At 41.3% G+C, this 113,144-nt stretch overlaps 5 protein-coding genes across 10 annotated transcripts; 1 reads left to right on the top strand and 4 right to left on the bottom strand.

Annotated features, from left to right (window-relative positions):
* Window positions 1-3,136: 3,136 nt before the first annotated feature.
* LOC119737079 (alpha-aminoadipic semialdehyde synthase, mitochondrial-like) lies at window positions 3,137-64,608 on the bottom strand. Of its 6 annotated transcripts, none has more exons than XM_038211167.1 (24): window positions 64,485-64,608; window positions 40,875-41,138; window positions 39,817-39,993; window positions 38,598-38,750; window positions 37,634-37,780; window positions 35,724-35,802; window positions 33,680-33,807; window positions 32,222-32,505; window positions 30,477-30,482; window positions 28,138-28,249; window positions 27,386-27,445; window positions 24,842-24,915; window positions 22,571-22,591; window positions 16,285-16,403; window positions 15,563-15,692; window positions 13,827-13,937; window positions 11,891-11,999; window positions 11,007-11,083; window positions 9,762-9,996; window positions 9,340-9,435; window positions 7,925-8,040; window positions 6,243-6,331; window positions 4,243-4,419; window positions 3,137-3,471 (listed from the first exon to the last, which is right to left on the bottom strand). In XM_038211167.1, the coding sequence occupies exons 2-24, from the start codon at window positions 41,112-41,114 to the stop codon at window positions 3,356-3,358; spliced, it is 2,856 nt and encodes a 951-aa protein (XP_038067095.1). In that variant the 5' UTR covers window positions 41,115-41,138; window positions 64,485-64,608; the 3' UTR covers window positions 3,137-3,355. The 6 variants fall into 6 exon arrangements, with proteins under 6 accessions (XP_038067095.1, XP_038067093.1, XP_038067094.1 ...); XM_038211165.1 differs by lacking the exon at window positions 64,485-64,608 and adding an exon at window positions 44,957-45,049; XM_038211166.1 differs by lacking the exon at window positions 64,485-64,608 and adding an exon at window positions 44,957-45,036 and having other exon boundaries at window positions 40,875-41,145.
* On the bottom strand, window positions 49,593-63,301 carry LOC119738311 (indole-3-acetic acid-amido synthetase GH3.3-like). The gene is made up of 9 exons (XM_038213157.1): window positions 63,297-63,301; window positions 62,875-62,998; window positions 61,759-61,781; window positions 51,510-52,537; window positions 51,145-51,283; window positions 50,601-50,765; window positions 50,251-50,399; window positions 50,081-50,160; window positions 49,593-49,833 (listed from the first exon to the last, which is right to left on the bottom strand). Exons 1-9 carry the CDS (start codon window positions 63,299-63,301, stop codon window positions 49,606-49,608), a joined length of 1,941 nt encoding a protein of 646 aa, XP_038069085.1. The 3' UTR covers window positions 49,593-49,605.
* A 1,708-nt stretch (window positions 64,609-66,316) lies between the features above and the next one.
* Window positions 66,317-72,538, bottom strand: LOC119738316. The gene has a single exon (XM_038213162.1). It carries the CDS (start codon window positions 72,536-72,538, stop codon window positions 66,317-66,319), a length of 6,222 nt encoding a protein of 2,073 aa, XP_038069090.1.
* Window positions 72,539-78,835: 6,297 nt separating this feature from the next.
* LOC119738318 (UDP-D-xylose:L-fucose alpha-1,3-D-xylosyltransferase 1-like) lies at window positions 78,836-88,350 on the bottom strand. Its single transcript, XM_038213165.1, has 3 exons — window positions 88,161-88,350; window positions 83,741-83,824; window positions 78,836-79,881 (listed from the first exon to the last, which is right to left on the bottom strand). The coding sequence occupies exons 1-3, from the start codon at window positions 88,348-88,350 to the stop codon at window positions 78,836-78,838; spliced, it is 1,320 nt and encodes a 439-aa protein (XP_038069093.1).
* A 2,530-nt stretch (window positions 88,351-90,880) lies between these two features.
* LOC119737080 (F-box only protein 7-like) lies at window positions 90,881-103,794 on the top strand. The gene is made up of 9 exons (XM_038211171.1): window positions 90,881-91,110; window positions 93,558-94,131; window positions 95,731-95,962; window positions 96,334-96,399; window positions 97,764-97,853; window positions 99,135-99,187; window positions 99,845-100,003; window positions 100,557-100,702; window positions 103,075-103,794. The coding sequence occupies exons 1-9, from the start codon at window positions 91,010-91,012 to the stop codon at window positions 103,310-103,312; spliced, it is 1,659 nt and encodes a 552-aa protein (XP_038067099.1). The 5' UTR covers window positions 90,881-91,009; the 3' UTR covers window positions 103,313-103,794.
* The last annotated feature ends 9,350 nt before the right edge of the window (window positions 103,795-113,144 follow it).

Consider the following 113,144-nt stretch of genomic DNA (forward strand, 5'->3'; position numbering starts at 1 on the left):
CGCGGCTTCTTTTTTTTTTCTTCAAGCTTGGATTGTACAGACAAGGTGGGGTACTATTTTGCTTTTTTGGTGTCCTCATGTACATTGGTGTCCTCCATAATTTGGTGCTTTCAATCATTTGCCTTGGTGCAATTTCCCATTCCTTGGTGCTCTTTGGTAAAAAAAAATTGAGGAGGTGCGAAAATAGAGGGCGCTGTTGGAGCTACCGCGGAACATTTTGGAGAAAAAAAAGATCGAAGCGCATGATTAAAATCGACGCGCGCGCTGACCAGAGACCGACTTATTTTTTTTTTTGGCCTAATAAGGTTCAAACTGATATACATATTTCATATGTGAAATCTGGACCATTTTGACATAAACCACCAGCATTGTGGTTTATAACGCTACTAGCCAGAAAATAAGCATGGTGATAATTTGGACAGATTGCAAGTGATTTTGTATCAAAGGCAAGCTATTCCAAGGAATAAATCGGAGGCACATGATGATTAATGCAAATCCACCTAATGGTGCTGTGTAGGTAATCTTTAGACCAAACATATGTAACCCTGTCAGCCATCTACACACTCTCAAATAAAATAAAAAGTACAAATGCTTCAAGCTGTGGGCTTAAAGGGAATATACATCATTTGCTTTTGCTGTAATTTACAGAAATGGATGGAATTGGGGGGTTGGAAATATAAAGCAAATATAGTTACACTGGTTTTTATTGAGGTTTTGGGTTCGAAAATGCTATAAAAACCAAGAGAAACAATCATTTTCCTGTAGTCTGGTTCCCTGACTCCATATAAGAAGAAACAGAGCAGTTTACATACATTTGGAAATTGTAAGGTCAGGGAACCAGTCTAGCTGGCTTGTACCCGTTCATAGGTGTGTAATCGATTGCAAACAAGTGCGATGGTCAGTTGGGGCCAGTATTTGAAAAAAAAAAAAAAAAAAAAGCCAGTTTTTTCCAACGCTGGTCGGCCGACCAGCGTTGGAAATTGAAACAAAAATACCACTTTTCTTGAAAATGACAGTATACCAGGTGCCATGATTTTACAGGATGCTTTACACTGTCATTCACTAACAGTCCAGCAAGGTATTTCAAAATGATTTGGTAGTTTAATTTTTTGATGTTTGCAAATGTTGAATTTTCCCTTTAAGCTAGAACTACATGTATAAAAAGGCTCAGGTCAGGAAACATTCATAGTGTACCAGACTTATTACACACGGTTGTTTTTTTTATCACAGGGTCAAGTAAATTTGTATAAATGTCAGAAGTTTCGGGCATACCTGACAAATTATCTTAGTGAAAATAGCTCCCTCTGTTGAATGACATCATTGATAATGTAACTTAAATGTGGCTCTTTCTTGCATATCAGGTGTTTAGGGACAATTAAGGCCGTTTCAAAGAAGAAAAAAACAATCTGAATAAACAGGATGATTGCTTTTTTTTTTCTTTTTTTATATCTAATTTTTTTATCTGATATTTATTTCTTTTTGTATTTATATTTAATACAAAAATAACACTTGTCCCTTGTTCAGAATGCAAGTATTGAGAAAAGAATGCAAAAATCGATCAACAGAAAAGCAAACCTTTGAATGAAAATATACTCTTCCTTCCGAGTCTACTCATATTTGATTTCTGTTTAGTTTTGTCTACATCGCAAGAACAAATTACAATTTTGCATTCTCATTGATTAAAGCCACATCCTCTTGGATAACTATGGTATATCCGTTATTGCATAGTAGCTCTTATTTGGAGAACAATAATGCCCGAGCATCTTCCATCATGTTATTTAAGATCTTGGCCATTGACTTTATGTACAAGTACCGCCTCATCAATGGTTACAAAGAGCAAGTAATCTGTGGAACTCTGGCTTTTCACCTGTATGCCAGACCGAGACGTCCATGCAATGACACTACTGGTTTTCACACATTTAGTATTCAGCAGTAGTCATGAAACCCCATGTATTGTTCATCCACAGGCTGCATACAGTCCATAGATATTGGGGACTATTGAAGCTATAGTCCATCATTTGTAATCAGTGCATTTTGTTCGTTTGAAGCAACAAAAGTGTTCAAAATCTAATGAAGGATACTGAACAACTTACTTGATGAAGTTTCAGCTAAGCTTCAGCTGTACATTCCGAGAAAAACAGCATTCTAAGATCTCAATTTCAAATCAAAAGTTACTGAATCACATTTTGAATTGTTTTGAATTGCAGCTATACGCGACGTAGCGCACTGATCCGACGAATTATAACAACCGCGCGCGCGTGTGCGTCGTTCCAATACTTGTGCGCGCTGCGCCGAATAACAAAAAAAACAACCAATTTAAATTTTCCTACGGTGCTTCTTAAGAAGCACCGTTGGAAATGCCTTCTTTCGTTGATTTCTTCAAAATGAGAGCTTGCCAGAAAGAATAATTTCACAGGGAGTTTAGTCCCCTTACTATCTTTCAACCAGTATGTTTTTCAACAATAATTACGCCAGTTACTTTTTTGGATAGCTGCAAATGATGGACTCGGGCTTTAAATGATGTGCAGAATACCTGTGTGACTTGGAAACAATTTGATGCGAGATGCACAATGAGGATAGTGTACATGTATGGCTTTACGATAGAGGAGAAAACACAAAAGATCCTTTCAGTCCTGAAGCATGGGTCTGATGTTGAAAACGGTCCTCGATCGTACGGTAATGTGCTTAGTCTATGAGGGAGTGTTATATTACAGGGACAAAGGGAAACACAAAGCATTGTCCTCGGGCAGATAGAAATTCACAACTGTGTGTACCTAGTACAAAATAACAACACAAAACGGTGATTTAACAGGCAGCTGCATATGTGACCGGCTCCACAAAAAAGGGTATTATGTTGCAAAAAACTGAAATGGAGTTATATACATGGTTGGAAAGCCCACAGCATTAGCTTTTATTTGGTATATACTAGAGCTCCATAGCCCCTCCTGTTCTGGAGATATGATGTATAATTTGCATATTAATTACTTCCTTGGAGTTCAAATTGCACAACTGAGAAAACAGGCTTTGAAATAGCTGGCTTTGTTGTAGAACATTAGAATGATGCACACAAAATGGTTGTTTTTCCACTTTGTTCATCAATATCAACATTTCTGTGAAAGTAACCTGAAACTGTAGGTATTAAAGATGTCAGTCATGACATAAAATGAAAATCACATTTTGACAAAATTTTCACCCTCTCAATGTTGAGCAGGCCATTACACAATAATGCTAAGGGCGACTTAATACCTTTTTTTGTAGAGCCGGTCACATATGTCCCCCATGCCCGCATCATTATTTAACAATCCCTATTGTGATTTTAACCAACACCTTCTTGCTAGTTCCTGCCATGGGGATGTCAATGATGGATGGTGCGCGAGGCAGCCCTGATGTCCTCCGCCTTGAGCCGGTTCAGAATCAAGTGATAGATGTCCTTGGAGAACGGGAGGATTACGCCTTTCTGCAAAATCTCACCTGTAAATGCAAAAAGGATACACCTCGTCAAAAAAATAACCAGGAATGTACTTAGGCCAAAAAAAAAAAGCCTCCGGTTTCTGGTATGCGCGCGTCGCCGTAGCCATGCGCGTCGGCAAAATGAAAAAGTTTTTTTTCCAATGAAAGATGATGTCTCAAAATCGCCAAACTCACTGGTGTAACTGGAATCCTGCTGCTGCACAATTTTAACGTGTTTTTAGATGGGGTTATGGTCGAGAATAAGCTTTATGTGGCCTCTCTGGACTCCCATATATTTGCACTAAGTTTAGTCGGGCACCATCATTCTTCCCTCAATGATCTGTCTTCAATTTTGAATTTTATTAAAAAGTTTATAAATCAGTTTTTTTAATATTGTGCTGTTTTGTGCTGTATACATGATCCTATACTTTGTTGTAATTTTATGCTTCTACTCCTTTTAACTGCTATTTAACAACTTTTAATTCCTGTAAAGTGTAAACGTGGTTATATCAGCGACTCTTTTGTGGCTGCCTACCTCGTGTTTTTATAGGAATAAACCAAAATAATAATAATATGCAGTCATCAGCCGACATTTGAAGCAAAAAAATCAGGTATAAAAACAAAAAAAGCCGTGTCGCCGCACCTCTTTTTGGGCAAGCTCCATACCAGAAACCGGATACTTTTTTGGGGGCCTTATCCTGGAAAAGGGATTTGTTCTTTACCCTAATTTTTCTCAGGACAAGACAACCTAATTTTATAAAAATGTATGGTTTGGTTCCACAGATGACTCACCGTCCATGATCATTTTGGCAGCAATAGCTGTTGGGTACCCGACCATCTTGGCCATGGCGGAGTGCCCATAGGCATCGCCATAGACTGTCATGCTGACCTCCTCTGTGCTGGTCATCTTGTCGGGCCACTCCACTCCAATGCGGTGCTTCATGATCACCAGGTCACGCTCACCGTTTTCTGTGTGACAAGAAAAACAGGTAAGTTTTAAAGAGGTTGTGGAATGCTCGAAGACATTTCCATCATTTTTCGAGTATATGTAGCCTAAGGTGTGATGAAATAAAAAACGACTATTGTTTCTGTCATAAAATGAGTACAAAAGGTACTTTTGAGAGCTGTTTTTCAAGTCCTGTCATGCCTGTTTCAACCCGAATGTGCAATTTGTGTAAACGTCGTCGTTGCGGGCAGCAAACAAAACACAGTAAATCGTGACGTTATAAACAGGACTTCCGATGCAGAGTAGCATGAACGAGTCCTGTTTATTACGTCACGATTTACTGTGTTTTGTTTGCTGCCCGCAATGACGACTTTTACACAAATTGCACATTCGGGTCGAAACAGGACCTGAAAAATAGCTCTCAAAAGTACCCTTTGTGCTCATTTCATGACAGAAACAATAGTCGTTTTTATTTCATCACACCTTAGGCTACATATACCCAAAAAATGACGGAAATGTCTTCGAGCATTCCACAACCTCTTTAACTCTGTGATTATGAAACTATGTCTTAACATCTAAATATGGACTCTGTGTACTAGTACCTTATTAATGGCAACAAAGAGAGAGTTAAGCAGATCCTTCAGTTAATACGGGTGATTCCCAATAGAGTGCGCCACCAACAGATTACCACGGAGAATCAATTTTTGGCAGTGCATTGTGGGAGACAGTCGGCAAATTTGCCATGGTGTGGGGACGCTCAAAATTGTTTAGCTTGTCCGGTCAGAAGGTTCGTAAGCGTATGACTGGAGTATTTTTTTCCTTTTTTAAAAATTTTTATCAAAATATGTTTTTTTTGTGAGGCAGAAAAATGCTTTGCCTCTATCAAAAATTTCCTCAAGTTGTCTACTGATGTTCAAAATCTCGTCAAGTAAGCCATGTTTTTGGCGACCATAAACTTGAAAAAGGAATGCTCCTTGGCAACCTCTTGGTGGCGCACTGCACTGGGAATCGCCCGTTTGCCACATATGCCAAGATCAAATGCTGAGGCACTATCGGTTTGTCCACATTCACAACAAAAACATGTCCTGCCAATTTGTGCCATATGCCCGTAAACCTTTGCACATAATTATGAAGTGTGATCGGCACATGCAGCTCATATGCCATCTAATATTCCTGCAAGGAGTCCGTAGCGAATATCCCCCTCAGTTAAAGGGAATGTACATCATTGGCTTTTGTTGTAATTTTCAGAAATGAACTATTTGAGGGTTTAGTATAATAGATTAAATATTGTTACACTAACATGTTTGAAGTTTTGTGTTCGAAAATGCCGGAAAAACCAAGAAAAACAAAAATTTTCAAGCAGTCTGGTTCCCTGACTGCCCTAAAGATGAAACAAATCAATATTTATAGATGCCGGAAAATTGTAAGGTATAGGGAACCTGTCTAGCCTGCCTGTACCCGTTCATGAACGTGTAACCAATAGCAAACTAAATTTGGACTGAAAAAAAATGGTCAATTTGGATCAGTAGTTGAAAAATAGTTAGGTTTTTCCAACGGTGGTCGGCCGACCATCGTTGGAAATGTATACAAAAATACCATTTTCTTGAAAATGACTTCACACCAGGTGCCATAATTTTACAGGATGCTTCATACTCTCATTCACCAACATCCTAGTAAAGTATTTCGTAAAAACTTGGTAGTTTTATTTTTCGATGTTTGCAAATGTTGTATATTCCCTTTAACCACTGTTTGGCGATCATCAACCACTATACCAAATTATTAGTTTACATCAGAAATATCACAGTTCTGCTGTAATGCGACAATAAACAGGTAATTAAACACTCACGGTAGCCTTGTACGTGACTGAGGTATGCAGACAAGGTTTCCAACAGGGTATTCTGCCTGTTGACTACTGCCTCTGATAACAATCCCAATCTGAAACAAAAATAGAGAATTCTCATACACTTGCTCTGTGTCTGTCTGCTGAGGGTGCTCTGTAGCTTACAATGTAGCAACAAGTTTTAGTGAGATTTTAGTTGACCATAGTTTGACTAAATGTATCTTTCCTCAAACCTGTGCTCGTTGACCATAGTTGGGCAGTCTAGATAATTATTCAGGACCAGCGTACCCAAATCAGTCACACTGCTGGTTACAATAGCTACCGGTACTTCCACCATAATGCACAGCAGTGAGCCAGGACTAAGACGCTGATGACGTTTTGATCATTACTTGACTATAGATCAAATTAGGTTTTGCCCTTCACCGACGTTTAAACACTGTATACTCGGTGTGTAACCTCCCGAGTGAAAGTTGGAAAAAATCACTCGGGTGGGATTCGAACCCACAACCTCCTGCTTTCTAGTGCAGATGTCTTACCACTCGACCACCGAGCTAACGGGATCGGTTGGCCGGTTCGAATCTGATGCACACAGCAGTGGGTACCGCATAAACTATTATAAGATGGAATTGTTTTTTCTATAGATGTTCACTATTGCTATAAGATCACAGGCATCAGTTACTTTCAAGAATGCACCACTAGTTGACCAAACTCAACTACAAAAGCCCTCAAAAACAACTTGCTGAAATTACTGACAGTAACGAACTTGGTTCTTACTTTTAAGTCTGTTCATCAAAGCCGGGTACCCGAGTACCCGACTGTTAATGTCAGGAACTGGTTCCAGATTATATGATCGGGTACCCGTAACAAACTTTATGAATTACTAAGTAACTTCTCGGACAATGAAGTGGGTAGATTTTCAAAATGAAAGCCAGGCTACATGGGAAAACAAACCATTTTTGCACATTTATGACACTCACAAAAGTTGCACTTTACACCATAAATAAAGCTACAAAGCGCACTGTACACACTTGTATCTCGCTGTAGTGACGCATCGATGTGTTAGAATTTGTATGCCAACCTTTAAAGAGGTTGTGGAATGCTCGAAGACATTTCCGTAATTTTTCGGGTATATGTAGCCTAAGGTGTGATGAAATAAAAACGACTATTGTTTCTTTCATAAAATGAGTACAAAAGGTACTTTTGAGTCCTGTCATGCCTGTATCGACCCGAACGTGCAATTTGTGTAAAAGTCGTTGTTGCGGGCAGCAAACAAAACACAGTAAATCGTGACATAATGAACAGGACTCCCGATGCAGAGTAGCATAAATGAGTCCTGTTTATTACGTCACGATTTACTGTGTTTTGTTTGCTGCCCGCAACGACGACTTTTACACAAATTGCACGTTCGGGTCGAAACAGGTCCTGAAAAATAGCTCTCAAAAGTACCCTTTGTACTCATTTCATGACAGAAACAATAGTCGTTTTTATTTCATCACACCTTAGGCTACATATACCCAAAAAATGACGGAAATGTCTTCGAGCATTCCACAACCTCTTTAAGAATAGTCTGAACAGCAACTTCCAAGATTTGAATTTTGGAGTCGGGTTTCTTTAAAGGGTACCCGTGTTTTTTTTCCCAATCCGGTAGCCGGTTCCCGTACTACCCGTAAATGCACACCCCTACTTACTGTAGGACTGCATTGAGTTTCTCCTCGTCCTGCCCCAGTTTTTCATACACAATGCTCTCCAGACGACTGGAGCTAGTCTGTGTGTCACACCCAAGCACTTTGCACATGAGCTCATGCTGAAATGAAAACAAAAAACAAAGAGTAAGATCTTCCTGTAAATACAGATCATGAATACTCAAGCACAGACAAAAGGGAAAATGCACTTCAGTGCGTAAATTTGAGTGATCCACAACACAGAAAAGCTGTCTTTGGCAATGCAAATCGTGATCAACCTGTGTTGCACCATGGAAAAGGTTAACATCCCTTATTAGAACGCTATGGTCCAGTGGTTACGGTGTTTGACTCATGTAGGAAGGTGCATGGGTTTGAAGCCTGCCAGGAACATGGTGTTTGTGCTCTTGGGCAAGACACTTAACTACAATTGCCTCTCTCCACCCAGGAGTATAAATGGGTAACGATTAGGCGCTGATATCGGTGCTGATCAAGGTCCCATGGCCTGATGAACAGGGTAATAATTGTAAAGCGCTTTATAAGCACAATTACTATTATTATTGGGTATGTCAATACTTTGAATATTAAAGCCAGAAGTACCAGGAACACAATCTTTAACCCTTTCATTACCACATGGTTTATTGACTTGGCTCTCCCCAGGACCAAATTGTTTGCTCAGTCATGCGGAAATCACTAGAGCGTGAACAAAATGACCACAAGTCCAAAACTCACTTTTTTCAACCAAGATTTTCACTGCCAAGGAGTGATTTAAATCATAGGTGTTGTGTGTAAAGTTTGTTCCTCGAACCTTACTCTTGTATGTGATGTAAAAATGAAGTCCATATGTGTAAATATAAGAAAGTTATGCCTGTTTGTTCATCTGGTTCCATTTATCAAACTGCAAACCATTTCACCACATGACCGAATGGCACTCCATACCTCAATTTGTGAGTGGATACTTCTGAAGCACTTTTCTCATATTTATGTAATGGCAACACTATGAATAAACTACACCATTAGAACGATCCGAAAACATTCTTTCAGCTGGTATATGGTTGATGTATGGGCGGCCAAACATATCAACATGCCGCCTTTCTGAAAAGTTGTGAATATATCTGTGTTGAGGGTGTTCTGTGTGTGGTTTCCTTGTCGACTAAAGTCACCCATGGGAACCAGCAGGGGGTTCTTCTTGTCGACAAAAGTCGCCCATGGTAAGGAAAGGGTTAAGAAAATCCAACTTCAGCCTATTTCAATATTCGGTTTTGACCTTCCTTGGCCTAATGACCACTGATGCTGCCTGAGAGCTTGTGACAAAAGAAACCCTTGCTTCTTCGAACTCCTCAATAGTCCACTTCAATGTGCTTATTGGAAAAGTCGGTACAGCTATCTTTTTTCAGAGATTTAGGAAGGGTTTTGAGACTTACCCAAGTGATGTCTGGTGCACTGTCATCTAATGCCGGATGTGGCTTATCATCTACAAGTCCTAGCTTGGAAAGGCTGGTAACAGCCTTGCAGAAGCCCTAAGAAAAATGAAAAATGTCATCAATATTAAACCTTGAGTGGCTCTTGGAATTGACGTATTGCAGTAGAATCGCGTTAGAATCGCGTCAACGTCCAATTACATGATATACAAATGGAAGCGGAACGCGCAACATCTGAGACAAACAAAAGTTAGCATACATAAATTCCATAGGGTTGTCTAAGGGGCGTGGCCAACTCGCAAACGTCGACAGGTCAATTGCCATTTGGCGATAACAGTAAAGAAAAAAATTAAAAAGACAATAATGGGCGTGAAGTTGTAAGTAAACTTTTTGGTAATCACTTCCGCTGACAGCACACTCCTTACCTTGTATCTGAGAGTTCCCCTCGTGACTGTGTGCGCTGTGGGGATTCCGTAGGCAAAGATATAACTGGTGGAGTCACGGTTGAAGTAACCCTCCAGGTTGAAACCCGGCAGGAAGTTGATCTCTTGGACGTTGCTCTCCTCCATCAGCATACCAGGCGGGATGTAGACCTCCTCTCCGTTCTTGAGGTACTTGGCGTCTCGCATGATGGCCCCGACGGAGGCAGATGCACTCCAACTGAATTGGGAAGGGTGAGATTGTTAAATGTTAGGCTTGCTGTCCTTCATGCTAGGGTCTGATCTCCATAAAGAGAAATATTAATTCTCTCCTTCCGTTCAAGTGAATCCCTCCTTTGCTGTTAATTAGCTGTTTCGGCGAATCCGCCGAAACAGCTTCCCCCCCCCCCCCTTTTTCTTTTCGTACTTTTTCATACTACTTAAAGGGTTAGTACACATTTTTCTTCCACCAATACACCAGTGTTGTAGTCGAGACCCTGCAAGACCATCACAAGACCTCCAGTCTCAGTTCAAGTCAAAAGCTATTCAAATGAGCTTTGACAAAGGCATTCCTTTGTCTTTTGTTCGTGCCATGTTACTTGTGGCTGGTCTTGTGAATGGTCTTGTGTCTGGTCTTGTGATGGTCTGGACTACAACACTGCAATACACTTTGGCACTTTCGTAATCTCATCAACTTCAGACTTGGCACCACGTAGCTAGACCACCAGCTGCAGATGGTCCCCAAAGATTTTTTATCGCGATGACGTCGTCATGTGTCACGTTTTTTAAGGCCATATATCTATAGAACTATTCGATTTTGGTTATAACTTTGTATGTACCTACACCGGGATGTGTGATAGGTGAATATTGATGTGACGGCATGATGATGTCATCACCAGTCATGTGACGTCATAGTAAAGGTGCATTTTTGTAAGGACTATATCTGTAGAATAGGTTTGATTTGGTTGTTATTTGGTATGTACCAAGACCGAGTTATACTGTAGGTGAAAATTGAAGTGACGTTATGATGACCAACGTCAAGCATATTTCTAAGTTTATTGTTTCTGTCCCGCACTTTCATTCTTAGCCTTTATATATGACTATCAGCCTGGTAATGGACAACTTCCAATAACAAAAAAAACAGGATGCCGGATGCCTACAATTTAGCAAGGAACAAACTATATACCTGTAACCCCCCCCCCCCCCACAAAACAACAAGCACTACTGAGAGATTTCTACAAGTAAACTTACTTGAATTTATACCGAAGTGGATTTTCAGAGTGTTCAGGAGCCGGTAGGCCACCACACCATGAATCAAAGAACCGGATCTAGAAATCAAATAATTTGAAGATGAAATGCAATAAGTTTTTTTTTATCATAAATGAGCTAAACACCTTGTACATTGAGTTGAAATGGGTTATGCCTGCAAACTTCTATTTGTTGTACATACATGTATTATACATATATGCTGTATCACAAAGCCTTAAACTCATACTAAGCAGTGGTACTTTACAAGTCGAAAGTAAGGAATGTCTTTACACACAATATCAATTCTTAAAGATATAGTCCATCATTTGTAATTTGTGCATTTTGTTCATTTGAAGCAACAAAAGTGTTCAAAATCTAATGAGGGATACTGAACAACTAACCTGATGAAGTTTCAGCTAAGCTTCAGCTGTATATTCCAAGAAAAACAGCATTCTAGGATCTCAATTTCAAATCAAAAGTTACTGAATCATGTTTTGAATTGTTTTGAATTGCAGCTATACGCGACGTCGCGCACTGATCCGACGAATTATAGCAACCGCGCGCGCGCACGTGGTGCCAATGCTTGCGCGCCCTTCGCCGAATAACAAAACGAACTACTAATTTAAATTTTCCTACGGTGCGTCTTAAGACGCACCGTTGGAAAGGCCTTCTTTCGTTGATTACTTCAAAATGACAGCTTCCCAGAAAGAATAATTTCACAGGGAGTTTAGTTCCCTTACTATCTGTCAACCAAGTTTGCTTTTCAACAATAATTACGCCAGTTACTTTTCGGATGGCTGCAAATGATGGACTATAGCTTTAAGATATCTGACTTTACGCTAAAAGGTTGCATATTCCCACAGAGAGCAACCTCCAACAAGTCTTACCTTGCCTCCTTCTGCCTTGATGTTGTGGAAGCATTCCATGGCTAGCATGTGGTCAATGCCTGGGTCCAAGCCAATCTCATTGAATAATGTGACTCCAGCATCCAATGCACTGTACATGAAAAGAAGTCCACCAACATTTGATGCTTAGACTTTTGCACATTCCCATGAAAACTAGTTGCGTTTACTCTATCTATATACACAAACCTGGGCAACCACAGTATGTCTCCAACAAACTGGAGCTCCTGCGAGAAGGCCACATACCCGTACCTTCATATAACGTCCCTCTTTGACTTTCAGAGAGCTTAGCAAAGTGCTTGTAGCCATAAGGGGAAAAAAAAAATCAATTTTGCTTTTTTGGTGTCCTCATGTACATTGGTGTCCTCCATAATATGCCTTGGTGCTTTCGATCATTTGCCTTGGTGCAATTTCCCATTCCTTGGTGCTCTTTGGTAAAAAAAAATTGAGGAGGTGCGGAAATAGAGGGCGCTGTTGGAGCTACCGCGGAACATTTTGGGAAAAAAAAGACCGACGCGCATGATTAAAATCGATGCGCGCGCTGACCAGAGACCGACATATTTTTTTTTTTGGCCTTACATAGAGGTTTTCTAAATACAAGCCCTGCCCTCATAATTATAACGAGATTTGATGTTCCTGAAACAAAAGCTTGACCCATTTTGACATGTTTAATTTTGTGGCGGGATTCAAATCCGGATTTTATAATATTCAGTTTTAATTCCAAAAATCAGTTTGGATTTTTAAAACTGGATATTAAAAACCAACCTTAAAAAACAAAAAGGCTTCTTTTTTTGTGACGCAAGCTCAAGAGAACAACTGGAACATCCCCAAATTGCTCCACTGTCCTTGGTTGTAACAGCATTCACTACTTAGTGGTAGTTTTGTCTTAAGGGCCTGTCACATTATATGCACTCTCATAGGAGACCTTACGGCGACCAAAAATATTTCATAAATTTAACAATCACAGCGAGGACGCAAAAAAATTACAATTTTCTGTCTCAAAGAAGCTCAAGCTACGCTCATACTGTGCTCTTCCTGCGCTTACGATGCGCTCAACTCGCCCTGTCAAGCTCAATTACTCGATCTAATCGCTGCCGCTGCGCTGTAACTGCGCTCACATTACGCTCTGCTCGCTGTTGATACATCCTAGTAGCTCGCGTCGCGCTCTCTATTCGACCAAAATACGCTCATGTGACGTCACTTGCGCTGTATAAATACCACGACAAAATGGTCAATACACACTCCAGTTTTAAAATCATTCTACAAGTTCATCGCAGTCAAGTAACTTGCTCATGAAGACTACATCAACTGCGTTGCGCCTATAGGCTGCCTCAATGCCACTTTAATGTCGCACGATTCACACTCGCACAGCGCCCGAGTTGCGTCATTACGGCGCCCTGGCCAGAGCGCAGAGGTGTTGCGATTGTTTTGAGCATGTTCAAAGACCTTGGCGCTCATCGAAGACCATTAGGACCCTCTGGCGCCCATCTGGCGACCTACATAGTTCTCGCTGCGATCTAGTAGTTGTTGTTGCGCCCCAGCCATTTTTTTAAGGACGCAGTGAGAGCGCATATAAGATCGCAGACAGTGTGACAGGGCCTTAATAAATAAACTGCCAATTTGACTAATCAGAGAGTCCCCCCACCCCCATTTTGGGAACTGTATCCAATCATCGTGGAGGGCATTGCATGCGGCACCTCACTCATCACTTTGTTGGCATGACTGTGAGCTGGATGGGAACTTCTGGCAAAATCAGATAACTGTAATTCGGTTCGAGAAAAAAAAAAGTAGAACATGATTTTGAAATCTCCGATATCTCCCACCAACGCCTGATTTTGCTAACTATCCTCCAGACAAGCAAGACATGAAGAAACGTTTTCCAATAAGAACCCAAAGATACTGAGTTGGCACCCAGACTCACCCCTGCTGAAGTGCCCTCATCTCTGGTCCCGCGTAGCTGGCAGTCACCATATTCTTCTTGTGTGCCACACACTTCTCAGCTACTGCCGGATGGAATTTGAATGGCAGCATACTGTGCATTGTAAGGACATATGAAGCAATGAAACTTGGCCACTATTTGTTCTATCACTGACATATACTGCAATAACTATAACCACAATAACTGTACACCTGTAGTGGGTCGGTGTGTATATTCTGTAAAGGTAAATTCTTTTTACAATGTCGTTTGTGTCATTTGGACTTTAGTGTTTACTGATGTATTTTCTTTTATTCAAAATTGTTGCTGGAGGTAAACGGCCAGCATTCTGTTCTCTGACCGACTGAGTCCCTGGGTATATGATGTCCTAAACTGAGACATTGGGATCAGAGTTGTAGTCGAGTATTGTCCGAGTACCAGGTTTGCTACCAGATATTAAGATGGTTTGGTATGGATGAAACTGCATAATGCAAACACTGGCCACGTGTGGTCTAGCGGTAGGGTGCAGGATTTATGATCATGAGATTGTGGGTTTCAGCCCCGCTGTGGCCATGCGTGTTGTGCCCTTGAGTAAGGCGCTTTACCTCAATTACTCCTCTCAACCCAGGTGTTAAATGGGTACCAGCATTATTCAATGCTGGGAAGGTAACAGACTCACTGTGGAGGTTTGGTAATCCCCCAACAGCAGCATTTCATGGACTCAAGTCCGGCCCAATCGCTTCGAAAGAGGGATGGGCACTCCATTCCTGTGAGCACATATTCGTCCCCTTTAATGTATCCAAAGACCCAACTATATTTTTCTGTCAATGTTTCTATCCCTCTGTTCATGAACAGCTCAATATTTGGTAGTAAACAAAGAACTCGGAAAGTACTTGACTACAACTCTGATTGGGATCCACCTAGACACACATGCATATGATCATGTTTGTTGATCATTCATTGAGGTTGGCAGTGTGATGCACAGGAGGATTTCAATTAAAAGCTGATGTCAAATAGAACTTTCAGAAAATAATGGCAGCCAGAATGCCATTTCCTTTCATTGCTCAAATCAACTTTTTGAAAGATCAAAGTTGGTTAACTTTTTTTTTATAGGGACACTGGGTCCTGGAACAGCCCAATTGGGCTACAAAACGCGCTCTGAACGAGATGATGTTAATCGGAAATAACATTTAAAAGTAGGATATAAACATCCACACAACCATCCTTTCAAAACTTGGCGTTTTTGTGTTATTCCTGTATTATGCGTGCGAGAACAAATTTCGGGGTCCGCTTTTGCGACCCCATAAATTCAAGCTGTTTGGATGCTAGTTGTGATTTCATTCGTAAAGTGTTCGCCTTTTGCGGACGTTGAAGAAACCACTTTTTTTGCATTGGTGATTGGTCACTGCTGTTCCCGAGACACACAACGTGTATATCGTACATTGAGAACGACACAAAAAACGTATTCGTACTCCGTCGTGTCCGATGTAAACAAGCGGGTTTTTTTCGTCTTTTCTCGGGAACGGTTAGACATTAGGTTGGTTTCCTTTCAACCAGATGCTTGAAATAGGATAAGTAAACAATCCAAAACATGAAATTGTCGGGGATTTCAGGACCTACATGTAGTGCCCCTTTACTGCATCATACAGCCTGGACTTTTAATAACAGCATTTTTGCGTGTGCTTAGACGTTGTTCCATGACATTTGCCTCTGTAGTGATTTAATTGATTGGGCTTATTCACCTGATGACTATATCATGCTCTTGGATGGCCTTGTCCATCTGGTCTGTGTGCCTCGCTATGTTCATGTACAGAGAGTTGGTGCTGTCGTACTTTGCGGCCAGGGCATCGGCTTCTGTTTTGTCGGCAGATGCTGTGGTCAATGGAAAAGCCTTTTGCATTAAACTTTGTAATAATGGTTCTTGCCAATCAACAATGCAGATAAAGAGTGAATACTATGCTTAACCCTAACCCCCAAAGGTTCTTTGGGGGTCGAGGACCAAATACCACAGAATACTACATGTGTTGTGCACACTTGTATGGAAAGAAATGCATACTACAGGTTACTACTCAGTAGTATTTTGTAGCTTTAGGGGCAGTTAGGGAGCCAACGTTGAAAGAAAATCCAGGTGTTTTTTTTAATGCGTCAAAAATGCGTCACTTTACACATCTTTGGAAATTGCCTCCTTTTGTTTTCTTGGAAATGACAGCGCATGCCAGAAAGAATAATTTCACAGGGAGTTTATTGCCATTACTTTCTTTTAACCAAATAAGCTTTTCCAGCAATAATTACATCCGTTACTTTTTGGATAGCTGCTAAAGATATTTCTACCTTTACTGTGACCGGATTCAAACTGCCTATTTGAGTGATCTAGAATCAAAGAGCAGATTTAGACATGTATCCCTACAAATAAGCGGGTTAATGGAGGGATGCATGTTGTTGCTATTGCACCATGTGACCATACCTATTGTTACAGCAACACTGCCATTCTTGGTCAGGTACTCTACAATGGGTGTGGCCATGTGACCTGAGCCTAACAACAAAACTCTCTGTTTCTCCGATCCGAAAGAGGAAGGAATAACTCTGTGGAGGGAGAAAAATTAACATAATCAATTGATATCAACAGGAATGCAGTATGTAACTACACTTACATGTACATGTATACCCTAATACCAAAGCTTTTCTTCCCTTTTTTGTAGATATATATATCACAGGTAAAAATATTTAAGCAGCACTGTTACAACTGATAATGTAGTAACCAACGGATAATGTATCACCAACCGATAATGTCACACAAATTGACCGATACTGTATCACTAACCGATAATGTAACAGAAATTGACCGATAGTGTGGTAAAAATGTACTACACTATCAGTCGATTGTTGGTACATTATCGGTCTTAACCGATAATGTAACAAATATTGACCGATAGTGTAGTAACATTTACTACACTATCGGTCAATTTCTGTTACATTATCGGTTAGTGATACAGTATCGGTCAATTTGTGTGACATTATCGGTTGTTGATACATTATCAGTTGGTTACTACATTATCAGTTGGTTACTACATTATCAGTTGTAACAAGCACCCAGTGTCTTTTTTCAAATTTATGTATTCTTTTTTTTTCCTTCTTTGTTTTGTTTTGGTTTTGTTACATGTGGACATAAAAACAAGTTAATAGTGTACATGATTCCATTTACTTCTATTTTGCAAATATCATCAAAAATTACTTTAATTCTTTAATTGTCTTCTTTTTTCAGAATTTGTTTAGGAAAATGAAATGGATTGTATACAACTGTGCATTGTTTGACTTGTGCACAAATTACGTTTCGTTTCGAAATGTTTTAATGCAGTAAAATAGTTTCAAATTGTATTTAAATTTTCAAAGATAAACATTTAAAACTTACTATAAATACTGGAATCAAAGTGATCATGTGGTGAACATTTGCGTGATTATGATTGGATTGGAGATATGGATTGAAATGCATCAATTTATGTAAACTCTTATGAGTATATAAGATACACAATAATTTGAAAATCAGAAAAAAAGTGACACTAAAATTGTGATTTACATGTAATTGTACATTGATTTCATGAAAAATGCTATTAATCTCAGCATTTTCATTAATTTAAAGATGACTGCTACAATATGGGGGGGGGGGGTTGAGAAATTTCCTTCACCATGACAATCAAAGTGACTTGAAATGAGGATTGAATTGTTACTTGAACAGGAGGAGCTGAAAGAACGTACATGTAGTAGTAAGAATGGGCTCTTCAATGTTTTAAATCCTGACAGCAGGCTTATCATAGGGGTGTGTTTTTGCGACTCTAAACAGAAACATGTTTTGGTTTTGGTCACAGGTTGAGCATTTTCATGACTTGTGTTGTGCCTGAATGACATCACTGTTCTGGCCTAATGAGAGCCGAAGTTTGGGGCCGCGGTTCGTCACATTCAAGACGGCTGAGTTCATATAAGCATGACAGTATTTTGAAGTCTGAAAAACTAAGGAATCATGTTTTTCTTAGATTTTGTATACAGCAATGAAAGAAACTTTGGTAGCTGTATATTATCTTTTCAAGAATATGGAAAGAGGGATGAGTATTGGTGAGACCTGTGGCGGAGTTTTCTTGTGTTTGGCGAAAATGCCATTTGATAGGATGGAACACAGTGTCATCTGCTCGCCTTAATATTTCCCTATATACTCTTACTTTTGTAACAATTTTATCACAACAGGAAAGAGTTTACTATCATACCCCACCATGGATGGTCAGAAAAGAAGTATCTTCCTTCACCTGTTATGTTCTTCGGTTTGGCATTATCTAGCACCCGCATGGACATGTTCTTGGTCATCCAGATCTTTGACATCATAAATTTGTTACTGGTCCATGGTTGCAAAAATTAGCCTAAGGCCAAAAAAAAAAATAGTCGGTCTCTGGTCAGACCAAAGTTCCTGAATTGATGCGGCGACGAGTTTTTTTTTTTTTTTTTTTTTTTTTTGGTGGCTTTTTTTTTTTCAAGCTTGTATTGTACAGACAAGATGGGTACTATTTTCCTTATTATACATTGGTGTCCTCCATAATTTGCCTTGGTGCCCTTTATCATTTGCCTTGGTGCAATTTCCCCATTCCTTGGTGCTCCTTGGTACAAAAATTTGAGGAGGAACGGCAATAGAGGGCACTGTTGTAGCTTCCGTGTTAATTTGAAGGGAAAAAAAAGGTCGATGCGCATGATTATTTAAAATCGACGCGCGCGCTGACCAGAGACCGAGTATTTTTTTTTTGGCCTTAGGGGTCACACTCATTGCCACTAGAGTCAGGGTAAATGTGCAATGCCTGGCAGCCCTTGATGAACTCGGGTCTAAAATATGCCGGGTGGTATGCATGCGTACTACGTACAAAGGTATCAAGTATTAAGTTCATGCTTATGCAATTAGATTTCAGCAAAAGAGCTGTCTTTTTTGCTTTTTGCTTGAATGGATCTAAACAAAACTAACTAAATAAATAAACATGTACATGTAAAACACACATGGAACAGATAAAAACTAAAGATATGTACCGGTACCTTAGACAACACAGACGACCTGCAGGTAAAACATTACAATCATTTTAACAGCACTAATAGGGAAAACAAAACCTACACAACTTAAAAAAAGGACAATTAGTGGAAGCATTAAAGCAAACAATAAACCAGCAGACAAGCTAAACATTAGTACAGGGCTGGGGCCAATTTCATAGAGCTGCTTAAGCACAGAATTTGCTTAAGCACAAAAACGTCTTGCTTAATAAAATCAGGTTACCGGCCAAAACTCCATGCGATTGTTATGCTAAGTAAACAACAGCTAAATACCAGTCACAAGCAATGTACATCACATGGAGTTTTGGCCGGTAACCTAATTTTACTAAGCAATGTTTTTTCGAGCTTAAGCAAATTTTTCTGCTTAAGCAGCTCTATGAAATTGGGCCCATGTAGGTACCAGGCTAGCCCTGATTCAGTAGTGGAGCACCTCTAAACGCTACAAATTATTCGGGGGGAACGGCTAGCAGCATGCGCCAGCAAATCAATCAAAGACAGCAAAAGCTGTGCAGTGTACCCCAATGGTCAAGGTGGCAGGGGTTACGGCTTGGAGATCAAGAATTCAGACTGCAACATGGGAATTATGTAGGCTACATGTGCATAAAGGAAGCTACGCAATTTGCTGTGCAGTGGGTATTCTCACTTATTAAGGTAAACCTTATATGGTTACTCAAGTGCATCTATAGGCAATAACAAAAAGTAAATGTTGGAGGTTAATGATGACCGATGGGACCACTACATGTACAAACCTGAACTACGTTAGATAAATCTAGAGGGAAGTAGGGTGATCAGCTGGCAGAAAACGTCTAAGCAATCCCAAGTATCAAATCACAAGTCATATGTCATATCACAAGTAAGGTCACAGCATGGAGATAATGCATGTACATGTATGTACATGTAGCTCCGTGGTCACAACTAACAGGGGATGTACTTGGGGATGTCCTAGAATGTATTTGTCACAGTTTAGCTTGTTGACGTGAGACTGGATGACTAGTGACTGACTGTGATTAAAGTGTGGGAACAGCTGTCAAACTGTACATGTACAATGTGGGAGATGAAAATCTGAAATTTGATGATACAAATTTACTTCACACAAAGTTGGTCACTGTAATTCTCAGGAAATGGAGATTTGACATCATCTGTATACCTATCTGTAAACATATTGTGGTATAAAATGTATCCCGACATGTAGGTCTTTAAAAATCCACTCAGAATTTTGGGGATTTCTTTGGAATGAGGAAGGTATGCGCCCAACCACTTTATACTTTACCATTTGAAGTACTGAGGATAGTTTCTAGCAAAATGCTTGAGGTGTTAAGAGTTAAATGCAGGGTTAAAGTTGAGTCACGATAGTCTGAGTTCCAATCTGGAGTCAAATAAGGTTGAGTCTGGCTACGAGTCGAGTCTAAACACAAGTCACTTCGTTCAAAACCGAATACAAGTGACAAATTTAAGTCACATGCTTTTGGGGTGTGCATTTACGGGTAGTACAGGAACTGGGTACCCTACTGGAAAAAAATATGGGTACCCGGGTACCCGTTAAAGAAACCCAAGCCAAAAATTGTAATCTGGGAAGTTGCTGTTCAGATTGTTCATAAAGGTCTGCATGATAATCGGTGACATCGGTGCGACAATACGCTTAGATCCGCTCCGTTCACAAGCACCCCCTCACCGGCAAAGGAAGTACAGTTGGGGGTGACCGACCGACGCCATCTTGCCTGACTGCAATTCATTTGCCGCGAAGCGCGGCCACTGCGTGTAAATAGTACAAATTCCCTGGTGTACGTGCGTCACAAACAAGGAACGGTGCGCGTCAACCAGCGAAATGTCCCGCCCATGGGACGTCGTTGTTAGGTAAAAGGGCGCCCTCTTTTGGTAGCGCACGGAGCTCATAGGGTATATACAGTGAGCTCTTTATCTATGTGGCGAAAGCTGCAACTTCCGTAAGCATCATAAAACGTGAAATTGGTCTTGGTTTTCCATGTATCGTGTTTTTCATTTTGAAATTTTTCCACTGGCATTCAAACATTTCTTTCTCATTGACTGAGAAGTAACTTACTAAGTTGGTTACAGGTTCCTTGATTCCATAATCTGGAACCGGTTTCTAACATTAACGGTCAGGTACTCGGGTACCCATTTCCAATGCGCAGCCCTACATGCTTCAATTGAACGGATTAACGCATGCATGTAGTTTCCCAGAGATCAGCCACCAGGACAGTAATCAGGAACTTTTTTCTTTACACCACCATTGATATGAAGAGCAGTACATGTATGTACAGTCGAGTCTCGTTATAACAAACTCGTTCGGACCCAGCCAAATTGTTTGTTATATAGAGGAACATCAGTCCCATTCATTGTGCATATAAATGCACAGTCGGGACCAAGGCTTTATTTTGTTATAACCAGAATTTTGTATTAACAGAGTTTGTACTAACGAGAGTCGACTGTACTAGCTCACGAGTCATGCGTCCTCAGTGTCATGAAGTCCGAATCAAGTCAGAATTTTCAAGTCTTTTGTCAAGGTGACCTAGAGTTGATTCCGAATCACCGAAATTGTGACTCGAAACAGACTCGAGTCCTACAATTCTGGTTAAAAGAGGAATTTAAAATAGGCATGTTGAATTTTGTCTGTATACGTCCGGCTCCCTGCTGCATAGCCATGATGCTGTAATGTTGTATTTACATTGTAAAACATTGAAGTGTTAACTGGGTTCTATAAATAAAATGGGTTATTTTACAGAAAACAAACCCTTCAATTAACCATTTCTTTTTAAAGATCATAGTAAGTAAAACAAAAAATTATCAAGTTGCTTTTGAAAAATCCAGGGAAGAAACATGCACATCTACAGGGTTGATATATAACGATAATTTAGCATGTTGTGATGTAGCCCCATAAATGTGGCCTATTTACTGGACTGCCTCCGTAAACATAGGCCACACATCCACATGTACAAAAACGTGTCGCACTTTGCAAAATTTTGATTTTCACATTCAGGCTTACTTTGTAGGGTTTTTTGGCTTTAGAAGCATTCTCACCCTCTTTAGAGGCTAATCAGAAAGTGCTGCCTTTTTCAGATGTCTAATTTTTGTGAAATTTCATGTTGAAATTTTGATACGCAAACGTGTGCAAATGTATCTGGAAATTTCACGAAAAATGGACATCTGAAAAAGGCAGCACTTTCTGATTAGCCTATAAAGAGGGTGAGTATGCTTCTAAAGCAAAAAAAAACCTACAAACTAAGCCTAAATGTGAAAATCAAAATTTGGCAAAGTGCGACACATTTTTGTACATGTGGATGTGTGGCCTATGTTTATGGAGGCACTCCAGTAAATAGGCCACATTTATGGGGCTAGTTGTGATGCTGACCAAAACGTTTGTGAAAAAGTGTTCACACTTAAATGTAATGTACATGTACTACTAGTACTGTGGCTCCATATTCTATTGATCTTTGTTGTGAATAAAAATACGAATAGTGTTCTCATTAGATAAAAGACAATGTTTTGAGTTTGGAATGATGACTAAAAAACATGTTTGACATTTCATGTTGGAACTTTTCTGCAACGTTACTGTACGTGTGATGGTATAATGATATACATGTATGTCAGTGTCTGAAACAATTTATGAGACTTTTGTTCAGATGCACAATGGTTTTTGGTAGACTATCTGCACTTACTGATGTGACGCTTGCTCGTGCCTATATATTGAGAGATGCAAGAAAATAAACACATAAAGAATCTCCATTACTGAAAAGTATACGTACATACCGGTACAGTACCTGCCCTGAACATGCAGAAAAATTACCCACCAGGGGCAGAGCCTGAAAAATCCCTCTGCCACTGGACTAAGTCCAGTGGTTTAAACACTGGCCTTGTGCTTTCTATGACCACTTAAACCATTGCTATGACGTCACACTATTGTTAAAAGTGTGGATTCGGATCTACGAATCTCTTACACTGGTCACAAAGTGTGGATTCGGAACGAAGAATCTTTCATAAAGTGTAATGTACATGTACTACTAGTACTGTCTTATCATACAATCCACACTTTGAACATGTCGGACAATTGTTTCCCATAATGAGCCTGAATAGGACCGTCTGCGTGAAAATTTGTTTTCCGAAAATTACCAATGCATCTTCACTGTCACATTCGCCGCCGTCACTGCAAAAATTACTTTAAATCAGAAAGAAATCGTCGTCTGATGTCTGAACTATCCATTTTGTCGTAAGGAGCCTATACACACAAAATGGCTTGGTTGTACGGGTGTGGCGATACACATGCTAATCATGCCAGGGACAAATGTTGCAACCTGACGCCACTTCCGCGCTTGTGTACGAAGTCTATGGAGAGTCATTTCAAGTATTTCCTAACAAAATTTGAAACATTTCTCAGTTCGAGATTCATGTCTTATCAGCATTTTTGCAACGAATGACCTTAATTGAGATGATATATGAAGGAAAAAGTGGCGTCAGGTTGCAACATTCTTTCCGATACTGCTGTTGACGCAATGGTTTAAGTCGAAGAATACACTCGCAAGTGTGGATTCTTAATTTACGAATTCACTCGGCGCTTCGCGCCTCGTGAATTCTTAAATTACGAATCCACACTTTCTCGTGTATTCTCCTTAACATACATTAGACTAGTCATCTAAGGCTTTAACACATTGACTGCCGACAAAACTTTTGTAGGGTGCCTACTATGCGATGTTCACATGCACGCATTTTCAGATGCCAGTACATTCAGTTTACAATACAAAAGCCTTTACTTTACTTCGAGTATACATGTACTCATAGTGGCTAACTCCGGTACGCCTGTCACTACAAGTACAATGTATATTTGTAGTCAGCAGTCAACGTGTAAAGTATGGTACATGTAATTACATGTATATGTCATTACATGTACATGTTTATCTATCAAAGTCAAAAGTTCCAAAAGTTCCAACAAGGCACCTTACTTGCCTTGTTAACCAGAAATTTGACTCCCTCCCTCCCCCACTTTCTTTCACCGCTTGATTTGGAAGATAAGGTGCTGTTGAGGGCAAAATATATTGTAGTTTGGACTGGACTGTTCTGATGATATACAGACCATTCTTGTGGTTTGCCTTGCTGTTTCTCAACATTCGGATTTTTTTTTTCAAGGCAATAACACATCATAAAGCTGCTATGATTATTGTATATTTATCATGTATGCGCAGCTTTTGTTAATTTCTCTAGATGCTTCCATTGAAATGCCAAAAACAAGTGTGTACAGTATGTCTTTAACACAGTCTGTGAAAGAGAGCTTCCTCTCAAGGGTTACATTTTTGATGATGAAGACCATTCTTTCTGCTCCCACCATTATTGTATGATACATTAAACAACAGACTGTGGACAGAGATGCTGTACATGTAGGGTTGATGACAACCAAATGGTTTTTACTAGCTTTCGGGATTGCAAGGAGCATTATTTGAACTGCAATTTACATGCATGCACAAAATATTGCAGATCTGGAGACAATTTCCTCAGTTAACAATTGAACAACCAAGAAGCGATCTTTGGCGTGTCCAAAATGGATTTCTCATATCTTATTTAATATCTTTTCAGGAGAGGAGTAATTTTTAGATAAGTTACTGTATCTTACCCTTTACACAAACAGAGCTCAAATTGTTTAAAAAAGATATTACTGTGACAACAAGGTATTATCCACAGGGATGTCTCAGCATCTTTTGAACATGCATACAAATGTATAAGTTCATGTATTTTGAGTAACCCTTCTGGTTTGTGCGTTTAGTCTAAAGAAAAATTGTTAAAACTTCAGCAAGTTGGATGCCTGTTTTTTTTTCAATTCACAGCCAATTTGTACACCCACTTTGTCAGAAGTCCTGCTGTGAATACATGGCAATTTCGGTTTTATCTTTCACATTTAATTTCAAGTGAAATAAAAAGGACAGTTTTGTTATTTTACTTACGGCATTGTAACTTCTCGTAGGTGCTGGATGTATTCAAATTTAGGAGTAAGTCTGCCATTGGACGTTATGACAGCCTGCAGAAACGGAAGAAATTCAAGTGTTCTTGTGTCAGTTACTCACAATCTGTGCTTGTGTGTGAGTATTACAGTACATGTACTTGAGTAACAGTGTACATGTTTCGTCACCGACACCACGAAGTAACACCCATCTGCATTTGTACATACCGGTAAAAACTAGCAATCGGAGACAACATCTAAAGTTGAACGCCTTCTAAAACAACACTTTGCGTCAAAACGACAGAGTATTTTCAGTTGGGTTTCTCGTTGTGGACACTTGATGAATTGAATTTATTAAATTTGCTGTTTTTCACCCGTTTGTGCATTAAATAAGCAAGAAATAAGAGAAAAAAGATGAGTGTTAGTTCGTGAAACCGAAAAAGCTGCGAAACTGTAAATTTTCATTTTCACGAAGTAACACTCTTCAATGGTTACAACACTAGGAAAGTGCAACTTTAGGTTGGCGCGTGCGCGCTCATACAACTTATTACAAGAAGAGTGTTACTTCGTGAAAACGTTTTTGCTCACTTATGAGCAGAGTGCGCGCCATGCATTGCAATGGTAAATGGAACTTGAGTGTTACTTCGTGAAAACGAAAATTGTCACTTTTGCGCAAAAGTTGCCATGGATACTTAGCATAATTATTTAAGTAAAGCTATTGAAGCTTTGAAACTTTGTGCAGTGGTAGGCCTCGATGAATAATGTTTGAAAATCAAAAAAACTGAAAATCGAAAAAAAATATGGTTTAACACGGTAGAGTGTTACTTCGTGGTGTCGGTGACGGTATATGCCATACTAAGAAATTGACCTGAAATAGGAATCGAACCTGCAATCACCAGAACAATGCAGCAGTGGCTCAACCAACCGAGCTACCCAGCATTATGTTGCTGATCACCAAATTTGCTTTTGTCTTTGTTCACTGGGAGAAAGTCTGAAACCCAGAGCCATTTGTGCCATATGGCCAGGAACCACAATACGAGCAATCGCATGAACAATCCCCCAAACCTTTGTTATAGTAATCAGGGATTACCAAGAAAGGATACAGCCGACAAAGTGCACTTGCAATCAGAATTATATTAAAGGTAGAGTATATCATTTGCAGCTATGGTAACTGACAAATTTATTGTTGAAAAGCATACTTGGTTTAAAGGGAATATACATCATTTGCTTTTGATGTAATTTTCAGAAATGGATGGAATTGGGGGGTTGGAAATATATAGCAAATATAGTTACACTGACTTTTTTGAGGTTTTGGGTTCGAAAATGCTATAAAAACCAAGAAAAACAATCATTTTTCCTGTAGTCTGGTTCCCTGACTCCATTTAAGAAGAAACAGAGCAGTTCACATACATTGGGGAATTGTAAGGTCAGGGAACAAGTCTAGCTGGCTTGTACTCGTCCATAGGTGTGTAATCGATTGCAAACAAGTGCGATGGTCAACTGGGGCCAGTATTTGAAAAAAAAGCCAGTTTTTTCCAACGCTGATCGGCCGATCAGCGTTGGAAATTGATACAAAAATACCACTTTTCTTGAAAATGACAGTATACCAGGTGCCATGATTTTACAGTATGCTTAACACTGTCATTCACTAAAAGTCCAGCAAGGTATTTCAAAATGATTTGGTAGTTTTATTTTTTGATGTTTGCAAATGTTGCACTTTCCCTTTAAAGGTAGAGTAGATCATTAGCAGCTATCCAAAAAGTTAGTGACAAAATAATAGTTGAAAAGCTTATTTGGATAGTAATGTCAGTAAACTCCCTGTGAAATTATTCTTTCTGGCATGCTGTCATTTTGAAGAAAACAATAAAAGAAGGTCATTTCCAAAAATGTGTCTAAAGACGCATCTTTTGAAATTTCTGTTAGTAGTTCGTTTTTTATTTGGTGAAGCCATGAATGTGTGCACGCAAGCGTTGACACGACCCACATGTGCGCGGTTGCTGTAACTCATCGGTTCAGTGCGTAGCATTTCGTAGCTGCAATCGGCTGAATGAGAACGTGTCCCAGCCGCTGATTTTGCAATTCAAAACATGACTTGGCATGGCAACTTTTGAATTGAAATTGAGATCTTAGAATACATACATTGTTTTCTCGGGATATGCAGCATTCACTGAGTTAGAATTTCATCTGGTTAGTTGTTACGCACCCTTCTCTAGATTTTGAGCACTTTTGTTGCTTCAAACGAAAAAAAATACACAAATGATACACTCTACCTTTAAACAAAGAAATGGACTGAAAATCTGGACATTTGAACTTCCACTCAAGTCCCAGTCAATTTCTCTGTTAAAAATGGCATGAGACAGCATCAAATGTGCTTCGTCTTAACCACCATAACCCCTTTTTTTGAGAGGGGTGGTTGTTTCACATTCAAGTTCATGACATTTTTAGAATTCTGTTCATGCTTACAATGAATCCAATGCACACACTGAATGACACCTGCTTGTAACATGAAAATGTATTTAAATGTTTGAATCTTCATTTGAATACTCACATCTTTAACAATCCGAGAAAGATTCTCCTCTTCAAATGGCCTCTTAGCATCCGACTTCAGCTGATCAGGAAAAAAAAGTGAAACAATTGCATGAAATGGCAGAATACCTGTTGTGATAAATTACCTACCTTTTGTAGGTCATTTCAGTCATTAACCCTAACCCCGTCAGTGATTTACTAGGAACCTTCCTCACTCTTGCAAAATCCAACACCATATGGTAAACTCAACACCCAAACTGTTGGACTCTGATTATGGTGGCATGCCTGATGACCCCATGTAAAGCATAATCAGTTTACTAGTGCAGTTTTCACTCCAACAGAATCAAACAAAATATGCAGTTGGATTTTGAAGAGTTGGGGTGGTTAGAGTTACATGTAAAAAGACTATTCTCAAATGCACCCTAAGTTAACAAGTAAATTATATTTTAAATATTTTTTTTTCACGGGGTTGCAGCTGCATGTTATTCGAATATTCATGTCTGGTGTTATGTCCTTATGTTTAGTTTGTGTGTGTAACTTGTAATATTTTTGTATGATTGTAACTGGGGATCTCTACTCGACAAGCATTGCTTTTTAGGGATCCCCATCCACATATTTTGTATACATTTAACTCTGATCGTCTTTTTTTATGTGGAAAATAAAGTTAATTGAATTGAATTGATTGAAAACTCTGAAACTAACAGTGCTGAAATTCATAATCTAGCCAGTGTATTAGCCGGTACAACCAAGTTCAAGCCGGTTCTTAGTTCTTACCATATCGGGCACTAACGGCTGAAGGAGGTTGCCAAAAAAGTCTGTTGCTTCTCTTGGTAACTGAGCTGGCATGTTATCAATGGAGCACACTAGAACACCATCACCAGAAAACCTATCCAAGAAAATCAAAACACAATTCCACTTAAAAAGGAACCGTTTGGGGACAAATATTGTTGATGTACCCTAATATGGCGCAGCCCCCAACGTGGCGCACTTTGATTTTTCGCCTGTAGCGCCTAGCTAGAGCAAAAGTTTTAACTGAAATTTCACAGAAAGCGAAATTTCATCAAGTTCTAAACACTCCCGTTCATAAATCGCGAGTTTATTTACCCATTACAAAGTTAGAAGAAAAATTCATTTTGGTGTGATTTTCCGATTTTATTTTCAAGTGCAAAGTGAACCCTTTGAAAATGCCCCGAAAAATAAGAAAATAATTTTCTGACAAACATCTGGATGGGTTTGTAATTAGAGATAGTAAATATTTATCAAAATTTATCAAGTTTACAGAAATTCTTAAATGTTTATTTGGAATTTTCCGAGATTTATTTAAGTGCGCCACGTTAGGGAACACTCCGCCACTTTGTGCCCAATTTCCGGACGCCACCGTTTTTGAATTTCGGATTAAATTTTATGAAACCGAAATTGTTCACAGAGGTTTAATAGCAAGTATTAAGAAGATAAAAGCACCAGTATTTTACTGCATGAATTTGAGGTTTGTCAACGAAGAGGTTTGGCAACACTACACGAGGAAAGTCGGGTAAGCTTCGAAGTGCGCCACGTTAGGGAACACGACTATATACCCCTGCATGGGCGGCCATTACTGAGGCAGCTTTTGTCATAATGTATACACCGTACTCATACCACAGAGGTAACAAGCCTCCATACTCAGAATGTATTGTGAATGTCAAATACTGTTAAACCCTAACTCAGTAGCATGATTTACTAGGAAGCATATGCATCCTGGCAAATTCCAACACCATATGGGAAACTGCACACACATATTTCTGACTTTGATTCTGGAGGTGTGCCAACCCTGTGTAAAAGACGGTCAGTTTAGGGCAGGGGTGTGAGTGACCACTGATAAAAAATAGCCGAAAACAGCTGAAAAAGGTGTAAAAAAGCTGAACATTGGAAATCTCCTATACTTTTGTACACAGCAACTAAGGCAAAAAAGCTGACATCCAAAAAAAAAAGAAGCTGAAATCAGCTTTAAAGCTGAGATTTCACACCCCTGTTAGGGGTACTGTACCCATCCTGACAGATTCCAACAAAACATGCCGATGGGGTTTGATGGGTTGAGCTCTGTTAGGGTTAATTGATAAATTCCTTTGTCAAAAATCCAAGCTAAATGTATACGTAAAAGCTAAATAACACTGCATTTTGTGAAGCAAAGTTGCATTTGGCCAAATCACACAGCAACTCTTCTGTGACAGATGAACGAGGTTGTACAACATTTGAATGAATCTTTAGGGCTGCTTGTTTAGAAGAGAGTTTGGAAACTGGGTACCATATCTTCACAATCCACATATTCTTCAGGTACCCGGTACGCACAATTGTGATATCTCTTGCCATTAAACAACAAAACATGGAATTCCTACATTGTGCGTGTACAACGGAAGAGAAAATATTATAAGATGGAATTTTGCGTCTGGGTGATATAAATCAAATTAGGTTTTGCCCTTCACCGACGCTTAAACACTGTATACTCAGTGTGTTACCTCCCGAGTGAAAGTTGGAAAAAATCACTCGGGTGGGACTCGAACCCACGACCTCCTGCTTTCTAGTGCAGATGTCTTACCACTCGACCACCGAGCTAACGGGATCGGTTGGCAGGTTCGAATCTGAGAAAATATTGGCAAATAAAACACCAGTGCCGTTAAAACCCTGCAAGTTTTAGAGACCGAGACTGAGAAAGGTACACAGCCCAGTCACTGATTCTTTACATGAAGCTGCTTTCCATCAAAAAAAATTCACTGCAAATTCACAGTGAATTTTGAAGGATTCATCAGGTTTCCCAGAAAAATGCTAGGAGTTAGGATTAAAATTTTGATTAAAAGACAATCACATGAACAAAAGAAATAGTCCACCGAAAGCAAAGTTTCGACAGAAAACAATGATTTGCAAAACGCAAAGGTGCATTGGACAACGATGTAATTTGTTTGGTCAGCGGGGTGTAAAGATGTTTTATATGAGTGAAAAGTTAAAAACAAAAATGTTCATTTTCTGCATGCTGTGCTAGACTCTCAAATTCTTGAACTAAACATCTGAAACAGACCAAAGCTCAAAGAAAAAACAACACAGTTGATATCAACTATTCCGTGTAACAGGCATGTACGAACCTTGGTCTTGCAGATTGCCAGATTTACATAGGAAGATGGATGCGAATGATGATTTGAGGGTGAAACAGACCAAAAACAAATGGGAGGAAAAAAATATCAGTAGCTGCAATTCCTTTCAGTCTCAGTGGACGCCAACAAAACGGATGATGTTGATGAACTTAATACACGAATGTCATTTTCCTATGTGCTCTGATGTTATCTTTTGTCAAAGGTTCTAGTGGTAACGTGGTTTTGAATCAGCAGTGTGATTGGCTGATCTTTATAACTGGTACAGGTCAATAATTCCAATGCGCGGGATGCAGAATCCATTCAATTTTGTAATGTTCATTCCTTTGAGAGACCATGCTTGTAAGAGCCTACAGAGCTCTTCGGACAGGCTCATAACTCATGTGAATGCAAAGAGTAATGCATATTGAAGCATACTTAAAAGAAACATTCGAAGCAAAACTTTATTACAAAACTTGCTTGATTGAAGATGTGATGAACTTTTGCTAATTTGTGGTGTAAACACTTGCCATGATGTCCACTTTTGTGTAAATACGAACTAGCCTTGGTCAAGGCGCTAGTCATGCTAGTTGTTATTCATCCGGCCGTAGCGCGGTAAACGATATCTTCGCTAGTGCTATGCATGCAGTCATATGTCTATGCATGCAGTGCATTAAAAATACAGCGCGAACAGCGACCTCACGCGGCCACTATTTTTATGCAAATCAGTTGGACCCAATCGAGCGCCTTGGTTCAATCGTCCATGTGAGGTTTTGGGGGTGGTGCTCATTATGTTAATAGCCTTAGCTGACCTTTAATGTCGTTTTCTTATTGGTCGATCGTTGCGTGGAAACTTGCATAGTGAAACATGGCACCGTACATAATCCATACATGTACACGTTGTGTGTCTCTGCACACGGCACCAATGCACAAAAACTGTGGTTCCTGTCACGTCCGCAAAAGGCGAATAGCTGCAAATACTTTGATGACGTCCGGATTTACCAAGGTGTGATTGGACACTCCACATATTAGCCCCGCCTACACTTATCTGTATTCGCATACGAGGTCGTGCGCTAGAAATCCAGCGCAAAATAAAGAAAAACATAAGCTTTTGCCGACAATTGAACCAAGGCGCTAGATTGGGTCCAACTGATTTGCATAGAAATGGTGGCCGCGTGAGGTTGCTGTTCGCACTGTATTTTTAATGCACCGCATGCATAGCGCTAGCGAGGATATCGTTTACCGTGCTACGGCCGGGATGAATAACAAGTACGAACCAGCCTTTACGCAGAGCTTCCAACATTCACATTTCAGATATACTGGTAGTACTTTTCATCAAGCTCGTAGTCATTGTGCAGCGTGTCGCTATGCACACAGATATCCATTGCAACATGCGCAAAAATTTTTGAGTAACCTGGGCACGTGTTTAGAACATTTTGCACATTGCGCACACACGCACCTGATGACATTGAACACGCAGTTATAAGTTTCTAGGATTGCATCCTTTGAGAGAGATTTATTCATGAGCAAAATAAGTGCACTAAAGCAACGCAATGTTGTGGGTATAAAAAGAAGTGAACCAAAGTGTACACATTTCTACAGCTCAAAAATAACATTGATACAATCTTTAATTTTGAGGTTTAGGTAAAGTTACTAAACTGATTCAATTAACAAGATTTTCCTGGTGTTTGTACTTAAAAATTGCATCAATACAGCTACCTTATTTGCTCAACAATATGGAGTATTGGAATTGATCTCACCTCTGACTCATGAAGTGCTGATGTTTATGGTTAGCATCATACAGGTCAAAGGGGCTCTCAATGCTGCTGCACTCTTCGATGAACTCAATGGAACCACCGGGGTCCGCGGTGATGTCACAGATGGCCAGCAGGCGGTGGGGCAGGCGCGGGCAACCCGGCGCCTCAGGGGCCACAGGGCTCATCTCGGGGCTCAGCAGCGTCTTGGTATCCATGTTGGTCAGGAAGCGGGGGTGGCCGATGTTCCAGAAGATGCCGTTAATGATGCAGGAGGCCCAGGGGGCAATCTAGAGGTAAAAACCAGGGATGACTTAGTAACAAAAAGTGCAGCTTGAATCTGTAACCACAGCCAAAAAACTCTGAATTTTGCACAACACGTAGGCTGTGCCTGAAGAACAACCAGCTGGCACAGTGCAACGCTGAAGTAAACTTCCAAAGATCCTAAAACATCTGTTTCTAAAGGGCTCCGTAGCAGTTTTTTGGTTTTTTTTCTAAAACCACAAGACTAGTGTACAGCAGGCTGGGTAGTAGTATTGGTTCCAAGTCATCCTTGGCCCAGCGATGCTACAGCGGGCACGGGTTATTGGACTGTGCAGCGATTCACCGTAAGCGGGCAGGAGACACATCTACGGTACAAGCCGTAAAGGACATCTTGGGAATTTGGCATTTCTGATTGGGGAATTCCGAGCAGATTTATGGTGGCATTAGCATGTCTGATTTCTGTGTACTGCTGCAGTTTCCAAGGGCTACGCAATGCACGTGTACATGTACGTTACCTCACCTGACTGACAGTTTTCAGATAAGCTTTTTTGTTTCCACGAGTGCGTATGCGCTATTATTTTGCATATTAAGTCACACCCTACTGCAATGCAAGATTCCAAAGACATTCTTTGCGAGTGGTCAGATGAAGATTACTTTGCATTCAACCATTGGCAGGTGTTGTGAATACTTTTTACTCTAGCTACAATGTGAAACATTAAAACCCTAACCGCCCTGAATCCTCCAAAATCCTTTTTGCAAATTGGAGGAATTTGCAGGATTGAGGTTACATGGCAGAAGTGCGTTGCTGATTTCGGAATACGCACTGTGTCAATGTCTTGGGCCCGACCTTGTGTTGTTTATGCTCAGCCGTGCATAAATTTAGTTCTTGGTTATACTTGACATCGTCCGCACTGCTCCAGGATGTCACTGCCTCTGCCTCAGCCTATTGACAGTCATAACCGGAGGATTTTGCAGGATTCAGGCAGTGGTCACCCCTCCATGGACCACATTCAAGAAACAGCGGAGGAATTTGCAGGATTGAGGTTATATGCTATTTTTCCATGAGGCCAATTGGAGGATCTTGCAGGATTGAGGCTACTTCCTAGCAAAAAGGCCTAGGGAGTTCCTGGCTTGTATTGCCACATGACATCAATGACAGGGAGTGCTTGACCAGTGTGGGTACATAAATATTTCACTTGCCTTCTCGCTGAATGTGGAGCGATATAGTTCTGGGTTCCTGTCGTATTCCTCCCTGTCAAATTCCCCTCCTCCTCTCCGAACTATGTGGTCTTTCCTGTGAACTACGGTGGCATAGACCTTCGTGTGGTCTGTTGGAAAAATAAGTTAAAAACAAAACTGAGACTGATTTGTTTGCGACACATGAAATAACGTGCAAATATATTGGATATATGATTTGCCTAGAGGCCTTGCAAAAATTCGTTGGTGTATATGTACACATAGCATTTAGCATGAGATAGAAGTTTAGCACGACCTTGCCGACTCCTGCTGCTGATATTCGGATAAATTCTCGGCAGCTCATAATAGGGGCCTATATATCAATCATTGCGTGAGGTGAAAATTCCAAAATTTGATGGGTTTTTTTTTTTGTGGTGTTTCTGTTTTCAAAGCATCAGAGCTCTTTTACTGCTTGCAAGAATGTACTCACTGGCACACAAGAACCAAAGGTTGCTGACAATTTAAATTACTCTCAAGATGGCAAAAGGGTGAGCACAAAGGTAATGTAGGAACTTTTTATAGAGTTCGATGCTTTGCATGATTGTGTAAATATTCCGTTTGGCGATCAGTTTGTCAAGAAGTCACAAAGATATCTATGGTCATGAAAAGGTACCCCTCTATCAAGACTAACTCATTTAAAAAGTGTACTATAATGACCACTACCTTCAAAGATCTCAATTATTAATAACACTCTTTGGGCAAGGATGCATACAAGGTAATGCATCTTGCTTCACTGTTTTAGTCCCAAACTGGATTTGGATTCCGTTCATCTGATGCAGCCAGTGAAGCTACTATGGCGGTAAAGGGCACTATGAACAATATCAATGAAATCCAGTCTGAAGAATGTTGGCACTCACACCGAAGAAACTCCGAACACACTTCACTCACAGGCTATAGTCTGAATCTAGTGTGTGCAACATACACTCAGAATTTCTCTGGTCAGAGTGCCAAAATTCCAGAGACCCATTTAAAGATATAGTCCATCATTTGTAATTTGTGCATTTTGTTCGTTTGAAGCAACAAAAGTGTTCAAAATCTAATGAAGGATACTGAACAACTAACCTGATGAAGTTTCAGCTCAGCTTCAGCTGTATATTCCGAGAAAAACAACATTCTAGGATCTCAATTTCAAATTAAAATTCACTGAATCATGTTCTTAATTGTTTTGAATTGCAGCTATACGCGACGTCGCGCACTGATCCGACGAATTATAGCAACCGCGCGCGTGTGCGTCGTGCCAATGCTTGCGCGCGCTTCGCCGAATAACAAAACGAACTACTAATTTAAATTTTCCTACGGTGCGTCTTAAGACACACCATTGGAAAGGCCTTCTTTCGTTGATTACTTCAAAATGACAGCTTCCCAGAAAGAATAATTTCACAGGGAGTTTAGTTCCCTTACTATCTTTCAACCAAGTTTGTTTTTCAACAATAATTACGCCAGTTACTTTTCGGATGGCTGCAAATGATGGACTATAGCTTTAAGCATCTTGTTGACAGTGCCCCTACCAGCTAGTCAGAGAATCAGCCTTTCACATGTGCAAAGCCACACAAATGAACGTCTGATATATCCTACCGGTAGCATGCAAACTTTATGGGGCCCCATGCACCAGCCAATCAGAGTCAACTTTGGAAACTGTGACAATATTTCGATCAGAAATGTGGACTTAGCCGTTGATTGGTCAATTTGGCTGCCATGTTACGAAGACCCGATAGAAGGCGCCCGCTGAATCATTCATAATCTGGATGTCAACACATAGTCTTGGTTTTGCATAATTAATCGCCGAATCTACTCGCATATCATAAACCCTTGCCGTGCACGGGGATATTCCGTAGACTATCTACCGCCATGGTGTAGCTTGTCCGGCTTTTTGCCCGAAAAAAAATTCAAATTAAGTCTTAGACCACTTGCATAATGGTCCACAGGCGGTATTTGAGGGCATTTTCCCCAGAGTAAAAGAAAGATGATAGATAACATGACATTAAGTACACCTTAGCTAACATTGTACCTCCTTTCTCCACAGCATTCCTCAGGTCTTGTGCTTTAACATACTCGACAGGAAGGTCTGCAATTACTTCTTGTGCACCCTTTCAAACAGATAAAATAAATAGAACAAAATAATCAATCATTTGATTTTCAGTAAACACTGTTTCAGTAAAGATTGCTTAACAAGTACCAAGTGGTACAACCCAGGGTGTTTCCACGAACTGCACAACCGCGAATTTTGCAATGCAATTGGGCGTGATCTGCAAATTAGACGAATGTATATGTACTTCAGTGTCACAAAACTAGGTATTCCATAGAAACTCACTGACAAAGCTGCGATACACATGTGGCACAGAAAAAGTATAACGGGCCGAGCAAAGTGTCCAACCCACCAACAAAACACAAAAGGCAAAATTACAAGACAAATGTGCTATAGAACTGCACACAACCACGAAAAGTAAATTTTCATTAGCTGCTACACATACACATTTGTAAATGATTAAAGGGGCACTAGGTCCTGAAATCCCCGAAAATGTTATGTTTTGGATTGTTTACTTAGCCTATTTCAAACATCTGGTTGAAAGGAAACCAACCTAATGTCTTACCGTTCCCGAGAAAAGATGAAAAAAAAACCCCGCTTGTTTACCTACATTGGACATGACGGAGTACGAATACGTTTTTCGTGTCTTTCTCATGTACGCTATACACGTTGTGTGTCTTGGGAACAGCGCGCAGTGACCAATCACCAATGCAAAAAATTGTGGTTTCTTCAACGTCCGCAAAAGGCGAACACGTTACGCGTACGAATGAAATCACAACTAGCATCCAAACAGCTCGAATTTATGGGGTCACAAAAGTGGACCCCGAAATTCGTTCTCGCACGCATAATACAGGAATAACACAAAAACGCCCAGTTTTGAAAGGATAGTTGTGTGGATGTTTATATCCTACTTTTAAAAGTTATTTCCCATTATCATCATCTCGTTCAAAGCGCGTTTTGTAGCCCAATTGGGCTGTTCCAGGACCTAGTGTCCCTTTAAAAACACGCTTAAAAAAGTGATGATTGCATAAAGCAATTAAAGAAAGAAACAAATTTGAGCAGGAAAAGTATAACACCCTAATCATCTTTTTAAATTTGCACCCAGAGTGTAGGTGCTTTCCTCCCACAAGATCTCACTTAAGGTTCGTGGACTTTTGGTTGGAAATTGGCAGTCGGCACTCTTGCATACCACTGCTTGTATGTAATGTGTCCTTCAGTAGCTCTCAAGAGTAACAGCATTACACCTTAAAGGTTCCATGATTTTTTTTTAAGGAACATATTTTGTGCAACTTTTTACTCCTCTTCAATGTAGCAGTACAACGACTATTTGACATCCCTTTTTGGTTAATTTTATTGAAAAGTGCACTTCTAACGATTAAAACAATTAAAATGTCCAATTCGTTTCTGGACAACTGAGGACGATGTCGCTGTGATGCCATTTCACGAAGAAACTGTTCAGTTTTGGGATTTTCTGTTCAAATTGTGAACCTAAGCATTTGCTCATTGAAAACATCTGTGAGAAAAGTGTGATCATTGCCTCACTGCCATGTACTTAAAAAAACAATGAATCACCACAGTGAAGAAACTTAACAAAAGCACATTATCCAAAATTCTAGCAACTTTTGGTGTTGCAATAATGGTTAACATTGAGGTTTCTGCCTGAAACGATTTTTGCTCACGAAAATGGAAATTTGCATTAGCATAAAAACCAAAAACACACCAAAATACATGTACCCTGAAAAAATGGCAAAACAAAAATTGAAAATAAGGTTAAATGGGACAAAAATGTGGGTTTTTCTCAAGGATTGCATTCATACAAAATACACTGGATGGGCCCTTAAATAACCTCAAAGAAGGATTTTCGTAAAAGACCCATTATTATACAAACTCACCTGTGAAACGTTTCCAGATCCCATGAAGACAAAGGACATTGGTCCTATGGATTGGGGGAGCTCCCCTAGGGCTATCCGATAACCAGCGTCCCGCACTGCTTGCATAGCCATCCCTGTGTTGCGGTAGTTGTGTGCTGCGGCTATGTGCTGAACAAGAATTTAAAAATATGGATAGACTCGCACTTAACAAGGTCACAATAGAGAAGACGTGCAGTATGTGTCATTTGAAAACTGAGTCAGCTACAAGTATGTAACGCTTAAAAGGATATTAGGTCAAGTCAGATCTGCACCCGATTTCACGAAGCGCTGCGACGCATCGCAACTCGAGTTACGACGTGTAACACGTCGCAACTCGCGACGCGTCGCATCTTCCATTTCACGAAAGTTGCGATGTGTTGAATGCGTTGTAAGTTCCTTGACAACGGCTTAAAAAACGTCGCAAGTTACGACGTGTCTAGTGGTCATCGCAAAATAAGAAGAGTAATTTCTAAGCCAGTTTTATGCCATGAACATTACATTAACGAGATTATAATCCAAAGCAATGTGTGTAAAGTTGTAAATAGGAAATTCATTGAATAATTATGAATTAGACCGGAATATTAGAGTTGAAATTTCAAAGTAGCTATACAGTCCAATGAGAGCTTGTTTTTCTTCAAAATTGCATCGCACGGCCGCCATTTTGTTTTACGTTTTAACAAATTTCGACCTGAGATCCGACGACTGTTTGTTGAATATCAGACGACTATTTACTGTACGCTGACTAAATACATAAAACAGTCATCGAGTTGTGCTATAAATACACCTACGACGCGTCGCACTTACGACGTGTTTCGTGAAATTGATCGCAGGACGCGTCGCAGCTGCGACGCATCGTAGAGATACGACGCGTCGCATCGCTGCGATGCATCGTAAGTTACGAAGAGTTTGATGAAATCGGGTGCAGGTCAGAATCGATTGAACTTACAATAAATGGCGTATGGTGTCCCAACGCCAGCAGTCGGAGTCCGATGCCATGCAGAATGTTCAGCATTCCAGCGATGCCGGCAAACTTTCCAAAGGCCACCACCCGTTTACCATTCTCGTCAACAAGTTTCTCGTAATCGATCAGACGAATATTCTGCATAAAGGAAGGCAAAAACCTGACAATTCAGAGTGTCTAATCAGCTTTTATTTTAATTGCAGTGATGTGGGACGCGACATTTTTTTAAACCTGGGAGATGCATGGTATGTGCTTATGTGAGGCTGCGAATGAAGCCGAGGATGTCATGAGTCTTTACAGTATGATTTTACAGTATGCCAATACGGATGGAATACCCCTGTTGCAAGTCCAGGTAAACACAGGAATCTGTTCTTCGCGTTGATCCTACTGATTGAAACATTTACATGATACTATTTGACTGACATGAATTATATAGATGTCCAAAACAGGATTTCAGAGCTATGACTGCGTTTATTGTCAACTTGTTCCCATAGTGTTGTAATGGGCGAAGACCGCAACAATAGCTCTGGACAAGAGATTCCGACACGGCCTGTGTAACATTAAGTCTGTTTTTACAAACTTAACGCATGACCATACTAGCTAGGCCACGAAATTAGGATGTCCGAGGCTCAACCTAACAATATTTTTACTGAATTATCCTAGTGGTGGGATTTAACTCCGCATTTTTTAACATTTGGTTTGAATTCCACTATTTGGTTTTGATTTTGGAAACCGGATATCTTCGGAACCAACATGACCAACCTTTAAAAAAAAAATAAGCCTTCCATTTTTGTGACACAGGCTCAAGAAAACAAATGGTACATCATCTGAATTTGGTCCACGGTCCCTGATTGTGCAATCATTTGCTAGTGGTCTTCTTGGTATTTGAATAGCCTGCCCATTTTTTTTCTTCAAAATTACAACTCTGGAGTGTTTTTTGTAAAGTCTCAGTGGTCATTAAATCCTGCAACCTACACCCAGTCATTGGGAGGGCATTTCATGTGGCACCTCACTGGTCATTTTGTGTGAGCTGAATGAGAACACCAGATGAAATCAGATTTACCATTATTCGGTTTGAAAAAATTAGGATAACCGTATTTTGAGATCTCCGATTTCTCCAACCGCTAAATTATTGCCACACAGCCAGCAATCTCCATCCACTAACATCAGATTTCTAAACCGCCTTATTAAATGTCACGTGTACCTTTTCCAGGATGGCATCTAAGAGTGGCATGTTCTCACTCTGTGCCTTGATTGTATGGGAGAAGAAACAGTAAGTCTTGTCAGCCAGGAGACGATTGATAGGGACCTGCTTGACTCCCAGGATGAGAGAAGCCTCGCTCAGATCCTCTTGAATGACGGCACCGGCCTTGGAGTAGTCCTGCAGAGAAAAGTAATAAAATATTGATGTTAATGTATGTATTTAGTGCATATATCCACCAAACTGGTGTTAGAGGCATTATAATTATAACCCTGGTCATCTGCCCAATGAAAAAATTTCAAAGCACCTTGATATCAGAATTTTCAATAATCGATGTATCGGATATCCAATATCGATTATCCCATGTAAAAGTTAAAGAATATGATGGCTCTTTGATTAAAAAAGTGTAAGTCCCAATTTTCCACAGCTTTCTCTGGAGCAATACGCTCAAACTTAGGTAGGTAGGTAGATAGGGAAGTTTAATTTTTTTGGCAATTTTGTGTGTGTAAGATCATATGGAGGTGCCTGCGTGTAGTCAAGATAAAAAGGTAGTAATTGATGGTTTTGGATTTTTTGTTTAATTTTTTCCATAAACAAAAGTTAGGGTAGGGGCTGTCAGAATAGGGTAGGTAGGGAAACCGGAAGCAGAACTTTTTGTTTTTGGCCTTATGGACTCTTGGCAGTGACGGCAGTGTTGTAGTGGAGACCATCACAAGACCAGACACAAGACCAGTCACAAGACCAGCACAAGACCAGCCACAAGACCAGCCACAAGACCAGCCACAAGTAACAGGGCATGAACGATTGCCGTTGAATGCCGAAGGAATGCCTTTGTTGCAGTTCATTTGAATAGCTTGTGACTTGACTTGAGACTGGAGGTCTTGTGATGGTCTTGTGATGGTCTTGTGATGGTTTTGTGATGGTCTTGTGATGGTCTTGTGATGGTCTTGTGATGGTCTTGCAGGGTCTCGACTACAACACTGAGTGATGGGCACATGTCTGGCACGGGTTTGGAAACAGAATGAAAGAATTTTGGTCCATTTTACCAGCTCCAATCTTACCTCCATTGTGTAGGCTCTCCTGTTGGACGGCGCTACCATAACCTTCACCCCAGCATCCACGAACGACTTGACTTGCAAGGGGTTGAGGGGCGCCCTGCGTTCCCACTGTGACCCGTAGTCCTCCCTGCGTATAGCCATGACGGGCTTGTCCGTTTTACTGCTCAGGTGCCGCCATTGCTTCGATGAAGCCGAGGTTCGCAGCAATCGACTGCCCAGCTTAAGTCGGTTGGCACGCAACATGATGGGTGATGATGCGGCACACAACTGTAAACATATTAGCACAGATGGATTGTGAATTTTTGGCCTACGGTTAAAGATACATTATATGGTAAAACTTTAATACATCTATTACAACAGGAACCAAATTCTGTTTACTGTCCAAACGCGTGACTGTCCTCAACGTTATATCCTCGATTGCCAGTAAATTTGGACAACTCAGTTTTACTGCCAATAACAAGTGAGATAAATTTATAAATGTAGAGGTCTCCTCCTATTAACCTTTGCCCCCCCCCCCCCCCCCCCCCCCCCGCCCCCGCCCCTAATCCCCTGAGTGATTTACTACGAACTTTCCTCAAACTTAAAGTAAACTGTACATAAAATGTTGGACTCTGATTAGTGGTGGTACATACATTGTACATTATGTAACCCCTTTGTACTCACTCTAACCATGGAGGAATAAGAACATTCCTCCCTGCTCTTACAGATTTCAACAAAGCCTGCTGTTGGAGTTTGACCGGATGGGGATTGTTAGGGTTAATATAGCCCCATAAATGTGGCCTATTTACTGGACTGCCTCCGTAAACATAGGCCACACATCCACATGTACAAAAATCGTGTCGACTTTGCCAAATTTAGATTTTCACATTTAGGCTTAGTTTGTAGGATTTTTTTGCTTTAGAAGCATACTCACCCTCTTTATAGGCTAGTCAGAAAGTGCTGCCTTTTTCAGATGTCTAATTTTTGTGAAATTTCATGTTGAAATTTTGATACGCAAACATGTAAAAATGAATCTGGAAATTTCACGAAAAATATACATCTGAAAAAGGCAGCACTTTCTGATTAGCCTATAAAGAGGGTGAGTATGCTTCTAAAGCAAAAAAACCCCTACAAACTAAGCCTAAATGTGGAAATCAAAATTTGGCAAAGTTGACACAATTTTTGTACATGTGGATGTGTGGCCTATGTTTACGGAGGCAGTCCAGTAAATAGGCCACATTTATGGGGCTAGGATTAATAATGTATTGCAACAATTCAGTTCATTAGATTAACTTCACAAACATACATATAGTATACGTAGGCCGATACTACTTCTAGAATTAGAAGGAACACGGGTGTTTTCTGGCTAGTATGTGTAGAAGTAGGCTGATACACAGTGCAGGCCCCGTCTTGTCCGGTCAGCGAGTTGGCCTAATTGAAATGCGATGCATCATTTCCCTACCTATTCCTTTTCATTTCAATTTCATCAGCTACGTGTACATGAGTCACTGAGAGATATTATACTATTGTCGAGTCGACGTCTACGTACATGTACGGTACCGGTACCTTGTCTGAATCTGAGCTGAGTCCATTACAACATGAATAAGACCAAAAAAAATAATACTTCTGCTTCCGGTTTCCCTACCTACCCTATTCTGACCGTCCATACCCTAAAAATTTTATTGGAAAAATGCGGAAAAAACACCAAAACCATCACTGTATAGGGCCTACCTTTTACCCTTGACTACACGCAGACGCCTCCATATGATCGTACACAAACAAAAATTGGCCCCCCCCCCAAAAAAAACTCCTTAGGCCAAAAAAAAAAGTCTCCGGTTTCTGGTATGGAGCTTGCCCAAAAAGTGGTGCGGCGACGCGGCTTTTTTTTTTTTTACCTGATTTTTTTGCTTCAAATGTCGGCTGATGACTGCAAATGGTGCCCGACTAAACTTAGTGCAAATATATGGGAGTTCAGAGAGGCCACATAAAGCTTATTCTCGACCATAACCCAATCTAAAAACACGTTAAAATTGTGCAGCAGCAGGATTCCAGTCAAACCAGTGAGTTTGGCGGTTTTGAGACATCATCTTTCATTGAAAAAAAAACTTTTTCATTTTGCCGACGCGCATGGCTACGGCAATGCGCGCGCATACCAGAAACCGGAGACTTTTTTTTTGGCCTTACCTACCTACCCTATTTTTGAATGCCATGTAATCGGAAGCAGAACTATTATTTTTTTGTTTGGCCTAATTCATATTTCCAAGTATTGTAGCTCAAGTGGACATGGGTCAAATATGTCGATTCCATGTCACTGATAAATTAACTTCTAGAATTAGAAGTTCTAGAATTAACTTCTAGAATTAGAAGGCACCGGAACCTTTTTTTTGGCCTTATGGAATTTTTGGTGGATTTGTGTTTCAGAAACTGGAATTCCAGACAAATGAATTTTGTCTATCACGGTGCATGTCCAAAATCCATAGAGTGCTGACCCCTTCTAAATCTTCTAAATCACCATCTTTTTAATTCACCATCACCCCCCTGACATGACCATGTTTACAAAGACCGAAGTGAAAAGTGGTGTGAGGATACGCTGTTTGTAAGGCCTTTACCTACTTGATAAACTTTGCTAAAGAAACTGTTAGTAGGATGGGACGCCGTACGGTATTATCGCAGTACTTATCACGTTTCTCGTTCGGAATAGAGATTGCCCACTAACCTTCCCAAATTTTCCTGTCTCTTGTGTTGTATAACTCTTCCTTTTCAAATTGATATAAACAAATCCGACGGTGGTGTGGTTTATTCTGTGTACGACGCCTGTGAAAATAGACATGCTCGGAGTGTGCGAACGGAGGTGGACTCCCTATTATCGTGGAATGAAGGAAGTGTTTTTTATAATGATCTCAACTCTTTTTTTTCATAGTTAATGATTGACCAAAACATCCCCTGAAATTACTGAATAAAGTCCGATATTTTACCTGTAACGTTCAAATTGATTAAAGACTATTTATGCCTGCAGGATGATTTCTTAAGACCCTGCCCCTCCCCCGAAGAGAGAACAAAAATCACTGAGACAAGTCTACTGATTGGCGATTGGGGGCGCCGTTCACTTTACATGGTGTGCCGTTTTGTTTTGTTTCTTGAGCTGTCCTAGTTTGATCCCGTAAAAGTTTTTACGTCCTTTGACTTCATTTTGTGTTTGCAGAGAATGGGACCCAGTCAATGGAACTTTCTTGGACAGAGCACCATTACCCCTAAATGTTAAAATATAGACGGTACCTTTTTGGCAGACACGGTGAGGGAAGATTTGCAAGTTTTGGAAAACGTCAATATTTATTAAAAATCGTTTAAAGTCCCGAAAGACACAACATTTTATAATCGTCCTTTAAATTTTATACAACTCGGCAAGAAGTCCTTAATGACTGGTGAACTGGATAAAAATCGCCACTTGAACTTGAACTTTGAAGGAGTTTTGGCAACGCAATTCAAAAAGACAAATTTCCCAAGCCGCGATAATATGCCGGGTTAATAAATAGGGAGTCTGACAACTAGTAGTACATATATGTAGTAGTAGTAGTAGTAAAACTAGGCCCCTAATCATGCTAATACTAGTAATAGTAGGCCTAGTTTAGCTTGAGTAACTCCAGCTGACATGCTCATATTCATTCACATGTAAATAAATATGAGCATGTCAGCTCAAGCTAGGCCTAGTTAATACTTTTTTTAGTAACCTACATGCATGACATGTACGTCGTCCAACCTGACAATGTGAAGATTATCATCAGACCCCGATCATTGGCCTCAAGCCCTCAACCCACCACACACCTTTACTACACCCACCCAGCTGACCAATCACTGAACAGAAGTCACGATGAATTATCAATCGGCCTATTTACAAAGTCCAAAGTAAAAATAGACTAGGCTAACCGTTACGATATCGATAGTACTAGGCTACTAAAGTACTACGTATATGATGAGTGACTAGGGTCGTTGGCGTTGTGTGTCATGTTGTTCAACTTTGAGGTTGTGAATGTGAGCATGATGTGAGCGAAATCACCATGATTACAATTACATCACAAGTTTCTAATTCATACTGATTGTACACATACCTTGATTTTAGTGGAAGACTTAAAATCGACGCGTCCAGCTCACTAGATTCTCGATATTTTGTGCCGTGTGACGCATAACTAGGACCGTCGACACATGGTCATGGTGGACGTCGTTGATCGAATGTAGGTTCATGTACGTATGTACGTACGTACGTATATACCGGACACGTACACGTACGTACATCTACAGGACGTACGCGCGCTGCCTTAGCTTCGAGCTCAAGCGGCACATGTGCGTACGGTGGCCCCGACGGGACATAACTGCTCGTGAATATTTTTTTGCGACGTGACGTCGTGAATTTATACTAGTCCCCAGACCTGACAATTATTCCCAACGCTCACGTCTAAAATAATCGTAGGTAAGGCAGTAACCGCGGCTACAAATAAGCGTGACGACATTGACGGCCCTTTATCAAAGCTCGAATTCGTTTATCACATATAGCTTTTAATTTACGGATCAAATTTGAAAAAAAACTTTCTTCACATACCATACAGCTATGATAAACAGAAAGACTTTTTTGACACGACGTATAATGTGATCTGACGTTGCGCCGGCATATTCTATCGAATTTCTATTAGCACTGTACACGAGTCGCCAAGGCGCAGATCCAGAGGGTTTGCGGGTCAATTTCTTGAGTTGTTGGCCCCAAATCGAGTTTGGTGCATGATGGAGATCGAGACCTCTATAATAGAGTGCGCGCCACATAAATAGTGGTCTCGGCAACGCATCAACACGGATGCTGCACAATTGAAGAAAAAGAACAACCTTGTTTCCGATGAACTACTCAAGAAATACAAAATGGATTAAATTGAAATGTCGTGCAATTAGTTTTCACGATGTGTAGCATGAGTAGTTTGAATGGCGTGAGAAACCGTGGAGCTATAAATATAATATGATCGTAACAATCTAGTGTTTTAAACGTTACAAATCCATGTTGACTTCCATTAGGTTTGTATTTGTTGCAAATAAAATCCTGTATTGTTACGGTCATAATAGCTTGATTAATTGACGTTTTTTTATTAAATGAAATCTTTTGATTCCAAACATCATGACAAATGAGTGTACGAAAATTCATTTTAAAATAACGTGTATTTCTTGAGTTGTTGGCCCGAAATCGGGTTAGGTGGTGGAGATCGAGACCACTATAATAGAGTGCGCGCCACATAAATAGTGGTCTCGGCAACGCATCAACACGGATGCTGCACAATTGAAGAAAAAGAACAACCTCGTTTCCGATGAACTACTCAAGAAATACAAAATGGGTTAAAATTGAAATTTCGTGCAATTAGTTTTCACGATGTGTAGTATGAGTAGTTTGAATGGCGTGAGAAACCGTGGAGCTATAAATATAATATGATCGTAACAATCTAGTGTTTTAAACGTTAAAAATCCATGTTGACTTCCATTAGGATTGTATTTGTTGCAAATAAAATCCTGTATTGTTACGGTCATGATAGCTTGATTAATTGACGTTTTTTTATGAAATGAAACCACTATAAGGCCAAAAAAAATATTCGGTCTCTGGTCTGACCGAAATTCCGGAATTGACACGGGGACGCGGATTTTTTTCTTAATTTTTTTGCTTTTTTTTTTCAAGCTTGGATTGTACAGACAAGGTGGGGTACTATTTTGCTTTTTTGGTGTCCTCATGTACATTGGTGTCCTCCATAATTTGCCTAGGTGCTCTCGATCATTTGCCTTGGTGCAATTTCCCATTCCTTGGTGCTCTTTGATAAAAAAAATATTGAGGAGGTGCGGCAATAGAGGGCGCTGTTGGAGCTACAACGGAACATTTTTGGGAAAAAAAGATTGACGCGCATGATTAAAATCGACGCGCGCGCTGATCAGAGACCGACTTTTTTTTGGCATAATAGAGGGCGCGCCACATAAATAGTGGTCTCAACAACGCATCAATACGGATGCTGCACAAGTGAACAAAAAGAACAACCTCGTTTCCGATGAACTACTCAAGAAATACAAAATGGATTAAATTGAAATTTGGAAACTCCTAAGGGACCCTCGAACACATTCCAACTCGATTCAGGGACAGATATATCATTAAAAAGAAATTCATATTTTAGCCAATTTTATAAAAACTGTAAGGCTAACCTCTTGCAAAATTTGTCAATTTTCGTCAAAAAAATTAAATTGCTCCAAACTTCCAGGAAAGACTCCTAAGGGCTCCTGCAACACATTCCATTTCGATTTAGGGACAGATATATCATTAAAAAGAAATTCATATTTTAGCCAATTTTTATTTTTAAAAAATGTAAAATGAAAATGCTCCAAACTTCCTGGAAAGACTCCTAAGGGACCCTGGAACACATTCCAACTCGATTTAGGGACAGATATATCATATCATGCCCGTACTCGGCACTGTGTGTACTCGGAAAACTTTGTACTCGAGTTTTGGTACTCGACTACAACATCGCCTCAAACTTTTGTACCAAGGAGCACCAAGGAATGGGAAATTGCAACAAGGTAAATGATGAAGGGTACCAAAGCAAACGATGGAGGACACCAATGTATATGAGGACACAACAAAGCAAAATAGTACCCACCTTGTCAGTACAATCCAAGCTTGAAAAAAAGCCAAAAAAGCCGCATCGCCGCATCAATTCCGGAACTTTGGTCTGACCACAAGAATTACCAGTTTTTGTTGGCCTTATCACGAAATAGATAAGATTTTAATTAAAGATTGGAATTTTCCGAGGCGTGTTGTTTCGTTGCGAATTGAAGTATTTTATGTAAGGCATATTAAGTCGAAATTTCAGCCCAGAAAATTAATTCTGGTAAAAATGGAAGCATTTTGAAAGTACACTTTCAAACTCGAAAACTTTCGTACACGAGAATAAAGAAATTACTCCACAAGGATACACATTTCAGTATGGGTGATTTCGAAAAGTTACACTTTGGATCCTGGATATATGCGTGCTGTGTTGATCTAACTTGTACAAAAGTATGACGGTGGTCTTAATATACAATATCAAAGCACACAATGAACACGATAAGGCTACTTCATGATGCCCTTTATAAGGTTATCATTCTCTGATCCTATTCTATAAAGCAGTTATGTAGACATGTTCAACACGAGTAATAACATTAAATGAACCTTGCACTTTGTTGAAGGGTGGTTTAATTTTCATTAATGGGAGGGAGTAATAATAGGGCTGGAAACACGAAAACACGAATTGTTCACCACTAATGTTGGTTTTTCTTCTAAATCAGAATCAATATTACAAAGTAACATTGTGTTCTATGTGAAATGAACATTTCTCATAATAACTTCTATTTATGCATTCAAAATGTTGGCTGTCGACTCAATATTCTGGATCTTGCATCAAGGGCTGACGACCTTTTTTCCCAAAAAACAAGCGACATTATGACACTGAGGTCATTTCTCTTAAAAGAGATGCGCCATGCTGAATCTTAAATACCCTGCAGCTTTAATAATCCGTGAAATATTCTCGCACACATTTCTAGCCATGCACTGTTTCTATCTACAATTCTCTTGTAAATATTTTGTATTCATTCAAAAGGAAGGATATATATTTCCTTGCTCTACTTAAGGTTAGGTTTTAAGCGAAAATGAACTACAATTGTCCCTTCATCACCTATAGGTTTTCCAAAAAATATTACAGCAAAAAAAAAGCTTTCGGCTTTTTAAAAATTATTTCTCTACTTAACGCTTCATGAACCATTCTCTAACTTTGGAACAGGTCAAACCAGTCAAAATCATCATAAAACTGTTCTCAAAACATTTTATGAACTTACAATACTAACAGTGCTCAACAATACTTTAAAAAATAATATATTTTTCTTTACATCATTCGGTTTGATCTTTAATTTATATCACAATCAAACCGTAGATATGATTTGAAGACAAAAGTTTGTCTTGCTTTATTTAAATACATAATTGTGGTGTCAGCTTAACAGTAACAATGGTCTCCTCTTAACTTTTGAATCAGATGTAATCACATCACATTAGGTATCTGCTATCGGTGAAAAAAATTGGGGAAAAAACACTTAAAATGAGTAAATTGGTTATAAGTGTTAGCTATGAACATTTTATGGTAAAGTTGGTCTTTAAATATCTCTGCGAGACCCTGACTTCAAAAACAAAACCAATCCCATTTTTATGTGAAGTTAAATGTTAACACTAAAATGACGTTTCGGTAATGTGAATAAAAAATGGTTCGCCCTATAGGGTAATTGATAGACTTAAGTGTCCTTAAAACTGTAAACAATTGACAAAAATATTCAGGTCTGAACAGGTCTCAAAAAAGGTCTGGGCTGCTGTACCAAGTGCTTGTTTCCAAGTACCATGCATGTGTGTCTCACTCTGCTGTTAACCTCTGTGGCAGTTGCTTCCCACAAGCGTTCAGAGAGCACCAATTATAAAGTGTGTTTCGAAATTAGATTAGTTCTGTCACTCGAGTATCGGTTTGGGTCGACGGTTCTTGCCTTTAAAAGTGTTTTTTTTTTTGTTCTGATTTATTGTAGTCCGCGTAGGAGGCATTTGGGCAGATTTTGTGTGACCAGACAATACATACACATCTGGCTAATTAATCAGAATATCTTTTTCCCGAGTGCTCGAGATTTACATGCATGCCTAACTAGCCTTTTAAGCTTTCACGATTATACCTCTTTATTTAATCTCAATCACTCGCTCCATCATCCAATTCACGTGCTCCTGCGTCCTCAGCTTACGGGGCGTCTTGTACTGCATGACAGAAGTCGTTGTCATGGCAACCCTAAAGTCCCTTAGCTCCAGAAAGGTACTTGTCCTCACGAATTTCAGCTGGGCCGGGGATATGGTGTTGGATCCCCGCAGGCCGCTGTAGTAGACGTGTTCTTGCTGAAGATGTTCATCAAACTGAAATGAAAGTGGACACTTGTCTCGTTACCAAATGGGTAGCTCTACAAAAATATATATAAAGTTGTACGTGTATTTGCGACACCTTGCGCGCGGTGCCTTCAAAGAACCTATGCATATGTTTATATTTATTTTATATTGCAACACAAACTCCTTATAAATCCAGTGTTTTCAAATCTCGTAGCTAGTAAATCTTAAAGTAAGGTTAGTTATCTTTGAAAATTATCTTCAGAGTTGACTAAATTACCTTTGACCTTTGCTCTTCTGTGACTTCATTCAGCTCCCTCTTGTCAGGATCGACCTCAAGAAATACGATGTAGTATAGTTCTGTGACAGAAAAAAAACGCTCAGTGGTTGTTGCAGCATTTTAAGTACATGTATTTTAGGAGTGGGAGTAGATTTTTAAATATAGCTTACCTGAACTTTCAGGATCGTAAACTGGGCTCTCTGCGCACGTCCAATCCACTAGTTGAATTCCTGGCCAGCCTTGAATGGTGTTCTTTATGGCAGCGTCCACAACTTGGGTGTTCACTTTCTCGTAGACCAAATTAAGATATTCTCCTGACCTGAAAAAGAGCGTCATTAAACAATGCGATGAACTGTTAGCTGGTGCCAGAGGGCCAGCTATAGTGATATCGTATAGGACTACAGCATGCATGTCCATTGTGTATACCAGATGCATGAACAGACTTCCAGTGAAAAGCCATCCTGAATCAATTTTTTTGTCATCAGCTTTATTATGATTACGTAGTCTTGGTTTTGTTTACCTGTAGAGCATGCGCATGACAGGGCAGTTCTCGTGGAATCCCACAATCTGGATGACATCTCCATTCCGATAACGGTATAGCCCGGAGCGCATGGTCAACACCAGTTCATATCTGCCACCGACCTCAACCTCGTCAATGAGAAGAGTCTTTGGGTCTTCATCCGAACTGTTCAAAAGAAACTATAAAGTTGAACAAAAAAATCGACTAGACAGAGGTAATGGAGCATGTAGCCTCCGGATTACCGCATCGGTGCCCTTCCAACCGAGATGTCAATTTTTCTTGGTTTTCCAATCAAATTTTGTCAATTTGTTGGGTTGAGGGGCACTATTCAAAAGCCATAAACCCAAAATGCCATGTGGCCAGGGATCACGCCCAAAGTGCAATGACACAACTACAGGAAATACGGGAATCACTCAGAGATAAGACTCGGATTTTCTTACAACTTTCCATGATAAAGTAATCTTTTGGTATTCCAAACAAACTAGGGATAAGAAAGGGGAGAAAAGTAAAGTGGACCACTTTGTCTTCTATAATAATCACACACCTGTTTTGCTCCGGGATGAACTCCAAGACAGCCATGTGGGGGCAGGGAGCGTATCGAAGCTCTTTTTCATGAAGCCACATGTTGATCGCGAGGTGGCCTACCTCTGTGTTGCCGTATCCCCGACTGAAGCAAGGAACACCTAGCCAAGACATGATCAATGGTTATTTAATACAAATTCATTTTTTAAGACAAGTGTATTGATGAAGATGGCAAATAACTTGGCACTTAGTATTCCCCTCTTTTGGTTGGACCAATATATGAATCGATTCTGTTGGGCTCCGGTTCTTATGTGTAGTTTTATAGTGCTTGCGTAGATTGAATTTAAGGCACAAACTCTTGAGATTTCTATTCAATTTAACTCTTACCATAACTAAATTTTTCTTCTAGTTTCTTCTTGAAACCCATGATATCGATTCCCTCAATGGCGACCAGATGAGGCCAGATTCTCTTCAAAATGCCATGGAAGCCTTTCTCGAATTCCCTTCTCAACTGGGATACTCGGGCCTTGTCCAGTCTGAGATAGCGTTGGATTGACCGGCGTAAATCAGGGTCTAGAGGGATCTTAGCATTGATCTGCCCGGTAGATAGATCATCTAACATGGCTTGCCAGTTGGTCTCCAGACACTTCAGAGCTCGGTACATTTGGGGAGTGAACATGGTAGACAAGAGAGCGAGATTGGCGTCAGCAATTGCGAACAGCATGTGAACGTAGGCGGCAGAAGGCTCATTTGTGATAGTGAAGGCCGGTGGGGGAGAGCTGAGCTCCGATAAACGCATAGTTTCCTCCTGTTTGATGAACATGTACGGAGAAATGACGCGACCAGTTTTGGTGAGAGAGATTTTGGGATGGATGTAGAAGAAGCAGCGTTTCTGTACAGGGCTTGGCCGGTGAGCACCCTGGTACACAGCCAAGCGCCTGATCTGCTTGCAGAGTGCATCTCCATCCAGCCAAAAAGAAACCAGTGGTATTTTCTTCCCGGCTCCGGTGGTTCCTGATGTGACGCCGAATCGCAGGGGCTCCTCGTCAAGAAAGACGCCCTCTTCTCCGTCTGCCAGCCGCTGGATGTAATCCCTGTAGTGATCGTACGTGGTGAGTGGATGCTTCTTGCGGAGGTCTTCCACTGACTGGATCTCCCCAAGACGGTTCTTGCGCCCGTACTCCGTCTTGGCATGTCGACTGGTCAGCTCCCGGATCAGATCTTCCTGGGCTTCTCGCGGATGTTTCCACATGTGATTGATCTTTGCCAAGATGGAGGGCGTGGCTAGTCGTTCGCCCTGGTGCCACCTGTAGGACAGGAGTAGGGTTGTGAGGGTGTGACTCTCAGAGCATCGTAGAGTCGAGATGTGGAAGGCAATCAGGGATGAGATGCCCAGCAGCACTGCCACAGCACCTAATCGATAAAGGTCATTAATGTGAATACAATTTGTTTGCACAATAGTGACGTTAGTATTTTAAATTCTCTCCGTAATATCAGAGTGGCAGCATTTGGTATTTTGGTATAAGCGATTCAACGTGCAGCAGCGACGCGCGTGCATGATTTCGCCCCGATCACCACATTTTCTTTATGGTATATGTTTTCCGTTGAGTAGATGTCCATGAATAAATACCTCATTTTTACAAGCGTAGGTTTCGCCAGCTAGGTTTGCGGGACCAAAATGGCGCTGCTTAATATGTATCTCCCAATCCGTCACTAACAGTCGAGCCTGATGTAAAAGCCGGAAGTATTTTCATACATTTGGTGTAAATACAAAATGGGCCGGATTTTTACCAGAGAAGATCCAGGCTAACACACAAGTGACAGATTGCGGGGAGCAGTGGCGTATCCAGAAGGGGGCACTTCGCACTGTTTTGACAAATATTTTTTTGTCAGCAATAAATGGTTAGAGAGTTCTGACATCAATCTCAAATCCTAAAAAAAAAAACGCTCAAAAACATTACAATGGTACCAGCCCCCCCCCCCCCCCTGCTTGTAATACGGAGGTCAAGTGTCCGAAAAAAAAACATGTCTACATTTCAGCGTGGATGTGCGGTTGCCCCCTGACATCAAAAGCTGGATACGCTACTGGGAGTGAGTCAGTCAGTAAATGAGATCGGTGCAGTTGACACTAGGATGACCCTCTGGGTCAAAGAATACTTTTCGAATCAGACCATTGCAGTGGCGTAGCCAGGAATTTTTCAGTGGGGGGGGGGGGGGGGGGGGGGGGGCGCTGGGGGGCTGGAACATTTCATGGGGGGCGTCATGTAGATCAATGATAATTTTTTTAGAAACTCAAAATCTAAGTGGGGGTGGGGACAAGGTTTCATGGGGGGGGGGGGCTGTCGCCCCCACGCCCCTCCGTGGCTACGCCACTGCAGGTCATACAGTTAAAGTTTATGTAAACTTGTATGAAAAAACTCCCATGATCTATTTGACACCAAGTTTGTGTTAACTTGCCGGTAACGCCCTAAAAAATTATCCACACAAATATGTTTATTTTGTAACATTTTATGTTCGTCTGTCGGTCTTCTATGCTGTTATGTTTACTTTTAGGTACCTTCAACGGTACTATGTTTAATTAACCTGTTCATTTGTTTAATTAAACTAATAACGCACATATAGTTGCCAAATATGGCACTAACAAGTTTGAGGTCGGCAATTTCGTCTTTAAAAATCTGGTTTCGTCGGGTTACCGTACACACAATTGTCCTGGAGACAACAGTACCAAAGTGCAGAAAGTCGTACGCAAGAGCTCTCTAGTAAGTATCGCTGACGCCATTATGATTCCAAAATTTCTCACTGTATCACACAGTGAAATGACTCAACAGCGTCGTATTGTGAACACATAAAAGCATTCAAGTCGCGTTCTTGCATAACAAGTGCACATGAATGAACGATTCGACTTTTATTCAAAGAAATTTCTATGTACAGTCACCAGACTCGATTCAGTAAAGTCCCTGTCAAAACGAAAATAAACAATCCACGTGCATAACGCACGGCTACACCATCGTATAGTGTGGCAGGGACACCAACAAGTAACAAAACAACTTAAAAAAAAATTAAAAATTGATAAATATTCTGATTGAATTTTGTTAAAAGATACTTGTTGGTGAGGTATCACATATTCTAGCAAATTGATAAAAATGTACAATATTACAATATGCAATTTTGAGGGAAATGGGCAAACTCTGCATAAATCATTTCACTTGATCATATTCATAATACACAAACCGACAATTTTCATTTTCAGACCCACAACGAGAAATATTGTTAACACTGCGCTTATTGTGAGGAGTTGTGCTGGGAATCCATGAAGATGTTATTTTCAACATAATTTCTAAACAATTTAATGGGACATTCCTGTGACATGAGCCTTCCAGATGAAAAGTTTATGTGTGGGAAAGTATGGTACACAAACATGACTGTGTGATTCAAAAGCAGTTGTTGATGCGATCCCTGAATTTACAGCACTCCGTTTAAGGGTGCACACCAATACATAAATTCCCATAGGCACCAAAGATAAATACCCCAATTTAAACAAATTGGGGAACATACTCTGAACCCTCACAGGTGATCAAAACATACATCAAATGAAAGCTGAATTAATCCTCTTTGCCTTTTTGGAAATCTTTTTTTTTGGGGGGGGGGAAGGTTAACCTATGACTTTTGGGTGATTTTTCCCTCCAACGATGATCACCCCATCGCCATTTTGAAAAAAAAAACAGATTCCTTCCACTCCATATTAATATAGATTCCATTCAAATGTTTTGTTCAGAAATCCGAATTCAGGGACATGGACCCTTCACTTCTACAAATACAGACCCTCAAGTGCAGGGGCCAAAATTCTTTATTATTACAGATAAACTAGTATACAAATCGTAATTTGGCCGGACCGTCGCGCCTATTTGGGCTGCCTCTCATATGTACTGCGATCGAAAAATCTCCAGCGTAATAAAGACTTGAAGAAACTTTATTTGATTTATTTGATTCAATTATTTTATTTTAAATCTTAAAACATAAAATAAAAGCTAAAAGTTGGACAGGCTGCCACGGATATGTAAAGAAAATAAAACAATTGTCATCAGACGATTATCCAAACCCCTGCCAGTAAAACAGATTTAAAATTCCATTCATAAAAATTAAAGTACTATTGAAAAGTAAATTGTACAAATCATACGAAACCACACGAGACGAGACATGACGAGACGAGACAAGACGGGGAGATGAGACAAGACTCAGCCAAAAAAATCATAGAGTGAAACATTAGACAAAACAGACAGATACAAAAATATAAAAACGAACTAATAAATAAATACTCTTACAACCCAACAAACAAACAAACAAACACCCAGACTCAATAACGGGAATGAATTACAAACTGGCCAAACAGATTATTACAAACAAAATAAAACAAAACCAAGAAACAAAAGCAATCCCATTCCCCAGAGAGAAAAATGCAAACCATAAAAACAAAAAACCTAGTTGACATACATAGGTCTACACTCACATTATATACACACACTAAAGAAACAACAAAACAATACCCGGGAACAAAATGAAATTAGACAAAATTTTACATTGACGATAAAATAAATATGACTGCAATAATTCCTCCCTTCGTTTTGAAAGAAAAGATTCACAACCTTCCATAGTTAAAACTTTTTCTAATTTTAACACGGTGACTTCGGAGAACATCAATGAGGCAATCAAACAGTTCTCGTATCTTGTAATCCATGTGTCTATCAGTTCTAAGTTTCAAGTGGTGACACGTTAAAGGCTGTGCGACGGAGCTGCCCTGCAATTCATTCCTGAAATTATTGTTGCATTCCCTCTTAGTTCATTAACTTTATATTAGAATCAACATTATTATCTATGATAACGAATTTGGCGGGAAACAGAGCTTTCACACGGTGAGGGGATTCCTCCAACGTCAGGCTTTTCCTTAGTTTCAACACCGGTGTCGGAGTCTCACAAAACTAACTGGGGGAACCAAGTAAGCCAAATTGACTGATAGTGAAGTAAATGTTACTACACAATCGGTCAATATTTGATACATTATCGGTTAAAACCGATAATGTACCAACAATCGACTGATAGTGTAGTACATTTTTACTACAATATCGGTCACTTTCTGTTACATTATCGGTTAGTGATACAGTATCGGTCACTTTGTGTGACATTATCAGTTGGTGATACATTATCCGTTGGTTACTACATTATCAGTTGTAACAGCCAGGCGTACATGGACAAGTATAGATTTCATTGATACTTTGGAAAATGAAACCTAATCCCCTCCCCCTCAAAAAAAAAGAGGAAAAGTCATTAAAAACGACAACTCACCTACTGTGACTCGGAGGGCCATATGGGTTTGAGGATTCATGCAATAGCTGAGAAAGACCGCAGCTAGGAGCGAGGAAATGAAACCCCAGCATGCACAGCGAAGATTCCAAGTAACCGCCATTTTGAACACAGGACTTTAGAGTAGGCGTGTTGAGGACTTCACAATTTTCCACTTTGGACGTTATATGCCGGCTGCCTCCAACGTACAAAATGTAGCCTAGGTGGCGTCGGTGTGTACAATTTTTCAAAACGAATAACCCGTACACACGATAGGGCTACTTCACAGAGTTGTAATGACTCGAGTCAATGACTCGACTCGAGTCCGACTCGAGTCACATTTTTTGGCGACTCGACTCGACTCGAGTCCCGACGAGTAAATGACTCGACTCGACTCGAGTCACTGCGAGCAAATGACTCGACTCGACTCGAGTCCCTCATCAGAATGACTCGACTCGACTCGAGGAAGGCTAATAAGACTCGAGTCCCAAAATAAAAGCAAAACTTACTTGCGAAAAATATTTGCAATGACTTACGCTGCGCCGTTCGCGTTGCGTTGCCAGTTTTTGTTCACGTCACGTTAATGTTCGCGAATAATGTACGTTTATATACAGCGGCAGTCTGTTTCCTTCCTCCATAATGAAACAACAAACCTACACCGTGTCGCGGACTCCCACCTTGTGGTTCTATAGCATGTAATGCTAAACCCGGAACCAGACTTAAAACGCATTTCTCAATCCGTGGTTTCATCATTGGTTCGGGCGATTTTGAAGTTCTTGGTGGAACGCTGGCTAAATTCATGTCCCGATTTCACACACAAAAATGGATACGGACGGGCCCACCTTTAATAATCAGAAACAGTTTTGTATAATGCAATTAGGTTTTAACGTTGTCAGCGATCAGCGAACAACAAAATCTAGACCCGAAGCCAAACCAGTTATAAGACCGAAGTTTCACATCTTCTTATCTGTGACGTGAGCTAGCAATGGAAACTGTTGGTTGGGTACCATACAGCATACTTTATGTCTTTGGATTTCCGTAATAGACTGGTGCCTTGTATTCTTTCTCTCTTGTGTTTGTTGCTTTTTATTGTAATTAAGTGTTAAAATATTTGTGACTCGAATTGACTCGAGCTAAATGCATGACTCGACTCGACTCGACTCGATCACACTCTGTGACTCGACTCGACTCGACTCGACCTTGTTGACCTAATGACTCGACTCGACTCGAGTCACTTCTTTAAAATGACTCGACTCGACTCGAGTCACAAAAATCAGTGACTCGTTACAACTCTGCTAGTACTTCACCGTGCCCTTTGATATCATTCCCTTGTCCTAAACAACTTCAACAATTAGAAAAGTAGAGGAGAATGCAGAAGACACGATAATACGAGTTGAATGCAACAATAAAGTTGTTTTTCTAAAAAATAAAAGAAAGGAACTGCGATGTGCGAACCCTTGGGTTTGTGATTATGGTAGCTTGTCACCATGTGTGAAGAATTTCTTCTTCTTCGGACTGACCAGTAAATGACACTCTCTCCACTTAGATGTTCTTCTACTTCAGTATTTGATTTAATGAATGGGAGTCTCCATACTCTCTAAGATATGAAGGAAATAACAAACCACAACCACCAGGTATTAAGGACATTCCACAGCCTCTAGTTTAAATGCAAAGGAATACTACAGTGCAGTGGTCACTGTTTTTGAATCCTAGCAACATCCTGCTTCCAGCTCGTCAAGGTTTTCATTGTGCGGCCCATGCAAGGAATAACAGTGGTCGTTAGGAAGGGCGTCCTCTGTGACGCAGCGGTTTTAAATAATCGATTCCCCACATAAATATATACACATACAATCAATATTGAAATAGAATTTACTTCGATGTAAGATGGTAATTTTTCAAATAATTTATCCATATATAATTTTGCGGACATGAAAGAAACCACATTTGTGCATTGGTGCTGTGTGTAATATTTCTGTGACGAACACAAGGTGTTTCGTACATTATGAATTCCTCAAAGTCAATTTCGACACTTGGCGAGTTATTTTCTCTCTTCCCCTATTCTTGGGAGCGCCTGCCCTGTGTTTTTTTGAGCTGCTCAAGTCACCTGGTGAGTTTGATTGTGAAATTGTTGTTCTTTTATATTGTATAATCATATTTTGAATTCTAGTGCAGTTTTTTGGAAGGTTTTTACGTAGTTATGGTCTAAAGTGTTTTTTTTTATCTTTGGAAAGTTTTTGTGAAAGTTTAATTGTGAAGCATTGAGATTTTACTGTTCCATGATGGGTTATGATTTGGATTCTGCACAACACATGATTTCTTTCTGACCTTTTTAATATATATGGAGTAAGGAGGAGTATTGTTTTTTATAGGAATCAAGTTTCTTTGACTAGTTTTACAGGATGGAAGAATGTTTTTCATAAGTTTACATTTATTGAGTTTTGTTTTATAACTTTTGGTTCCTCTTTGAAAGATGACATGATTTGCTTGGAGAATTGATTTTTGTTGAGAAAGATTCATATTTTACCCCTAGAACATGTAGATTGAATGACTTTTTTTTAGTGTATCTCTACCATTGTTTAGGCTAGGAGGTATGACTTTCCTACAGATCAAGAGACCCAAGTGTATAAATTCCTTTCTTAGAAGATCACCAGATGTTTATTCATGAAATTAGACTTGTCTTAGTCCCACTTCCTTCACTGCATTTTCCTGTATGTTTAAATCCACTTTTACCACCTGTTTACCTTGAGGCTTAGTTTGATTGTCTTAGACTGGGTGAAGTCTAATTAGAAGTTAAGTGGAACAGATGAGACCCATAGATTAGTACTCATTAGATATTCAGCCAGAAACTTGTGTTGCCAGTGTGTATGTTGGGCATAAGTGACCTTGTTTATAAACATGCTGTATATAATAGAGTTAGACTGCGCTATTTAACCAATTTAACTTTCTTTTGATATATTTCTTAATTGTATTCTTTCTTTTCTTGTCTTTTCTTAATTTTTAGGTTTCAGTCAGAGTGCATTTAAGGTTCACTATTTTGACGCTCTGTGTTGGTTTTTAATTTTTTTTAAGTTGGTTTTACTGTTGGTAACTTGTAGTTTTTATCATTGGTTTTTTTTTTTGGTTTTAAAGGTTTTTTTATTCAGCTTTGGTCTCAAGTTTGTTTCATTTTAAAATCCTTTTCTTAATAAAATAGTTCGCGACTTGTTCTTAGATCCTGGTCTTGTATTAAATTATTTGTGTCGAGTTGAATCCCCAAGTCAAGTGTGTCATTTTTCCAGGTTACAAAAGCATCGAGGGTTCGAAAGTTATGCTCTCAAAAAGGAAAAAAATCGTGCGTTTTTTGAGGTTTTCTGGAGGATTTCTGCTTTGCACAAAATGCAGCGGAAGCCTGTCGTTTAGGTTGCGCTAAGAAATTCATATAGGAAAAACGTATGCGTACGCCGTCGTGTCCGATGTAAACAAACGGGGTTTTTTTCCCGTCTTTTTTTTCAGAAAACGGTTAGACATTATAGATTGGTTTCCTTTCAACCAGATGTTTGAAATAGGATAAGTAAACAATCCAAAGCATGAAATTTTCGGGGATTTCAGGACGCAGTGCCCTTTTAAGCTCTACTCCATATCAAATTGGGTAATGGCCCGCGAAACCCTACACATCGACTGCGCTGGCCTATTCTAAGGACAGACCTGGTAACGGTTGATGCACATTCAAAACGGCCTCAATTCTTCCAGACAACCACTTCACTATCAAGCTGGACGACTGATCTCCTAAGGGGCATTCGCGCCCAACACATTGTCCCTAAGCAACTTGTTAGTATCAATGGTCCGCAGTTCAAATCAGAGGAATTAAGGATCCTGAAACACCATGGAGTGTGGCACATAGCTTCAGCTCCTTATCACCCAACGACAAATGACTTGCAGGGCGCTTCGTCCAAACCTTCAAGAATGAACCGAAGTCGATGGAGGGGGAGACAAGATCAGTAATAAGGTGCCTAAGGTTTGGGTGCCCACTTAACCCTTTTTACCTACTGTGGCAAAATGAGGAATGTCCCCCAAAACCATGTCCTGAGTTATCAACGCCTGAAGTTGGATGCACTAGAAAAATCATGTCAAAATCAATGTTTTTTTTTCTTCTAATTTTTGAGTAGCCAAGGTTTCCAAGATTCACACTGTGTATTTTTTGTTGGTAAAAAAAAAATTCCCAAAAGTTGGAAACTTAATTTCACGTTTTCCACTGCCGTTGGCGACGCAATGCGTATTTTTTTTTTTTCAAAGCCGTTTTTTTTACAAAATGAGGTTGGCGAAGTTCGGCGGGACACTGTTGAAGTTCCTGCGGCATATCTTTGGAATAAATTTAGCTATATAAACAGATTTTGTATCATTGAAAAAGCCAATGATTTGTGCTTTAACATGATTTACGTAGCTTGAAGAGTCGCAGGTGGGGGATATTCCTCATTATGATATGGCAGGTCACCTTTGTGCTATTTAGTGTTTAGGGTTCAAGTTGTTAAATCCGTAGTGTTTGAGTACATATTTCAAACAAGGGACGAACACTCTGAACAGCTCTAAGAGTCGATTGAGCATGTGACTTCATAAATAAAAGATACCACACAAGATAAATCTGTCACATTTTTCAGTTCATAATGAAAAAACAACAACATAATATCATTATTTGGCAATGCCAAAACCTCATCGCAAGTAATTCTCTCAAATTTTTAAACTTTTATCTGGAAAATTTGAACTGGTATAGTGCATTCTAATGATTCTAGGCTTTGTTGCAGTTGCATTTTTAACTCGGTAGGAAATTTAAGAAATGCCCCGCACTAAATCCAACAAACATTCCCTTTTAAAGTAGTTAAAGTGCGCCCTCAAGGGTCGAGCTTATTTATACCCGGCTTCCAACTTACCAGAATAAACCATGGGCTCAATACCTCACACAAAACATATTTTTCTTTACAATTATCTGTTTGAGTTGCAATTTAACAAATTACACGCAAACCATTGACATTCTGATTTAAACTCAATTGCTTCATGGAAAACATCATTATTGTATCAGCTTCGTTGTCTCTTCAAAACTTTTGAATCAGATTTTACCACAGGTTAACAATTTCAAGTATCGGTATTGATGTAAAAAAAAAAAACGTATCGAAAGAGGAGACTTAAAATGAAAAAGTAGTAAGAAGTGTAAGATTGTCATTATTTAGACTGATTTTCTTTCACGGAATGTAGGCGTGCCGTGTACAAAGACGCATTTTTATTGTGTACATAGACTATGCGTGCTGTGACGTCATTCAACACTAAATCAGCCAAACTAGGCATGTAATACTTCATTCTTGTGCATGTAGTTGTTCCAGTCAAAGGTCATCCAGGATAAAGACGACCGACGACGTGGTTCTTAAAGGTAAGTCCATTATTTGCAGCTATCCGAAAAATAACTGGCGTAATTATTGTTGAAAGGCATACTTGGTTGAAAGATAGTAAGGGGACTAAACTCCCTGTGAAATTATTCCTTCTGGCTGTCATTTTGAAGTAATCAACGAAAGAAGGCCTCTCCAACGGTGCTTCTTAAGACGCATCGTGGGAAATTTAAATTAGTAGTTCGTTTTGTTGCTTCAACGAACAAAATGCACAAATTTTCAAACGAACAAAATGCACAAATTACAAATGATGGACTATATCTTTAACCAAATGAACTGCAGAAAGCACCATAAGAAACCGGACGCGGACGTTTCCACATGTAAGTGGCCCTTGCCGAGATGGAGGGCGTAGCTAGACGTTCACCCTGGTGTCACTTGTAGGACATGGGTTATGAATGTGTGGCTCTCAGAGCATCGTAGAGTCGAGATGTGGAAGGCAATCAGAGATGAGATGCCAATCAGCACTGCTGCAGCGCCTGATGCAATGAAATGGATTCATAGGAGTCAGTCTGGCAAGCCTGGTAAAACTGGTAACGGGACGGATTTAGTTGATTCAGATTGGCCATTCACTGCGATGGAAGTCTTTCATGCAGTGGCGTACATACACAATTGGTCGGATTGAGCAATGACCGGCTCTCTTTACCGGCAAACAACCAGGCTAAGCCATACGTGAGAGTGTGTAAGTCAGTGGGTCAGTCAGTGATGAGATTGGTACAAAGAGGACATAAGTATGGCCCTCAGCTCAGGCAACTATATTGATAAGACCATTGGCTGTATAGTCGTTATTCCAGCTATCCGTAAATTTCTGTTCTCTTCATAATTATTTTATGATATAGCAAATGAGCCCATAGAGTGGGTCTCGTTTGAAATAAGATGGAGACACAGTCTTCTCCCACGTAATACGTCTTGGTATAGGTTCCATATACAATTTAGAAAGTTGCAACTTAGTACCCTAAAAAGGTTTTTTTTGTCAATAAAAGCAACAACTCACCTGCTATGACTCGGAAGGCGAGATGAAACTGAGGAGAAAAGCAATAGGTGAGAAGGACCGAAGCTAGGAGCGACGAGATGAACCCCCAGCATGCACAGCGAAAATTCCACTTAACCGCCATTTTGATTATAAGACTTCAGAGTGGGCGTGTCGGGTCTTTTGAATCTTCCACTTCGGAATCCGTTATGCCTGCTGTGATCCAACATAGGCCTACTTAGTAAGTGGCGTCGATGTATACTTATCAAAACACATGGCACAGTTAAAACGTATGAGATTGTTCCCAATTTGCTGTTCTATTCATAAGAACGTCTCTATTCATTATAGTCAGGTGGCATTACTGTAAAATAGTTACGGGGAACTTTAATTTGTTTGTTTGTCTTATTCTAATTCAGCTCCTTTAGCTTGGGAAGAGTCATCTGTTCTGGTACTCACGTCATCACGTCAACTCTAGGAAATCATATGGCATTATGGTCGGAATCGTGACCAGGCTGGTCCAAAGCACCAAACTTGGCAGAAAGATTCTTATAGCCCTAAGATTTTTATTTTTTTATCCGGTTTGATGACGTCCAAGCATTTGAACTCCCAATGTCAACATTGTACCAAATATCCTTATCTGTGAAACGAACACCGTCATTGGACACGGATCAAATGAGGGATTCGAATAAAAAGAAAATTGAAAAGAAAAAAACTGACAATTTTCAAATTCTCCCCAGGCCTAGTTTACCCAATAGGTACAGTAGGCAATGTGCTTTGGGCCTACGAAAAATTCGGGGCCTATGAAAAATTCGGCCGGGCCTATACGAAAAGCCGGCCGGCCGGCCGGCCGAACGCGCGTTTACCTACCTACCGCTAGAGGCGCCCTTCCCCAATTTTATAATCGTACATCATCTGATCATGTCGTATGCTGTATGGTAGAAAAGAACAACGAAAAGAAGACGTGGTTTTCGAACAAATAAATGCCCAGAAATGAAGTTACGAGTAAGATCAGGAGGTCGAACAGAAAAAGTAGATTTTGAAGGCGACCCTACGGTAGCAGAAGTAAAAGAATCCGTGGCTCAAGCTTTCGGGTAAATTGCGCTTGAAAAAAAACTAAAAAGTTGAATGTTTTCGAAAACGCAGTGGCTATTGTTACGGCAGCCGTAACGCATTTCCCATTTTCTGTCGTCGGTAGGCTGCAACTTTTATAAAAACATGAGAAGAAAATACAAAATTAGAAGGAAAAAAATGAATTTGAACGTCATGAACGTTATGAAATTTGGACTTTTATTTCCCTTTAAAAAAAAATCCTCCAACCTGACAATGTGAAGATTATCATTAGACCCCGATCATTGGCCTCAAGCCCTCAACCCACCACACACCTTTACTACACCCACCCGGCTGACCAATCACTGAACAGAAGTCACGATGAATTATCAATCGGCCTATTTACAAAGTCCAAAGTAAATATAGCCTAGGCTAACCGTTGGCGTTACTATATCGATAGTATGAGTGACTAGGGTCGTTGGCGTTGTGTGTCATGTTGTTCAACTTTGAGGTTGTGAATGTGAGCATGATGTGAGCGAAATCATCATGATCACAATTACTTCACGAGTTTCTAATTCATACTGATTGTACACATACCTTGACTTTAGTGGAAGACTTAAAATCGACGCGTCCAGCTCACTAGATTCTCGATATTTTGTGCTGTGTGACGCAAAACTAGTTAGACCGTGGACGTCGTCGATCGAATGGGTACAAATGAAGGTTCCGTACGTGCACGTACGTACAGATACCGGACACGTACACGTACATTTACACGACGTACGTATGCGCGCTGCCTTCGAGCTCGCGCGGCACATGTGCGTACGGTGGCCCTGACGGGACATAAGCGATCGTGAAATTTATAGTCTAGTCCCCAGACCTGACAAATATTCCCAACGCTCACGTCTAAAAAAATTGTAGGTAAGGCAGTTACCGCGGCTACAAATAAACGTGACGACATTGACGGCCCTTTATCAAAGCTCGAATTCGTTTATCACGTAGGCCTATAGCTTTTAATTTACGGATGAAATTTGAAAAAAAATCACTTTCTTCATACCATAGGCTACAGCTATGATAAACAGAAAGACTTGACATCAAACAACACCAAGCCCTTTTGGAGATACATTAAGAGTCTCATGCAAAGCTCAACTGGTGTCTCAACACTCAACACTGCTAATGGTATTGCTACAAGTTGCTCGAACATATTATCCACTCTAACATCATGTGTCACCTTGATCAGTACAACGTTCTCAACAATGAACAGCATGGGTTCCGCAAAGGTCGATCGTGTGAAACCCAACTCACCCTGACCGTAAACGACCTTGCTAAAATCCTAGATAACCAAGGGCAAGCCGATGTAATCATCATGGATTTCAGCAAAGCGTTTGACCTAGTTCCACATCAGAGATTATTGTCAAAGCTGAAACATGCTGGGATCTCTGGCTCTCTACTCCACTGGATCAACACTTTCCTTACAAAAAGATCTCAACAAGTAGTCTTAGAGGGCAGTTCATCTAGTTCAATAGCTGTGACATCAGGAGTGCCCCAGGGCACTGTGCTTGGACCGCTACTCTTCATCTTGTATCTCACCGACCTTCCGGAAGGAATTTCATCTCAAGTGAGACTTCTGGCAGATGACTGCATATTATACCGTGAAGTCCAAACTCCAGAAGACAACAAGAAACTACAAAACGACATCGATACCCTTTGTAACTGGGAGTCCAAGTGGCAGATGCGATTTAACGTCACCAAATGTTACGCCATGCACATGACCCACAAAAGGAAACCTCTTCTGTCATCTTACAAGATAAACGGAAATTCTCTCCAAACAGTCACAAATCACACCTACCTGGGAGTAGAATTAAACAACAAACTGAACTGGGCCGAACACATAAGTAACTCTACTACTAAAGCAAACAAAGTTCTTGGACTGTTGCGCAGGAATCTGTTCAGCTGCTCCACCAAAGTTAAAGAAACTGCATGAATCTGCCAAAGATTACTGACGAAAATATGCTGTGCGCAGATCCAGAAGATTTTATTGTCTTGTACAACTTCTGACAGTTTTGGTAGTCGTACACTTGTCAGGCTCAGGTATAGGCACAGATTGACGTTTAATAAACCTTGGCCAGTTAATGCTTTGGGCGAAGAATTCCACAGGTTGCAAATTCTGTCGTCATTGACATGATTGAGCTGAAGCCATGTTGCTTTTTGCTTAGCTCCCGTATTCCCGCAACAGCGCCCTCACTTGGCAAAACAAAAATAAGAAATCTATCTGAGTTTGGCCGCTACATACCGGCCCTCTAATTGGTTATTAATCAATAAGCAATTACATAATACCAATAAACAAGGTCAAACTTTACTATTATCTTTAAACTAACACTTGAAATCTTGGTGGATACAACGCATAACAATATGTCTGTAAATACTGACAACTACTCAACACTGCCTTCAACTAGAAGACAAAGCTTTGTTACAGGGCGAACTAAAGTAGAAGTTTTTGTCTTCAACTTGACACTTCTAACAAATCCGTTCTTGTCCTTGACAACTTCAAGTACTCTGCCAAGCGCCCATGAGTTTCTTGGCGAAGAGTCAACCACCAACACAATGTCTCCCACAGTCACATTCCGCTTGGGGTGGGTCCATTTTTGCCTTTCTTGAAGCATAGGCAGGTACTCCTTCGACCATCTGTTCCAAAAGAGGTCTGCGAAATACTGAACTTGTCGCCACTGCTTAACAGGATATTTATCATGCTTGTCAAACAACCCAGGAGGCAGACTCTCGCCCGACCGTTGAAGAAGCAGATGATTCGGAGTCAGGACATCTAGGTCGTTGGGACTGTTAGGGCATTCGGTAAGTGGTCGTCCATTCATGATAGCTTCTACCTCACACAACAAAGTTTGGAGAGCTTCATCACTCAGATGAACATGCTGTTCTTGCATCAGAGAGTAGAGGATCTTCCTGACGCTTCTAATCAAACGCTCCCATATTCCTCCAAAATGTGATCCTGCTGGAGGATTAAATTGCCAGGATATGCCCTTCTGTAGCAAGTTGTCATGGATTTTCTGTTGGTTCCAGGTTCTCATCTGCTCACGCATCTCACGTTCTGCGCCAACCAAATTGGTTCCATTGTCAGAGAGAATGCTCTTTAATGATCCACGACGGGCACTGAATCTGCGGATTGCATTGATGCATGAATCCGTGTCAAGTGAATGCGCTAACTCCAAGTGGACAGCTCGCGAAGTCAAACAAGTAAATATGACCCCGTACCTCTTCACCATACTTCTACCACGTTTCACCTCAAAGGGACCAAAATAATCCATTCCAACCTTGCTGAATGGAGGTTCATTCAACGCAAGTCGCTCTCGTGGCAGACTGGCCATTTTCTGCTGCTCAGCCGGGGCTTGGTATCTCCTGCAAGTGACACACCTCGAGACGATACCCTTGATGATAGAAGGTGCTCCAATTATCCAGTAATGTCGTCGAAGCTCTGCTAGGATGGAATTTTTGCCCAAGTGTCCAACTGACTTGTGTATATGCTGAAGAATAAGCCTGGAGACAGGTGAGTCTCTTGGCATCAGTACCTGGTGCTTGGACTCAAAGTCGAGATCTGCTCTACCAATCCGACCACCAACACGTAGAAGTCCATCTACCAGCTTAGGATCAAGCTTTCTCAATGAAGAAGACTTCTTGACTACCGAGGATGGTTTTCCCTCCGTCTCGTTGAGCAATTTGATTTCGTCCTTCCAATGTTTCTGCTGGACATGGTACACTAAAACCCTCTCAGCAGCCTCAAGGTTCTCTGTGGTAAGTCGAGTATGGTTAAGACTTTCTCTGTCACCTGATGAAAGAGTTTGCTTAACTCTGCTCTGCTCTGATTCGAGCTTCTGTGAACGGTGCAACGCATTGGGTTCTTGCTGTTCTAACTCTTGCTGTGCTGGCTCCTGTTTCAACCTCTCGCTTGCAGCTACTCTATCTTGGAGGCGCTTCATCACAACCAATATCCAAGCAACTGCCCGTTTCAGCCTGGTCCAATCTGAATAGTGCTCCAGAAGTCTGTCAACCGGACTGATAGGTGTCTCTGCTGTCATCAGCACAGTCTTCTTCACCTCAGCATCATTATCTGGTAGCTTGGTAAGATCGGCATCTTGCTGAGGCCATTCTGTTTCTGGCTGAGACAGGAAGCCTGGACCCTCAAACCACATGGAGCACTGAAGAAACCTTTTCACTGACTGACCACGTGTTGCGCAATCAGCAGGGTTGAATTTGGTATTCACGTACTTCCACTGCTGCAAGCAAGAGGCATCTCTGATTATTGCAATGCGATTTGCAACAAAGGTCTGGAAGCGACAACTCTCGTTTGCGAGGTACCGCAATACCGTCATACTGTCTGTCCAGTAGTAGGTGCCGTGTATGTCGCAGTCCAGCTCTTGAGTAAGCACTTTGCCAAGTCTAACTGCGATGGTTGCTGCTGTCAACTCCATACGCGGGATAGTCATCTTCTTTAAAGGTGCAACCCTTGCTTTGCCTGTAACAAGCGAACAGCTGATGCGCCCAGATTCATCACAAAGCCGGAGATAGGCAGCCACACCATACCCTACGTCACTAGCATCTGCAAAGATGTGAAGCTGACAGCTTACAACCTGCCCAAACCCTGAAGGCTTGTAGCATCTCCTGATCCTAAGCTGATCCAGGTCTTTCACCTCACTGAGCCACTGATTCCAGATTCTAAGATCTTCTCCCTGGATCTCTTCATCCCATCCTATGTCTCGTCGACAAAGACTCTGAAGGAGAATTTTGGCCTTCAACACGAAAGGAGCTGCGATGCCCAGAGGATCATAAACTGAACTCGTGATAGAAAGTATTCCTCGTCGTGTTGCAGGTTGCTTTGGCAAACTGACTTTGAACCCCAAGCTGTCTGATTCCACAAACCAATAAACCCCCAGAGCTCGCTCATTGGGAAGGTTCTGATTCTCCATCGACAACTCTCTGATGTCTTTTGCCCGTTCCTCTATTGGCACCGTCTGCAGAACCTGATGGCTATTTGACACCCATTTTGTCAGATGGAAGCCGCCTTGTTTGCACAGGGCTGTGGTACTCTGGATCAAATGAGCAGCTTCTTGTTCTGTACCAACCGAGACAAGACAGTCGTCTACATAGAAACTTCTCTTCACTATGTCACATGAAGCCTCTCCGTAGTCACCAACATTATCCTCAACAGTTTGCTTAAGAGCAAAGCTTGAGCAACTCGGTGACGACACTGCTCCGAATGGGTGGACTTTCAGACGATAGGCAACCGGCTGCTCTTTGAGATTGGCATTTGGCCACCAGAAGAATCGGAGGCAGTCACGGTCTTCACTGGGAACTCTTACTTGGAAAAACATTGTGGCTATGTCTCCCATTATAGCTATCTCCTCTTGACGGAATCTCAGGAGTACACCCATCAGACTGTTTGTGAGATCTGGTCCTTGGAGTAAGACGTTGTTCAAAGATGAACCCAGGTATGTAGCCGCACAATCGAAGACTACTCTAATCTTATCGGGCTTGCGGGGATGATAAACTGCATGATGCGGAATATACCACACCCTGCCGTCTGCCCGATGTAGGTCTTCTTGTGGGACCTTTTCGGCGTAGCCTTCACTCATAATCTTGAACATGAACTCTTTGTAGTCACTGCCGAATTCACTGTTTCTCTGTAGTTTGTGTTTCAGACTATCAAGGCGCTTTAATGCCATTGACTTGTTGTCAGGTAGCTTTACATCTTCTGCTTTGAAAGGTAGACCAATACAGTAGTGACCATCTCTGTGAGTGATAGACTTGTTCACCGACGCCAAGAATCTGATGTCTTCTTGAGAATGCTCTTTCTTGTCGTCAATGAGCCTCTCGGGGAAATCCATGTTGATGGTCTCTCTAACTAATCTATCCAGATGCTTGAGCTGATCTACCTCTGCTACTGCTGTGACCTCAGCCTTGTTTACAGAGAAACTACAACTTATGTCACTCTGTACTTCTACAGCGTCTCTCATCACATTCCAAACCACCCAACCGAGCATAGTTCTTGCAGCATGAGGGCTACCCGCTGGACCAGTTTTCAGATCAAACGGGGTGTAGGCATCTGCCACATTGTTACCAATCAGGAGTCCAATGTCTGCATCTATTTCAGACAAGCTGATGTCTTTAAGATGGTCCCACCTGGAGATGTCATCAGTCTTTGGAATATGGTGCTGGGAAACTGGTATTGTGTCTTTGGTATACATGACTGGAAGATCAATCTCGTTCGTCATGTCTAAGTCGCTGACCTTCAGCCCGTCGATGAGATACGTCTTCATGGAGTAGGGCTTACCCATGGTGTCCAATGTAATGGACTTACATGGACCACTTGCTCCCAACTGCCGGGCTAGACTCTCACTACAGAAGGAAACCGTGCTTCCAGGATCCATGAATGCGTACGTTGGTACAGCCTTGATACCATCTCTCAGCCGGACTTTAACCGGTACAATTGCCATGGTGCATTGACCCTGCTGACCGGCCCTCGTATTACCACCTGCATACTTTGCAAAGTTTGCACACTGCCCACTGCTGCCATCTGGATTAGGCTTTGACTCGGGCTTGGGAACTCTGTTCTCATCGTGGAGGCAGGTTGGATGTCGACGTTTGCAAATGTCACAAGTGGATCTATGGCGACACTCCTTACTCTGGTGACCACGCTTGAGACATCCGTAACATAGACCTTTGGATTTTGCAAACTCTGTTCTTTCAGACAGAGGCAAACTGGACAGACGCTTGCACTTGTCAGTATGATGGCCTGTGTCAGTGCAATATATGCACACGTTCTTCACTTCATTGCCAGACTTTACTGCTGTTGACCTGTTGGCTCCTTCTCTGTTACGCCATGTCTGCTCGGATTGGCCACTTGAAACCTCGGTTGCAAAGCTGCCCCTTGAACGATTGGTGTTTTTGGTGACGATCTTTGCCCCTGTGCCTTTTATATCTTGGCTCAGTGCCTCTCTGCCGTACATGGGATCCATCACCTTCTTTGCCTCCATCTTTACAAATCGAACCAGTTGGCTAAATTGGACAGTCTCGCCTTTGTCTGAAGTCTGCCGAACAACATTTCTCCACCTGTCATGAAGATAGAATGGTAGTTTACCCACCAACTTCCTCATGTTGTCGGGGTACTCGAGGACCTTCACTGCTTGAATGCATTTTACAGCATTTTCACACTCAACCAGCAGAATTGAGAAGTCATCAAGTGCCTTCGGGTTGTCCGGACGAACACATGGCCAATCGAGTGCTTTCTTGATGAAGGAGTGGGCCATGAGATGCACGTCTCCATATCTAGATGCCAATTCTTTTAGAGCTGCAGGGTATCCTTGCTCAGCAGGAAGATGGCTGAAACCTGAGACAACTTTATATGCCTCTCCAGTAGTGAACTGCTCCAAGTAGCTCATTCGCTCATCGTCATTATCAGTATGTACTGCCACTTTAGTGTTGAACTGCCGGATGAATTTCCGGTAGTCGACTGGTTCCCCACTAAACCGCTTGATCTCAGGAGTAGGCCTTTTTAGTTGTCTGACAACTGCAAGAAGAGCGTTGTCACCTGACATGCCAGTTTCACTTCGGTTGCTGTCACAGTGCTTGTCACCTTGAGCTGAAACAGAATGGTCATTATTGACATGCAATGGCACTGGTACACTATGGCATGATGAACTATTACAACTTTGTTTACCATGTACTTGTACACTACTACTTTGGTTATGACTTTCTGGTGTAAAACTATGAGCATTCACATTTAGTGCAGATTGACCACTATTTGTCTGGTCTACCAAGTGTGACTGGTTATTGGGTTGTGCTACAATGGACACAGTTTCATTATTCAACTGCTTAACTGAATTTGAATCTCTAATTGAAACAGCATTTGATTGTAATTCAAAACTGTCCAAAACTCTTTCCTTGGCATGAACAATGTCCAGTTCTGTGGTCAAATTCAGCTCCTCTTCTTCCAACCTCAATTTCAACTTGGCCATCTCTATCTCTCGTCTCCTCTTGAGTGCCTTCATTCTTGCCTCCAAAGCCGCTTTCTCCTGCTCCGCCTTGAGTCGTGCCGATGATACAGTGCTGGCAATGGAAGCTCTTGAGCCCCTTCCACTGATGCGTGATATGCTTGTCAGGTTTTCGCTGTCAGTGGTGCCATGGCGTTGGCGTGGAACTCCGACATCTTGCTCCTTCTGTGACCGGACCGTTTCCCAGTTGGAGTAATACACCTTGAAGTTCTTCAGGTAGGTATCTCTACTGTCCCAACTATTGTCCAGATACTCCTGTAATTCTTCCTTGGACAGCAAAGTACAGTACTCGCTGTTCTCTTTGAGCAAGTCCTCGTAAGTTGACATCCATTCCTTATATTCAGCGCGTACTTCACCTTGGTCATGCTTTTCATTCATGAGTAGTTCAAGCCTTTCAGTTTTCGACTTTATTTGCCTGAACAGCTGTGATACGCGCTTTGCTTTCATGTCCTTTTGGTAGGCAAGTCCCTTTTCTGTGTGCATTCTTGCCCTCATTGTTTCATGAAAAGCAGTATCTTCACTGTCCATGTCAACTTTCTCATGGTCATGACATGTAGCTCCTTGCGTGGTAAGGTCTTCTGCCCCTTTATCCATACTGGTAGTAAACGTCAATGATGAATCTGCCAAAGATTACTGACGAAAATATGCTGTGCGCAGATCCAGAAGATTTTATTGTCTTGTACAACTTCTGACAGTTTTGGTAGTCGTACACTTGTCAGGCTCAGGTATAGGCACAGATTGACGTTTAATAAACCTTGGCCAGTTAATGCTTTGGGCGAAGAATTCCACAGGTTGCAAATTCTGTCGTCATTGACATGATTGAGCTGAAGCCATGTTGCTTTTTGCTTAGCTCCCGTATTCCCGCAACAGCGCCCTCACTTGGCAAAACAAAAATAAGAAATCTATCTGAGTTTGGCCGCTACACTGCATATAAGACCCTGGTCAGACCCAAGTTAGAATATTGCGCCAGCATATGGGATCCATACCATCAGGACCACAAAAATAAACTTGAAGCTGTCCAACGCAGAGCGGCCAGGTTCGTCTGTAAGGACTTCAGGCGCACAAGTAGTGTCTCATCCATGATCACCCACCTCGGATGGAAATCATTGGAGGAACGCAGAATCATATCCAGACTAACCTTGCTCTACAAATCCATTCACCACAAAATCGCAATTGATGTTGATCAGTACCAAGTTGATTCCAAACGGGACAAAATGTCAACTAGAAAATCATCTTCATTATCCTTTGTTCACCCTACATCTAAGAAGGACTGCTACAGATACTCTTTCGTACCAAGAACAACAGCTCAGTGGAACCTACTTCCTCCAGAAGTCAGGGAAGCTACTTCAGTGGAGTCCTTTAAGTCAAGACTCCATGAGATGCAGTTGTCTTCAACACTAAGGGGGCCTATTAACAAAATTGTTTAGGGATGCTGCTAGCCACCACGCGCCTGCAACCGTATATCCCATAGTGGAGTTTGCTTGCAGTACGCTACAGATACAGATACAGACTTTTTTGACACGACGTACATGATCTGAGGTTGCGCCGGCATATTTTATCGAATTCCCATTCCCATTAGCACTGTACACGAGTCGCCAAGGCGCAGATCCAGAGGGTTTGCGGGTCAACCCCCCCCCCCCCCCCCCCCCCCGTTTTCATTTGTTTTCATTTGTTTGGAAAATGGTATACGGACAAGCGGACCGTGTTATTGTATAACAATTATAAATATTAGTGCAGGGCCCGTAAGGGTGAAAACCGTGGAGTCCCCAGTCCGCAAGCCACCGTCGGACCACCGGTGGCTGGGGAGCGGCTTGTCGGCCTCGGCACGCCGACCCAAACTATCAGCGGTCCGCCAGCGGTAGGCTAGTGGCATGCCTCCAGTGGCCTGCCGCTCCAAAACTGCCAGCGGACCACCATCCAGCGCTGGCAATCGGCGTTGGCTGTTCCCAACAGTCCTTCATCAGCCTGTAATCAATCATTACTTTCCTGAAAAACTAGGCGAATAGTACGTTCTCGTCCTTAATTAAAAAAACAAAAAAAACATTAAAACGTAGACGAAAACAACATTAACCAGGCCACCACATTACACTAGGGGCGCTGTTCATAATGTCCATCTTTATTTTATGTATAGCGCTTCGCTCGTACCCGGTATCCCCCTCCCCTACCCCATCCTTGCAAACAGGGCCATGGGCGCTGGGCCGGGAATGGCTGATGAACTTCACGGAATCTTGTCAAGGAAGTGGGGATGGCATACTGGGTAACTTATCATGACCTTATTACAAAGACATCAACCTCGTCCCCAGTGCTTACTTTATTTCCACCGTTGTTTCCAATAGTAAACCCTGGATAGGAAACTTCCTTCCTGCATCCTGATTCGATACCGCAATTGGCTAGAAATGGATTTATATCGTGTACTTGGTGTTGTTATTCACAACGTGCAGTACGTGTTTTCGCGATCATTCGTCCACGCCTTCTCGAAAATATTCATTTCCTTTCCAGTTTGTTAATATTAATATGAAATTTGATACTGCATGTTGTCTCGTTAAGATCGTAACAGTTTAATTAAAATGAAATCATGTTTTCGTAACTCACGCCATGCTCGCGCTGCGACGAATTGATTCTGTTTTTACCCCAGACACCGCATACAAAAACAAACGCAAATGTAACGCACAGGCAGGCACCAGACTACTCCTAATTTGCATACGTGTTCAAAAATCTTGCACATGCAAATGATCCAATACCAGGGTGAGAGAGCAGGTAGTGGTGGGCGCGTACTGCTCGACACCCTGGGGACGAGGTTGCAAAGACATATATAGCTGCAGTTGTTTAAAGGGTGCAGGCCGGTAAATCGATCCGAAATTGCCTACGCCTGCCAAATCACGATGTGCATGCCTTCAAATTCTTCAGCATATTGCGGGCCATGCCCTTGAGAGTTCGTAAACAATAAGGGTGGAAGCCGTGCACAGGAACGTGAGCTTGTATTTCGGTGCAATTTGGATGAAATCGGGGCCCTAACAGCGCTCCGGCAGCGTATCCAGCGAGGGGGGGGGGGGGACTGGTACCCATCTTCCAAATGGGGGCGCTCTTCAAAACTTACCATTATTATAAATACTATATTATTATATGGACAATTTCACTGCGCATTGTAATGGTTGTTGAGCAGGTTTTCTTTGGTGAGATTTATGTCAGAAGAACTTTATAAATCTTCAAATCATTGCTGACAAAAAATATTGTCAAAAAAATCCGCCGGGGGGGGGGGGGGAAGTGCCCCCTCCCCCCCTGCCCAACGGTGAAAGTGTCCCCCTAGTAAATGTGTCCCTATGCAGTATATACTGAGAGCAGCAGCGTGTCGCGCGCGCCAGTACATACTATTATGACCGTAACAATCAGGATTTTAATTGCAACAAATACAATCCTAATGGAAGTCAACATGGATTTTTAACGTTTAAAACACTAGATTGTTACGATCATATTATATTTATAGCTCCACGGTTTCTCACGCCATTCAAACTACTTATCGTGAAAACTAATTGCACGAAATTTCAATTTAATCCATTTTGTATTTCTTGAGTATAGTTCATCGGAAACGAGGTTGTTCTTTTTCTTCACTTCTGCAGCATCCGTATGGATGCGTTGTTAAGACCATTATTTATGTGGCGCGCCCTCTATTATAGTGGTCTCGATCTCCACCACCAAACCCGATTTCGGGAAAACAACTCAAGAAATACATTTTCACGATGTTTGACATCAAAAGATTTCATTTCTTAAAACAACGTCAATTAATTAAGCTATCATGACCGTAACAATACAGGATTTTATTTGCAACAAATACAATCCTAATGGAAGTCAGCATGGATTTTTAACGTTTAAAACACTAGAATGTTATGATCATATTATATTTATAGCTCCACGGTTTCTCACGCCATTCAAACTAGTTATGCTACACATCGTGAAAACTAATTGCACGAAATTTCAATTTAATCCATTTTGTATTTCTTGAGTAGTTCATCGGAAACGAGGTTGTTCTTTTTCTTCACTAGTGCAGCATCCGTATTGATGCGTTGCCGAGACCACTATTTATGTGGCGCGCCCTCAATTATAGTGGTCTCGATCTCCTCCACCAAACTCGATTTGGGGCCAACAACTCAAGAAATACACGCAGTGGCGTAGCCACGGGGGCGTGGGGGGCGATAGCCCCTCCCCCCCCCTGAAATCTTGTAGCCCCCCGGTAGCCCCCCCCCCCCCAACTGAGATTTTGAGTTGCTAAAAAAATTATCATTGATCTACGTGACGCCCCCCCCCCCTGAAATGTTCCAGCCCCCCAGCACCCCGCCCCCCCCCCCCCCCCCCCGCCACTGAAAACTCGTGGCTACGCACTGAATACACGTTACATTAAAATGAATTTTCGTACACTCATTTGTCATGATGTTTGGCATCAAAATAAAAAACGTCAATTAATCAAGCTATTATGACCGTAACAATACAGGATTTTATTTGCAACAAATACAATCCTAATGGAAGTCAACATGGATTTTTAACGTTTAAAACACTAGATTGTTACGATCATATTATATTTATAGCTCCACAGTTTCTCACGCCATTCAAACTACTTATGCTACACATCGTGAAAACTAATTGCACGAAATTTCAATTTAATCCATTTTGTATTTCTTGAGTAGTTCATCGGAAACGAGGATGTTCTTTTTCTTCACTTGTGCAGCATCCGTGTTGATGCGTTGTTAAGACCACTATTTATGTGGCTCGCCCTCTATTATAGTGGTCTCGATCTCCACCACCAAACCCGATTTCGGGCCAACAACTCAAGAAATACACGTTACATTAAAATGAATTTTCGTACACTCATTTGTCATGATGTTTGCCATCAAAATATTTCATTTCTTAAAACAACGTCAATTAATTAAGCTATCATGACCGTAACAATACAGGATTTTATTTGCAACAAATACAATCCTAATGGAAGTCAACATGGATTTTGAACGTTTAAAAACACTAGATTGTTACGGTCATATTATATTTATAGCTCCACGGTTTCTTACGCCATTCAAACTGCTCATGCTACACATCGTGAAAACTAATTGCACGAAATTTCAATTTAATCCATTTTGTATTTCTTGAGTAGTTCATCGGAAACGAGTTTGTTCTTTTTGTTCAGTTGTGCAGCATCCGTGTTGATGCGTTGTTGAGACCACTATTTATGTGGCGCGCCCTCTATTGAACAAAACTTAAAATATTCTACGGCGTGCGGATGTATGTCTTGGCGGTGTGGCAGGTAATTCTGTCGTCCCCCCCCCCCCCCCCCTGGTAAATGTGTCCCCCGGACAAATTTACCGGTTTGTGACCCGGTAAATCTGTCCGGGGGGACACATTTACCTAGGTAGATCTGTCCCCCTCCCTGGTAAATATGCAGTGGCGTAGCCAGGAATTTTTCAGTGGGAAGCGCGAAGCCCGAAGCGCGAAGCCCGAAGCGCGAAGCCCGAAGCGGCGTGGGGGTTCGGGGCCCGCTTAAGGGCCCCGAAAAAATTGGATTCTAGATGTTCTGTAGTGTGATCTGAAGCAATTTCTTACCACTTTCCTCCATGCTTTAACTAATATTTTCTTAGCAAAAGATAATTATTTGAACATCGTTTTCAAGGTTGGAGTCATTGAATCAGCTATCGGTATTCTGAGCTAAAGGCGTGGGGTTCGGGGCCCGCTGAAGGGCCCCGACAACAATTGGATTCTCGATGCTCTGTGGTGTGATCTGAGGCAATTAATCACCACTTTAACCAATAATTATCTTAGCACAAAAGATAATAATTTAAACATAATTTTCGAGGTTTTCTCAGCTAAAGGCATAAGAAAAATTTTTGAACATTGTTTTCGAGGTTGGAGTCATTGAAACAGCTACCAGAATTCTGAGCTATAGGCGTGGGGTTCGGGGCCCGCTTAAGGGCCCCGAAAAATGTTGGATTCTAAATGCTCTGTGGTGCTATCTGAGGCAATTTCTGACCACTTTAACCAATATTTTCTAAGCAAAAGATACATTGTAGTACATAATAGGGCCCTGTAAATGAGACACGAGTTCAAAAATCTGGGGGGGGGGGACATTTGATATTGTGTCCCCCACCCTTCAAAAAGTGGGTGGGGGGGGGGGGGAACCAGTCCCCCTGTCCCCCAGGATTGACGCCCATGGCGTCATGTAGATCAATGATAATTTTTTTAGAAACTCAAAATCTCAGTGGGGGGGGGGGGGGGCGACAAGGTTTCATGGGGGGTGAGTTACAAAAACACGATTTTATTTTAATTAAACTGTTACGATCTCAACGATACAACATGCAGTATGACATTTTATATTAATACATGTAGTAACAAACTGGCAAGGAAATAAATATTTTCGAGAAGGCGTGGACGAATGATCGCAAAAACACGTACTGCACGTTGTGAATAACAACACCAAGTACACGATATAAATCAATTTCTAGCCAATTGCAGTATCGAATCAAGATACAGGAAGAAAGTTTCCAATCCAGGGCTTACTATTGGAAACGAGGTTGGAAATAAAGTAAGCACTGGTGACAAGGTTAATTTAGACGTGAGCGTCGGGAATAATTGTCAGGTCTGGGAACCAGACTAACAACAGCCAGCCGGGCGCTTGTCGTGTAACATAATACATAGCGCGTGACCACAGACCTTTGTTGCTGTGTCTAGCGGGTTTTTTTTATCCATGTCTAGACGCGACATAGGGTGAAAGACCAAAGACCCGACAAAGAAAGCGCCCGCTAAAATCTAGAGGTCAAGATGCGGCTGTCTTGCATAATTCATCAGCGAATCTGCTCAAATATAATAGACCATAGCTTTCGCCATGGCCTATAACATAGACTAGTCGGATTCTTAGTCGTCAGGAAAACAGCACCAAAGACAACAAAGGCAACAACAACATCCAACAGGTAACACTAAGCTCAAAATTAAAAGTAAAGAAAAGCCATGCAATCTTGAGACCGTGTTCTTATGAGACACTTCAAATGTGTCTACTAACCACATGTTGGAACTTTTAAATTTCTTGATCTTAGCGGCGTGTCCGCGGATACTGGCGGCGTGCATTACCACAGTCGAGTAATTGGCCTTCTTTGCCAAGAGTTCGTAAAACTTTGGCCCCCAGGGGAAAATGTTGGTGTCGAGCGGTTGAACGTTGACATGAACAGGTTGATCCACTCGAAGAAGAAAGTTCATCTGATCCTGATCCGCCAATAGTCTTCCTATTTTAGCATTGTGTTTCATGGCATTAATCCAAGTGTTCACGAACAGGACTGTCACGTTTGTTGGCTTGAAATAAACAAACCCAGCACAGTACCACGTTTTTTCAGTTCGGTTTGGATAAGGGGATCTTGGATCGATCATAGACATGTCAAAGTCTCCCCGGAAGTAAGGAAAAGGATCTCGGAACCAAAAGGTGTCGGCGTCGGTGAATAAAACTTCCAAGCCTCGCTCCAGTAAAGACAGAACATACTCCTGACGCTTATTGAAGAGTGCATAGTACGAGCGGCGATCGCTCCGCTTGATTTCCTGGCTCTGTGATTCTCCTGAGTTAGTCAACACCACATGCACTGCTGGGTCACCCTCGGCTCTTTCGCTCAGATACCGGTAACATTTCTGGTCTTCTGCAATGACGGTAGTATTCACACAGACTTTCGTTCGTTTCATACTTTCCAGCATGTTGAGAGTCATATCCATGAAGCCAAGGTTGGTTGTAGTCAACATGACGACACCAGACCTATTCTTGACGTCAGCTAAGCTGCAGTTGGACAGAGGTCCACGTGTTTCGTTCACGCGCCCAGGCATCCATCCCGTTGCTTCTTCGCCGTGCAATTTACTCAGGTCGTTTTGTTGGCACTTGCAACCGCTAGGTTTGGGAATATCATCGGAATTCTGGGAGGCATCTACAAGATTGAAATGGAATAGAAGTATTACAATGTGGCTGTAGGTATACTAGGAGTGGGGCCCTAATCAGGCTCGACCGGTGGATTGGGTAACGATCTTCTCCACGGATATCTATGCAATTTTGTTCGGAGCCCGTTTTTCAAACTTGTAAACAAACATTTACACGAAGTTGATGTTATCTGCAAAGAAATCAACGTCTTCTGTTTATGAAGGACAGTTACAATGGAATGAACAATTGCTGTTTTCGTTAAAATATTATTTTAATAACGTACTTCGCGGTCCTGCACGCAATGCAGGAAGCAGGAAGAAATCTATTTTTTGTATAGAAAGCAAGACCATACTGTATACGGGGACGTCTCTATAGTCCGAAGTCCCATTGGTCCGAAGTCCCATTGGCCCGAAGTCCCATTGGCCCGAAGTCCCATTGGCCCGAAGTCCCATTGGCCCGAAGTCCCATTGGCCCGAAGTCCCATTGCTCTATACGTTCCATTGCTATAAACGTCCCGTTGGTCCGACGTCCCATTGGCCCGAAGTCCCTATAGGTACGTTTCTTAATTGCCCCTAAGGACGTAACATGTACGTCCATGCACGTTTGTTATCTTCTCAGTGATTGCCCAATTCCCTGTCACGTGGCATAGCTATAAGTTTCTTTTACGTTCAGGTTATGAATAGGAGGCGGGCACATTATAAAGAGCCTAATACCTTGAATGAATAACTTACGCCACGGCCTTTTCAATTCATTGGCCGGGGCACAGTGTCACAACACAGACAATAGAAGGAAGGCCCACCGCTCCACCCTAATTCTATAGAAATATCTCACAGCGTTGAAGCAACGATAGTTTCGTTCGCACCTGTTGGTTTACCGCATTTGAAAAGCGCAGCATTTCGTTCAGGTATTGAACCCTCTACGCAGATAATGTGCTATAATTATGTAAAACGTCAATCAACCAAAACAAACATGAAAATAGAATACACCATTCAAAAATAACAACATTTTGGAATATACCTTTCAAAGGGAAAAATATTAAAAGCGCATGTTTACCGATGACAGTTTTGATATCTTACATTGGTATTTGGCTTGATAGATGCATGATCATTATGTAATACGTAGAGCACACAGGATCACCCCACCCGAAAACCGTAGGAGGGGGCAATTAAAAAAACACAAATTCCAAAAGTAGTGGTTTTAAGGTAAATTTGTATTTTAAGACGCAGCTGTTTGGAATACTTAGCTTCATTATGTTGATACACAGGCCATATACAACGTTTTTGAAATAATCCAGGGATGAGTTATACCACAAAATGCATAATTAATGTCAATCACAACGAAACGCCCACCACCGACTACTGTCGGACAAAAATACGAGTATGGGTGGACTTGAAAATTTTACAAACCATACCACCATGTTTGTGTGCAACACCTTACATCAACAAGGGCCATAAAACAATACCCATGCAGGGGTGGATCCAGCGTTTTTCGCAGGGGGGGGGGTATATCGGCACCCCCCCCCCCCCTTGATCTGCACCTGCCATACTCGCATTTGGGAGGGTTGTAAATGGGGGAATTTAGGACAGTTTGTTTACGTCATGACATAGCTCAACCTAGCATGACGAAGACAGGATATGCAAAAAGCAGCTTATCAGCTTATTCCAATCCTAGTCATTAGGATCTAGGAGCCCCTGTTATATATTACCATTGTGAATCTGTAATGCTAATAATTCAGAGTGTGCCGAGAAAGCAAAATAAATAGTTACAATACGAATACAAGGTAAAACTACGAGATGGAACGACTGCAAACTGTACCAGTACTTCCACTGCCGCCGCCTCCACCACCACCACTATTTGATATGTTATCATATGTGCTTGTCTGAGATCACGCTGTAAAAATCGGCAATTTTGCAATTTATTCTGGGCTTATTTTTTTAATATGGCGGACATTTTTGAAATTAATGCAAATTTGGGAAAGTTCCACTGCGATGATGTTGGTAGACTTTTGATATGTTCGTATATATTCTTGTCTGATATTACGTTGTTAATATAATTACTGGTGCAATTTGTTCTGGGTTTAATTTTTTTTCATAATATGACTGGATTATTATACATGTAGCAACCGACCACTAAAATCTGCATTGTCTCAAATTTCCCAAGGCTCAGTAGCGTATCCAGCGGGGGGCAGGGGGCACTCTCACCTGGAGGATTTTTTGGACAATTGTTTTGGTCATCACTGATTTAAATAAATGTTTATAGAGTTTGTGTGACATCAATCCAACCAACGGAAACCCGCTCAACAACCATTACAATGCGCCGTGATAATGTCCATATAATGTGTAGTACATAGGCGTAGCCAGCAGGGGGGGGGGGGGGGGGGGGGGGGAGGGGGGGGGGGGGGGGGGGGGTTAAGGGGGTATTTACCCCCCCCCCCAATATTTTGTAAAGAGTGCCTTTTTCCATTCAAATGCCCTTTTTTTCAACGGGCTTACCCTTCCCCCCACCCGATAATATGTAAAGAGTGCCCTTTTTTGCGAAGTGCCCTTTTTTTTAACAAGTGCCCTTTTTTTTTTTTTTAAAGAAGTGCCTTTTAAAAAAAAGTGGTTCCTTTTTTTGTGGCATCTGCCGTTTTGGATGCCTTTTTTTCAGAATTTCGCATTGTATCGCCCTGAAAAACACCATATATTGGCCCTTTGTGTGCATAATTGTCGGTTTTGAACAGTGCCCCCATCGACAGATGGGACCAGCCCCCCCCCCCCCCCCCCCCCCCACGCTTTTTGATTTGACGGAGGCCAAGTGTCCGGAGAAAAAAAACTGTCTACATTTCACAACGGATGTGCAAGTGCCCTTTTAAAAAAAATTACCCCCAATAAAAATGACCAATGGTCAGTGTCAGGGCAAGTGTTGGGAGAAAAAAAAACATGTCTACATTTGTATGCCATGTAGACGCGACGTGTCTGGTCAACCATACCATCAGGTAGCAGACCAGTAAATAAACTTCCATAGACCCCAATGGTAAATGCTCCCACTTCAAAAATTCGGGAAAAATACTCACAACTCTCCAAGGTGTTCGAGACACACATCAAATTAAAGCTTATTTCATCATCTTTCATTTTCTTTTCAATTTTCGGGGGGTCAACTGATGACTTTTAGGAGAAATTTCCATATGAAGATGATCACCCCTGAAAATAGTCGTGAAGCCCATCGCCATTTTCAAAAACGATGCCTACACTCCATTGCAAAGTAGAGCGCTTTTAGGGTCCAAATTACATCAAAATTACACAGAACTGCAAGCTCCCAGTCCTGTGCACGGTTTCCACCCATATTTTTTACAAACCCTCAAGTTCATGGCCCACAGCATGCTCAAATACCGAAGATTTTGGTCTGCACCCATCACGTCTCAGCCAAAAGGCACGCACGTCAATCACGAGTCGCTCAGTGAACTGGGATCATGAATGGTCTTATACGGTGCATAGTCACAGCCAATCACAGGGAGGCCGCAAGCGTTAGGTTCGCTGCTCTCGTCCTACGTCCCAGATCAGTGCTGCCCATGGTGGCATACTCCGGCATAACCAATCAGATCCACGGTTACAGCGCTGAACGTAGCCTTAGGGTCATTTTAGGTTTTCGTTCGGGAATTAAGAAACGTACCTATTAGTCCGAATGCCCATTGGTCCGACGCCCCATAGGATTATGGTAAGGGTTATAGGTTAGGGTTAGGGTGAGGGTCAGTCAACCTGAACCAGTGAAACTACACAGTATTATGTTTCATCGGACCAATGGGACATCGGACCAATGGGACTTCGGACCAATGGGACTTCGGACCAATGGGACTTCGGACTATCGAGACTTAACCACTGTATACTTACTTATAATGAATGCGATGAAGGCAGCTGACTGCATGAAGAACAAAATCTTATAGATGTGGTCTACCGCGGCCATTTTCAATTCGCCTGCAGTGAGATTCACAACAACAAAAGTGACTGAAGTTCCCAAAATATCTGGAGTCTAGCTGTCAATAAATATTTGGTTTATATTTGTTATAGTAACTAATCAGTGATTGCTGAAGAGAAATCTCATTTTGCTTAGAAATTCAAAACGAGATTTTACTGTGCAGAGACATTTTAAGAAGCCAGAGTAGCTTCGAGCAAGAAGTTCTGGCGTTTACTACAGTTCTTGTCTCAAACACCTAGTTATCATTTAGACGGCAACATTGGCCGTCATTTTCTTCCTGCCAGCAGCGCAATGGTTGTGCGTTAAAAGAAGATGTGAATATCCGCGTAAATCAGAGTTAATAGATAAGCCGAAGGTGGTTAATATACAACGATGTCACTATCGGCAGCATTCAACGGACAAACAAACACGACCGTTTATCAAGTCTATTAAGGAGATGAAATGACCAAATCTTCACCAGTCATGACCTCGCAGGGTTAATAATGGTATATGCATCTGATCATATCAGATCACTGATATCATAATGACCGGATGGTCAAACTTTGTAATATTAAAAACAGCACACTGCATGGTCGCGCTCAGGAAAACCCATAGTGAGGGTTTATAAATCTGTCGGTGGAATTTCGATACAAGTTGTAAAATAAAAATTTAGAAAGTCCATAGGAAAAACGTGTGGACTCGGACCTAAGCGACATTTTACTTCTCAAAAGCCTTGTCTGACATGATCATATTTTACGATGCAAGGGTTTTCCGCTGTGTTTTTCCCCCCAAGCATTCACATTGGTCAGCGATCAGCCTGTTCCGTTCAAGCAATCCTAATCCGAAAGATCCCAATAATTATAATTTCAGTCATTGGTTCATTCACACGTTATTTCTTATATCTTATAGGCCTACTTTGTTTAGAATGTAGGCCTACGATTATTAAGTATTCAGGCTAACGTGGTCCCTCGCATGACGTCTTGCCTGGTACAAAATACAATAAAGCATAAAATTTATGACATAAATTACAGTAATGTGTCGCGAATCGTCATCAAGAAACCACGTGTGTTTTATTTCTCCATGATATATCCTAGTCGATACCTGACATTTTAAAATATCAACCGTTTACATCATTATGCTTACCAACGTGATTACGTCCGGTGTCTATTACCATGCATGCAATGCTGAATCCTCTGTGTGTACCACACGGCTTGCACGCACAGGGTCTACGTGGTGTCTGTTTCAACGTGACAACAGGTGACGTTACACGATAGGAGATGAACCAAACAACATGTCCATTTTCTCGATGATAGCTAGCTTGCGAAAATATAATTGCACATGAACTTTAATTTATGCGCACGTGAACTAAATGAACAGTACAAAGTGCAAGATCAAGTACCATGCGTCAGTGTATACTAATGCAAATAAATGCTAAGTGTTTGCATTTATCGAGAATACATTTTCAAACAAGTATACTGGGCTTCGGGGTGCAGACCTCCAAATCGACTCCCATAGACCTCAGTGATAATTATTACGCCTTCTTCCGAAAATTATTAAAATTACCCACAACTCAACGTTCAATTATCCGAAAAGGGAACATTTCATCCAAAGACGATCACCCTGAAAAGACGGACTAAACCCGGCCAATTACAGACTTGATTTCAAGACTACGAGGGCCGCAGCAGCAAGTCCGAACTTAATACTGATTAACGAGTAGGCAATTAGTGAATTTCAAAAAAGTTTGAATTTGATGAACAAACGGATGTCCTGCCAATATTTAAGACCTACCACATTGGAACAAATATAAGGTTGCATGTGAATGGAAAGAAGAAGTGTATTCAGGAGGTAAAGGACAGTCGTTTGTTGGGCGTGTTATAGTTTATACTGAAATAGCAGCTGTACCGGCTGGGCATGAGGCCATTGTGAGGGGCATAAAACCGCATAATTGCCAACGGGTGCGATATTGAGGGCCTGGGGGACCCTGTGTTTGTTTGACCCATTCAGGGTGGAGGACAATTAGGCCAGGGGGGGGGGGGGGGCGCTGGGGGGCTGGAACATTTCAGGGGGGGGGGGGCGTCATGCAGGGGCGTCAATCGCTTCTCAAAAGTGGGGGGGGGGGCGGACATACCTTGATCAGAACTGATGCGAACGCGAAGCCCTTACGGCGTGCAAGGGCGGATCCAGAACACAATTTTGGGAGGGGCCAAAAAAAAAATTTGGTCCCCCAAAAAAGTGGGTCAAAAAATACGGCGTGGGGTTCGGGGCCCGCTTAAGGGCCCCGAAAAAATTTTGGATTCTAGATGCTCTGTGGTGCGATCTGAGGCAATTTCTGACCACTTTAACCAATGTTTTTTTGAGGAAAAGATGATTGTGTACTCATTGCCTGCCTTTATTGCGATGTCACATAAAAAAAAAAAATTGGTTTCGTTTTGGGGGGGGGGCCATGGCCCCCTTTGCCCCCCCCCCCTGGATCCGCCCTTGACGGCGTGCGGTTCGGGGCCCGCTTAAGGGCCCCGAAAAAAAATGGATTCTCGATGCTCTGTGGTGTGATCTGAGGCAATTTCTGACCACTTTAACCAATATTTTCTAAGCAAAAGATACATTGTAGTACATAATAGGGCCCTGTAAATGAGACACGAGTTCAAAAATCTGGTGGGGGGGGGGGGAACATTTGATATTGTGTCCCCCACCCTTCAAAAAGTGGGGTGGGGGGGGACATGTCCCCTGTCCCCCCCCCCCGGATTGACGCCCATGGCGTCATGTAGATCAATGATAATTTTTTTTAGAAACTCAAAATCTCAGTGGGGGGGGGGGGGGGGGGCGACTGGGGGGGGGGGGCGACAAGGTTTCATGGGAGCGCGCATCGCCGCAAGTACATGCTGCAAGATTTGTGGCGGAGTTTATCGCATTATGACTGTGTACATAATGTGTATCCCGCTACACAAAGGAAATTCATCCAATAGGAAATTTCGTTACGCGCTACGATGGGAACGCAGACCAATCCAAGTAGGCGTTATATCAATGAGGCGTCCACCGTAGAATAGGGCTACACCGCAACCTCGTACCCAGGGTGTCGAGCAGTACGCGCCCATCACTACCTGCTCTCTCGCCCTGGTATTGGATCATTTGCATGTGCAAGATTTTTGAACACGTATGCAAATGAGGAATAGTCTGGTGCCTGCATGTGCGTTTACATTAGCGTTTGTTTTTGTATGCGGTGTCTGGGGTAAAAACAAAGTCAATTCGTAGCAGCGCGAGCATGGCGTGAGTTACAAAAACACGATTTTTATTCAATTAAACTGTTACGATCTTAACGAAACAATATGCAGTATCACATTTCATATTAATATTAACAAATTGGAAAGGAAATTAATATTTTCGAGAAGGCGTGGACGAATGATTGCGAAAACACGTACTGCACGTTGTGAATAACAACACCAAGTACACGATAAAAATCCATTACTAGCCAATAGCGGTATCGAATCAGGATACAGGAAGAAAGTTTCCTATCAAGGGTTTACTATTGGAAACCGTGTTGGAAATAAAGTAAGCACTGGGGACGAGGTTGGGCTACACCGTACTCCGAATCGATCGAAACAGTGTGTTCACATTTCACATCTAAGAAAGAGACCAAAAAGTTAATTTTTTTCATCTTCATGAAGGGCAGACTAAAGAGTAAAAAATGTATACCTTGTAGAGTGAATTCATGAAAACAATATAGAGAACTGGCCTTCTGCATTGCAAAACTAGGGGGACAAAAAACCTGGAGGGGACAGAATTACCTGAAGGGGGACAGAATAAACGGGCCGGGGAAGACACTTTTACCTAGGTAATTCTGTCCCCCGGACACTTTTAACGGGGGACAGAATTACCGTCCACACCGGCATATTCTATCGAATTCCCATTAGCACTGTACAAGAGTCGCCAAGGCGCAGATCCAGGGGGTTTGCGGGTCAACCCCCCCCCCCCCCCAGCTCTGTTAAAAAATTGTGCATGGAAAATACTTGATAATAATGTGAACCCCCCCCCCCCCCCCCATGCATTTCGGGCAATAATGAGCCAACTGTTTTCATTTGTTTGGAAAATGGCATACGGCTGCCTCGTTAATCGTAGGCTAATAGTTACGTGTGCTAAATCTTTACGCAACAATGAACACCACAGGCTTTTTTGAAGAACGGGCATCGGGTGAATTCAGAGGCGGATTCGGGAATTTTGCGGGGGGGGGGGGGGTCCAGGCCCGTCAGATGTTTATATCATTGTTGTGGACAAGCGGACCGTGTTATTGTATAACAATTATAAATAGTAGTGCAGGGCCCGTAAGGGTGAAAACCGTGGAGTCCCCAGTCCGCAAGCCACCGTCGGACCACCGGTGGCTGGGGAGCGGCTTGTCGGCCTCGGCACGCCGACCCAAACTATCAGCGGTCCGCCAGCGGTAGGCTAGTGGCATGCCTCCAGTGGCCTGCCGCTCCAAAACTGCCAGCGGACCACCAGCGGCAATCGGCGTTGGCTGTTCCCAACAGTCCTTCATCAGCCTGTAATCAATCATTACTTTTCTGAAAAACTAGGCGAACAGTACGTTCTCGTCCTTAATTTTTAAAAAAATAATAATAAACATTAAAACGTAGACGAAAACAACATTATTAAACCAGGCCACCACATTACGCTAGGGGGCGCTGTTCATGATGTCCATCTTGTTTTATGTATAGCGCTTCGCTCGTACCCAGTATCCCCCTCCCCACCCCATCCTTAATTGCAAACAGGGCCATGGGCGCTGGGCCGGGAATGGCTGATGAACTTCACGGAATCTTGTCAAGGAAGTGGGAATGGCATACTGGGGAACTTATCATGACCTTATTACCAAGACATATATAGCTGCAGCTGTTTAAAGGGTGCAGGTGTGGCAGGTAATTTTGTCCCCCCCTGGTAAATGTGTCCCCCGGACACATTTACCTAGGTAAACCTGTCCCCCTCTAGGTAAATCTGTTCCCCTGCACGACGTTAAATGTGTCCCCCCTGGTAAAGGTGTCCCCGTGCAAACTCACAAGTCTAGCACCCAGACTGTATATTAGTAAAGTTATTAACTGTTTTTGCGCGGCGCCTTGCTAAATTTTGATGACGACTTCGGGAGCGAGCGATTTGCATGGTGGGCGTGCGCGCGAGTGTACCGCACCTACGGAGGGCGTGCGCGCGCTAGCGATAGGTTGAGTATTACTACGCGTGCCTTTTCTGCTTTCTTGCAGAAACATAGATCGGTTGATTAACATCTAAACGTTAATTTCATTTTGATAATCATTGATGAAGGGTGGAAAAATCTAAAAAAGGAAACCCTATGCGCTGAATTCATTATAATAACATCAATATAGCAACTTATGCGTGCAAAACCAGGGGGATAGAATTAACTGGAGGGGACAGAATTACCTGGAGGGGGACAGAATTAACAGGACAGGGGGGGGGGGGACACTTTTACCTAGGTAATTAGGCTGTCCCCCCGGACACAGGCCAGTTAATCGATCCGAAATTGCCTACGCCTGCCAAATCACGATTTGCATGCCCTCAAATTCTTCAGTACTTGAGCATATTGCGGGCCATGCCCTTGAGAGTTCGTAAACAATAATATGGTGGAAGCCGTGCACAGGAACGTGAGCTTGTATTTCGGTGCAATTTGGATGAAATCGGGGCCCTAACAGCGCTCTATTTTGCAATGGAGTGTAAGCATCGTTTTTCGAAATGGCGATGGGCTTCAGGACTTTTTTAAGGGGTGATCATATTCGGATGGAATTTTTTTCCAAAACTCATCAAAAATAATAAGCCCCAAAAACTGAAAGGAAAGGGAAAGATGATCGAAATAAGCTTTTATTTTTGATGGTGTCTCCAACACCTTGGAGAGTAAATTGTGAGTGTTTTTCCTGACTTTCTGAAGTGGGGGAATTGATCATCGGTGTCTATGGCAGTTTATTGCACCCATAGGGTCACTGTTAAAAGCGGACACTCGTGGACACTCTCGGACAGTAGGTGGCGCTCTTCATCACTGCCGACTGACGTGCACGCCTTTTAATTTTCCGACAGGCCGATGTCGCCGGTGTGGAAGGTAATTCTGTCCCCCGGTAAAAGTGTACGGGGGGGTACAGAATTACCTAGGTAAAAGTGTCCTCCCTGGCCCGTTAATTCTGTCCCCCTCCAGGTAATTCTGTCCCCTCCAGGTAATTCTGTCCCACAGGTTTTTTTTGTCCCCCTCTTTTGAAACCCGGAAGGTTATTGTTTTGATGAATTCACTCTACAAGGTATACATTTTGGACTTTTAGTCTGCCCTTCATGAATATAAAAAATATTTAATTTAGTCTATTAGATGATACGTGAACACAATGTTTCGATTCGGAGTACGGTGAAGTCTATCGCGATTCTACCGCGATAGGTCAACACAGCGGTGATGCATGGCGATGGCCCTGGTCTCATTGATAGTATGATGCAACGTCTCCTTGGATTAGTCTGTGTTCCCATCATAGCGCGTAACGAAATTTCCTATTGGACGAATTTCCATTGTAGAGGGAGACGCATAATTATGTACACATGTTATAATCACTGCCTCAAATCTTGCAGCATGTACTGGCGCGTGCGACACGCTGCTGCTCTCAGTACATACTGCATGGGGACACATTTACCAGGGGGACACTTTCACCGTTGAGCAGGGGGACATTTTTACCTGGAGGGGGACAAATTTACCTAGGTAAAAGTGTCCCCCCGGACACATTTACCGGGTCACGAGCCGGTAAATGTGTCCGGGGGACACATTTACCAGGGGGGGACAGAATTACCTGTCACACCGGCCCGATTTTGCTTCCCACTTCCCCGCCTGGCTCGGTCTTCAAACCTGTAGCCGGTTGTAAGTTTTTTCGGACGAAATTCAAAGAACTATAACATCCTGTAACAAATAAATTTGCTGGTTTGCTTTTGCAGGCCTTTACACAGTTTGAAAAGTTGGTTTTAAATGGGTTTTAAAGCACCCCCTCATCGGCCGAACGCGCGTTTACCTACCGCTAGAGGCGCCCTTCCCCAATTTTATGACGTTATGTACAGTATGTCAATGAGTCGAGTGTGTGGCGCGGCGAGTACTCGTACTCGTAGTCGTACTAAATACTGTCGGCTGGGGATGGTGGAAAAGAACAACAAAAAGTAGACGTGATTTTCGAACGGATAAATGCCCAGAAATGAAGTTACGAGTAAGATCAGAAGGTCGAACAGAAAAGGTGGATTTTGAAGGCGACCCTACGGTAGCAGAAGTAAAAGAATCCGTGGCTCAAGCTTTCGGGTAAATTGCTCTTGAAAAAAAAGTTGAATCGTGTTTTCGAAAAGGCCTAGGGGGCCTAGGCCTAGGCTAATACTAATAGTATTAAACCATGCTAATCCTTACCTTTAGGACCCCGTTCCTATATGGTTAAAAAATAAAAGACTCACCAAAACAGCTGACTAAATGACACTCAAAAGCGACATTCTGATATTTCTTGACACATTTGAACAGTTGGCAATGACGGAGTTGCTGCAATGACACATTCTTGAATATCAGCAGGTTTAATTTTGTAGAAAGAGAGCAGGGCTTTGATTTTAAAGGGTTAAAGACGAAAATGGCAAACAGATAATAGAAAAAGCAAGATGGCGAACTGCAAAAAAAAGGTGGGAAAGTCGCATTTTCTTTGAAAGTGCTTTCAAAATTACGGTAATCCTTACTTTTAGGACCCCTTTCCTATATAAGGTTAAAAGACTCACCAAAACGCTGACTAAATGACACTCAAAAGTGACATTCTGATATTTATTGACACATTTGAACATTTGGCAATGACACCTCTTGAATATCAGCAGGTTTGATTTTGTAGAAAGAGGGCAGGGTTTTGATTTATGAGGGGATAAAGACGACGATGACAAACAGAAAATAAATTTAAAAAGCAAGATGGCGAATTGTTATTGGTAGGAAAGTCGCATTTTCTTTGAAAGTGGTTTCAAAATTATAACTAACATGAGTTTGTCTGAAGAAAAAAGACTTCTTTAGCCTGCAAAAGTCACTTTGGTACTGGACAGTCATCTGCAAAAGTCAGTTTTGAACAGAACTCGTACAAAATAGAGGTGTCCTAAAAGTAAGGATTACCAAAATTACAACTAACATGAGTTTATCTGAAGAAAAAAAGACTGCAAAAGTCATTTTGGTACTGGACAGTCATCTGCAAAGTTAGTTTTGAACAGAACTAACAGAACTCGTAAAAAATAGAGGTGTCCTTTAAAGATAAGGGCGATCATGAAGTGTAGGGCCCCTGTTTTGTTTTGATCAAATTAGAGTCAAAAATGTTCTTTATTGCTCAAAAATCACCTCTACTATCAAAAGCAGACTTTTCTCAATTCTAACGACACCCGTTTTGCAATTTTGAACAGTTTCTTGGGGTAAAAATCAAGATTTTCCTGCGCGGTTTGTGCCTTGCGATTCAGCGCGCCGTGCATGCTCACGGTACATCGCGCAGTGATCACCATCTTTATTTTCGGGTTGCGTGTTGTCGCCGCGCTGTCATCCTCATTTTACCCCCAAATTTCCCTCAAAACATCAAAACCCTGCCCTGTATCTACATGTATGACATACCTGTTTATTGAGAATGTCACCAACTACTTTGGTGGGTCTAATAATTTTAAAGTGGATTTTGTTCCCTTATAAGTTATAGGAACCGGGCCCTACACTACACGATCGCCAAGATAAGGATTACCCTAACCATGCTAACCAGCCAGCTAGCCCTACCCCTAGAACTATGGGTATTACGTGTAATACCCATAGTTCTAGGGGTAAGCTAACCCCACTTGTGTGACCGCAGTACTATTGCTGCGCTGTAGGTTCGGCCACACGTCTGGTTTTCCAACTTACTGAGGAGTTTAGTCCAAACACTGGCGCACATTTTTGGGGCATTTGTTTACATACCACTGCATATGGTTGTATTGTATGATGTCTCATCTTTTGTCTTCCGAGTAGATTAGCTTATCTTTCTTCAAAATTTTCGAGAATTTTGGAAACCTTTTTTGTAGTCCACATGCACCAGTTTTGGACTAAACTCCTCAGTAAGTCGGGAAACCAGACATGTGGCCTAACGTACAGCGCAGCAATACTGAGGCCACACAAGTGGAGCTACTAGCTAACCATGCTACATTAGGCTTATGTTGTTGGTTGTTATGTTACCCCTGCTCCCGGAGCCCCATAGACAGCACCACCAACGAATTTAGTGACTAACTACGAAACTCCTACTACTAAGTACACAAATGTACATCAAAATTAGTCCGAGTAACTAGGACTCTACGAATCGCCTCTTTTAACATTTGGAGATGGTCTGGTCTGGCAATTAGTAGGGTCCTAGGATCTTACTCTTAGAGTACACGGCATTACCAATAACCGTTTTTGTCCATTTTCACTTGTACCCCCTATTAAAATCTTCAGATTTCACCCCCAAAACAGTCCTCAAACTGCCTGATGCGCCCCTAGGCTTCAGTGGGAAGTGAAAAAACAAATGTCGGTGGTTAGGTTCACATACCTTTGGGAAGAAAAGAGAAATTTCACCTTCAATTTGAAACCGATCCTCGTCGTGCTGGAGGCCGCCATCTTGAATTCAAGATGGCGGCCTCCAGGCATGCCAGGAAAACGGGGATCAATTTAATTTGAGCACAGTCGATTTGTTTTAAGGAAATATACGCTGGGCCAGTTTTAACCTTTTTTTTATGAATCCTTTGCAGTCAAGATGTGGGGAGCTTTGAATTGAGTCTCAATGGCCAAGAAGCACTGGTAAGTGAGCCGGACTCCCCCTTGTCTCACTGCGGTATCGTATCGGGAGACTTACTGCGCATCATCAGAACAAGTGAGGGCGCTATCGGATCTCGGAGCACAGTAGATCAAGCCCCAGCCTCCCAATGTCTTGGGACTGGGCAGACAGGATCGGAGCCAGCTTGTGTTGGGTCTATGGAAATTGACGATGGCACTCAAAACCAAACCTCAAAAGGGGCGTGCAGAACACCCAACAACAAGAGCCAATTGGGAACTCCTGCAGCTCCAGATTTGAACTCAACCCGAACGATGTCAGCAACAACAGATGAGTCGCAAGGCCCGAGTGGTTGCCAAGCAAGGATGGAAGACGGAAATGAGGATGCGCCGAGGTCGGTCAGAGAACCCATGCTGTGTCGGAGCGCAACGGATTGCCTGATACCGCAGAGGCTGAGAGCGCTGTATTCAGGGAACAGACCAAGAACTTTAGAAGAAGCACTATGCATTGTCCTCCATGTATTGATGGTGGAGACTGGGTTTCAAACAGAGGTACGTGTTCATGTATGAAAGGATCATACTTTTGTAAGCTGTCACTTGAGGGTACTCGTATACGAAGGACGGTAGAGTATAGCTGGAGTTACCCAGCCCTAAATTTTATCATTGGGTTGTCATTTAGGGCTGGAGATAATTTTTCACGTAACCCAGCAGCGTAGGCAGGTCCCAAAAAAACCTGTTTTATGCACTGTCGGTTGCGGTTCCAGTACCGCAGCTGTGATGCGAGTGGTAAACCTCATATTAGTGCATGAAACGGTCATCGGGTGTTACGCTTCCGCGTGACGTCATGCGCCAACAGCCAGCACAGCTGGCAAAAACGACTAGTATCAGCGCGCTGTGCATGGTAATCGACCGCCATTCATTGTACACAATTTTTTGTGCACAAACCAATTGCGGTCCTGGCCATGCCAGCAAGGTTGTCAGGTTAGCGGTTATTCCTCCTTTTTTCACTGCAATTGTAGGCTGAATCTTCATCGTGGATCGTTTTCTACTTCAAGGACCTGTGTAATGGTTATTCCAGGCAAGTTCGCAATTTCTTTTGGGACCTGCCTACGCTGCTAAATGACAACCCAATGATAAAATTTAGGGCTGGGTAACTCCAGCTAGGTAGAGTAGAACATTTGCAGCTATCCAAAAAGTAACCTACCAAATTATTGTTAGAAAACTTATTTGGTCTAAAGTTAGTAATGACACTAAACTCCTTGTGAAATTATTCCTTCTGGCATGCTGTCATTTTGAGGAAAACGATAACAGAAGGTCATTTCCAAAGATGCGTCAAGTGACACATTTTTGGAAATTTCCATTGGCATGTGGTTTGTGAAATTGTGAATGGGTGCAAGTGCATTGACACGAAGCACAGGCGCGCAGTTTAAGCGACAATCGTCGGTTCAGTGTGTGTGGTCCATTAAATCGGTTGCATTCTTCCTTGTGAAAAACATCAACATGTACACGTTTACAAAGGCCAGCCCAACCCATTAAAGCTATAGTCCATCATTTGCAGCCATCCGAAAAAGTAACTGGCGTATTATTGTTGAAAAACATACTTGGTTGAAAGATAGTAAGTGGACTAAACTCCCTGTGAAATTAATCTTTCTGGCAAGCTATCATTTTGAAGTAATCAACGAAAGAAGGCCTTTCCAACGGTGCGTCTTAAGACGCACCGTAGGAAAATTTAAATTAGTAGTCCGTTTTGTTATTCGGCGCAGCACAAGCGCCCTCGGTTGCTATAATTCGTCGGATCAGTGCGCGACATCGCGTAAAGCTGCAATTCAAAACAATTCAAAACATGATTCAGCAACTTTTGATTTGAAATTGAGATCCTAGAATGCTGTTTTTCTTGGAAACTACAGCTGAAGCTGAGCTGAAACTTCATCAGGTTAGTTGTTCAGTATCCGTAATAAGATTTTGAACACTTTTGTTGCTTCAAACGAACAAAATGCACAAATTACAAATGATGGACTGTAGCTTTAAGAGCAGGAACAGCCAGTTAGGCCTTCATCGACAACTTTTGCTGTAGGGTTACAAGTCAATCATACCACCACTTGCAACTTCACTGAATTTCAGTTCTTTCTAAATTGTCAACATTTTATGCAGCCCGTGGCAGACAGCAGTGAGAGCAATTCGCAAGTGGAAGATAGTAGGCCTGGCACCTCCACCTTCTGCAAGAAACAGCCCACAGCGCCCTCTGTTGATGATGCAAGGGCAAGCATGCCGGCCAGTTGGAGGGTCAGCGGGGTCCACAGGCTGCGTTACTGCCATCCGTCTTTAGAGGGCGCTGTTTGTAGCATTGCGTGCGTGCCGGTCGGGAAGCAGACGGTAGTGTATGGTGAGTGAACCCAATGGATTCTGTGCGTGAACTTTGTGGCTACTTTCGGAATCCCCAGTGGGACGGACAAGGGTGCGTGTGCGTACCTACTCGATCGCGCCTTTGGTGCGAAGTACGTGTGACTATTGTTTTTCTGAATGTACTTGAAGGTGTTGCTTCTTGATGTGAGTGTTCGGCCTACATGGACCAAGAACTCAGTGGAATGGTCGCGACAACTTGGACCACATTTTACTGACAATGATCTACATCCCTATATTTTAAATACGGTTCCACTCGGACACAAATCAGTGATTGACAATAATCATATTTTGTTTTTCATTTGAAAAACCTTTCCCTCTTTTCAAACGTTTGTTTTGGCTTTCCCAATACAGGCGTAACAGCTGGAAAGACGTCTTTTACTTTGCAGTTGAACCCAAGTGAATATGTGACTAGCCTAGGTGAGAAATTATTTCTTCCACTATGCCAAAATATTTAAAGGTAGAGTAGATCATTTGCAGCTATCCAAAAAGTGGCTGACAAAATTATTGTTAAAAAGCTTACTAGGTTTACGGATGGAAATGGCACTAAACTCCCTGTGAAATTATTCTTTCTGGCATGCTGTCATTTTGAAGAAAACACTATTAAAAGGAAGGCCTTTTCCAAAGATGCATCAAGTGACACATTTTTGGAAATTTTTGTTAGTAATTGGTGTGTAATTCCACGAATCCGTGAATGGGTGCGTGCATTGAAACAATGCACGCTCGTGCGATTGCTAATATTCTTAGGCTGACATCGCGTAGCTGCAATCGGCTGAATGAAAACTTATCCCGGATGCTGATTTCAGGTGTAATCTATAACATGACTCGGAAACTATTTAATTGAAACCGAGATCACAGAATATTGTTTTCTCTGAATATACAGCATTCACTGAGCTGAAACTTGGTCAGGTTAGTTGTTCAGCACCCGTCATTAGATTTTGAGCACATTTGTTGCTTCAACCGAAAAAAGGCACAAATGACAAATACCTTTAAACAATTTGTTTTATTTGAATTTTACTTGGATATTAACACATTGGCAAAATTGTCTTAACTCGATAGTCTTTGTTCAAGATGGGATTTGTATTTGCTTCCCTGATGCAGCTGGTCCCTGATGAAAGGCATGTTCACTGAATCAAATTCAGTCTTGAGAACGATGGCATCTGGACCAAAGAAACATTAAACATACTTCCTGCAAGCTTAAAGCTACATGTTTTGTACAGCACTTGCTCGAGGTATGCTAGAGCATTTCTTGGGTTAGAGTGCCAAAGTTCCCAAAACTCGATTCGTTCATCTTGCTGATAGCACATTCTAGGGACTGGTTGCATTATAGGGAACAAAATTCCAAGCCTGTCTTTGCCCGATTCCACCAGCTCTTACATGTAGTGTATGGAATAGCCACTTGCAAAGCCAGCCTCTATGATACGCAAGCAGATTTGGCCGTTAATTATGCAAAACAAGCCTGCGCCTTGACCTCTCGATTCTGACCATTCAGCGGATGGGTCTTTGGTAACCCGTTGTTATATTACAAAAACATGGCAGCCAATTGACCAATCAGCAGCTTAGGCCAAACTTTTGCTCGCAACGGCGTCACAATTTCTAAAGTCGACTTTGATTGGCTGGCGCGCGGGGTCGCGTAAAGTCTGCAATGCTCACAGATATCAAACGTTACGGAACTTGCGGGCTCCGTTGAACAATGGCTGATACTTAAAACCAACTCTGTGGAATCCATCTAATGTTCAAATTCATAGTGGTGTGTTTACACTTCTCCATGTTTGTTTGTGTAGGGGAACAGCCCGTGTACACCAACCTACCACAGCTGTCCAGGCTATTCAAGGATTCCATTGCCTACTCCTTGCTGCTGACCACAAGATCAGGTACTTTGATTCCATAGTCCACATGTAAACATGGAGTGATAGTCAACACAATGTGAAGCTGTAAATTGATTCCTTTGCCTATATATATGCAAATACCTGTACTGAGTACTGACAGGATCCAATCTTTTTATAACACCTTATACATATTTATGAGGCAGACGCGCTTCTTTCATTGGTCGATGTCCCAATGCATCTGTGAAGTAAAAAACAACTAACCCCCAGCCCATGCACATGCTGACGCGCGACACGCCTACTACCACCCAACAATAGCGACCAAAAGTCAGGTTGTTAGTAGTACCACATTAAAAAGTTTAAACAAAACTCTGACTTATGAAAATGGTCTTAATTTATGTGAGGCATTATTAAAACAAAATACAATGTAATGGCTTGTTTTGGGTAGTGCATTATATACTAGTCCCTGGGACGCACAATATCTAGCCTATCCGCTCCGTTTACAAGTACCCCCTCACCGGCAAAGAGAGTACAGTTGGGGGTGACCGACCGACGCCATCTTGCCTGACTGCCGCGAAGCGCAGCCACTGCGTGTACATAGTACAAATCCCCTGGTGTACGTGCCTCACACACAAGGAATGGTGCACGTCAACCAGCGAAATGTCCCGCCCATGGGACATTGTTGCTAGGTAAAAGGGCGCCCTCTTTGGTCGGCGCACGGAGCCCATAGAACTCTCCTCTGACTGGCTGGGTCACTGACTGATCAACTGACAAGGGCTGTGGTGTGGAACCGAGTACCCGACAGTTGATGTCAGATTCCAGATTATGGGATCGGGTACCTGTAACCAGCTTTCAAAATTACTTGGTAACATCTCAGACTATGAAAGGAGGAAGGTTTTGCATCTCGGACTATGAAAGGAGGAAGGTTTTGCATGTCATTTGTGGGAACCTTTTGTGGGGGGAAAAAAAAAAAAAAAAAAAAAGCAAACACAAAAAAAGAGCATTTTTTACATTTATGACGCTCACTGGCAGAAGCTGCAGTTTACACCATAAAGCTATGAAGCTCACTGTAGTGTACACACTTGCATCTTGCTTCAGACCTTTGTGAACAGTCTGAACAGCAACTTTCATGACCTGAATTTTGGGGTTGGGTTTCTTTAACGGGTACACGGGGGCAGGGTACCCAGGTTTTTTTCAGTCGGGTACCTGGTTCCTGTACTACCTGTAAATGCATAACTGACTGAGTCAGTAAGTAATGTCCTAAACTGAGCATTTAGGGTCCAGCTTGACTAATTAATTAATTTAATCCTTTATTTTTTTTTTATTCAGAGTTGGGTCTTGTTCCTCTGAATGGACTCCTGGCTCTTTTCCCTGAAATTCAAGTAAGTACATGTAGTTCAAAAACAATTATCTATTAAAGCTATAGTCCATCATTTGCAGCTATCCAAAAAGTCACTGACGTAATTAGTGTTGAAAAACATACTTGGTTGCAAGATGGTAAGGGGACTAAACTCCCTGTGAAATTATTCTTTCTGGCATGCTGTCATTTTAAAGAAATCAACAAAAGAAGACCTTTCCAACGGTGCTTCTTAAGACGCACCGTAGGAAATTCAAATTAGTAGTTTGTTTTGTTATTCGGCGAAGCGCGCAAGCATTGGCAGGATGCACACGCGCGCGCGCGGTTGCTTTAATTCGTCGGATCAGTGCATGACATTGCGTAGCTGCATTCGGCTCAGTGAGAACGTGTCTCGACATGATTCAGCAACTTTTGATTTGAAATCGAGATCCTAGAATGCTGTTTTTCTCCGAATATACAGCTGAAGCTGAGCTGAAACTTCATCAGGTTAGTTGTTCAGCACCCTTCTTCAGATTTTGAGTACGTTTGTTGCTTCAAACGAACAAAATGCACAAATTACAAATGATGGACTATACCTTTAATGCTGAAGTTAATGTGCTAGGCTTAATCTATTTTTAAAAAAAACATGGGGGAGCAACTTTAACCATGACATTCCTTTTGTTTTCCTTTTGGACCGAGTTAGCTCCTGATTCTGAGTTTCCTGGACCTACGAAGCTTACTCAACGTGTCCGAGGTCTGCAACCACTTTTACAACATGGCCACCGACAGGTCGCTATGGCGACAGCTCCTGCTGCGAGACTTCGGCTGCAAGGAGTCCGAGCAGTGTCTTGACTGGAGAGAGGTACTAACCACTTGGAAATATTGACTGTGAAATAACGGTAGAGGGCACTATGTCCATACACATGACGCCCACTTTAAAGGCAGTGTTAAGCCCGGTTCATACTTCATTCAAATGCAAATGCGAAGAGAATTTAACCTCATGAAACATTCGCTGCGAAATTCACCTGAGTTGAAAGAGTTAAACTTTTTTCGAATTCGCAGGGCGAATACTTGCCGTGATGTCACAAGTTCGCGTTCCCTTTCGCTTTCTCGCCGAGTATGAACCGGGCTTAATAAAATAGTGAAAAGGGTTAACCCTGGAAGTTACCAATATCAGCAGTTACAAAGCAAATTGTTCAACCCATGAGTCCCTGTATCATCCCCAAACTACCCCGTCAGTTGGTTCCCGTACTGCCCTAAACTGCCCCAGCACTGTGGGGGTTTTTATTCATCAGAAAATAGATACAACATAATAAAACAGGTGCTAAATCCCAAAGCTTCAATGATTTTTAATAATAAAAAATAAGAGAAATAAAGAATCGATGCAATGCCAATTTTGTCATCAATCTGGACAGCTCTACAAGCAGGAGTACAAGAACAAGAAGGATTTGGAGAGATATCGCAGGAACCTGATGGATCGGTCCGTCCCTGTCCGACCAGGCATGTTCCTTCCACCACCTCCCCTACCACCAAACATGCCAGGCTACCCTCCAGGCTACAGGTTAGTACCTCTTACTCCATCAACCCCTACTCCTGTTCACCTCCTCCCCACCACACCCTTATCATCTCTTGTATAGTCTAGATGTTCCTGCCACCACCACCCCTACCACCAAACATGCCCAGCTACCCTCCAGGCTACAGGTTAGTACCTCTAACCCCATCAACCCCTACCCCTATTCACCGCCTCCCCACCACTCCCCTATCACATCTTGACAGCTCTACAAGCAGGAATACAAGAACAAGAAGAATTTGGAGAGATGTCGCAGGAACCTGATGGATCGGTCCGTCCCTGTCCGACCAGGCATGTTCCTTCCACCACCTCCCCTACCACCAAACATGCCAGGCTACCCTCCAGGCTACAGGTTAGAACCTCTAACCCCATCAACCCCTACCCCTATTCACCACCTCCCCACCACACCCTTATCATCTCCTGTATAGCCTAGGTGTTCCTTCCACCACCACTCCTACCGCCAAACATTCCAGGCTACCCTCGAGGCTACAGGTTAGTACCTCTAACACCATCAACCCCTACCCCTATTCACCGCCTCCCCACCACTTCCCTATCACATCTTGTATGGCGTAGGTCTCTGACCAGGCATATGCATGTTCCTTCCACCACCTCCCCTACCACCAAACATGCCAGGCTACCCTCAGGCTACAGGTTAGTACCTGTAACTCCATCAACCCCTACCCCTATTCACCACCTCCCCACCGCACCCCTATCACATCTTGTATGGCGTAGGTCTCTGACCAGGCATATGCATGTTCCTTCCACCACCTCCCCTACCACCAAACATGCCCGGCTACCCTCCAGGCTACAGGTTAGTACCTCTAACCCCATCAACCCCTACCCCTATTCATCACCTCCCCACCACTCCCCTATCACATCTTGTATGGTGTAGGTCTCTGACCAGGCATGTTCCTTCCACCACCTCCCCTACCACCAAACATGCCCGGCTACCCTCCAGGCTACAGGTTAGTACCTCTAACCCCATCAACCCCTACTCCTATTCATCACCTCCCCACCACTCCCCTATCACATCTTGTATGGCGTAGGTCTCTGACCAGGCATATGCATGTTCCTGCCACCACCTCCCCTACCACCAAACATGCCCGGCTACCCTCCAGGCTACAGGTTAGTACCTGTAACTCCATCAACCCCTTCCCCTTTTCATCACCTCCCCACCACTCCCCTATCACATCTTGTATGGTGTAGGTCTCTGACCAGGCGTGTTCCTTCCACCACCTCCACTACCACCAAACATGCCAGGCTACCCTCCAGGCTACAGGTTAGTACCTCTAACCCCATCAACCCCTACCCCTATTCATTACCTCCCCACCACTCCCCTATCACATCTTGTATGGTGTAGGTCTCTGACCAGGCATGTTCCTTCCACCACCTCCCCTACTACCAAACATGCCAGGCTACCCTCCAGGCTACAGGTTAGTACCTCTAACCCCATCAACCCCTACCCCTATTCATTACCTCCCCACCACTCCCCTATCACATCTTGTATGGTGTAGGTCTCTGACCAGGCATGTTCCTTCCACCACCTCCCCTACTACCAAACATGCCAGGCTACCCTCCAGGCTACAGGTTGGCACCTCTAACCCCATCGACCTCCACCCCTATTCAGCGCCTCCCCACCACTCCCTTATCATCTCTTGTATAGTGTAGGTGTCACACAGGCATGTTCCTGCCACCACCTCCCCTACAACCAAATATACCCGGCTACCCTCCAGGCTACAGGTTAGTACCTCTAACCCCATCGACCTCCACCCCTATTCAGCGCCTCCCCACCACTCCCCTATCATCTCTTGTACAGCCTTGATGTCCGACCAGGCATGTTCCTACCACCACCTCCCTTACTACCACCTCCCCTACTACCAAACATACCCGGCTACCCTCCAGACTAGCATTACTTGCATGGCCTAGATATCAGACAGAACATGTTCTTGCCACCACCTCCACTATCATCTAACTTGCCTTGCTACCCTCCATGCTACAGGTTAGTACCCATCATGCCCCCCCCCCAAAAAAAATTCCCTCGCCCGATCACGCCTCCCCCTTTCTAACCATCTCCGGTACAGCCTTGTTGAATGGTGTGTCCCATTCAGATTTGGCATGTTCTAGCCGTTACCTCTCCCACCACCAACATTTCAGGCTACCCCCAGGCAACGGTTTAGTACCCCATATCCCCCACTCCCTCCTTCCTTTAATACCCTTCCCGTCAACATCTGGTACAGCCTGATTGAATGGTTTGTCCCATTCCGACCGGGCTTGCTCTAGTCATCATCTCCCCTACCACTAAACCTGACAGGCTAACTGTGCTAAGTTGTCAGTTGTCTGTCTTTTTTCTCGTCAATTCACAGAGGTGGGGATTATGATCTGGACCCTTTTGCCAGCCTGGCCCCACCGCACCTTCTCCCAATCAGGAGAGACCCCACCATCATCCCGTTTCCGGGCCCAGACATCGTCCCATTTCCCAGCAGAGACCCCATCCTGAACCCCCTGCCTCGGGTCCCCAACCGTCGGGATCCCCTGGGTAGCGGCCAAGGGGGTAGGGGCGGGCGCTCGTCAGGGAGTGGCAATAGGGGTTTCTATTTCTGATGAGATTTGTCGATTAATTTTCAAGTCATTTTAGTTTGCTTTAACACAATTTTAAGGCTACTGATTTTCTGTTCTGGAAACACAAAAATGGAAAAGAAATGACGACATTCACCTTCTGAAGTTGCCTTTAGGTTTTTGAGAAAAAAAAACCTAAGGTGTGTGTTCAAGTATGCCAACCATTTTGAGATTTAAAAAAAAATATGTAAATATGTTCAATTTCACACATGATGTACAGTTTTGGAAGATTTTGTTGAAATTCTGTAGAAAAGTTAACATTAAACTTTCACTACACTATGTACGATGTATAAATTGAGTTTTTGTTGTTATATCTGTTGTTGAATTATAATTATTTCCTAAAATAGAAAAACAGACTTTTTAAAATGGAAAAATTGGTTGACCTACCCCTTGAATAAGAATCTCTCTTTTGATTTTGTGTAGAACTATTAAAAAATTCATATGCAATTTTGACTCCATTGAAAAAATGTTGTCTCTTTTTTTTTTAATGTGGATTCTGACAGGTGACTTGTCACTTTCTTAACTATCTTCAGTTAGGCACACGCAACACAACCAATGCGTGTGTTCAAAGTGTCTAAATGAAGCACTACGTCGTTTGCAAGACTCCAATATCCAAAACGGTTGCGTGTTCAGGATGAAAGTTGACCGGTACTTTTGAGGACCACACCAATTTTTAAAAAAATATGATGCAAAATGTAAATACATTGTAAAAGTTAACAAATAACTAACTGGTTCTTCACTGAGCAAACCCGCGATACTTAACAATTTGAATTGATGTTTCGTACAGGCTTAAATTTCATCCATAATTTTCTCCTGGTTATGAAAAATGTTGTAAAATGCGTACTTTAGTTTATTTTTTTTTCTCAACCAGAAAGGCTGTGTTACAACTGCTAATGTAGTAACCAACGGATAATGTGTCACCAACCGATGATGTCACAAAAATTAACCGATATTGTATCACTAACCAATAATGTAACAAACATTGACTGATAGTGTAGGCAATGTTACTACACTATCATAGTATCAGTCAATTGCTGTGACATTATCAGTTACTTCCGGTAATGAAACAACAATTAACCGGTATTCATAAATACCTCAGACAGTTTAGCTATTCCTATTGGTCGAGAGCCCGTCACGTGGCCGGTATTAAACGGATGATAAAGACATGGCTAGCTGGTCTGAAACACTTTTCCAGTGTCACAATAAAATGTGGACTCCTAAAAATCCAGTGCCTCTTACCGTTTCATTGGTTGAACGTTCACAATCCTCACGTAGGCATGCGCAACACTACAAGCGAGTCAGAATTTTATAGTTCTAAATTCAAAACGCAACGCCCCAGGTGCGTTCTGCGTGACATCGCGCAGAACATGTTACGCGCGCGTCAATCTCCATAAAAGGGTTGTTTACATCTTACTCGCCAGCTGAACACTCCATTATTTTGCTAGAGGGATGTTTCAAAAAGCATGAAGTGAACTTGTTGAACAAAATCGGGATTTTTTGAACGAATTATTTGAAATTTTTTGGGAATTGAATGTGAATAAATATGTGCTCGGTCGGTATTTATCACTCGTTTAATACCGCTTAGAGTCTGGGTGCTGATAATTACCCTCGCCTCCGGCTCGGGTAATTATCAGCACCCAGACTCTAAGCAGTATTAAACGAGTGATAAAAACCTCCAGAGCACACATTTATTCCCTTATTCAAACACCAAATATATTGACGATTGGGGCAAAAATCATCGACATTTAGAGGAAAACAAATCATTAGTTTTGACAGATTTCACCCCAAATTTTCGGAAATTTATTTTTGAAAAGCACGTGTGTCCAGAAATCACATCGGAATGTGTTCTATGGTCCTTTAGGCATCTTTCCAGCAAGTTTTAAGCCATTTCATTTCATTTTTTGGCCAAAATTGAGAAAAGTACAAGGGTAAGGCCAAAAAAAAAAAGAATTCCAGTCAAACCAGTGAGTTTGGCGGTTTTGAGACATCACCTTTTATTGAAAAAAAAACTTTTTCATTTTGCCGACGCGCATGACTACGGCGACGCGCGCGCATACCAGAAGCCGGAGATTTTTTTTTTTGGCCTAAGCCTTACTTTTTTGATGAAATTTGTCCGAAAAATGAATTTTATTCAAACTATACAGAAATGTTCTAAAAGGAAAGAGGAGCATCAATCAACATACAAACACCAAATATATTGAAGATTTGGGAAAAATCTTCGACATTTAAAATTTCATATACATGTATTTGACCTATTTTACCTGAAATTGTGGACGCAATATTTCCTTTTTAAAGGCCTATCTGTCCGATGTAGGAGCGGAAACGTGTTCTAGGGACCCTGAGGTATCTTCCTAGCAAGTTTCAAGAAATTTCATTTTTTGGCCAAAATTTAAAAAAATGTAAGGGGTACTTTTTTTCGATTTTGGCCAAAAAATGAATTTTCTCCAAATTACTCAGAAATGCTTAAGGATGCTTTGGGGGCATGATTTAATATTCAGACCAGCAAAATTCGCTATATTTTTTGCGAAAATTGTGACATTATTGGGTAAAATTTCATATACATGTATTTGACCTATTTTACCTCAAATTGTGGACGCAATATTTCCTTTTTAAAGGCCTATCTGTCCGATGTAGGAGTGGAAACGTGTTCTAGGGACCCTGAGGTATCTTCCTAGCAAGTTTCAAGAAATTTCATTTTTTGGCCAAAATTGAAAAAAATGTAAGGGGTTTCCCTTACCTTTTTTTCGATTTTGGCCAAAAAATGAATTTTCTCCAAATTATTCAGAAATGCTTAAGGATGCTTTGGGGGCATGATTTAATATGCAGACCGGCAAAATTCGCAAAATTTTGGCCAAAATTGTGACATTATTGGGTAAAATTTCATATACATGTATTTGACCTATTTTACCTCAAATGTGGACGCAATATTTCCTTTTTAAAGGCCTATCTGTCCGATGTAGGAGTGGAAACGTGTTCTAGGGACCCTGAGGTATCTTCCAAGCAAGTTTCAGAAAATTTCATTTTTTGGCCAAAATTGAAAAAAAATGTAAGGGGTTAGCCTTACTTTTTTTTCGATTTTGGCCAAAAAATGAATTTTCTCCAAATTACTCAGAAATGCTTAAGGATGCTTTGGGGGCATGATGTAATATTCAGACCGGCAAAATTCGCTAAATTTTGGCCAAAATTGTGACATTATTGGGTAAAATTTCATATACATGTATTTGACCTATTTTACCTCAAATGTGGACGCAATAATTCCTTTTTTAAAGCCTATCTGTCCGATGTAGGAGTGGAAATGTGTTCTAGGGACCCTGAGGTATCTTCCAAGCAAGTTTCAAGAAATTTAATTTTTTGGCCAAAATTGAAAAAAAATGTAAGGGGTTAGCCTTACCTTTTTTTCGATTTTGGCCAAAAAATGAATTTTCTCCAAATTACTCAGAAATGCTTAAGGATGCTTTGGGGCCATGATTTAATATTCAGACCGGCAAAATTCGCTAAATTATGGCCAAAATTGTGACATTATTGGGTAAAATTTCATATACATGTATTTGACCTCTTTTACCTGAAATTTTGAACGCATTAATTCCTTTTTAAAGGCCTATCTGTCCGATGTAGGAGTGGAAACGTGTTCTAGGGACCCTGAGGTATCTTCCTAGCAAGTTTCAAGAAATTTCATTTTTTGGCAAAAATTGAAAAAAATGTAAGGGGTTAGCCTTACTTTTTTTCGATTTTGGCCAAAAAATGAATTTTCTCCAAATTACTCAGAAATGCTTAAGGATGCTTTGGGTGCATGATTTAATATTCAGACCGGCAAAATTCGCTAAATTTTGGCCAAAATTGTGACATTATTGGGTAAAATTTCATATACATGTATTTGACCTATTTTACCTGAAATTGTGGACGCAATATTTCCTTTTTAAAGGCCTATCTGTCCGATGTAGCAGTGGAAACGTGTTCTAGGGACCCTGAGGTATCTTCCAAGCAAGTTTCAAGAAATTTCATTTTTTGGCCAAAATTGAAAAACAATGTAAGGGGTTAGCCTTACTTTTTTTTTCGATTTTGGCCAAAAAATGAATTTTCCTCAAATTACTCAGCAATGCTTTCGGATGCTTTGGGGGCATGATTTAATATTCAGACCGGCAAAATTCGCTACATTTTGGCCAAAATTGTGACATTAATGGGTAAAATTTCATATACATGTATTTGACCTATTTTACCTGAAATTTTGAACGCAATAATTCCTTTTTAAAGGCCTATCTGTCCGATGTAGGAGTGGAAACGTGTTCTAGGGACGCTGAGGTATCTTCCTAGCAAGTTTCAAGAAATTTCATTTTTTGGCCAAAATTGAAAAAAATGTAAGGGGTTAGCCTTACTTTTTTTCGATTTTGGCCAAAAAATGAATTTTCTCCAAATTACTCAGCAATGCTTAAGGATGCTTTGGGGGCATGATTTAATATTCAGACCGGCAAAATTCGCTAAATTTTGGCCAAAATTGTGACATTATTGGGTAAAATTTCATATACATGTATTTGACCTATTTTACCTCAACTTGTGGACGCAATATTTCCTTTTTAAAGGCCTATCTATCCGATGTAGGAGTGGAAACGTGTTCTAGGGACCCTGAGGTATCTTCCAAGCAAGTTTCAGAAAATTTCATTTTTTGGCCAAAATTGAAAAAAAATGTAAGGGGTTAGCCTTACTTTTTTTTCGATTTTGGCCAAAAAATGAATTTTCTCCAAATTACTCAGAAATGCTGAAGGATGCTTTGGGGGCATGATTTAATATTCAGACCGGCAAAATTCGCTAAATTTTGGCCAAAATTGTGACATTATTGGGTAAAATTTCATATACATGTATTTGACCTATTTTACCTCAAATGTGGACGCAATAATTCCTTTTTAAAGGCCTATCTGTCCGATGTAGGAGTGGAAACGTGTTCTAGGGACCCTGAGGTATCTTCCTAGCAAATTTCAAGAAATTTCATTTTTTGGCCAAAATTGAAAAAAATGTAAGGGGTTAGCCTTACTTTTTTTCGATTTTGGCCAAAAAATGAATTTTCTCCAAATTACTCAGAAATGCTTAAGGATGCTTTGGGGGCATGATTTAATATTCAGACCGGCAAAATTCGCTAAATTTTGGCCAAAATTGTGACATTATTGGGTAAAATTTCATATACATGTATTTGACCTATTTTACCTCAAATGTGGACGCAATATTTCCTTTTTAAAGGCCTATCTGTCCGATGTAGGAGTGGAAACGTGTTCTAGGGACCCTGAGGTATCTTCCAAGCAAGTTTCAAGAAATTTCATTTTTTAGCCAAAATTGAAAAAAAATGTAAGGGGTAAGCCTTACTTTTTTCGATTTTGGCCAAAAAATGAATTTTCTCCAAATTACTCAGAAATGCTTAATGATGCTTTGGGGGCATGATTTAATATTCAGACCGGCAAAATTCGCTAAATTTTGGCCAAAATTGTGACATTATTGGGTAAAATTTCATATACATGTATTTGACCTATTTTACCTCAAATTGTGGACGCAATATTTCCTTTTTAAAGGCCTATCTGTCCGATGTAGGAGTGGAAACGTGTTCTAGGGACCCTGAGGTATCTTCCTAGCAAATTTCAAGAAATTTCATTTTTTGGCCAAAATTGAAAACAAATGTAAGGGGTTAGCCTTACTTTTTTTCGATTTTGGCCAAAAAATGAATTTTCTCGAAATTACTCAGAAATGCTTAAGGATGCTTTGGGGGCATGATTTAATATTCAGACCGGCAAAATTCGCTAAATTTTGGCCAAAATTGTGACATTATTGGGTAAAATTTCATATACATGTATTTGACCTATTTTACCTCAAATGTGGACGCAATAATTCCTTTTTTAAAGGCCTATCTGTCCGATGTAGGAGTGGAAACGTGTTCTAGGGACCCTGAGGTATCTTCCAAGCAAGTTTCAAGAAATTTCATTTTTTGGCCAAAATTGAAAAAAAATGTAAGGGGTTAGCCTTACTTTTTTTTCGATTTTGGCCAAAAAATGAGCTTTCTCCAAATTACTCAGGAATGCTTAAGGATGCTTTGGGGGCATGATTTAATATTCAGACCGGCAAAATTCGCTAAATTTTGGCCAAAATTGTGACATTATTGGGTAAAATTTCATATACATGTATTTAACCTATTTTACCTGAAATTTTGAACGCAATAATTCCTTTTTAAAGGCCTATCTGTCCGATGTAGGAGTGGAAACGTGTTCTAGGGACCCTGAGGTATCTTCCTAGCAAGTTTCAAGGGAATTTCATTTTTTGGCCAAAATTGAAAAAAATGTAAGGGGTTAGCCTTACCTTTTTTTCGATTTTGGCCAAAAAATGAATTTTCTCCAAATTACTCAGAAATGCTTTAGGATGCTTTGGGGGCATGATTTAATATTCAGACCGGCAAAATTCGCTAAATTTTGGCCAAAATTGTGACATTATTGGGTAAAATTTCATATACATGTATTTGACCTATTTTACCTGAAATTTTGAACGCAATAATTCCTTTTTAAAGGCCTATCTGTCCGATGTAGGAGTGGAAACGTGTTCTAGGGACCCTGAGGTATCTTCCTAGCAAGTTTCAAGAAATTTCATTTTTTGGCAAAAATTGAAAAAAATGTAAGGGGTTATCCTTACATTTTTTTCGATTTTGGCCAAAAAATGAATTTTCTCCAAATTACTCCGAAATATTTAAGGATGCTTTGGGGGCACGATTTAATATTCAGACCGGCAAAATTCGCTAAATTTTGGCCAAAATTGTGACATTATTGGGTAAAATTTCATATACATGTATTTGACCTATTTTACCTGAAATTTTGGACGCAATATTTCCTTTTTAAAGGCCTATCTGTCCGATGTAGGAGTGGAAACGTGTTCTAGGGACCCTGAGGTATCTTCCTAGCAAATTTCAAGAAATTTCATTTTTTGGCCAAAATTGAAAAAAAATGTAAGGGGTTAGCCTTACTTTTTTTCGATTTTGGCCAAAAAATGAATTTTCCCCAAATTACTCAGAAATGCTTAAGGATGCTTTGGGGCATGATTTAATATTCAGACCGGCAAAATTCGCTAAATTTTGGCCAAAATTGTGACATTATTGGGTAAAATTTCATATACATGTATTTGACCTATTTTACCTGAAATTTTGGACGCAATATTTCCTTTTTAAAGGCCTATCTGTCCGATGTAGGAGTGGAAACGTGTTCTAGGGACCCTGAGGTATCTTCCTAGCAAGTTTCAAGAAATTTCATTTTTTGGCCAAAATTGAAAAACAATGTAAGGAGTTAGCCTTACTTTTTATTTCGATTTTGGCCAAAAAATGAATTTTCCTCAAATTACTCAGCAATGCTTTAGGATGCTTTGGGGGCATGATTTAATATTCAGGCCGGCAAAATTCGCTAAATTTTGGCCAAAATTGTGACATTAATGGGTAAAATTTCATATACATGTATTTGACCTATTTTACCTGAAATTTTGAACGCAATAATTCCTTTTTAAAGGCCTATCTGTCCGATGTAGGAGTGGAAACGTGTTCTAGGGACGCTGAGGTATCTTCCTAGCAAGTTTCAAGAAATTTCATTTTTTGGCCAAAATTGAAAAAAATGTAAGGGGTTAGCCTTACTTTTTTTCGATTTTGGCCAAAAAATGAACTTTCTCCAAATTACTCAGAAATGCTTAAGGATGCTTTGGGGGCATGATTTAATATTCAGACCGGCAAAATTCGCTAAATTTTGGCCAAAATTGTGACATTATTGGGTAAAATTTCATATACATGTATTTGACCTATTTTACCTCAAATTGTGGACGCAATATTTCCTTTTTAAAGGCCTATCTATCCGATGTAGGAGTGGAAACGTGTTCTAGGGACCCTGAGGTATCTTCCTAGCAAATTTCAAGAAATTTCATTTTTTGGCCAAAATTGAAAAAAATGTAAGGGGTTAGCCTTACTTTTTTTCGATTTTGGCCAAAAAATGAATTTTCTCCAAATTACTCAGAAATGCTTAAGGATGCTTTGGGTGCATGATTTAATATTCAGACCGGCAAAATTCGCTAAATTTTGGCCAAAATTGTGACATTATTGGGTAAAATTTCATATACATGTATTTAACCTATTTTACCTGAAATTTTGAACGCAATAATTCCTTTTTAAAGGCCTATCTGTCCGATGTAGGAGTGGAAACGTGTTCTAGGGACCCTGAGGTATCTTCCTAGCAAGTTTCAAGAAATTTCATTTTTTGGCCAAAATTGAAAAAAATGTAAGGGGTTAGCCTTACTTTTTTTTCGATTTTGGCCAAGAAATGAATTTTCTCCAAATTACTCCGAAATACTTAAGGATGCTTTGGGGGCACGATTTAATATTCAGACCGGCAAAATTCGCTAAATTTTGGCCAAAATTGTGACATTATTGGGTAAAATTTCATATACATGTATTTGACCTATTTTACCTGAAATTTTGGACGCAATATTTCCTTTTTAAAGGCCTATCTGTCCGATGTAGGAGTGGAAACGTGTTCTAGGGACCCTGAGGTATCTTCCTAGCAAGTTTCAAGAAATTTCATTTTTTGGCCAAAATTGAAAACAATGTAAGGAGTTAGCCTTACTTTTTTTTTCGATTTTGGCCAAAAAATGAATTTTCCTCAAATTACTCAGCAATGCTTTAGGATGCTTTGGGGGCATGATTTAATATTCAGACCGGCAAAATTCGCTAAATGTTGGCCAAAATTGTGACATTATTGGGTAAAATTTCATATACATGTATTTGACCTATTTTACCTGAAATTTTGAACGCAATAATTCCTTTTGAAAGGCCTATCTGTCCGATGTAGGAGTGGAAACGTGTTCTAGGGACCCTGAGGTATCTTCCTAGCAAGTTTCAAGAAATTTCATTTTTTGGCCAAAATTGAAAAAAAATGTAAGGGGTTAGTTAGCCTTACATTTTTTCGATTTTGGCCAAAAAATGAATTTTCTTGAAATTTGCTAGGAAGATACCTCAGGGTCCCTAGAACACGTTTCCACTCCTACATCGGACAGATAGGCCTTTAAAAAGGAAATATTGCGTCCACAATTTGAGGTAAAATAGGTCAAATACATGTATATGAAATTTTACCCAATAATGTCACAATTTTGGCCAAAATTTAGCGAATTTTGCCGGTCTGAATATTAAATTGTCCCCAAAGCATCATTAAGCATTTCTGAGTAATTTGGAGAAAATTCATTTTTTGGCCAAAATTGAAAAAAATGTAAGGGGTTAGCCTTACTTTTTTTTCGAATTTGGCCAAAAAATGAATTTTCCTCAAATTACTCAGCAATGCTTTAGGATGCTTTGGGGGCATGATTTAATATTCAGACCGGCAAAATTCGCTAAATGTTGGCCAAAATTGTGACATTATTGGGTAAAATTTCATATACATGTATTTGACCTATTTTACCTGAAATTTTGAACGCAATAATTCCTTTTTAAAGGCCTATCTGTCCGATGTAGGAGTGGAAACGTGTTCTAGGGACCCTGAGGTATCTTCCTAGCAAGTTTCAAGAAATTTCATTTTTTGGCCAAAATTGAAAAAAAATGTAAGGGGTTATCCTTACTTTTTTTTCGATTTTGGCCAAAAAATGAATTTTCTCCAAATTACTCCGAAATACTTAAGGATGCTTTGGGGGCACAATTTAATATTCAGACCGGCAAAATTCGCTAAATTTTGGCCAAAATTGTGACATTATTGGGTAAAATTTCATATACATGTATTTGACCTATTTTACCTCAAATGTGGACGCAATATTTCCTTTTTAAAGGCCTATC

This window comes from Patiria miniata, unplaced genomic scaffold, assembly GCF_015706575.1.
Source record: "Patiria miniata isolate m_02_andy unplaced genomic scaffold, ASM1570657v1 HiC_scaffold_3, whole genome shotgun sequence".
Lineage (NCBI taxonomy): Eukaryota > Metazoa > Echinodermata > Asteroidea > Valvatida > Asterinidae > Patiria > Patiria miniata.

Bases quoted from the DNA above. Each gene is read 5' to 3' on its own strand.
- LOC119737079 (XM_038211167.1), bottom strand. From the start codon at position 41,114: ATGTTGCGTGCCAACCGACTTAAGCTGGGCAGTCGATTGCTGCGAACC. The intron at 33,808-35,723 runs GTACAATGTTAG...TTTTTCCAACAG, and splicing joins GAATGCTGTGGAGAAAGGAG to ACCACACGAAGGTCTATGCC. The intron at 16,404-22,570 runs GTAAGTGCAGAT...CTCCCTCCACAG, and splicing joins CACGAGCAAGCGTCACATCA to AGTTATTCCTTCCTCTTTCG.
- LOC119738311 (XM_038213157.1), bottom strand. The intron at 50,766-51,144 runs GTGTGTGATTAT...TCTTTTGAACAG, and splicing joins TTCATCCCGGAGCAAAACAG to TTCGGATGAAGACCCAAAGA. The intron at 49,834-50,080 runs GTAATTTAGTCA...CTTTCATTTCAG, and splicing joins CAGAAGAGCAAAGGTCAAAG to TTTGATGAACATCTTCAGCA.
- LOC119738318 (XM_038213165.1), bottom strand. From the start codon at position 88,350: ATGATTGATTACAGGCTGATGAAGGACTGTTGGGAACAGCCAACGCCG. The intron at 83,825-88,160 runs GTGGCTTGCGGA...ATCTCACTGCAG, and splicing joins CAGCCACCGGTGGTCCGACG to GCGAATTGAAAATGGCCGCG. The intron at 79,882-83,740 runs GTAAGTATACAG...TCAATCTTGTAG, and splicing joins CTTCATCGCATTCATTATAA to ATGCCTCCCAGAATTCCGAT.
- LOC119738316 (XM_038213162.1), bottom strand. From the start codon at position 72,538: ATGGATAAAGGGGCAGAAGACCTTACCACGCAAGGAGCTACATGTCAT.
- LOC119737080 (XM_038211171.1), top strand. From the start codon at position 91,010: ATGAAGTTACGAGTAAGATCAGAAGGTCGAACAGAAAAGGTGGATTTT. The intron at 99,188-99,844 runs GTAAGTACATGT...GGACCGAGTTAG, and splicing joins CTCTTTTCCCTGAAATTCAA to CTCCTGATTCTGAGTTTCCT. The intron at 100,703-103,074 runs GTTAGTACCTCT...GTCAATTCACAG, and splicing joins GGCTACCCTCCAGGCTACAG to AGGTGGGGATTATGATCTGG.